This window comes from Python bivittatus, unplaced genomic scaffold (assembly GCF_059951505.1).
Source record: "Python bivittatus isolate LINGU-HERP-01145 unplaced genomic scaffold, Pbiv_v1 ctg000320_np1212, whole genome shotgun sequence".
NCBI classification, from domain to species: Eukaryota; Metazoa; Chordata; class Lepidosauria; order Squamata; family Pythonidae; genus Python; species Python bivittatus.
Window position 1 is genome coordinate 10,898,924 of NW_028277052.1, and position 144,179 is coordinate 11,043,102.

The 144,179-nt window shown below is 39.4% G+C and overlaps 5 protein-coding genes and 1 long non-coding RNA gene across 9 annotated transcripts in view; 4 read left to right on the forward strand and 2 right to left on the reverse strand.

Annotated features, from left to right (window-relative positions):
• Positions 1-10,584: 10,584 nt before the first annotated feature.
• Positions 10,585-21,202, reverse strand: LOC148216200 (uncharacterized). Its single transcript, XR_015795862.1, has 4 exons — positions 20,997-21,202; positions 16,747-16,853; positions 12,209-12,356; positions 10,585-10,724 (listed from the first exon to the last, which is right to left on the reverse strand). It is a non-coding gene; the product is annotated as an uncharacterized LOC148216200 (long non-coding RNA).
• A 344-nt stretch (positions 21,203-21,546) lies between these two features.
• TCF7L1 (transcription factor 7 like 1) lies at positions 21,547-81,888 on the forward strand. Its single transcript, XM_088139086.1, has 12 exons — positions 21,547-22,134; positions 22,272-22,335; positions 24,765-24,895; positions 66,838-66,921; positions 72,155-72,287; positions 72,566-72,668; positions 74,954-75,037; positions 76,049-76,192; positions 77,347-77,506; positions 78,507-78,614; positions 79,808-79,868; positions 80,572-81,888. Exons 1-12 carry the CDS (start codon positions 21,892-21,894, stop codon positions 81,003-81,005), a joined length of 1,749 nt encoding a protein of 582 aa, XP_087995212.1. The 5' UTR covers positions 21,547-21,891; the 3' UTR covers positions 81,006-81,888.
• Positions 81,889-96,482: 14,594 nt separating this feature from the next.
• TGOLN2 (trans-golgi network protein 2) lies at positions 96,483-105,241 on the forward strand. Its single transcript, XM_088139087.1, has 4 exons — positions 96,483-96,656; positions 98,490-100,015; positions 102,151-102,234; positions 102,902-105,241. Exons 1-4 carry the CDS (start codon positions 96,542-96,544, stop codon positions 102,905-102,907), a joined length of 1,731 nt encoding a protein of 576 aa, XP_087995213.1. The 5' UTR covers positions 96,483-96,541; the 3' UTR covers positions 102,908-105,241.
• Positions 105,242-109,000: 3,759 nt separating this feature from the next.
• On the reverse strand, positions 109,001-114,621 carry LOC103066503 (caspase-3-like). The gene is made up of 4 exons (XM_007420050.4): positions 114,361-114,621; positions 112,376-112,548; positions 111,136-111,265; positions 109,001-110,147 (listed from the first exon to the last, which is right to left on the reverse strand). The coding sequence occupies exons 1-4, from the start codon at positions 114,554-114,556 to the stop codon at positions 109,900-109,902; spliced, it is 747 nt and encodes a 248-aa protein (XP_007420112.2). The 5' UTR covers positions 114,557-114,621; the 3' UTR covers positions 109,001-109,899.
• Positions 114,622-116,681: 2,060 nt separating this feature from the next.
• ELMOD3 (ELMO domain containing 3) lies at positions 116,682-131,791 on the forward strand. 2 transcript variants are annotated; one of them, XM_007420018.4, is made up of 11 exons: positions 116,682-116,821; positions 117,943-118,020; positions 119,302-119,371; positions 121,357-121,422; positions 121,801-121,892; positions 123,775-123,898; positions 125,362-125,484; positions 128,188-128,318; positions 128,845-128,921; positions 129,774-129,901; positions 131,571-131,791. In XM_007420018.4, the coding sequence occupies exons 1-11, from the start codon at positions 116,807-116,809 to the stop codon at positions 131,789-131,791; spliced, it is 1,125 nt and encodes a 374-aa protein (XP_007420080.1). In that variant the 5' UTR covers positions 116,682-116,806. The 2 variants fall into 2 exon arrangements, with proteins under 2 accessions (XP_007420080.1, XP_025031527.1); XM_025175759.2 differs by lacking the exon at positions 116,682-116,821 and adding an exon at positions 117,080-117,136.
• A 4,034-nt stretch (positions 131,792-135,825) lies between these two features.
• The window catches only part of FEZ1 (fasciculation and elongation protein zeta 1), a 32,283-nt gene continuing 23,929 nt past the window's right edge, over positions 135,826-144,179 (forward strand). For 2 of the 3 annotated variants that reach the window (XM_088139088.1, XM_088139089.1), the window contains exons 1-2: positions 135,826-135,965; positions 142,756-143,097. In XM_088139088.1, the coding sequence (XP_087995214.1) occupies positions 142,787-143,097 (311 nt within the window). In that variant the 5' untranslated portion in view covers positions 135,826-135,965; positions 142,756-142,786. Of the gene's footprint in view, positions 135,966-142,755; positions 143,102-144,179 lie in introns of those variants that run through there. The other variant, XM_088139090.1, reaches the window with a different exon arrangement.

Below are 144,179 nucleotides of genomic sequence, written 5' to 3' on the forward strand. Positions count from 1 at the left end.
GCGTCAGAAATCGCAAGCACCAAGAGTTTGCCACCAGCAAAGAGACAGTAAAATAAATCTCTGCTGTCATTCGTGGATCATCCGAATATTTGCAGTCCGGAGATTTTACTTTACTCCTGTGAAAGTTGGGGTTATTTAATAAATCTTGGTCAAGTGAATCAGGATTTAACCCAGGGTGCCAACTGGTAAATATTATTTATCTGGTGACCTTCGATATGCTGACTCAGCGCAAAACAAGCTTGTGCAATTTTTTGGCTTCTTTGTTTCAATTTTTTTTTTTTTTAAATACTGTTTGTAAAAAAAAACAACTTTTTTTGTTTTAAACTCTTCGAAAAATATTTGGAAGCTTGCAAGCCAAGGAAGACTGGATCCAGCATTTTCGCTCCAGCAGAGTAAAGTCTTGAGACATTTTATGTAATAACCAATTTGTTACTGCCTAATAAAATGCGTCAGCTATCAAAAGTGCTGCCAGTCTGTTTGCTGTACTAACTGAATTATTATGTGTGCTTTTCATATTACTAATTAAGCCAAAAAAGGCCCTTGGCATAAATTGCTAAATAAATGGGGGGGGGAGTCATTTCTGCATTGTGGAATAATTATAGTTATTATTTTTAAAAATACATAGCCTTGTTTGCTGCTTTAATTTGGGTTTAAGCACATATCCATGGCTATACAGTGGAGCTACCAGACCTGGTTGATCAAAATTTGGTCATCCAACTTGATTTTTCCTGGTGGCCCTACTACAGAAACATTTAGTCAAATTATCCTGCATTGTGGCCCGCATTGTGGTGTATGGCTAAATCACATATGTAGTCTTAAAATCTCAAATACATTTCCCAGGTCAAAATGAGTGGAGAATCCTCGCTTTGCAGGTGGTATGAACCCAACAAACTGTAGCTGATTCAAAAAACCATGGGTAAGCAGTGTGACTTATCCTAATGGGAAAATGTAGCATTAGGCTTATAAGCGTTAATTATCTTCCCCCAGTCAAACAGGGCATGCTTCTGGTTACATTCCAGTGGCCTGAACATTTCCATCTTCCTCCTATAAAGATGAGAAACTAGCATCCACAAGCTGTTAGAATTAACATGGCTTTTCCAACCATCAGGGCTTATTAAGGAAACATTTTTGGTTCTACAGAATGTTGTTTCCTTATTTAGGAGGCCTTATTACTAAAATGGCTCTGATTTGTGCCTATAGCAGTTCATGGAGGAAACACTGTAATTCAATGTTTCTCAACCTTGGCAACTTTAAGACGTGTGATTTCAACTCCTGGAATTCCCCAGCCAGCCCTGCTTCTTGCAAGGCTGACTGGGGAATTCTGGGAGTTGAAGTCTACATGTCTTAAAGTTACCAAGGTTGAGAAACACTGCGCTTATATTCTCTCTCTACATATATAGTAGCATCTTCAGATGTTTGACTCTCTGCTAGGTGGCGCAATTGCTCCTCTTGCTTTTCCCCAAAAGTGAAAATAGCACAGATTTAAGGACGGTAGTATTTACTTTAGTCATTGTGGTGAAGCTGAGAACCTTGGAGTGACCACTGTCAGAACTGAGGTTACCTACCGTGTTTTCTAGTTTAAAAAAAGATTCTTTCAGCAAGCAAATTATAAGTGGGAGGAAAAGGGGCAGACTCCAACTCAGACAGAGAGGGGCCAGGCAGATAGGTTGGATCTGGGTCACTGAAGGCAGAAGCCCTTGACATGGACACAATCTCCATTGTGGTGACTGGCTCAGGCCAGATGCATTGGCCTCCCATAAGCCATAGCTGCAAATATGCAGCCTTCCTGCAAGAAATCAATCCCCCCGCCCACTCCAGAGCATATTCCAAGTACAGTCCTCTACTTATGAACAGGTTACGTTCCAAGAGGCTGTTCATAAGTCCATTTTGTTCATAAGTCCAATCAGGTATAAAAAACATGCCTCTCAATGTGCGATGGTGCAGCCAAACGTACCTATGTGGCACACTGTGAACTAACTCTTTTTTGCCTTTATACATGGACTCATGTAATATGCTAAGCAATCATGTTCTTTGCTTGGTTTGGGGTTAGGACATGTGAACCCAGCCATTTTGGTCTGCAAACCACAATTTGTTCCTCTGCGGGTTCTGTGAATCCATCCCACTGTGGTTTATTCAATAAATTGCAGTTAAGCAAATCATAGCTTAGTGCAATGTGTAATACATGATTGCAGCCTGACACCTTTTCTACTGCCACTGTAAAATGGTGATAAATTTCTAGTCCCAGCAACTAGCATGATCTGGAAAACACAGCCGTTCAAAGAATTAAATGTTGAACTTTGCTGCTTCAGATCCTGACAACTGTACACCCCTGAGTCTGTATGAAAAGTGTGCTTTTTGAGATGGTATTCTCTGGCACCAGGAAAACAAGGCTGGTATTAGTAGTTACAACCTGCAAATATCAGCGGAAAATAACAGTACGGTAGCCTTGTAATTTCACTTTTGCATTCAGTTTGAGCTGAAACACATGTATTTCCAAAGGGTGGAGGGAATAACCTTGACTATAAACTTTCATTTAATCCTTTCCATTTTTAACACTAACAGCTTCTTCCTTTCAGAAAACCTACAAAAAGTTTCCTGGACTAACTGCAATGCTATAATATTCAACAAAATAAAGTGCTTTGAATGTTTCAATCTGTAGATAAGGATCCACAACAGTGATTTATTCATTAAAAAAATGTTGGAAGTGATACAGCTAAAGGCAGAGAAAAAATAATTTCTACACTGATAATTCTACCAATTTATACATATGTTGAATGGTCTTTGCTCTTAATGGATATGCACAGATCTGAGGATGGTAATTCAATGTCAATGCTAAATATTTCCCTTTCAATCTTGTTATCAATCTCTTTCCAATACACCCTTCCACAGAACTATTCCTGGAGTTCTTTAGGGGGAAAGAAATATCTGATAAATCAGTAGGTTTCCAGTACTGTATAAATATGCCTTGAGAGAAGAAAGCAAGAAAGGATAATGTGAATATTAGAAATGGACCTTATAGACACTTCAATACCCAGCTAACCCTCCATCCATCCTCAAGGATCATTAAATGATTATATGTTCAGTAGTCCTCCATCTTTGAAAAAATCCTTGCATGTCATATACAACAGGGGGATATGCATGAGAAAGTTCTTATTGTTAAGCAGCAAATTCTCACAGTCCCTCTCCAGGCCTAGCAAAGCCCCTGTAGGCTTCCTGACTGGTTGTCCAAGTGTGAGAGTCATCTCTGGAGAAAGGTACATTCCCCTTTGAGGAACATTTCCCCACTAAGGAAAATGCGTCAGTAGCATTTCTAGCCCCAGCAGTTAACTTGATTTGGAAATGTAATTAGTTGGTCTCAGGACAGAGCTCACGAAACAGAAGTCAAGTCAAAAGCAACCAGTAGCCAGCATAAAAGAACAGAGAGAGAAAGACAGAAAAGGGAAGTTGAGATTGAGAATGTAAATTACAGTTTTTGTTGTACTGGTATAAATATAATTGGTACATGTTTATACTGATTACAAGGGTCAAAGGCACAGTGAGCCTTGGATGAGCTAGGTAGGAACTCCTACAGTTATTCAAATATTGTATGAATTGAGCATGAAAGCAGCACACATTGGACTGGGCTCACATATCATACTAGACCAGGGTTCCTCAACCTTGGCAACTTTAAGACGGGTGGACTTCAGCTCCCAGAATTCCCCAGCCAGCCTTGCAGTCCACCCGTCTTAAAGTTGCCAAGGTTGAGGAACCCTGCACTAGACCACAGTTTGCTTAACTATGGTGTACTGAATAAATCACAACTGGCAGGGTTCACACAACACTAAGCCAAAGCTGAATAAACTATGTATGTCGTACTGTGCTGGGTGACTTTATTTTATCATAGCAAAATAAGTATTAACAATGACTATCAGTAGCACTGTAAGGATTCAGACTGGATTCCTTCCAAACCATGCCTGAAGCTATTAAGAAGATTGAACCTGGGCTTTCTGTATGTCAAATATGTACTTTGCTCTACCACTTATTTTTTCTGTTAATGTGGAACAGGAACCTAAGAGTTTCCTATCAGAGACTGGAGAACTGTTGCTAGTAATTCAGGCCAGCATCTGAATGGCACACCGGGGACTACACTCTTCCAAAATGGGCATGACCAGGTTAAAAAAGAAGGTGGAATCAGGACAAAAAATAAAACTGCTTTGATGTAATTTAAATCAAATTAAAACGGAATCAACTGAACAGAGTTATATCTATCCCCCCTGCATTCTTTCCATTGCATTACAAACTACAATTTGGTCTCAGGTTTTGGAGGCTTCTGGGACTTCCATCCAAGGAACTGGGATTATCATATGCTTCTGGTGCCCCAGATTAAAAGGATGAATGGTCTTGGTAGTATTAGTCAGTTTCCTATGCATGCTAGAAACGTTGTGCAAATAGGAACTGCAAAGAGCAATCTTCCTAGTTCTCAGTGATTTTCAAAATTATATAATATGAATCTTTCCCCAGCCCATACAGACCTGATCCCTATGAATCCTACAGGTATATCTGTAACAAGCATTGAGAAGTCACGTTGCATTCTATACCCAACATGCTTGATTAGATCTTAAAAAGGAGTCAGTGTTGTGCAAATTCCAACAAGGAGCTAATTGACCCAAATAATCCTTTGGGGGTTGGATTTGACCCCCAGTAGATCCAATTTTGTTTGGAATTAAACTGTTGGAATTAAGCTCAGATTTAATTGATCCTTCCAACTTCCATAATCAAAATGAGGCCTTAAAAAAGCGCCAGAGAAACAGGATGACTTCTGTGGCCCACCTGATTTTCAAACCTTACCCCATGCAACTATACTGGGATTGGTAGCAGAAAATGAGCAGAAACAAGTGGGGCTGAGTAAGACCTCCAGGATCTATCATGACTTGTGAGAACCACAATCATGCCACTGAAGACTAAATAGTCTGTGTTCAAAGGTGAGAGAGGAGATGGGCATGTCATTCATGTCATGTAGCAGGTCCTTTGTGTACAAGGAGCCATTGAGTGCCAACGTGCCCTTAGCACTTCCCAAGCTTCGTATGTTTTGCTAACAAGGGCAAAAAAAGCCATCAGGTCCAGCCCACTATTTTCCAAGAAGGCATTCAGGTCCCCAAATGACCCACAAATATTCTTAAACAATAAACATAGTGAGTAGTTGCAGGGCACTGCTTTGGTTCTGGTGTATGACCAGAAAAAGAGACAACGTTAAATTGGGGTGGTAGATAATATTCTGGGGCTTCAAACTGATGGGTGGTAAGATCCTACCTTCTAGAAAAGGGTTGCATTGTGACTGTCTATGCCTGTTATGGATGTCATTTTGTAAGAGTGCCCCAATATGCTCTTAATAATCCATATTTGCCTGTCAGCCCAGAATGCTTGGGTACCCATGGAGCCCACCTCCAAAGGGGATGGCCAATTCAGAATTCTGTAATTCCATCAGTTCTTTGAAACTATTTCTAGAAAGAATGAAGACATGGTTGTAATAGTATGACCCAAGAATTCTCGGAGTCCTTGCTTCCATCCTACCCCATCCCACCCCATCCCACCCCCACTTCTTATCTGGCTAATGATAGACCTCCTGACCAACACAATGGCTGCCATAGAAGGTGCTCTTTTATGTCCTGCTCACTTGAGATGCTAAGATGGTGTGAAAGTGAGAGAGCCCATGCAAATGGCCAAGGTTTTTTTGTTGTTGTTTGGGGAAAGTCTCCAGCTTCTTATAAATGCCAGACTAATTTGCTGCAAAGGCTGTGTTAAAATACACATTCTTGCTGACAAGGAGTTTTGAAAAGATTCACATTCCTAATCTTTTGCCTTCTCATACGACTGGGGGACTGTTAAACTGTCCCATACAAAGAGTGGCTAGCTGGTGCTGTTTATCTCACATTTGTAAGAACATTTGCTGATTTATTTATATTATTTATGATGCATTAATCAGGCCTTCAAAGAAACAATTCACATGTGCTAAGCCATGGTTTGCTTAACTGTGGTTAGCCTGACAAGCCACATTACATTAGCTCTTAAAAAACAATTTACAAGCCACAATGGACTCACGTTAAGCCAAAATCAAACAAATCACAAATAACATTTATTTTCCCCTTTTCAGCTACCATTCCATTTTTAAAACTGTTTTGGCTTTCCTGATAAGAACAAAGTACAACCAAAATACACATCATCATCATATTATTATTCCATAGGCAGTTTCATATTTCAAATCAAATCAAACTACTCTTGTGACTACATGAATAGTTTCTTTCTGCTGCTCTATAAACTAAAAAATAAGCAGAGTTTTGTTTCAGAAAAGGATATGGGTATTTTAAGCAATGAAGTAAACATCTGTAATCATATATGCCCAGCCCAGATGTTGATTTGGGTCTGTTTCCTCTGCCTCATAACTTGGAATTCCTGAGAAGTTATTTGCAGGAAGGCTGACCCAGAGGGCCTTGGAATTCACCTAAAGGCCACTCCTCAGAGCTGTACCACCACATGACAATGTTCATGAATAAGATATTGCTTAAGAAGATGAACCATTATGTATCCCAATTGTTGTCCACACAACAAGCCAAGCTATGATGGTTATGCTTGCACAACACACTGAACCACAAAGTAGCCAACCATACTTTAACCTGCTGTGTGCATCTAACCTATATAGTTATTTAATGGTTCAATATATGTACAAGGTCAGAAAATTAGATCAGTTGAACAAACCAGTTAACTTTGTTGGCTGGGTTGATAGAACACAACATCTAAATCTAGTTAACAAAACACAGTTACTGTGTTGAAATAATATACTATGCTCAAATATATAATTAAGGATGACTTAATATGATGGCTTGGTTGACATAACATGCTGAACTCCAAACTACTCAATTACATTTTAACCTAGCCTAGCATGTTATGCTAACCCAGCCAATTGCCTTAAAACCCTACAAAATCTATTAACAAACAAATGAAAAATATATGGCTACTGGACTGGTAGTTGCTCATGCATAATTTACTTAACCATTGATTTTGCAACCCAATTTTTTTGCTTCACAGAATACAGTAGGCTAAAATATGGTTGGCAAGGTTGTAGCTGCTGTGCAAACACAGCCTGTAGGCAGAAAATTCTAGTTCTGCATTTCTTTGTCAAGCTATTCACTCTCTCTTGCCTCAATAAGACTGTGACTTCTAGGAATCCTCAGGCTGCAGGCGATGTTGCAGGTTGTTGTTATAAGGCAGTGTTCATTGAGATGGCACTGTTGACTTTTGAGAGCGGAGTAGCCACGTTCTTACTCATGTGATGCACTTAAGGTAGACTTTCAAGGTAGACCAGCTTTGGAAACCAAAGTCATGCAGGCCAATACTACTTTTACTATATGATTATAGTAACAGAATCTTGCAAGTCTGAATGTGCTTCCCCCTCCTTCCCTTTCTGTTTGTGAGAACTAGGGAGGGTCTTTCCTGAGATGTTTACTCAGGTTACAGTTCTGTCCCAGACTCAGGTTTCTTTTATCTGACTGCTGTCTTGGTTGCGGCTCTTCCTCCTATCCCTCAAGGTCATTCCTTCTTTCCATTACAAGGAGAGAAGTAGTGTGTATGTGAATATGCTAACTAGTCAGTGGGAGTACTGGTCAAAGGGAAATAGTTTTAGCTCTAGGATTCTTTCTCCCGCATCAGTTATTAATTGATTACACGCCATCAAGTTGGTATCAACTCTTAGTGACCAGATAGATAGATTTTCTCCAGGAGGATCTATCCCTAACCTGGTCCTTTAGATCTTCCAATAGTGCACCTATTTTCACTGTAACTGAGTCCATCCACCTTGCTGCTAGTAAACCTCTTCTTCTCTTTCTTTCTACCACCAGTTATGCCATGTTGCAAGTCCTATAGTGGCCCCACTCTCAGGGGGAGAGGGTGAAAAACAGAAAGAAGTGTTGGGGATAGACTTTATACATGGCAGTGCTGACTCTGAGCAAGTCATCATCCATTTGTTTTGTTTTTTTTTCATTCTGTTGAAAACAAAATAGGGAAAACGGCCAACATCTTCTTTGCAGTGGCTGGGAGGCATTTGAAAATAGCTGTTTTCCCTTTGACCGAGAGGTTAGCAATCCATCACTGTGCTGCTGGCGCATGGGAGTAAGTCTGCACTCAGGGGAGTGTCTGACTAGGCCAAACATGTCATGTGAACATAGCCAAAGTATACAACTTAAGAGGACAGTCCTCTATTTGAAAAACCAGCTAAACTTTAAAGAGTACTGTAAAAATAAGCAGTGTAAAATGAGAGAGCAAGAGATTTGAAAATATCCACTGTCAGTTAATAAACTAAGCATATTCAGAGCTCACCTTCCCCATTATCAAAAACTATGCCATACTGGAGTAGTTTACTATATATTTATATATTTATAATTTGCTATGTAAATTCTCTCTTTATTTCTTGCTGTGCCCTTAGGCATATACATTAGCTCATGTATGTTTTATTCAAATAAGTGTCATTGGTATTGCATGTCTACCATGTTCCAGAAGACATCATAGTTTTAGCAAATTTACAACAGAAGTCTATAAGAAGTTGCCTCATGCTGGATTCACAGACTGTGTTAAGCCAAACAACAATTTGTTAAATTTTGGCTTTGGGTTAGTTAAAAGTATGGCTTAGTACAATGTCTGGACCCAGCTTGTACGAGTACATATATTCTGGAGGTCAACAGGGGGAAAGGAGAAGAGAAAGTTGTTAGTCATCTGGAGTGGCCTTTGGATACAAAGGAAGGATCCAAACAGAAATAACAAGAAAACAGGAAAGCCTCATAGGTACATTAGAACCCAGTTACTTTATTGAGGCCTTGTGTGTTTTGATTTGAGATACTCATTAGCAATTCATAGTTTCTTAATAGGCAGTGCTTCAAGAGTCTCACAAACGATCAGGCAGATAATGCCAGCCATAGAACTTGGGATGTCTTAAACAGAGATGCCAAGCAGTGACCTTGGGACCTCTGAAATGGAAGATATGCAATTTGCTACTGACCTCCTTATTAAGGCATGGTGACTGAAAGTCCAAGAAACAGCTGCACATATTGAGTTAATTTTATATTTGTTGGTATTGGAATATTTAGGATATTACAGCTTTTCCCAACCTGATGCCCTCCAGATGTTTTGGGCCAATAGTTCCTGGAATTCTGGGAGCTGTAATCCCATCACAGCAAGAGAATACCAGGTTGGGAGAAACTGACATAACCAAAGGCTTTTTGCTAAACATCTGCCTGTTTTATAGTTTTTGGGGACCTAGATGATATAGTTCTGTTTACCATAGTTATATAAAGCAAAGGAAATGTGGGGTCCTATGGATGTTGTTAGATGGCAATTCTGATTATCCCTCATTATTGGCTGTTGACATGATAGGAGATGGGTTTCAACAAAATCTGGTGATATGCTGACCCAGCTGACACATCATGCTAAGTCATTATGGGATTTATTTGTGGCTTTGTGTGTTGAATTAACCCAATCTTTATGTTTAACAAATAATAGTTACAGCTTAGTATGATGTGTAAACCCAGCTAGTTGTGATTTATGCTGCAACCATGGTTAGCAAAATTGTGCCTTAGTACAAAATGTGAACCCATCTTGTTTGTGCGTGTGTACCATTGAAGAGAAGAGTTTAAGAGTTTAATGAAGAGTTGTGCCTGTGTTTATCAACTATTAAGTGTTCAGGCAGTGATACTGATGTCTGATAACTCCCTTCAGATCTGTCCAAAGCTAATGTTATTTGAAATTACTTTGAAATCATACTTACCAATATAATGATTTTTCTTACTTTGTTCATTTCAAAAATCACAGTTTAAGGAGAATGGACAAAAGGACAAACGGGTAGAAATAGTATTTGCAGGCAAACAAATCTTCATGCATAGCTACTACTAGACTCTGCAGTCTTCTCCAACAAGAGTTGCCCCCCACCCTTTCTGATGACCTCATGCCAAGATTCTTCATTAGTATAAAAAGCATCTGTGACTCCAAACTGAATCATTACTGCCTGAAGAAGAAAAAAAGCACATTCAGTAGATTAATGGAGGAATCAAAATATTTTAATAGCATAGGAACAGGGGTCTAATATTCATATTTTCCAGAAGAGGCCCAAGGTTAGATTTAATGAGTTCCATTGAGCCCCCAATTTGTCAATCAAGAGTTGCTCCTGACATTCACTCCCAACATGGCACACTTTTATTGTTTCTTTCTTTCACTGATTCAGCTTTTGGAGATGGAAAAGGGGGAGATAAAAAGCTGCTAAAATGTTCTTCTCTCCCCACAGTCCTAAATTAGAAAAGCAAAACAGTTTGTGGTCTGGTATGGAACAGCTTCTCTAGCTAGTCAAATACATTGGGAGTGGGATTCTGAGGCTGTTTTCTTTGAAGAACTCAACCAGGTCCAAGGAGACTCCCATGTCTGTCATGACAGTGATATTATTAGACCTCTAATTCTTGCTCTGTACAGCTAGGATTTAGCATTCTTGTTTCCTTCCTTCTCCTTTGATCAAGGAACAGTGTAGGATCCAGCGCTTGCTGGAACAAGAGAACACATAAAATACCTTAGCAACAGGAATGGACTCTCTTTCCACATAGTCTATCAAGTAGGATGGCCACATGTTCTACTTTACAGAGGATAGTCCTCCCATTTGAAGGCATTCTGTTTGAAGGAAGTCTAGCCCAAATCAGGATCAAATTTAAGTAACCCTAAAGAGGACAGATAAATTTGGTGTTAGAGAAAACTCCCGAGAATACGATGGATGGCTGTCCCAGAAAACAAGCAAATGGATCACTAAACAAATCAACCCAGAGTTCTCACTCAAGGCACAAATGACCAGACTCAAATTATCCTATTTTGGACATACTATGCAAAGACTTAACTCTCTGGAGAAAGCTCTAATGCTGGGAAAGGTGGAAGAAAAGAGGATGACCAACAGCAAGGTGGATGGACTCAGCAGTGATGGGTGCACTGTTGGAAGACCTGAAGGACCAGGTTAGGGACAAACTGTTATGAAGAAAAATCTATCTATGTGGTTGCTAAAGTTGATACTGATTTGATGGCACATAATCAAAGAGGAAAGCAGGGTCAGCAGTTAGCACCTAAATAGCACAGTGAGCCTGTGTTATCATTCATTAGGTTATAATCTTCCCCATTTTGATGGGATGTGTTTCATTTCTACTTAAATTACAAATATGATTAATATTCTTCTGTATATACACTAGCATATATAAATTTTAGGCAGATCTTTTTGGGAGGGATGAATAAGAGGTTCCCCTACTATCATGAAGCTGAGGTCTTGTTCACACTAGACTATTTCATGGTTTGCTAAATTGCATGGAATAAACCACAAGTGACTGGTTTCATACATGATGCCATGAACCATGGTTTACAAACTGCAATGGCTAGGGTTTCACTGTGTTCACATGGCACACTGAACTCCTAAACTAACCAACCACATTTTATCCTAGTGTATTGTGTGAACCATGCTTGCATGATACATTTATGTTTCATTAGATCACATGAACCCAGAAAAATTGGTTCAGTAAACCATGGAGATGTTAACCATGTCTGTGTCATGTAAACAAAGCCAATAAATATATTGTATGAACACTGCCAGCAACAAGTTTCACACTTTGCACTAAGCAAGATGATTGCTTCAGTCAGACTGCAGTCACATTCACACAACATGGCCGACAGACTTATCTACCTCTGTGGAATCAACACATCTCCATGCACTGGTTGCATGTGAGCTGTAATGGCTTGGTCAGTCATCCTGGTGGCCATATTTAGGTTTCTCAGCTGTTGCAAAAAATTCCAGTGAGCCAGTGCCACCAGACACAGTGTCCCCACCCATTTGTGCTTACTTTTTACCCCTCTGTGTTGCAGGTATACATGAAGCTTGAAATGGTTATGGTGACACAGCTTTAAATACCATTTCTGTGGAGCTTCTCCAGAATTTTGTCTCAATCACTTTAGGATGAGGAGTGGGTGGGAGGAATTAGCTTAATCCCAAACCAACCATTATGGAATTAAGTGAGTCATTTAACAGGATTTTCTCTTCCAAAAACATTTAACCCAAGCCTGGCCATGATCCAGGTAAGCATTTAAATACACTCGAATTTTGCTACAATAGGCTCCATTCTTAACTATGGGTCATCCTTAAACCAGACGTTCTTAACCAGGGGACTACCTGTATGTTGTGTGAACAGGGTCTATGGCTTCTTTTTCTCCCCTTCTCTTCTATTTTTTTCTGCAGGTGTGCAATGTTGGTAGAGGTAAATTCCATCCCATTCATGATTTTGAATTGCATTTAGTTCAAGAATTTTTTTAAAATGTGGCTGAAGAAATAGAAAAAAACAGAAAAAAGTTTACAAATCAGGTTTACATTTCTCAAATACATGAGGCCACTGACCACAAGTGGAAGGTTACTCTGGGGTGTTCAAGATGCCTAGAATTAACTTCTCCTTTGATTTCCTATTTTCAAACTTTAAAAAAATTAAGCCCAGCACATGCATTATGTAACTGTAGCACTGCTCAAGCAAATATGACCAATGCTTTTTGTAACTGCTACATATCAAATAAAAAGTGTCATAGTCCCAAATCTACTAAGCCTCATCCACAGTCAGTAGGTTGTTGGTGACAACTAATGTATGTCTCTATAATTTCTATGGAATCCTAGTGCAAGCATTTTTGGATCTAAACCAACCTTTCATGTTGCACACTTTTTTACATGTGGTGCACTCTACCTTGCTATGGCCATGCCTCTTGCACATCCTTTCCCATTCTGGCACCTGTACTCCCAGAATTCTCTACCAGTGAAGTCAGCAATGCCAATCCATTTGCAAGGTGCCAAGTTGGGGAAGGTTCTCTAGCCTGAGTTGCAGCAAGCATAACCGGAGATTGAGAAAAATCAGGAAACCGAGTGAATCTTGGCCTGCTCCCCATGTCCAAAGAACTGGTATCACAACTTAGCCACCCCATCTCAATCCACAAATAAGTGGGCTGCAAAAATCTACACCACTAGATGGCAGCAAAGAGATACAGAAAACTCTCAACTTTTCCGCCACCTAATGGTTGTTCATATTTTGTAGTCCAGATCTGGTTCCCTAGCCTAAGGAATTGTAGGAACCCAGTCAATAGTGGTTGATTAAATTAATGATGGTTGCTTAAGGAAATAGTGACTTGGCATGATGTGTGAAACCTCTTTAAAAATGGGTAGCGTAGACTCATCCCAAAACTGTTGGTTGAATAAGTAGGAACGATTGATAATTTATCAATACAGGAGTGATAAATTAAGAAATTATGCCATTGTAATTTGCCAACAGTGTGCAAATCAAGCCCTTGGAAAAGATCACAGAGAAATTTATGTATGCTGATAATGTTCATAAACAGAATTGAGATAGCTGCAAGGCCACTGAAGAAAAGAGGGTAGTTACATCAAGTTCCTCTATGAAGATTTACACAATCACCACACCATTTGTTTGCAAGAAGCATGTGTCAGGAGCAGGTTAATCCCACACCAATATTCCAGATGTGGCTAACCCTTTTGTTCCTAGCCTGACCCAGGGATAGCTGCTTACAGCCTTGTTATCCATGCTGAGCTGTCAGTGGCTGAGCTGTTAGGGTAGTCAGTGTAGGCCTGGATGGATGGATGGATGGATGGATGGATGGATGGATGGATGGATGGATGGATAGATATGGTAATCTTCCTCAGTCAGGTCCTCTCTCCAGACTGCAATTTCCAGAGCCTGTGCTGGCTGGAAATTCAGGAAGTCCCCATCCAGCTCTTCTAGAGTTCATCAGAAGGATGGCAACCTGTGTCATAAGGCTTTGCTTGTTTCATGACATAGAAAGACAAGAATTAAGCCAGGCTGGCTGAGAATTGTGCAGTAGCATTCACATAACTTCCCAGGTTTTGTTTGTCTGAGTCTTAGGGTACAAACCCAGTTTTATAACTATAGTTTATGGCTTAGAGTATTCTGCAAATCCACCCAATAGTAGCATATTCAATAGACCATAGTTAAGCATAATATGGCTTAGTGGGTTGTATGAACACACTCTGTATGCTAGAAGGGCATCAAGGGAGGAAAGTCAGCATACAAGGAGAACAGAATCTTTCCACCAGGGTGCAGCGGTGTTTGTGTGAACATAGGTGTAGCCTATATCAGTAGCCTATAGACCCAGCAGCTATCCCTAGGTCAGGCTAGAAACAAAAGGGTTAGCCACATCTGGAATATTGGTGTGGGATTTTATTCTCGTTTTAGAATTTGTATTGCAATGGCTGGCTGGGGAATTCTGGGAGTTGAAGTCCGCATATCTTAAACTTGCTAAGGTTGAGGAACACTGGCCTATATGACTCAAATGAGCTGCACTGGGAAAAAAAAGCATTAGGACTATTGAAATACTCTATGATTACTGAAGGAACATTACACTATTTATTCAATAATGATTATAAAATCTATAAAGCAGTAAAACTGCCTGGGCCAGAACAGCATATCCAATGTCATATAAAAAATATTCATGGAGCCTTTGGCAAAATCATCTCATCTCCATACCCTGCTAAACCAAACATATATAATTCTGTATATAATTATTCAGAAGTAAGTTTCACTGATTTCTCAGATTAATCGCTATCGAATTGTAGCCAAGCCTGAGTTTACATATCAAGTTGCATCATAGTACAGTTCATTTAGGGTTGGCTTAGTGTGACATGTAAACCCTGTTCATGGTTTGCAAACCATGGCGTATGGCTTAGTGTGATCATGAACCCAGATATCTGTGTTTTATTCAACCATGGCTAAAACAAACCATAGCTTAACTCGACGTGAAAGAAGCCAGCCATTGCAATACAAATTCTAAAACAAGAATAAAAATTCTCATTTGCACTGCCTTAATTTTTTCTCCATTTTTCTCTCTGTTGTCTCCCATATGCTGAACAATAGAAGTACAGACCTGTTAACTTATATTTTGTAAAGTGTCAACATATATGACAACATATGACAATATATCAATAGCTATCTTTCCTCAAATTCTTACACTCCACAGTGTGAGTTGCTGATTTTTACTATTGTCAGTCCTATTACCTAATAATATTTAGGTTATTTTAGCTCCTGCTTTCATTACATAGTTTAGCTCTTTATTTTCTCTTGTATGTTACTCATTTTTACATTTATTTTGCAGTTTTTGTACGTATATTCCATTGTTCCTCATGTTGGCTTTATGTGGATATTTCAGATTTTTTCATTTTTGAAAGTTGTTCTGATTTAAAAATGACCAGTCAATCTTAAAGGAAATCAACCCTAATTGCTCATTGGAAGGATTGATAATGAAGCTCAAGCTCAGATACTTTGGCCACCTAATGCAAAGAGATGCTGGGAAAGATGGCAGGCAAAAGAAGGGGACGGCAGAGGATGAGATGGTTAGATAGCATCACTGAAGCAATGAGCATGAAACTGAGCAAACTCAGGGAGGCAGTGAAGGACAGGAAGGCCTGGCACGATGTGGTTCATGGGGTCACGAAGAGTCGGACACGACTTAACGACTGAACAACAAATACAATACCTAGGGGATTGTCATAAACATAAATGATAAAAATAAATAAGTACATCCTAAGTTTTTCTCTCAGAGTAAAAACACACAACCATTTAAGATCTAATCTGTGGCCTTTGTTTTCAGGGCAGTGAATGTGTGGTCTGAAACTCCTTTCATCAGAGTATCTATCATTTTCATTCTACGTTTATTCAGGGCAAAAGTGGTTAGGATCCCATATAAATCATGTGCATGCTCTAGAATATAAAGGAAGGTTTTAATGATGGGTGCTTTGTTTCATTTTAGCTTATGTTGTATAAACCCAGCCGTTGTGGCTTGTAAATGTTGGTTCATGGCCTAAAGTCATAAGTGATTCCTGCCTTATGGCTTACTTTAACCATGGTAAAAACATGATGAAGCATGAGCCCAATCAGTGACAGGTATGCAAAGATTCCTTTAGGAGACTAGAATGGAATTGCTTGAAAATAGAGTTTAAAAAACATTGCCAAGTATATCAATTCCTCCAAAATTTTCCTATTTCCAGCCTGGGGAGGGATGTTTGAAAAGCTTGGTTGGAAAAGTCAAGATAATAGCCACAACAGCACAGTCAAAGCTTTTTTTTTTTTTAATGTATGTTGCACATAAAACATCTTGACAGTTTTAATTATACCCTGCAGATACCCCTACACAAGGGGAAGTCCTCATACCCCCAGGATGGCATTTCTACAAATGGCAAGGATACTGTTGGGTGTCTGTGTAGAAGTATATGCCAAAAAAGTCAAGTCAATCATCTGTGACTGTGCACCCGAAGCCCCTTTCTCATGTGCATCTTGTACGACACACATTAAAAAAAAAGGAGGGGGTGACTTGGATCATACAGTCACAGCCACCATCTTGACTTTTTTGACTCACCCCTGCTAACTACAACAATCCACAACATGAGGGCCTTCTTCTAGCGCTAGATATGCAGATGTTTGCACCCTCTGAACCCTAAAAAAAGGTAAAACATGTCACACCATGTACATATGAGCCACAAGATATTATATTTGGTGGTAATTCTTCCTAGTTCAATTAGATTCTTTCAAGAGATTAATTAAGACATCAGGTAAGAACAAGTCAGCTTGTTCCAGGTCTTGGGCACCACAGCTTGGGCACCGCAGCATGCAATATGTTAGCTGGGAACGCAATGCAACTTCTTACTTCTTTTGGTTAGAAGGCTGTTTCAGTTTTCCTTGGACACTGGGCTGGGATTTTATACCTGGCCAAAACACCAATAAATCTTGTTGGTGAACCTCAATGTATTTTGACTGTGAAAAGTTAAAAAAAAAAGAAGAAAAAGTAAATATGTAACATCCTGTTGACACTCCAAGGTAAGCCTGTGACAAAGTATTAAAATATTCCTAATGCCATCTGGAGATCTAAGTATATATACACATTTCATTTAACAGAGCGCTGGGCACAAAAGAGGCTACTTTTCCTATGAAGTGGCTCAGGGAATCCCTGTGAAATGAGCAGTGAGTGCAAGGATGTGCAACAGCTTTCCCTAATCTTTTATTTGCTTGATATATTTAGGCTAAAATTTCCATTAACTACAGTCCCTGTGGACGATTGTCTAGTGAAACTGGAGGGCGCTTGGTGCAGAGAATGAAGGACCGGGCTCTAAAATTATACCAACTTCAAGCTATAGTTAATTTTAAAAACCTTCGAAGACTTTAGCGAAAGTCCCTTTGCATTTTCTGTCCTGGCTGATAGGACCTCTGAAACTGGCAAAGAATCTGTTTCACTGTATTGTCGAAGGCTTTCACGGCTGGAATACGATGGCTGGTGTGGGTCTTCCAGGCTGTGTGGCCGTGTTCTGGAAGTTTTGTTTCCTCTGGCATCTTCAGAGAGGAGCACAGACAGGAGCAGTTCTCTCTGTGCCCAGGATGATGTGACCCTTTTGTGGGTATTTATAGAGATCTGAAGGGGGGGGGATTGGGGGTGTGTGGTGGGGGTGTTTGGGGGTGTGGGGTTTGGGTTAACAAGTAGCTGCTTGTTTTGGTGTCAGAATATGTGTGTATCTTCCTGGGGATTAGGCAGGGTTTTTTCTTCTATTGAGTTGTTAACGAGTGGCTGCTGGGGGTGATTAGTATGTTCATTGTGTGAACTGTTCACACGTCCTGGTGGTTGAGCTGAGTTCGTTGACCTTTTGCAGGCTGTATTTTTCAGGATTGGTAGCCAGGTTTTGTTGATTTTTAGACTCTCCTCTTTTTTTATTGAAGCTGTGCTGGTGTTTGTGAATCTCAATGGCTTCCCGGTATAGCCTGGTATAGTGGCTGTTGGTGTTGTCCAGTATCTCTGTGTTTTCAAATAGGATGGACACAAAATCGCCAGATGCTGGCGAAATGTTAGGAAACAAAACTTCCAGAACACGGCCACACACCACACCAGCCAATCTGTTTCACTACCACCTTCCCCAGCTCAGTTTGGGATCATTCTGCCCTTTTGGATCCAACCCACTGCAGTAAAAATGTTCTAAGTAAAAACAGAAACCCCACTATCTCAGAGGGCAGGGGAGGCCCAAGCCAATTTCCCACACCTGGGACTGTTTGTTGTCACAAAAACTAAAAGTGATGACATCAAAAAATTTTTTGAAAAATTAAAAATAAAGCACCAGAGACAGAGGGAGAGAAGAGAGAATTAGCAAAGCTTGAGAGCGAGACCAAATCGGCCTCTTGCTCTTCCACTGCTCCCCCTGACAAGTTTCAGTTTCCATCGTCTAAACTCATAGTATCTCAAGTTTATTATATCCAAACACATGCAATAAACATGTACAGATCAATACTACAATCCTTAAAATACTCAGGACTTTTTACTGGAACCAAACATTTCTCAAGCTGTAAGTTTTCAAGTCTGAAGTCATACCCTGTGTTCGTATCCATTTTCTAAACCAGTGTTTCTCAACCTTGGCAACTTTAAGATGTGTGGACTTCAACTCCCAGAATTCTGGGAGTTGAAGTCCACACATCTTAAAGTTGCTAAGGTTGAGAAACACTGCTCTAAACCTTCCCCCCTCCTTTTGGGAAGTTGTTCATAATAACTTTAATCAGAAAGTTTTTTTCCTGATTTGCCCCCAGTTCAGTTTAGGTAGAAATAGTGCTCAGCTGTTCCAAGTCCCATAGACATGCTGTCCACCTCCTTCAGTTATTGCCCCTTTCAGGGTGCACCCTCTTTTTCCTTATGAATATCATCCCTATTGTCTTCTTCTGGGCAGAGATGCATACCCCAAGACCCCAGGGCCATACACAGCTTTCCTTAAGTCTTGGGAGCAACTCTCAGAACTCCAAGACGTACTCCCTAGTTGTAATTTTTAAGGGGAGGGGAAGGGAAAATATTACATATATGAGAATTTCATTTCAGAATATTTAATTTTTTAAAATTTAAATCAAATCAATTTTTCACTTCTGTCTTGGCTTTCTTTGTCCTGGCCATGCTCACTTTGACATGTTTTTCAGAAGCTAAGTGAAGGTCCTGATCTGAAAAAGTAGTATGCTTCTGTTAAAAGTCCCATCTGCAAGGGCTACTTGAGAAGAGAGAACTGCAAATGTAGGGTGGTGCCATCGCAGGGTCTCTCAGAAAAGGCAAGGAACATGGAGCAGCATTAATTACACCAAATCAAATTACTTCTCCTTGGAAAATACTGTAATATCCCTATACTGAAATAGTAGGAATCACACACCTCATAGCAGTAGTTAACACTGCCAGAAAATGGCCCAAGCGATGTTTGTAAAATGAGTACTGAGTACACACAGTCCCATTTTTAGTGCCCTGCGCTTCATATTTTATCCAAGATTTCAGACTCATCACATTGTGCCAACTTTGTGCCAACTCAGAGCAGATGCCATCTTGGAGCGATTCATCCAGATGTTAGTTACAGGTGCCATGAATTGGTTTGACTCTTGTATCGCCACATGCTGGGCATTTTGTCCTGGCTATACAGTAAGAACAACTCATGGCATTCCCAAAGATGTTCCAGTCATCTCTTGGATCTTGTCCCTCCACCTTATCAGTTTTCTTCCCCTTTTTCTACTTCTCTCAATCTTGTCAAACATAATCTTTTTTTCTCCTCTGCGGTATATTCCACTTGTATCACGTACTCGGAATTGGTGAACTTCAGTTTACTGAAGATCACTTCAAGGGAGAACAGTCAGCCTTTCTTTGGTTCAGGACTAACTGAATCCAAATTTATATCCTGAGGGAATCTTATCCTTTTTCCCCCCTATTCTTTCCCAGGGTCCAGGTTTCAGAGTGTACTACCACTGGAAAGACCTTTGCTTTATTTCTCCCTTGTCATTATAATGCCCTTATCTTTCATGATCTTGTCTCTCCCATACCCTAACCATCTTTATCTATTCTGGAGCCCACAAATATAAAGTTATTTATCACCTTTGATAAGAAATCTAAGGAAAAGCAGCTGGGCTAAAGAGAGGATTAAAAATGGTGGGAGGTGGGTAGGTAAATGATTTCACTGTGTGTGTTCTTGTTTAAGTGTTTTTTTTTCTCTCAATACCTTGTGCTAACACAACCAGAGGCAAGAAATGTCAGGGTGAAATTACTGGAACTGGAGGCTAATATAGTAATAGCCAGGCCGTGAAAGATACCCAATTTATTGCCAAAAAAGAATGTCTCCATTCCGTCCCAAGGTAGGAAAGCCTTATCCAATTTGGTGCCATCCAAATACATTGAGCTTCAACACTTGTAATTCACAGAACATGGGACGTAAATCAGATTTGAGAATAAATGCCATCAAAAAAATCAAAAATAGCTGGCACCGAAGCTTTTAGGCTGGGGAGCGGCACAACAAATTGTATGCATCTACTGCAATTCTTCTTTATTAGCATCACTCCTTCCATTCTCATGGCTGTGTCACTTGGCAAAACTCTGGTCTATCTTGCCTTTCAAGAAATTGTTCGGGGCATTGTTTGAAAATCTGGTGAGAGCATTAACATTCTTGTGGAAATTAAATTTCTAAGAAAAAAATGTATCCATGTAAATACCACACATAATGTGCATGTGTGTGGGGGGGATTCTTTTTCACTCACTGCTCTTGTAAGTGTTGTCTAATTAGTAACATGTTGGAGAATGTGTTTGGGAGTTTAGCTGCTTTGCAAAACGCGGGGTAATGGCTGCAATGCCGAGCGTGCTGGACGCTTGGCATTTAAGCTCCCGCTGAATTCAACAGGATTTCGCTTTGATTAAACACTCGTATAATCATGGCTGTCAAGCAGCTATTTCACGCGCGGCGGTAAATATCTAGAGAAGACCTTTCAGATAAGACACGCCGTGCAAACTTCGGCATGCTTGCTCCGAAGCAAACCCCTACGAATTCCACAGGACGGACGGACGGACGGGCTCCCCAGATCAGAAGGAAACACGCTTAGGATGCCCCCCGCTTGACTTCTCAAAGTTACCTTGCACAGGATCGGGCTGCAAATACCCTTCCTTACGACATCCATTGAAATGCAAAGCCGCCCGCAAAGATTTAGCAATCCGCGATGGGGGGGGAGCGAGAGGCGGCTCCCTCGGGGTGCCTTGGTTTTATTTGGCCAGGCGGGCACCGAGCCTTTGCAACGAGGTCCGCCTCCCCCCCCCTTGTTTGTTTCCAGCGATCCCTTGTTTTTGCACCCTTCCTTTTCAGGAAAAAAGAAAAAAAGAGCGAGTCCGGGAGTAAGACTCGCTCCATAACGGCCTCCCCCCGCTTCAAAATTACAATAAAAGTGGGAAGCGAGGGGAAAGTGCGCGCCTCTGGGAAATGCGGGAGGGGATGCCCTGCGCGGGGGGGGCGTGGCACTGGGGGGGTCCCCGGGAGAAGGGGTGGGGGCGGCGGGGGGTGGGGAGCGGAAGGGGGTGTTCTGGCGGGGGGCGTTCCTCCTCCCCCTGCCTCCCTCCCTCCCCTCCCCCGCTCGCCCGGGGTGTCAATTTGCAGCGGGAGCTCCTCCCCCTCCTCCTCCTCCTTCCCGGCCCCTCGCTCGCATTCTCGATCCGCCCCGGGTGGGCTGAGCAGGGACCCCTCCGGCCGCTGGAGCGACCTCCGCCCGGGCTGCCGCCGCCGCCGCGCCTTCCCCTTCCCCGTCCGGGGGCGCCGCCGCGCCTTTTCCCGCCTCCCCGCGCTCCTCGACGCCTCAGGAGGGGAAGCTCCGTGGCGCCTCCGCTGCTGCTCCCGCCGCGGCGCCCCCGCCTCCCTTCCTGCGAGTGTCAAAACTTTGTCGGGGCGGCGGCGGCGGGACGGGGCTGAGGCGGGAGGCCGGGCTGAGGCAGGCGGGGTGCGCGGAGCGGCCCCCCGCCGCACCGGGACCCCGCCGCACTATGCCTCAGCTGCAGCCCGCCGGCGGCGGCGGCGGAGCAGGCGGTAGCGGGGCCGGCGGCGGCGGCAGCAGCGACGACCTGGGCGCCCCGGACGAGCTCATCCCCTTCCAGGACGAGGGCGACGAGCAGGACAAGGGCGCCGGGGGGCGCGGCTCCGCTCACGGCGACTTGGACGAGCTCAAGTCCTCGCTCGTCCACGAGTCCGAGAACCGCAGCGGCAGCGCCTCCGGGTCCGACTCTGAGGTAAACGGGAGGAGGGCGGCGGCGGCGGCGAGAGGCCCGCGCGGGGCGGCGGGGAGGGGGCGGAAATGGGGGTGGGATTCGCCGGGGGCGCTTTTGGCCGCGTCGTCTCAATCCCCTTCCTTTGTGTCTCCCCCCAGGCGGAGAGGCCGCCTCAGCCGCCGCGGGAAAGTTTCCAGAAGCCGCGGGACTCTGCAGCCGAAGGTAGCGATGGAGCCGTCCTGCGAAGTGCGGGGATCGGGCGGGGAGGTGGGCGGGCGGCGGCGACCTGCGCTTCTCGCCCAGCGGCGGCGACTCCTCGGTTCTCTTCCCTTCACTTTCTGGGACGAGGAGGAGCTTCCCTGGGCCGGCCCTCCCCGTCTCCTCTGGGGCTGGCTTCCCCCCGTTGGGCCCTGATCCCGGCCCGGGAGGCCGACCCTCTGCTCTAGAAAGCGGCGGCAAGTTCGTCCGGGCTGCCTGGGAAGTCCCGCCGCTGACCCTTCCTGACGGGCCTTTCTGAAAAGTGCGCAGGCATGGGTGTTTCCTCGGCCATCCCGTGCATGCTTCCTCGGCAGCCAGTCAAAGCGTGGAATCCTAATCCGGATTTGGAGCCCCGCGCGGTGCCCCCAAGTAAAGTTCCCAAGTAAAGTTCGCCGTCTTTGCAAAAACGCTGCTTAGCTGGACCGCGGGGGGCTCTCCTCCCAGTTTCCTTGGTTTCGCGCAAAATATGGAATCACAAAGTAATCCCACCAGACTAAAAGGTGGCTGGCTGGTTTTTGCTCTGAAACAGACACTTTTTGGAATGGAATTTATCACCTGGGTAAGTGGGTTTAAAGTTGCAGCCGAATCACGGTGAAACATGCAAATTGATGTGCCCATGACTCTGCTCTTTAGATTCTTTGAATATCAAGGGATTCTGCTCTTTAGATATCTTGAAGATCAAGGTGCAACTGTCCTGCTCAGACATTAGCATTAATTTTACAGCACACCTCTCTTGTCCCGTTGAAGTTGTAAGATTACTTTTGAGTAAACAGAGCAACTGGTGACATATGGCTCTTTAAAAAATAATACTTTTTGAATGTATGATGGTAAATTTATCTGTGTTTTCTCTAACAAGATACAGCATTTTACTTCTGAATAAAGAAGTTTAGAATCAATGAGAGGAATGGTGTAATGTTGTGCATGTTTTTGCAGAAATGTTCCATTAAGTTCACATGAATGTATAGAATTGCTGCTTAACATGGGAATAAGTCCCTTTGGCTTATTTATTTCAAAGTCAATGGTAGGCTTTAGCTGAATAAAAAAAACTACATCACAGAACTTTTGAGTGGAGAAGTCAGAATTCACCTACTACTATCAAGAATTTCTAATTGTTCATATACTTAAAAAGTAATGATCTACACATTCCTTAAAGGTTCATTCCAAAGCATACTTTTTTTTTATTTGAAACATTGAAATTAAGATTTATTTCTGAATAAACACAGATTGCTCTATAAAGTTTAAAGTCTAATGTGAAGTGTTTACTCAAAAATAATGCTTGTTTGGTTCAGTGAGAATTGTTTCCTGATACTAAGTTTAAAACTAACTTAAAATTAGACGGATTCTGCCTTACATTGTTTTTTGTACATTTTGGGGGATAACATCTCTTATCATTCCCCATGTTAATAGTATAAGTGAAGTAAAGGTTATAATTAATTTTATTATTTGTGTATTTGAATATTTGGCTGCAGATAGTCTTGATAAATCAACCAATGGTACTTGGGTATGAGTCCAGGCTTTAAGACATTGCATAAATCTATAGCTCATTGAATGAAATGTGACAGATCTGCATATGATTCCTCAAATTTTGTCCCAAAGACAAAAACTTTGGGAGATTTGCAACTCTGCAGTTGTATTAATTAATGGCCCACATGGGGGAAAAATAGATAGATAAAAGCTGATTACTTGACAATACATATTTACCATAGCAAGTCTGCAGTTATGTAACATAGGGGCTTAAGATTATGACCTAAAGGAATGAGGATCTGTGGTTTTCTAAGTGTTATTGCACTACTCTGAACATTGACCAACCAATCCTGGACTGGTAGAGGCATTAAGTTTCTGGTGGGTTCACACCACACACTGAGCCATTTTTAAAATTTTTGACTTAACATGTGTGAATCTTGCCAGTTGTGATTTTTTTGGAGTAAATTATGGTTAAGCAAATTATGGTTTGACATTTTGTATGGAAAACTAACTGGAGGACAACAGGTGTCTCACTTTGACTTAAAGCATTTGAATGGAACCTGTGATGTGTGCGTGTAAATATAACTAAATTATGAGATAAAGGTTGGACTTTTGATTAGTTGCATGCTTTAATTAGAAGCAATTTCTGTTGTTTCAAATTAATTTATTTTAAGGCATGGGTACTAGATGACAAAATGGGGTAGATACAAGCCATAACAGTTTCATCTTGCGTAGCACTTTTTGCTGTTAATTTTTCTCTGCCCTGTAATCCTAGCTAGTTTTTCTTGAATTCTGATCTTGTAGAATTCTTGGAGGTAGAATTCTAACTTTTGTAATCCATACATTTCAAACTTAAGTTGGTTGTTTGCTATTTGTCAGAGGGTTTTACTCTCTGAATATTTATAGTTAATATCTTCCTTCTTCCCTAGTAATTAGAAGACAGCAAGATGGAGGCTTTTTTAAAGGAACTCCTTATCCAAGTTATCCTTTCTTGATGATCCCAGAGCTGGGAAGCCCTTACCTTCCTACTGGAGCCTTGTCTCCAAGTGGTGCTCGAACAGTAAGTACTTTGTTTTGCCATATGTGTGATTAAAATTTTAATGAAGGGGAATTCCAGTTAGATGGAGTGGTTTTATATGCCCTTTTGCCCCACTGAAGGGTTCTGTTTTACATTTGATATCTCAGTATCATAAGGAGTCAATTTTTACAGTTTGAAGGGTTAGAAATAGAACCCTTTTAGATAAGAGTTAGGTAAGATAGGCAATCTCTTCTATACTTTACTGCCAAATTTTCAGCTTAATGGTTTACAACATTGAAAATATTTCACCATATTGGATATATTGAAGATCAATTTCATTTTCATAGGATTTTGTCTTGTTTTGGGCCACTTATTCTACAGTTCAGAACAAAATGTGTTGGCCATATCTACTGAAAATTGATTGGTTCAGTAAATGTAAGACTTCTATCATCTTTCTTCATATTTTCAGTGAATTGTTTATTTATTTTGGAAACAATGCTTCAAGACTTTCTATAATGCAAAGTGGAATAAAATATATTTAATAAAATAATTTTTGAATAGAATTCTGGTTAGAGAAGAAGTTGGTGTGTCTTCATCTGTAGTTTAGACAACAGGGTTGGATCTAAGAGAAGCTACTTCTGCTATTGATGAAATGAAGAATTACAGCATAATATTTTTAATAACCACTTAGGAGCTTGTTGTATACAAGGAAAGGTAGAGGTAGATCTGCACTAATATAGTGAAGATAAAAGGGAACTTACTTTATCAGTTATCAAACACATGTTACTCTGTACCATTTTCAACTGCTTTTCATAGAAACTTGGAGGAGGGCCTATTCTGTCCTGGCACTTGCCCTCTGGAATACCATGCCTCCAGAGATCAGATTGGCCCTGTCCCTGTTGGCCTTCCGTAAGGCCCTGAAGACGTGGCTCTGTGCTTGAGCCTGGAGCTCTGGGTGTGGGATGAAGCCTGTTTCTTGGTTATGTTGAGTGTTGACTTGTGGCTTTGTAATTTTTTTTTTCCTGGCTGGTTTGGGTTTTATATTTTTTATATATGTTTTTATTTTTAATATTGTGAGAGGCCCGGAGTCATGTATGTGAGATAGGCTGTCGTGTAAAACCACCAAATAAATTAAACTCTTGTTTTCCTTGAACCTTAGTTAGGGCTATATGGGTTGCAAAAATCTGGACAACCATTAGATAGCAGCACAGAGGATTCTTTGCCCAAGTTTTTGTAGCCCTAGCTTATATTTGCTCCCAAGGACAGCCTGCTCAATGTTATTGCTTCTTCACATTGTCCTTTAACGCAAAACTTCTGTTGAGTGTCTTTGGAAATGTAGTTTCTGTTCCTAGAGATTTGCAAGTCTGTATTAAATGTGTATACTATTTACAACAAACCTCAGAATTTTCTGTAATATATGAATACATTGGGGATTCTCTGCTATAATGGTTCTGAATGATTGGACTACAACTCCTGTATTCCATTGGCTCTGTTGGCTGTGGTTGATGGAATTGTAGTATAATTAATGACACCTGGAAGCCAGGACAGAGAAAGTCTGCTTAAAAGATTGGCCTATGGCAAGTGATTGGCTAGGAAATTGATCCTAGGTTGTGGTAGATAGCTTGATGAAATTATCAATCATGGAGAATAAACTGTATCAGCCGTTACCAGTCATGGTGGCTGTATTTTATTTCCAGTATCAGAGCCAGCATGCCCCTGAATACTAGCTGCTGGGGAATACTAATTAGTTGTGCTAATCTTTTGCTTCCAGGTTCCTTGAAGTATCTTGTTATATTAGCTATACTGTGAGTGTTATCCAACCTAAGGGTTTAATGCTTAGTGAATATGAAAAGTTCTAAGAATCTGGGAGTACTTACCTGGGTAATCCATGTAATCTTAATAAAATGTCAATAGAGAAGCATTATAATCTGACATTTTTATTATCTGGCAATTATTTCAATTTAAGATGGGAAATGCTGTATTGTCATCATCCTACTTTGGGGTGGTTGGTGGTAAGATCAACAGTGACAGTATTCAACAAAATGTTAAATATAGTTGCTTACTAATAGAGTGTTTTTATTATTAATAATCATTATTATAATTAATATAAATTTTGGAGCATTCCATATCATTCTAGGATATGGGATTCCCATGTCATTCTAAGATATTCCCATATCTAAGGCATTCCCATATCATTCTAAAGTATTACTACCATGATTTCCTCATCATTTGCTAAGCCACAGCAGCTGGGTTCCCTCATTGTGGTAAACTGTAAAACTTTGCCAACTACAGCAGGGTGGGTTTAAAGTAAGCTATGAGATCTGGGCTGCAAAAATCCAGGTCATTACTAGATGGCACTGAAGTGCTTTTTTGTTGCCATTTATTGGTTCAGATATTTGTAGCCCTACACTAAAACCAAAGCAAACAAATCCCAAACAAACTAATTATGACTTAGTGCTACATAGGAACACAATATGTTTACAAGACACTCAAAGAACTTGGAGTGGTTAGGTGAATGTACATTGTCCTCTGTCTTACCCCTTTAATCATAGTCTGAGTTTTAATTGTGGTCTGGGAGTTTCCCTAAGGTTAAGCATATCACCCAAAACCAGAGTGTCTTGCTTTCTGGTTAGCATAAAATGGTATTTGAAACTAAGGTTCATTGGGATTGGAGTCATTGCAGGTGGGATAGAGATCTTAAACTTTCCACCAGCCCCTTTACTTTCAAAACAACCTCCATATGAACTCAGGATTAATAAACAATGTGAGCATATTATACTTTGGGGGCATTCATATTCCACCCTCATGTTCTCTGGAGCTAATGGCTATATTATAAAGTAGGTGTTAATAAAGGTTCAGATGATATGACAACTATAGTTAATGTAAACTATTATACAATGAACCATGGTATAATTCTAATATAAAATATGCTTCCTTAGGCACAACCTGACCCACAGTCAGGGTTCAGAGGTTCTACACACCCCGGTTTAAAAAAAAACATCGATAAACTGGAGCAAGTCCAGGGAAGGACTACCAAGACAGTGAAAGGTCTGGAAACCAAGTCCTATGAGGAATGGTTAAAAGACCTAGGTATGTTTTGCTTGCAAAAAAAAAGGTTGAGTGGGGACATGATAACTGTCTTCAAATACTGAAGGGCTGGCACCTTGTAGAGGGTTTGGGCTTATTCTCACTTGTTCCAGAGGATAAGACTAGAACTAATGGGATGAAACTTCAAGGATGTAGATACAGATTAAACATTAGGAAGAACTTCTTGATATCAAGAGCTGTTAATCAATGGAATAAGGTACCACATGGAGTGGTTTCTTCCCCTTCACTGGAAGTTTTCAAAAAGAGGCAGGACAGTCATCTATCAGGGATAGTACAGTGACTCCTGCAGTGTTTAGGGGTTTGGACTTGATGACCTCTTAAATCCTTTCCAATTCTAGGATTTTGTGAAGACATGCAGCATGGTCATTCCTCTTTCCTTGCTAGCAGTAGCCATAGTATATTATTTCAGTGTTTCTCAACCTCAGCATGCTGGCTGGGGAATTCTGGGAGTTGAAGTCCACACATGTTAAAGTTGCTAAGATTGAGAAACAGTAGATTAATAAAGCTACTGAAGGTTGTTTTTTAATCAACATATGAACTCAACTGTTTAAGCAGATTTGTAATGTCTGATTAAAACTAACCTCTAATAAAGCTAATAGTACTGTAGATTTAATGCTGTGCTGTGAGTTTCTCTCAGAATGGAAAGAAAAATTCATGGTGGAGAGGGAAAATACAATTATATGAGCTGTAGCCCACTTTAACTCCGGTTAGGAAAGATTTCCCATCTGTGAGTAAACTGAACAACTGATAAATTAATAAACATATTCTCTTGATTTCAGTGTAATATTAATTAAAAAATAGGCATAATATCCAGATGCCTAGGTGCCACCTCAAGCACAACTTTGCTATGTAGAATAGCACAGAGTTTCTTAGGTGCTTTTAACTAATAACTGAAATGATTAACAACTTTAAAAAGCATTTCCTATACATAAAAGTAAAAGATCATACAGTTTTTTCCCTTAAGTAAAAGTATATGTAAAATTTCAGTCCTCGTTTTCTTTGTTTATATTTGCATACATTTTAGTTGTGTAAGGTTTCTGAATACCACTTGTGCTATTTGCTTTGATTTACACAAGGCAATGTCAGATATAGAGAAATAATAGATTATATTGTTTTTATAGATTAGAGCTTTGTAAGCCAATTATGAATGTTTTCTTTATATAAAGAGTTTACAGACCTCTTAGGGCTCAATGCAATTTTTGTTAACAAAATATATATATTTGTAAAGTCAAAAATATATATTTGTAAAGTCAGTAAACATGTAGAAAACACCTTAATAATAGTTCAGAGAATTATGCCATGTATTGTTTTTTTTTTTCCTCTGTGCTTTGGGAGAGAAGAATTGGGAACACAGTTTGGCAGTGACTTAATACTTCACACTAAATTTTGACTGGCAAAGTAAAGCATAAAAGAATTATGACATAGGCAGATCTTGCAACCATCTCTTGTTTGCTCTGCTTTTCTCATTTAAGGGGAGACTTAAGCCATTTAAAAGCTGTTAATGGGCTGACATTGTGTGTCCCCACAGACATTTTAAAAAGTGATTAAGCAAATTGACCAAGCGTTAGACAGTAAATTGAATTCTCTAGAGGCCAGCCCCCCCAGTGTTCCAACTCCAATTCCAAATTCTACAGATGCCATAACCCTCAGGAGCTCATTGTGTTCTGTGGCCATTAGGGATTCCCTGCCTGCTTCCTTATCATGTGAATCTATTATTCTCTTTTGGGTTGTCCATGAACATCTTATCAGTTTCCTCAGCAAGTAACACCGGTCTTTTGCTTTGCATTGCATTATTGCGTTTGGACTAATCCATAAAATCAAAAGATACATGTAATGACATAAAGTTTTATTACATTTTCAGAAGGAGGAAAAAGTATATTTTCCTCATATTTAGATTAATAATGGTGATCCTGGGCCCTTCAGATTTGTAGGACTTCATAGTCCCATTGCCCATGCTGGATTATGGATGATAGGAAATATTATCTTGGAGAGCCCAAAGTTCCCCACTTGTAAATTTAATTATATGCAGACATTTCATAGCAGGCATAATCTTAAGAACAAACATTTCCTGAGTGTTTGTATAAGAAGATTAACCACTTTCTAAAAATCTGCCCAGTAAATTAAGAGTGCTCTTTTGTTTATGAAAAGAGTTTAAACTGATTGAATTTTGTAGCACTAGTGATGGATTCCTGAAGACCATAAGGAGTTGGTGTAATAAATTGATAGTTTTGCCATTTTTACATGGACGTTATTAGAAATCATTTTGCTGAACTTCTAGTAATAATATGTTATATGTTACGCTTCAGTTATTGTTAATTATGTGGGAACAGGCCTGTTCCCATATGAACCTGCCTTATATTTAGATCAGTTCCTTAGATCCTATTGATATCCCTTCTTTTAGAGGTAAGATGGATAGCCAGAGAACAGCAAGTCTTAATGTGCCAGAGTGGCACATAGGCTGCTTCCTAATTTCTTGAATCTTGTGCAGATGCAATAGATTATCTGATCGTTCTAAAATCCTGTATAGTACTGCAGACTTTCTTGCTGTAGGCTTGGGGACATAAGGATCATTTCCCACTATTTCTTTAACTTTAAAAATGAAATTCCAGGTAACTCAGTGTTTAGTTTAATATGGTTTATCATTATAAGTCCTATCTGATAGGGAATTAAGATGAAGATGTGTTTCCCCCCCCATGGTTATTAAAACTGATGTAGCCAGAATTCTATCCAATGTTACATTGAATCAGACACTGGAGTGGATGAAAATTAATATTTTTATATTGTACTTTTTAAAAATCAGTGTGTGTGTGTGTGTGTGTGTGTAAATAAAAGTTCACTCTTGGAATGTTAAGAATGAATTCAGGAACTTATTTTTAGGTAAGTGATTATGAAGGAATTTAACTCCAAGCTCCTAAAACTGAATTTGTGATGCCATATGGAATAGCCTGGGTTCATAGATCATGTTAAACTAGCCTGATTAATTTGTTTTTAACTTAGCAGTGTTATAAGCCACAATTTATGATTTAGTGCATTAATTAAACAGTTTGTTCCTCTGGTAAAGAATTTGTACTTTCAAAACATTCCTTCTAGTGTTTCAATGAAATTCTTTTTAGGTCCTACCCTCTGAAGCAACAGAAATGAACTTCGCTGCATCTGTGTGAAGGCCACATAGGTGGCTGTCATATTACTACACTTCTTATCCTGGAGAATTAAAATGCATTTTTATTGCTGGGAAATGATAAAAGATTTCTGAGTTTTCTAATATTGAAAATATAGTTACTTCAAATAATTGAAATGATTGAATCCTCTTGTGTTTACAAGAAAAAAGATGGTGCAGGTTTTTCCCTGGCGTTCTCAAGGATCTTTTGTGCGTGTGGCATGCACACTAAACTTTAGTTGGCAAAATTGTGGTAAGGTACTGTGGAGAAAATCTCTGCAGTTTTCCAGTTTTCTCTTAGGTTGTACTTGTGTTCATCGTTAAACTGTTCAATTTAGTCTTCAGTGGGATTTAAACAACATTGTTAAACAACAATCACTGCTTTAGTTATGATTTCACTGCTTCCATAATGCCAGAAGAGTGGCTCCTATTCTTTAGCATCTCCCTCTAATCTCAGCATTTTGGAAGTGTCACCCCTCTTGTACTGCAACCTGTTAGTAATTCTGAGTCAGGTAAATTCACTTCAGAGAACATTCTCCAGCTTTTATACTATGCTTCTTTCATTGTTCTTTTCTCAGTAAAATAATTAACATTTAATCTTCTGTATAAAGGATCAGTTAATACCAGTGTATCTTGATACTCACAAGTTAATCTTAACCAAAGCACAGCAGCCATTTTCCCTACTTGTGACAACTTACCAGAGCATATTATAGAAAAACAAATTATGTATTTTAAGTTACTTATGTTGCTTTAAGGAGCTGTTTTCTTTCTGCTTTGTTTTAATACATTCAGATCTTTTTAGTTAACTTGTGGGAGCAATTTTAAAAGGTTAGATAGAAAGCTTGAATGCTTTGTCTCTGGGGATACTTTTTTTTTCTTGATGAAAAGTCTGTTTCTTATTTAGAGTTATTGTTTTGTTACATTCTTGTCCTCGCTGTAACTGCTTCAGGCATGAGATAAACCCCAAGTTCTGTGTAGCATTGGGGGGGGGGGGGAACCCTCCTGGGATGAGTTGCAGCTGCTTTCTCACCTAATAAATGCAGAATGATGGTGCCCTGGCAAAGTTAGTTTCCTTCCTTCCTTCCTTTCTTTCTTTCTTTCTTTCTTTCTTTCTCTTTCTCTTTCTCTTTCTTTCTTTCTTTCTTTCTTTCTTTCTTTCTTTCTTTCTTTCTTTCATTTTGGATGTCACTATATGTAGACAGCAAGATAACTTCTGTTAATAGGAGAAGAACTGAACTCTTAAATCATCCACTATCTAAAATAGCTGTATATCAGTACAATTGTGTTGTTAGACTGCTGCTTTCTAGAGTCATGCACATCAGATTGGAAAACAGCAGGCAGTAAAATGGCCTGTTTAATTTCTTTCTTGTTTTCCCCACAATAATACTGTGATTCTGTATTTAGTGTTCGTAGTTTAATTTACCTCAAATAAAAGCTCAAATTTTGTAGCAAACCTTTCTGTAGAGATACAGACTCCTCAACAAATCAAGTTGTGTCTGTAATATTGTTGCAGTTCTAATAATTGAAATAAGGGCTACAGGTAAACAGAGCTGAGGTATTTATTTTTCCTCCTGAGTGTTTTACAGACTATGTACTTTTCTTTCTGCCACTAGAGAGTGAGACATACTATAATCTTTGAGATCAAAGATTCTACTATAGGTATGTGGATAGTTGGTGGGGGGGTTGCTTTACTAACAGGGAAAGAAGAGGCCGGGCCAAGAGCAGCAAACAATAAGGAAACAGAGAATGGGTTAAGTTCAGTAGGAAGTTGACAGAATAGCTGGAAGTCAATACAATTAAATCATATGGGACAGTCTTTACTCAGGAGATAATGGGAATGGATAAAGGGAAAAGATGTGAACTTAGCAGTACCTGAGTGGGAACGCAGTGAAAATTGGAGATCTGAGAAGTGAGTGAAGTTTGTTAATGTTCCTAAAATTTCTGGCAAAAAGGATAACTTTCTACCATAAAACAAAGTATCCTCTACCTAAAGTGTTTCTAACAGGTATGCAATTTCTCTCTCGAAGAATGTTAAATGACAAACTGTTTTTACACTCGGCCACCATTTAAACTTTTATTGCTGCAGTGCGAGTGCATATATATGCATTCATCTTCATGTAAAAGGAGATAATTACGTGCAGGATTATTGAAAAGTCTTTCTTGATCTCAACAAATTTTTTTAGTTGCAGTTAATTGTCTTCTCACTTGCATGTCCTCTGCTGTTCCTTCATTGCCAGTATTTTCTTTTGTTTGTTAAGGTGAAGAGTATTTTTGTTTGTTTGGTTTGGGTTTTGATCATTTGATGTTCCTGACATTGGTCAGTGAAGTTGGCAGAATCAACTTCATTCATATTCTCTCTTTACATATCACATAGCTATTTTTATATTACAAAAGGGAATATTGCTGGCTTCGTCTTTTCTTGAATTGCTAATTAGGGATGTACAAATACCTGAAAGAGCTTCCTGCTGTCTCTGCATGTGTGTGCATGTACAGCCACTTCCTTTGTTTTTTATTTTTTCCCTACCAAAGTGGCTGTTCATGCACATTCATGCAGAGACAGCTGTGAGCAGCTTCCAAGACGGCCATGTGAGCCTAGAAAAAGATATGACTGTGGTAACAATTCCAAAAGAAGTGTTTCATACATGCTGTAACATGTTCCAAACCACCTCTTCCAAAGGATTTGCATAGCCCTGTTGCTGGTCTCCCAGAGAGAAGGGCCATGCTGGCTGGAGTATCATGGAAATTACAGCTCATCAGACCAAGGAAGGATGATCTACATGGAATCACTGGAAGAGGTTGACAGGGAAATGTAGCTTACTGTAAGCTAGTATGCCAGTGAACTTAGTGAGGCAGTGTTATCCTGGAATGCTTGTTTACAGTCAATAATTGTCTGGATGAAGGGTCATATATTTAAAATCAACCTAGATAACTGGAAAGTGCTGGCATAGTGAGGAGGCTTATTAGGCTAGAAAAGTCCAGAAGAGTCTGTTCTGCATTGGCTTATGTTCCTTGGTCATTGCTTGTGGGAGCTGCTGAATTCAAATTCACTTCTGGCCTCCTAAGTGGTAGCTGTGGTTGATACTGCATTCTAACATTTATCCATTACACTGGTGACTTCTGAATTAGACTGTTGCTTACACATTCTATGCAGGGATGCTTTTGAAGATGATTTGGAAACTAGCTAATGCAGAATTAGGTTGTCTACTTATTAACAATATCTGTTTTGCCTGCCAATTCATCTCTGAGTCATGAATTGTTCTTATTTTTACAAGACCTAATAATTTAATTTCCAGTTATCTCAAAGAACCTTTCTTTTTACATGACCTCTTCTCAATACCCAAGATGGCTAGTGAAACTTTGCTTCATGGAAAAGTAGTCAGACACAGCCATTTCTAAAGCATTTTTGAACTATGGGGAATTTTTTTCTTCTTCTTTTGGTCTACTCCTGCAGTACCCAAACGTGCACCAGGGCACCATAGCGAACTCATGGGGCACTGTGGGATCACAAACTACTAGCTCAAGTTAGTTCACAGTTTTGGCCTAGGCACAACATGAAAAAATTACCGAGATACTAAGGGCACCATAACAGAAAGTTTTGGGACCTCTGGTCTATTCCATTGCTTTTGGATGTTTTATTTGTATTGCATTTAATAGTGAAACTTTGCTTTTAACAATGAAACTTTGCTAAAAAGAATCCTAGAAATATTTAAAATATATGCTGAAAACTTCTAGGACCATTTGTCATTATTTTAAGGCTCCTCTTTTTTAAAAAATAGAAAGCACAGCTTTTTTTCTGAAGATCTAGACCAGTGTTTCTCAGCCTTGGCCACTTGAAGATGTGTGGACTTCAACTCCCAGAATTCCCCAGACAGCAAGGGGGGAATTCTGGGAGTTGAAGTCCACACATCTTCAAGTGGCCAAGGTTGAGAAACAGTGATCTAGACCTTCTCTATTGTGGTTGATTTTTTGTTACAGTTTTTGTCGTAAGCTGATCTTTATTTTGTCATGCTCTTATAAGCAGGCTATAAATTAAGCAGACACCAATTGCAATATTTCTGTTTAGTTAAAATGTATACCATATTCAGTCAAGTTTCCCCCTTACATTAGGAAGAGATCTATATAGGGATACAGATGGAAAACAGTGTAAAGGTCCTAGAATTGTTCAACAATACAGAACATTTGCTTGTATAATTCCCTTGTAGAGAAAACTAAAAAATTTTTAAAATTTTTTTTAAAAAATTAGGCAATTTGTATCTGTTCATGCCTCATTTTCCATTTTTAAGACTTTGAGTGAAGCAACCCACTGGTAGCTGTGGACAAACATAAATATGAGTCCTTGACCTTCACAGACTACGGCATAGTGCGGAAGGAAGGAAAGAAGGAAAATGATAATACTGGGTAATATGAAAATGAATGTTTATACATAATAAGTAACATAAAAATAAGAACATCTCAAACCGTGGATCATTCTCTTTCCATTTCCATGTTTTATTTTCCTGGCCGACTTAGGATAATATTAACTAATGGTCTTTTTGCTCCTAGTTTTATCTTAATTGGCATTAAAACTATGGTAATAGTACACTAGTAGTTCTGTATTTGAAAAAGCTATAGATTGATTTTCTCAAGGGACTTAAAGACAGCTAAATATTACAGCTCAAGTTGAATAGTGGATGTGGACAAACAATGCTGCTAAGACATCTTTCTTTTTTTCTACAAGACCTACATTCTCTCCTTGCTGAAGCTTCTGTCAGGCTTTTCCCAGCAGACCGAATCAACAGGAACATAAGAATCCAAGAACTTCTGATAAGTAACATATTGTAGAGAAGACAAAAAGCCATTACAAATTCTAGCAGCTGTGATGTAGCAAATGCAGACTCTTTTTATAATAATCAATATTCAAATTTCTTGCATCTCTACTGCCCTGTAGGCCTAAGCAATTAGAATTGAATCTGATTTGGGTGGGGAACAAAGTTGCCATCTGTTTCTTGTTTTGATAAGTGTTTGATCTATCAGATTGTTTACTTTTGATAAAGTATGAACTTTCACATTTTTAATAATAAATTGTGACTGTAATAGTAAGTGCTGGGAGAGGTTAATGTAAGCCAGAATTACAGAGACATAGTTTCAAGGCATTGGAAGCACTTTGAAGTGACACCTCTCTGTTGAGTTGGTTTTATTTCCTATTTACTTTGTCCAGTAGGAAAGATTATGGGTAACTAAAAGTAGAGGAAGTACTAGCAAAAACAGCTTACTAACAGGCTAGTATTGTTTCTGGAAAGAGTTTTGGGGAAGTATAGGCACTTCATTGAGGCTCAGTGAAGAGATATGTTTGGTTGAACAAGTTTCCCTAGTTCTTTCCTAAATGCAAAAAAAAATTTTTTTTTAAACTTTTTATCCATCATCTGACAAGGGATCATTTACAAACCTGGCATATACATGACTTCATGACTTTTGAAAAGAAATTCAGAGCTACACATTGATATGATCACTGTCAGGTAAAAGTGCCTTTGTTGGCTGAAGAGCTTAACAGAAAAATCCTCCTTTAGGGTCTATTTCTGAAAAAAACAGCAGTAGTTGCTGATGAAGGGTTAGTGTGTGGTGTTTAGGAGCCCAGGTGTTTGGCAGTATGGAAATATTGTGTTACTCACACACCTCTAGGTTACATTCTCTCCAAATCCTTTTCCATTGTTCAGGTATTTTCCCTTGTTCTCGCATAACTAAAGCAACTAAAGCCTGCTTATCTTGCAGTAGTAAAGTTAACAGAACAATCTCTCTTTGAGTATGAACATGGCTTTGCCAAGTGATGAATAACTTGGGCATCACCTATTATTATCTTAAGTTGGGAACAATATAGATCTGGCTCTCAAGAGAACAGGTTGAAACTAGATTGAGTAGCTGTTAGGGTAACTAATCCACAATATGCATTCCTAGTGGTGCACACCTTTTTCTTCTGGCTGACCTTTTTCATGTTTAATTAAGTGTAGCATTGCCAGTCTTCTAGAGAAAGTATTGATACTTACACATTCATTTTGTAGATGTTAAGCTGCATTTGTTGCAGACAGCTTGAGTAGGCTGGAAATATGATGCAATGGCATCAAGGCACAGACATTTTAAAATTTTAGTAGAATGCTTGATGTTGGAGCCTAGAAATTCAATAACAATTGAATTTGTGGCATCTTAAAGACTAACACATTTATTATAAAGAAGCTTTCATGGACTACAGTTTATGCTATAATAAATATGTTAGTCTTTAAGGTGCCACAAGACTCTGTTGTTTCTGCTGCAACAGACTAACGCAAGTACCCCTCTAGGAATTCAGTGTTAGTTAAAATTCCATTAATCAAGGCATGTGGCTTTGAGAGTTGTATGCATTGAATCTGTTGTCACTGTTACCTTTTTTTTTAAAGCAAGCTTCTAAATCTCATGGTTATAAGTTTTAAAAACTGTTACAAGTTGTAAAACGTATGTATTAATATGTACAAATATCTTGTAATATTCAAATCAGAATGCCAGTCTGGAGTTGGACACCCTAGTTATCAGCTCTGCTATTAACTTTTTATTATTAATTAATTTTTTGAAAAAGGGAATCCATATTTCTGGTAAAACGCTGGATGTGAATTCTAGAGTTTGGTTAGTAGTACATGTTTTCAATATCTTCTTAGGTTATTCCTGATTTATATTTTGACAGCCAGCCAGTTGAAATTCTGCACCATGAAGAATATTTGGAGAAGGTGATGCAAGTAACCCAAAAAATTATAAGAAAGAGATTCTTTTAATTTAAAAGGATTCAAAGTAGTTTATTTTGGGGAGGACTCAAAATCCACATTTTGTTGCATTATTGCCCAGGAGGTTTGTGTTTTTTTTTGTAAAGAAGTACTTGCCTAAATAATTGATTGCATAATTTTTAGGTACTATATACATGTTGAACAGTTCTACCTTTGGAAACATAAAGAAGGTGAGAATTTCAAGTAATTGTGAGGAATGATGAAGTTTGCAGAAGATTTTAGATATGTTTCTTATTATTCAACATACTGGCTTTTTGTTTGCTGCACCATTATGATTGTTGGCTAATCATTTACCTTGAATTTTTGACTAAACAAGATTTACAAGATGTTTCTTCCCAATTCCATTCCAACTTAGAGCAACAAAATTGCTCCAGGCTACCCTTCATTGTATTTCATTTTAAGGGGCCTTATTTGAGGGGTGATGCATGCATGCTATTCTGTACAGCTGGTTTTGGTTATTTCACTAAACTATTGTTTCCCTCCTGGATTGACTTTGCTAGCAGTGAAAGAACTAGAATGTACAATGGTTCATCTTGGGATTCAGATAGCTATTTTATTATTAGTCTGAAATATTTTGAAGCAAGTATATGTGAACACTAATCATTTCAGAGGAGTGGAATATGCCAGTCTTCTCTTCCACAGGGATAAATGTAAGATCTGTAAAAGAACACTTGATCATTCACTGTGCTTCTCACAATATTCTGATGGCAAGGAAAGGAATGGAAGTGCAGTAGTTCCTATGCCTTAGGCTAATGTAAGTACTAGGCCTTTCAGATCAGTTAATGTAAAGATGGGTGTGTGTGTGTGTGTGTGTGTGAGACCCTGATAATTTGAGAAGCAATGTTGTTTATTAGTCAGCCCATCCTCTTACAAGATAGGGTTGTTTAGAAAGAGATTCACTTGAAAGAAACAACTGTCCATAGCTTGGTCATGAACTACTTTAATTTTGCATCATTATGTGGTTAATATTTGTCTTTGCATCCCTATAATTTTTGTCTTCCTTGTACTGACTGCAGCCTGGTTTTGGTTAACAATCTCTTCTCAGGTAACTTTAAAGCACGATCTAAAATTCATGATTCTCCAAGTCATTTTCTGTGGCCTGCAGTCATACTACATAGCTGCTGAGGAAGCTGCACAGGAAGGCCACAGCACTGAGTGCCACATAGAGAGGCAAGCTGGACCCCAGGAAGAACTCCAGAGAGACAAACAGACTCACTTAGGAGGTCTCCCGACAACCACAGGGCCTGGTCAGTCAGATACACAATTGATGCCTTGAGGCCTCTTGTGCCAGGCAGTGGTGCCCTTGGGAAATCCCATCTATGCTTGCACTGTGGAGGAAACTGCTTCTGAGGCTGGGCCAAGCTGTCTGTGCAGGAGCAGTAGAGCATTAATGCTTGGCCAGGAAAGATGGTCTGGGAGAGAAGGAAGAAGTGCCACTGCTGCAAGGGTGTTTCTGCCAGGCAAGAAGAGAGTAGAGTAAAAAAAGTGGAAAGATCCCTGCTCAGCAAGGAAAAAGGAGAAAAAGAAAAGCAGGATTTGGGCAGCCCTTAGTGAGATGGGTTTCCTAGATTATATCATCCTGGCTATGTTCTTGAAAAAATTATAGATAACCCAGTAATAAAACCAAATATTGGTGTTCTGGATAATGAAAAACACTTCAGTTAAACAGCCATGGCGGAATAGCTCTGTTTCTCAAGTAGCTGTTTCATAGTAGTTATTTTATTTTAAAAATTTATGTTTAATAGTATAGCATGATAATTTTCTTCATTTGTGACTCACTAGAGATTTTCATATCAACATATGAAAAGGCTTCAGCATTGCTGACCTCCAGCTAATAAACTAATCCTTGTGCAGCACTTGTGATGATTTGAGTTTGAGATGCCTGCTTTAGACTCTCTGACATAGTTCCACAAAGACACTATGAGACTCTTTCACCACATCAAATTCTACATTCAGTCCATATTTTGACATGCCAATTACTAAGGTGAAAAAAGATTACACTGTGCTGATTTTCTGAAGGCTTGATTTTGTTTCCTTAGCCATCACTTAACTAGCCCTAGAATCATAGAATGTGAAGGACTATTGAGACCATCCAATTCAATCCTCTGCTTGAAGCAGGAATCCAAATTAAAACATCCCTAACAGATAGCTGTCTGGCCTCTGCTGGAACTGTTACATTGGTACATCATTGGCACAGATAATGGTTATTGCATTATTACAATGTTTGGGGGCTAGACTATAGTGTCTTTCAGTGAAATGCTTTCTACTGTGTCTATATAATACTGTTTTATTTTTTATTTGTAGTTTTATTACATGTCTTTACATTGCCCATTGTCTATATGCAGAACATTAATAAATTAGTCAGATCATTTTCTACAGAGAACATGAATCTATTCATTTGTATTCTTAAAACCATGGCAGTAGCTGAAAAACTAGGGCACTTTTAGGCTCGTTTGCCCATATAATTGGAGAAACAAAGCCCTGTGCTACTTCCATTTTTGCCTATCAGTGGAAAACATGGATGAAAAGGAAGAAAAATAAAGGTATTGTTATTATTTAAGGCCTCCCAATGAATCCTTGGCTAAACATAAATCTGTTCGTTTTCCAGCTTTTGTTTCCAGAACTCTATCCCATAGACTATATCAATAAAACTGTTGCTCAGATGAGTAGAATTGGAAAAAGAAATCATGTTGAGTGTAGCTCTTTTATCTCAAAGCCTGTGGAATGCCAATGGACTGGTTTGCAGAGAATTACTGATCTAGGGTGTTTCATCTTTACGTTGAGTTTACCATTTTGTGTAAAAAAAATGAGATTTTTAGAAGCCAAATATCATAATTTTTCTAGCTTACATTCAATTTTACCTAAGACTTTGGAACCTAAATAATTATGTAGCAGTCAAGGAAAATGAGAATTTTTAACCACTGTTTCTGTATTTCATTATAATGGAAAACTGGTTGCAGTACTCAGACACAGTCTTAAAGGTGGCTGACTGAATTGCCATGTGACTTGTATTTTGATAACAGAATTCTTGAAGTTCCAAGATAACCTACTTATACTTCCACATGTTCTTTTCTTGTCATTTCCTTTTGGTTTGTCTTAACAGAACAGAGATGGAGGAATAGGCAAAGATTTCTGAAGGCAATCTCACTAGTGGGATTTCTGCTCCCTGGGCAAGGGCTTTTCCAAATGACTGTCGTTATCCAAGCCAACTAGATACAGTGTCTGAATAGGAATGAATGGAGCCATTCAGATTGATGGACAAGAGCTGAAAGTTGTTCACAAAAGCCACTGGGCAGTCAGTAGAACTACAGACTTCAGCAGGCTGATAAGCAACAAAGAACATTTGACAAGTTTACTGGGGCTTTGAGTTGGTGCAGTTTCCCCCACCCAGAAAAGGCAGTGGACATAGCAGGTAGCTCAGTGTACAATTAAATGCTGAAATGGGTATGTGTAATATGCAAACAGGGAGAGGGAGATGTGGTAGGAAAGTTTGTCCTGTAAAGAGGCTGATAATGCGTGAGAAGACAATCAGCAGCATTTAGTGGCAGTACTGATCAATATTTGCTAGATCTGTTGTGAAAAAAATGGGATTGGCTTTATTTTCACAAATCTGAATATATATGATGCAGACTGGTCAGAATATACAAATAATTCTCTAAAATTATACAATCTAACAAGAACTCACAGTTTAATCGTGAATGGATTACTGAAGCTTATTTTTATACCACTGTTATCTATTTCAGTCTTCAATTTGGTGTCATTCAGATATACTGGATTATATTCCACATTATTTTCAGCTGCAGTTTGTAAAATGGATCTGTTTTATAATCTGTCTGTGGAATTGTGGTGTTTTGTTTAGTTTTTCCTAATGAAGGTTTTCACTGAAGTTTAGAATACATTTATTGTGCAGGTATTTTATTTAATATATGTTTCCCCTGTATATGTAATTTAAAAGTCATGGGGCATGCAAATTTGAGTTTATAACTGGACTTGATTATAACAAATGGTCATGTGTCTGTGGGTTCTCTTTTTTATAACTTGTGTCTTAAGGGCTCCCTCCAAACCAGGATGGGATTCTTTAGATGCTTGGGAGGAGTGAGATTAAGAAAACAGATTATCGTTGGCAAAGTTAATCACATGAGGGTAGGAAGAAAGGCAAAAGGTAAGCAGTCAGCATGAAGTACGTAGTGTATCAAATCAAAATTGTTACTTCTGAATTGGGTATGTTTCCTACCTCTTAAATATCTCCCCCTGTGCCTGTATAGTGTCCTGTTGATACTTGTGAATTTTTTGATTTTTAGATTATGCCAAGTTGCTGGAAATACTTTAAAGGGAATTGTTATTTAGCCATATGTTTTGTGATGCTGTGATAGTGTCCCTGACACTTTCTCAAACTAGAGAATGTGCCTAGCACTGTCCATCAGCCCAAATTGGTTGGAAACATTAAGTTATTGTCTGAATCCCTATAATTTGCAGTAGTAATAGGATAACTGAAGAGATATATAATCTTTCAGAGAGAAAAATGCTTGATTGCTGTGCTTTTCATTTAATAAACCATGTACTCTTTGAAAACGGTATTAGGTTAATACTCTTTGTCTCCAAAAACTCTATATTAGTAGAAAATTCATACTAGAAAAGTGCAACATTCCGGTGTTTTCATTGGTGGAATTAAATCAAGCTTAAAAATTACTCTGTACAATAAAGTTGGCTATGAACTGCATGCTTCAAGTCCAGTATGCACAAACGCACTATGACACTGGAAGTTTATATGATAACATTATGACCTGGAAGTTATTAATCAGGCCTGAAAATTCCCCCTCTTCCCAATTTTAGTCTACAAGATTGTTGATGTGGTGGAAGAAGCTATTTTGCAAAAGTAATGTATAATTTGTCAAAGAAGTAATTTTTTAAAAAGGCTGCATCTGGTCCACTAATCTTTCCTAAAGTAACTATTTGGATTCTAGTATAGACAAAAGGGCATGGGGTGCTGAGATCTCTCATTTTATAACATTACTGGGGGTAGAATTTATTGGTAGATGGTAACAGTGGAGGGGTTGCTAAACTGGAGCAAGAAAACCTGTTTTTCTGCTCAAGTTAATGGAATAATGAAAGAAACATGCAATGGCAGATGAGAGCGCATGCTTTGGAAAATGTAGGTTTTGTATACTGAGAGAGCTTTTTTGTATACTGCATAAATTAAAATGTGTTTAAATGGTGATCTTAGGTTTCCCTCAAAGAGAAATATAAACTCCATCTCTTAATTGCCATGACCCTATTTATGCAGAGAAAACATAGCCATTCACAATTTTCTCCACCTTTCATTCTTTGTTAGCGCAGTCTCCTGAGGAATATGCTGTCTCCTGGCTATTCTCTTTTAACTGATGGCTTGGGAGAATTTTTCTGTAATAAGGTGGCAAATGTGCTTCATTCCTTTCTTTCTACTAACTGTCTTCCACTGTTATTTCTAATTTATGCTGTTTCTGCATTTGAATGTATTCGTGTTTTGGAGGAAGACATGGTTTGACAAACCATGGAAGGTTTTCCTTAAACTACCTTTCCTATTGATCCCTTTCCCTTTTATGTTGTTCCTCTACCTCTTTTTCTATCTTTTAACTGCAGGTAGTTTTCCAGACTCTTTTAATACACTCTTCATCATCCTTTATAGAAGAAAGGCTCTTTGTGCTCAAGTTACTGGCCTGTGCCTCTTCTTTCATTTTTAACTAAAGTGCTTGAGAGAGTTGCCCTCTCACAATTTATTTGATAATATTTATAGGCCATCCCATCCAATTGATCAGGTCTGCACAACATGCAGACTGTGTGAGGTCCACCAAGCAGCCTTGTGTAATCTGTCAGCGTTTCTTAAAATAATAAATTCATCACCACTGCTCTGCTAGTTCTGGAACAGCTGATCAGTGCTACAGGTATTCCTTTGTGGCCCACAAGGATTTTTAATTTATTAATGTCTGCAATTGAGTATTTATTTTCTAATGGCCTTCTTGATTTATATCAAGATTTGGAAAGGCCATTCAATTGAGATGACATTCTCCTAATTCTGAACAGCATTTTGGTGGCCAAGTCACAATACTTTTCACTGGTGCTAGTCTTTTTGGACCTGACAAGATTTGACACTTATAAAATATTGCTGTCTGTGTAATGGTCCATGGGTATCATTAGCTGTTTAGCCAATTGGCTGATTAATTCAAATCTTTTTTGCAATCTTGTTATCTTGAAATACTGTATTATATGGCAGATTACAGTTCTGGCAGTTTTGCCTTAAGGCTTATGCATGCTACAGTATTTTGTTTTAAGTGCTGATTCACAATCAGTTTTAATTTTTAAATTTTTTGTTGAAAAATTGAAAAGAAGAGAAAAAATAAGAGAAGTAAATAGATTTAGAAGTATCATAAGATTAGGTAATTAAGTAAATGAAGTGCAAATTCTCAGAATAACATTAATTTATTTTTACATATTTACTTTGTGTCATTTGGAAACTACAGATAATTTTTAAAATCAATGCATGAGTATCAAAATAGTATTAGCACAATATATCATATAAGTTAAAATGAAAAATTATATCAAAAGGAAATCTACTTTTATTTAACAAATCATCCATAATTTAAAAGTTAAAATATTATGGTAAGAGAAACTCAAATGTTAGGTATGGTACAAACTTACAGTTTGAATATGGTTTTTATGTTAAATTCTGTGTCGGATTTATTTTTTAGGATATTTTTAACATAGAGCGCCTTTACACCTTAATTGCTATTCTTCCGCTGAAGGAATTGTATGTACTTTCCAGTGAGAAGCATAGACTATCACTTAGCACTTAGCATGCACTTAGCATGTACATGCACTTAGCATGTACAAAGCTAATTTGGTATAATTTGTAGAAATATGTTTAATAGAAAGATGACAGGTTGGAAGGGGAATTCAAGACTATTTTGTTAAATGATGAACAGCATACTTATGGAATTACTATATTGGGTTATTGACATTACTGTTAGCAGAGAAGAAAAGTTTATCAGTTTTAATAACTCAGCAGTTACAAATCCCACACTAAAATTCTTGCTTTTTCTATTTCTTTGCCTTAGTCTACATCTTCATGTATAGTTCCTAGAATAACATGTGATAAAAATAATGGTGGTTGTTTTTTGTTTTTTTTTAAGTTTGGGGATTAGGTAGAGAATACATTGAGCATAGTACAGATAGTCCAGTATTATTGTATAATACTGTATAAGTAGTATTGTGTAATTAACTCGAACCATTGTGTATTTAACTTGAATTTTGCTACAATAGGATCCATTCTTAACTATGGGTCATCTGTAACCTGAGTGTTCTTAAGCTGGGGACTACCTGTAATGGAGGAAAAATAATGAGAGAATTAAATGGAGCCCATGAGTGAGGAAAGGAAAAAAAGGCAGAAAGGGTGTTTGTATTTTGTTTGTGGCTAGCCCCATTTTGTAGCCTCTATTTATTACCATTAGATTTAAAGACAACTACAGTATTTAAATGGTTAGTGTCTTCCTTTCCCTGATGGAGGCTTATTAATGCCCATTAATTTCTTATACATCAGATGTTGAGAAACTTGAGAATATCTGCCTTCCTCTTGCAAATTGATGCTAATCTGAATTTGCCTACATGCTCACTTTGTTTTGAGAGTTGCTTTTCAGTACAATATTTAAACTCTAGTGGGCTTTCAGCAGGTCTTAAGTGAAAATTTTAAATGTATGTGAATGTAAAAACTAATGTTGAATGGCGTTACATTTCTGACATCCAGCCTGTCTTTGGTATGTTGTAGTATCAGGCATTCTGTGTATAGAAGAGGATTTTTGCTTAGTGGCAGTCATACAGTACAGTGGTACCTCGGGTTACGAATGCCTCTGCTAATGAACTTTTCAGGTTGCGACCAGCTCCTGCCGCAAAAATTTACCTCAGGTTACAAACCGGATCCGTGGCCATTTTCTGCCGTGACATGTCCGCGGCCATTTTTCTGCCCGTTCCACGTGGTCCGCAGCCATTTTTCCGTCTGTTCCACATGGTCCGCGGCCATTTTTCCGCCCCTGCTGCGTGGTCCGCGGCCGTTTTTCTGCCCCTGACGCGTGGTCCGCGGACGCTGGAACGGATTAACGGTAATTACATTGAACCTTCGGGTTGCGACCAAATCGGGTTGCGACCAGAGTCACGGAACGGATTAAGATCGTAACCCGAGGTACCACTGTATACGCAAGCTCTTCCACCATCATGTTCTTACTGTTTCAATTCCCCAATCCTGGTATATGCTCATTCTAAACTGCACATGCACACATTTTCTCTGTTCTTTTCCTATAGATACCTCTGCTGAGTACAATTGACTTTGGAGGATTTCCAGTTTGCAGCCTCAGGGTTTGAGGCTGCAAAACTGTGGATCTGTATCTGGGAATCCTTGTTTCTGCAAAAATCATTTTGAATTCAAGCCATAATTATTTATATTACTTATAAATTACTTATATTACTTATACTCTCTACTTTCAGTTAAAAAAGAAACTACCATGATGTCCCTAAAATAAATCAAGCAGTATAAACAGTAAACAGGAATAAGTAGCATAAAAATGTCTAACGGACCAGTTCTAGCAGAATATACCAATATTCTACCATCACCATGAAAGTTATGTATTCTTACAATTTGTCACATTCTTCTCTTTTATTTAACCAACAGGCTTTACTGTTTAGACATTTAAGCAATGTTCAGTTTGTTGCAGTGCGAACTATTTTATTTATTGTTCAAGCAATAAAATTGCACTATATTAGCTCTAAAGAGGTTTCTCTCTATACCTATAACATATAAATATGTCAGCTCTTTAATAACTTGATTACACTGATATTTATATTAATATATCTAGTAGTTTAATATTAGGAAGATAACTATATACAAAAACTAGAAACCAGATAAATCAGGACCTTGCTAATTTGAGACAATTAAACATTCCTTTGCCTAGATATTAAAGTTAATAATACTATTAGCTAATATTATTGTGACTTTATTAGGCCAGGTCAAAGGTAAAAAAACATGTAAATAAGAGATTTCCAGATAGCATAATTAGGCAAGATGCTTATCCTTCCAAAAATAGAAGTGCCCTCCACCCATGTCCCACACAGAAGAGCATACTGGGGAGGGAAAAGCTGATGTAGAAGACATGAAATTTGTGTTTATTTCTATAAAGAAATAAACAGTGCTTGATCCCCTGTTTTTGTTTTTAAAATAATATTGAAAACTTGTCTTCATCTTTAGGTAAAATATCTAGGTTCCTTGATAGGTGAAAAACAGAAAGTATGCCTTTTAAAGTAAAGCTGGAGATAATGTTAGATTGTATTCTTACTAAGTACAGAAAATCAAAAGAAGCAGAGTTGAATTTATGTGGAAAAAAGTTGCTTAAAAATATAACATTGTTTAAAATTGGAGATGTGTGTTAAACAGTTATTGGTTATAATTAAAGTTGTATAATGCTATAAAGCAGAAGAGATAAGTTTGAATGTCTCTCAGGAGAAAAAAGGGTTGGTCTCTCAAATTTAGGCATGGGAACTGGCAATTTGTATGGTTAATATACGTGTACAGTCTTTTAAAAGGCAGATTACATCAAATAGGGGAGGTGGCAATTAATGGAATCAGTGCAGACATGGAGAAGGAATCCAGACCCTTTTTTCCCCTTCTGTAATACTAAAAAAAATTCCTCAACTTGCACAGCCAGGAAATTCCCATGGTATTGATAGGGGATTTCTCCGATACTAATGCCAGAGGGTGTGTGTGTGTGTGTGTGTGTGTGTGTGTGTGTCTGTCTGAGAATTGCAGCAGGGAAGGAAAGAATTACATTACATCTCTCTGCCTATTCTGTTCCTGTTAATTGCCAGTGGATGCAATTTGCATTTTTAAAAACCTTCCTGCATGTCAAATATAAAAATGCATTTAAAGTCACAAATTGTTTGACTTTCCGGATACAAAAAGATTGCACAAAGTAGTTGTCAGTAAATTTCAGTAGTTGTTCAAGAGGTTTCTTTTGTTTTTACATATGCATCAAATAAGTAACATTTTTAATTTTAACATAAGTTAATTGAATGTATTTCTAGGCATTGTCTTGAGTGATTTATTTTAATTATACCTTTGGGGTGGTTTTCTTGCCATATATAGTGGTTCAGCAGGTGGCAGCACCTGGCTGATTTTGGCTGATCTCAGATGCTATAAGAGTTGGGCCAGATTAGCACTTCAGTGGGAGGGTCACCTGAGAATTCCATGTCTGTAAGCTAGACAGTAATGCCAAAAAACATCTCAGAAATCGTTGGCAAACTGCTTCCACAATAGACATCAGGAAATGTGTAACTCAAAGGCCTCTTTGCCTTTTTAAAGTGGTGATGGAAAAGATTTTTTGTGTTTATATTTTAGGTTTGTGTTAATGTCCTGTTAATATGACAGAATAACTAATTTGGCTGCTACTTTTCATTTTGTTAATAAGCATCATGTTTCTCAGGTTTTGGTTATGTTTTGCAAACTAAGCTTGTAAAATATTTGTTTTATGGTTTCATATTGTTTGTATTTATACTGTCCCCAAGGAAGAACAACAAACAACTCTTTTTTGGTACACCTGGAATTTTTCCTTCTTCTTTTCACTCTGATTTTGGCTGCTTTCTCTCAGGTGTAGAAGTGGGCAGCCTCCCTCATACAGTTATGTCAAAAGACATTGGAAAAAATGGATTGGGATAGGTTCTCAAAGGAATTTATTGTGTGTTGTGGATCCTGGGGAAGGAAGATCCTAATGGCTAAAGAAATAGTTTTGAGTTCAAGTTCAGGATATGGCTGTTTTTAAATTTAAGACTAGAGAAGGGAGGCTACATTTACAGCTGAGAGCAGTCATTCCCATTTAGTATTGTTTTCTTTTTTCATATGTACACTTGTTCATTTTCTAGACCCAGTGCCTGTTCCATTTTCATTGGAGAATGATAGTTCTGACCATCATTACTATCTTTGAGATCCCATTCATATATACTGTACATGGCAGATGAAGGTACTGAATGAGCCAAAAGATCAAAGGCAACTATGTACCTTTTCCCCACCCAGTTACTCTCCTGCTCTCTCTGCTGAACACAAATAGGGGGAAAAAATCTCCATTGATCCTGCCTGATTGCTATTGCCCATAAGATTTGTCATGTATGAATGGGATGCCACAATCTCCCTGACTCTGTTCTCTGTCCCCAAACTTTTCACTATTCATCCCATAATACTTCAGTTGCTCAGCATTTTGTATCCTATTAAGCCTTGGTTTAGTAGTGGTTTGATGAGTAAGCCATAATTGCAGTGTTCCCATGCCAGCATTTTGTAAAGCCATCAGAACAACCTGTTCCTCCAGCTATCTTGGGAGTAGGTTGGTAATGTTTATTGATTCTTCTGTCTTATTTTTATACTGCCCAATGTCTGAAGATTGAGGCAAGTCACAGAAACTCTGAAATAATTGATGGCAATGTGACTGTCTCTGAAGGCCATATGCTGGGAGACTAGTGGGCTTGTGCAGTTGGTTAACCACTGTAAAAACAGACTGCTAGACTAGATGGGACAGGGGTTTGATCCAGCAGTGCACTGCTTATGTTCTTACAAATAAAATCATAAAGTTTGGTTTCATGTATAAAGCCAAATCCTACCAGATCATAATATGGCTTAGTACAGTGCATAAGCCCAATTACTATGAGAAGCTTTTCCCCCAAATCACTTCCCTGTATGTGTGTTTGAGTTGTATCCCACCTTAAGCTATTTTACCCCACAACAACATGGTTAGGTTGAGAGACAGTGATTAGTCCAGAGTCACCCAGTAAACATTCATGAGTGTTGTCCAATACTGTCCAATCCCAAGATTCCAGATGGGTTACAATAATAAAGATGCAGTAAAATCATAAAAGCATAAAAACATCAATCTTCCATAAAAACATGATCACCTAAAAACAATCCCTTCTCAAACCCACCCATCAAAATAATCACCAAAAGCAGCAGCCCGACACCATCATTGAAGCCAGCTGAAACAAGATTGTTTTAATGGCCTTGCAGAAGGCAAGTAGCATTTCAGATGTGGGGAAGGATTTTCATGGTTGTCTGCAGGACTTGGACCTGATTGTATATAGTCTTTGATAGGGATGGTTCAAGATAAGGGGTTGGAAGAAGGAATGGTTTTTGAAGAGACTGGAGTCAGAATCCCTAGAATAGAGACCAGTTGCATCTGCTACTTGAAAACAGGAAACACAACCAAGTTCCTTTTCTGTCCTCTTGATAAGCATTCAATCACCACCACATGTTGTAGTTGATGACTTCAGGTTTAGAAAGCCTTGTCTCAGTATATGAAGCTCTAGCACTTTAGTCCTTGACATTTTACAGAGAAAATCAGTCTTGCTGATTAACAATATACCACACATTTAGACAGCTGTAGCTAAACATCTGGATGAGATTATTTGGTATGAGAAGGAATAGGGGGTTGGGGCAATGATTTATAGAATGTTTCTTTGGCTGTAAATCCCAGTTGTAATTGGGACTTTTCGGTCCTTAATTGTTTGCAGCAAAGAGTGGAACTCAGTGGTTCCCAATTCATGGCAGGGTCCAGAAACCAGTTGGTGGGGAGCAGGCTTAAGCTTGTTGCTAGGATACTGTTGCCTTTGTTTTGGTCCCAGCTCAATCCTGTATTTAAGATGGTGTATACATTTCTCTGCATTGTTAATGTAATTTGTTCAGGCAGTAAACCGCCAAGTGCAGTTAAAGGAATCTGATATTCAGAAACACCAGAGGCCAACCTTTTGTGGGCAGGTTATGGTTTGAGGCCTAAAAAGGGATGAAAGATTTGATGTGGGTGACTGTGATTATATGCTGTGTGCTGTACATACAAGCCAATGGGCCTCCATATTGTTGTGATGGGGTCTTGTTAATTATTGTCAAACTTGGCAGAAAGATTTGACAAACTTGGCATACTGTTCTAGCCTTCAGAAGGTTTCAATAAATTTGCAGTGGCCTACTTTAGAAGCTGTGGTTCAAGAGGTTCTTATAGATGATTAATTATTTCCATGTAAACATAGGTGCAATATCTGAGAAGTCTTTTGGCACATCTTCATTTAAATATGAGCTTGTTCTGCAGTACTTGAACATCCTCTCCTGCAATAGCTATTAGTCCTAATGAAAATTTAAGAATGCAACATTCAGGCTCAATCTGGTTCAAAGAGGCAGATTTCAAAATAGATAACTTGTGATAAGTTGCCTTCTTTTAGGCTGTGTTGAATTTATAATATTTAAAAATGAGAATGAGAATAAATAGAGGACCCCTGGTAAAATGATAAAATGTGTACCAGCTTGGAATAGAAATTCATATGCTGTTTTTGATTCTTAGAGGAAGAGAGGTTCATGAGAGTGAAATTAAAAAAACAAATCTAACTATCCCTTTTTCCCCCATCTCATGACATGCATTAGCCACATTGAATCACAGCCCTTTGGGTACTAAGTATAAGTTGTTAAGGGCTTGGACAAGTCACCTTTTCACTCCATTATCTAGTTGATGTTTTAAATTTCTATCTCATTTCCAAGCAATCTTGTTTTGTTTCCAACACATATGCATGGGATCCCCCAAATTCATTATTAGGAGTATTTCTATTGTATAGTTGTTTTTAAATGTCAACTTTAACTAAACAACTTTCTCTGTTATTCTATGTATTGAGGTTCCTATTGAAATTTTACAACAAAGATGGACAGTGTGCTGGTTGGGTGCTACAAAAAAGTTGGCCTTTGAAATTGTAGGGTCCTGCCCACTTTTCTTCCTGCTATTTTTACATCTTTCTTTGTCTCTGTCTTTCTGCTCAAAAGCCGTGTCCCTGCTCCAGATTACTTGTTTCTGGCTCAGTGAAAAAGCCAATATTCTTGAACATAATTGCTGGGAGTTGGCTTTTGGGGAGTGGGGAAATTCTACTCCCTCCCAGGAACCTGCCTGTTTCCCCTACCAAGAAATTAATAATCAACAAAATCTTTTAGAGAACAGGGACCCATATTATTTATCTCTTCCTTGCAGCAGCCTTGCTCTGAGTAGTTGGCAGATGCAATGAGTAAAGTGGTCTGTGAGTGTGAGAGTGGGATGTGTATATTTTATTGTGGTGTGTATAAATGCGGGTATATGCACTTCTTTGTGTCTCCCAGCCAGGCAGTTTGTACAACCTTTGGAGCAAAAAGGCTGCCAACCCATGATTTAAAAGCTTTGGCTGTTATTACTGAGTACAGAGATTTTCTTGCCGAAACCATTGTACAGTATGTCAAATTAAAAGATTATTGAAAGACTGTTAAATGTTCATTACTGAAAGACTGAAATGAACACAGTAACTATATTTTTATGCAGTTATTTGATGTCTCATCTTTTGATAAAAAGTATCTTCAGGGTATTTATTACAGACTGTAAGAATGTCTGCTCTCAAACTTAATACATGCACACTCAATTCAGTCTGCATTCCCAGAGTGACTCATATTTCTGGTGGGGGAAATACCACCAAAAATTCGAATGGGAGGAACAGATTCCCTACAGCAGTTCCTTTAGAGGCCATTCGTCTTCCTATATCACCTTCCTCTTCCTATGATACTTGTTTTGGCAATTAGAAGCTGTAATTTCCTAATGGCCAATAGCAGAAACCAGGCTAAGTTTCCTCTCAGTTGTGCAGTCCTAAGGCAGTAAATAAGAATGTGGAATTTAGATGACCAGGTCAGACAACCAGTGGGGCTGATAGCGTGGGAGTGTTCTGGCATTCTTTTGCATGATGCCTGTATTGTAACACAGTGGTGTACTATGAGCATGTTAATTATTTGACTTCATTGGCTGTGCTGCGAGAAGGTGATATATGGCTGTTGTCCCCTACATAAAGCATTATTGCTGGGACTCTGCAGTTCTGGAATTACAGACAGTGGGAGAGGTATATTCAATCTTCCTGGTGTTTTTTTTTTTAATTTTCAAACTGTGATAACTTAAACTTAGTACATATTGGATATTTCATTTATTTTGAAAAAGTTTGCAGCCATTCCACTGACATAGGTGCTGGCATGACTTCTAGCGATTCTTTTAGAACCATTATTTCACAATGAATAATCATTACATTTTATTCTGTGCTTGTCAGTCCTCATGTGAAGTACAATGTCAATCCTAGACATCATATTTTAGGTATGAAAAAAGATTTGAACAGGTTCTGTGGAATACTAGGGCAGACTTTTATTGTTTTGTAGTTATATTTTAGCATTGTTCTCTCTGGTTTTATATTTTTAGATCTTCAGTGTTACTTTTTTGATATTCATTCTATATTTTGTAAAGGGAGGCAAAAATGAATTAATAAACAAGTACTTGGAAGGGTGAGGGTCCTTACTGGAAATCTTCGTGCTTCCAAGGCTTCCTATATGGTTGATGGTGTGACCTGGCTCCAAAAGTATTTATTGTAACTCTCAGAATGCTGTATATATGAGTTTAGAAAGAGTGTTGTTTATATTAGAAATTTGCTTTCTAGTTCATTGCAGTGTTTAAAGCAACAATCAAGATAATAGCACCAGGTGATATATGGTGGCTGTAATATAAATAGTAGTATACTAGGAATATGATGTACAATCATGAGCTTTCAGTTCCAGAACTTGGCATTCACAGATTCATGTGCTAAACAGAAAATATACAATGAGTAAATTCCACAATGGATTAAGGAGCTCTGTAGGTTCTGCTGTATTTGCCTAGACAGTACTGTGATCCCATCCACCAGTGTTCATCATCTTTCCCATGAAAGAAGAGAGCCCCCCCTTCTGCTATCTGTGAAATTGTGAAAATCTGTGAAGTTGTGAATTTCACAACTATATTGCGTTAACTTGAAAGAGAGCTTCGTTAAGCATCCTTAAAAACAAACAGATACACATGAATGCAGAAAGGGAGAAATATATTTAATTGCTTTAGTTTGTGGAATTCATACATTTAATTGATAAAAATACAGTCAAGTCTTACCAAAAAGGAATTGGTTCCATTTGAAAATTAGATGTTTCAGAGAGCCGGGGTATTCCTAGTTCTCTTTTTTCTTCTCATATGTGGAGCTGTTAACATTCCAGTTGAACTTATCACCAACTGTATGTTTCGCTCTCTTCTTTACTGTACTCGCTCAATAAAAAGCAAAGAGTGGCTCAGAGTGAAAGGGAGCAAAGAGTGCTGCTGCCATCTTGTCCAGTAAAAAAAAAAAAAGTTATTGTTATTGTCTTGCTAGGCTGTTAACCTACTTGATTTCAAACCAGTATCTGTGTTTTCTTCATGTTTTGTTATTTCCTTAGGTCATCTTCAGTGGGCAAAATTTGCTAATAATTTAACCAAAACTAGGTGCAATTTTTTTAATTTTTAATTTTATTTTAGTACCTTCAAGTCACAGTTGACTCTTGGCAAGTGCCAGGACAAATCCACGTGGTTCTCTTGACAAGATTTTCAGAAGTGGTTTGACATTGCTTCCTCCTCCTCAGGGCTAAGAGAGAGTAGCTGGCCAAGTGTCACTCTTCATGCCCAAGGCAGGATTGGAATTCATAATTTCCCGCTTTCTAGCCTGGTGCCTTAACCACTACACCAAACTGATTCTCAAAACATTTCTAGGTTTCATTATATTAGCTAAGTTCAAAATAAAAAGAGTTGATGCATCTGCTTTTGAATCTGTTTTAGTTTGGCTTCTTGCTATGGCTTGGAAGAGAGACCTGGTGCTGGCATTTTGATTCCCCTGATAATTGCGTTGTTATCAGCTAAGATTCATTAGGTACCTTCGTTCCCCATAACCAGAATATCATTTATGTCCAGAAGGTTTCTCAAAAGAAGAGGATGGAAACGCCTGGAACTGGCACCGTGCTGCTTGCCAATCAACCAAAAATTGGAACATGGGGTGGAGAGATAATCTTGGCTAGATATGAGAGATTAGGGAGGTTCTTGGGGGACAGAAGGAGGCAACTGAAAGGGTAGAAGAACCTCTGTGCTGTTCTGGCATTATATCTTGGTACTGTGATTAGGCAGTCATGACAATATCTGTTAAATTCTCCAGGACCAGTTCTGCTAGGTGCTAATTGTCTGTTTTAATTGACTCCCTTAAACTTTTCCCATCTAATGTCTATACTTCCAAGATCAGGCCTCAGAGGTTTGAGTAGTCATTCAGTTGTGTTAGTGGCTGTGAAGAGCCCTCTGTGCACTGTATGAATAGGCCACATATCCATGGAAACCAGATCAGGCTGGCTGGGTGATCTTTGACCCACTTGTTGCCACCATCCTGTTCAACCTCATATGCCAGGATTTGCAGCTTCAGTGTTTTGCCTCTTCCCTTTTCCCATGGGGCTGAGAGGCCCCGTTGCCTTTCAGAGGAAGTACAACCATAACACTAGTTTGTTCAGTCCTTTCCAGCATTAACATCTTTTTGAATGTCTTCCGCAAGCTCTCAGTCTTTCTCTTAACCTGTCAATATTCATAACAAAGAACAAATTTTTCAAAAATTCCAAAATCACATTAAATAAGTGTAAAGTTTATATTTCACTTAATGCAAATGAAATGAGAATATTTGATAGGAAGTTTTTGGAGCTCTAGCTGGGCTAGTATATTATAGCAAAAAGAATCAAGATCACCGAGTAAGATTTCATAGGTTACATATAGATTATGCCATAAAAATAAGATTGTCTTAAATGTTGTAAGACTAAACATGAAAGATCCAGAAATTCAGGGATTTTACCCATTTTTGCCATTGAAGGAATATAAGTGATTCTGGTTGATGACTTGGAATCTTGCAATGCCATAGACATAACCCAATTTGGAAAAGTTTTTCTTTTGTTGCTCTGCTTTTGGAATTTGCAGATCTAAAACATTGTAATCCTGGGGTTAAAAAAACCCCAAACAGAGGGCCTTGCTAGAATTCCTGCAGCTATTAAGATGCAGACCTGTGATCTCTCTTGTTATATCAACAAACAAATGGCAATTTAATCTTTAGCCTGTAGTCCTCAAGGAGTAAATAAACTCTTCTGAATTAGATTTGGAGGCAGTTTTGTCTTTACATTCCTCCCATATGTTTTATTTAATCATTGAGGTTGGGGATGAAAACCTGGTGATCCAGGAATTAATAGGCAAATTCTGTTTGGATGTGAGGGATGGGTAGTGAAATTGCATTTGGGGCATACATTAGACTAATTGTTCAAACCAAAAAGCTGTTCTGCTTACATTGTGATGCAAGTTCATAGAAAATTGCATTCATTTTAGAAAATAATATAACTTTTATTATAAAATGTTTTTGTAGGTAAAGATTCATTCATACTTCCTGCTAAACCATAATGTGCGAATCCAACCATTCTGGTTTCTGCAGTTGTGATTCAGAGTATTATAGCTTGTTTAAAAAGTTACAGCTGAACATGCTATGTGAACTTATCCATTTTACATAACTTGGTAGTTTTTTTGGTTTGCTGTTAGAAAGCTACTTTTATTTTATTGCACATAAAACTTGCCAGACTGCATACAGTCCAAAATCAGATCGCTTTAACCTTATAGAATATAAGATGTGGGCATAGGAGATGGATGGATAGATAGATGTGCAGCTACTGTAACATGAGCCATATAATGCTGCCCATAAAAGCAGCCCATAAATGCAACTTTACTAGTGCCAAGTTTTTGATCATGTGACTTTTATTGTAACAGCTGCAGTAGTTGTTACTTCATTTCAAACTGCAGTTCAAGATGCCGGTTATTTAAAAGCTCTTAACAGACTAGGTCTAGGATTCAGGAATGCTTATTTCCATTCATGTGAATCTACCTATTTTTTGATTTACAAGGTTGTCTTTTGTTTGCTGCTGTGATGTGATTGTTTAAAACCCTTATTTTTAAAGGTATTTTTAAATTTTGTCTTTGTATTGTCAGTTCTTTCCCACTGTTGATTGGTGTTTTAAAGTGTCACTGTTGAATATGGATTTTAATGGTTGTTATATAAACACTGTACTTTTTAAAAGCAAATTAAACTAGGCCTAATTTTTAATTTATGATTAAATATTTTTTGTTCATCTTGTCAAAACTTGAATCATGCATTTGTTGCCCGTGTCTGCCAAGGATGTTGTGCTATCTCTGTTAATTCATTGTAATAGATTTCATGAGTAAGTTTAGAAAAGTTGTTAATTATAACAGCACATTTTAGTTATAAGTGTTGAAAAGGAATAAAGAGAATAGTAAAAGATAATAATGATAATTAAGTTAATCCACGTATTTTATGATTAATTTGTTATTAAATTACTCTAGCAGGAAATACAGTAGAGTCTCGTTTAACTGACCTTCGCTTATCCGACATTCCATCTTATCCGACGCCCCTAAAAAAAAACCCAACACGCATAAATCGACGTCGAGAAAAGTGTGCCGCTTGTTTGCGAGCGTGAGTGTACTCTTTCTTGTTGCTCCTGACGGTGTGGCACCGCAACGCAAAAATCGATTGCAGCAGGCGCACGCGTCTAGCCTATGACTCGTGTCGGTCATGTCTCGCCTTTCCTAATGGTCGCTCAGTGCAGTTTGTTATTGTATTATTATATTATCCGACATTTTCGCTTATCCGACGTTCTGCCGGCCCGTTCATGTCGGATAAGCAAGTTTCTACTGTAGGTTGGAAGAAGATGTTGAACTTCTTTTCATTCCTATCTGGAATAAAGCCACACCTTTAAATAAAATGTTACTCATTATTTTCTCTCTCTACTTTGAAACTGCAGACCACTTTTTTCATCCAGCCATGCTTTTCAACTTTATACACTACTATCCCTGTTGGGTGAATTTACTTTCTGTTTATAATTAATTGCCATGAATCACCAGCTCAGTATTCTCTGATACATTTGCTTTCAGGATAGCAAGTAAACTCACCAGACAACATCCAAAATCTTTCTAATATTTATTACTTGATTTTCAGGAATAGATCCTTAAGGTCACACCTCAAAATGAAATTTATTTGCTATATTAGAGTCATGCCTTCAGCACTTATATACATAGCATTTATACTATGTATAAATCAAATCTGAAAGATGTTAAGTATCATCTATATTTTTATAAAGATGACTTCAAATCCCTTTAGATAATTGTTGAAGATTGCATCTTAAGTGCACTTTTTAACTGATATATATTTAATTCTTGTATATTTAATATCTAGAAGCCTTGTAAAACTGATACATGATTTTGCCCTTTTTTCACCTTTTTCTTCATACATTCTATAAAACCACACAAAAGTTTTTTTCCACTGATCTTTGATACACCCTTTCTTTCAAATAGCTGTGCTTCCCAGGATCTTTTTATTTTCAACTTGTTCATTAGTTAATAGCTGTCAAAAGAGAGAGTCCAGATCTTAAGTTGTTTTCATATAATTTTCCAGGTTTTAAATGTCTTACTAATACACAGATTTGCTCTGAATTATATCCAGTTTTCAGAAAGTAGAGTTTCCATGTGTATTTGCTTATAAGTTGTTAAATTACACTTTTTTTTCTTTTTATTCCTTTATCTGAAGTGAAACAGGATTTTAAAAGATACTTACTATTTGATAGTTACATTTTATAAAGGGTGCTAATGCATCAATAGGCAGTATGATAGTTTGGCTCTGAGTTTTGCTTTTTAACTGATATTAATTTTTGCCTTTATTAATGCATGAAGTGCTCACCTACATTGAGATATTTAACAGCAAAAAGAATTCTTATAATCACATTCGTACAATCAATATTATCCCTACCCAAGTTATATTTAATTGTGACTATCTTTCTAGATCATTATGGATCCTTCCTTCCTAAGAGTTTATTATGATTTTAGGAAAACAATATCTTCCAGAGGAGGAGTAATCCATAATAGAGTTTCAGTTGAAGAATGCCTGTATGTAATTGAATATATATTGTTATCCAATTGTTCTCTCTTTCCAGTGGATTTAAATCTTATCCATGTGGCTGTATTTAAATTAATTGTCCAAATCTTTTAGGCAAATGTGGCAGCTTCCAAAAAGTGTCTGCTTCTTGCTATTTTGACTGCAAAAAGAGTAAATTCATACCTTTCCATTCTGCCTTTGTTCCACAAAGAATTCTGTATTGAATATTTTCTTGGCTAAATTTATTAGCTCATTAACATGTACTGAAATAATATGATTTGCATATATTATACTAATAAAAATAAAATTCTCCACCCAAATTGTAATTGAATTGTATAAATAAGCTTATTTCGTGCAACAAGATGCTTTCTCAAAATCAACAAATAGGATTACTTTTTCTGAGCTAGCTACAGAGACTTCTCCTAATCAGTATAATGGATTATTTTGAAATAGTATTATGGTAGATTATGAGGAGCGAGTTAATTCTAAATTCTTGGAACAATCTGTTAATCCATTTGGTTTTAGCCACTTCTATCTGCAGATTAGATCCTGGATCTCGTGATGCTAGTTTCAAGTTCATATATTGCTTCTAATAGCCGCCTTCACTTTATACCCTCCAGATGTTTCAATTTCAATCCAAATTCAGTCATTTAAAATTAGGCAGATTATGACCATGATGCTCCATAATTTGAGAATTTCCTTAATAAATGCTTTAATGTATACTTAGTTATTGTAAAGCTGTTAGCTCCTTCTTATTTGTAACTGCTAGCAGTTTTAAAGTTTTAATACTGTACGGTATGTGAGGTAAAGATTTTTGTGAGCAGTTATCCTAACGCAGAGTATTAAGTACTTGTAAAGCAAAGTGAAAAAGTTGTTCAGATGCGGTGTTTGTAAGAGGCAGGAAATCTGGTCTTTAAAAATTCCTAATTGGCTCTAGCAACTCTCTTTTTCATGTTTCTTTTCCTTCCTCCTCTTAGTTTGCTGCAGGCTTCTCCCAGAGTGAAGACTGTTCCTGAAATGACTATAGCAGATGTGAGCAAGCCAAGGCCTGTTGTCTATACCCCATTGTTCAGGCTTAGGTTTGCAGACCCAATGGATTGTTGTATGAATTGGTGAATCTTAATCCCCAGCTGAGGAGAAGCTGTTTGGCAAATGGCAGGTTAATTTGCAGACTGCAGGATGCATTGTACTGTGTGTGTGGCACAACAGCATGTGGGAGAGAAATAGTTAAAATCCTTTTCATTCTCCCAGTTGCGGAGAGGAGGAAGAAAGGGAAGGTAACAAGCAACCAGGGCTTGTTCTAATCTCTCTGGAATGTAACCATTTTGAAACTTTTATAGCTTCAATATGCCATTCACTCGCTCTCTCTCTTTTCCTCTTTTTTGCATATGGATTCCAGCATGAGAGGTGCTCTCTTGAATTCAGAGGGGTTGTTCAACTTTCCACATTACCCTTATACTATTCCCATTCCTTGTATGTTTTCAGGATATTTCTGTAGCTGCACATATTGTTCTCTAAAATTAGTTTAAAATGAGAAGGAACAGCTTTTGAAGAAACACCGCCCCTGTTTGCAGCAGCTTCTCTGCTTATAAAATGGATTAGAAAGCCCATTTTGTGAGCAAACATGTTAAATAGAAAAGAAGGGTGGAGTGTAAAATATACCAGCTGGAAAATGACAACACATAGGACTTTTAATTAGTCGGATTTTCTGCGTATCTTAGGTATTTTAGGTTTCTTTGCTTCTCAGCCATTCTCCAGTCAGAGGTTCTTAAAAAGCTGAGTCATCAAATGGAGTAGTGCTTGCTGTCCTAGTAATTCTGAGTGTTGTGAGTGTCTTTTAAAGTGACTGCAGTAAACGGCAAATGAACTCACATCACCACTCAATGTTTGGAAACAGATTGGAGCTGTACAGCAGCCAGATCCAGGGAGTTCCCCAAATCTAACCAGCCGCTTTGATCTCAGGTCTTGGAGAGTAGATCAAAGGCAGTCATTTAGGAAACTACTTCTACTGTACTCACAGTCCAGAGTGTACTGTAGGTCATTGAGCTAGCTTGTTGGGAGTCATGGGGCCAGCTGCATACCAAACATACTCCTTGTACAGATGACAGCCCTGGCCGCCTGCCTTTTCCACAATTGGCTGTTGTAGGAGCCTTGAAGACTAAGATCTGATTACAGGTCCTGAGCCCAGCTCTGCATAAAGGGCAAAGTTTCAGCACTAGCTTCAGAAATTTCACAGCAACGTAACATTGTTTTCTGCTACACCATCACATTGTTTCTTCCTTCCATCACATTATTCTCTTAAAAATAGTGGTCTAAAATATTTGTTCCTACAGTGTGGCCTAACTTATGCACCCTGTGTTGTAATAATTACTATACTACTACTACTACTACTACTATTATACTACTATACTAATCATTACTATGATTAACCATAGTAGACAGCAACAAAAGCAAAAAAATCAAATTCAAAAATAGAAATACCATTTTGGAAATGTATTGGCGCTAGAAAAGGGAATTTGGAAATCTGTTAACAGTGCTACCATAGAGTGCTGGCAGCTGCAGATATCAAACATTTGAAATACAGGCTGTCAGGAAATAGATGTAGGAATTATGTTACATAGATTACATAGACTCCACAATTGCTGTTCCAATGTGCAGAGAAAAGTTTAAAATTTAACTAGTTTCTGAGTTGAAGCAGTGACATAGGATGGGCTGCTCCAACTGGTGCTATATCCATGTGCTTGGCATGCATTTCTCTAATCTTAGACTAGAAATAAACTAATCAGTGGTCATACTAGCTAAGATTGATAGAAGCTGCAATCCAGCACATATAGAGGATACTAGTCTGGAGAAAGCTAATTTCTAGAGCCCAAATTGAAATAATTTAAGAACTTGTATGTAAGATTTAAATCCAGTCTGTTTTAGCAGTCACAATCTAGGTCTGGGGGCAAGAGAGAGAGAGAGTAAACATAAAACACATAGCAAGTGTATTATTGAAGGACCGTGGAATGATACACTGACAGATCAGATGAAAGCATTCTTTATAATCAGTCAGAAAACAAATAATTTCTTTACCCTATCTACCAGAAGTGTTTGTGTCATATACTAATCCATATTGTAGTTGGTTTTAAGATGTTCTTTGCACCAGGAAATATTTCAGATTGTGGTTAAAAAGGAGAGTGTTAAGTATAATTTTTATCTATACTTCAGGTTACCTATGTTGCCTTTGCATGTCATTCAGTCTAAGGCAGGAATCAGGCAATGGACTGATCTGAATGGCAAGAGATGCTACAAGATCTGCTCCTACAGCAGCATTTTTGCTGTACTCTTTCCTGTTTTTTATTCTGTGATCTCTGTTTTTTGCCCTCCAAAAACTAAGGGATTGAGAGGGACTAGTTTTTCTCAACCCTAAGTACAGTGACTCTGCCACATGTCTGTGTTTGTTTGTTTATATTTCAAATTTGTCACCACCCATCTCACTGCAGAGCAACTCAGCAGAAGAGAATATATGTAGCTCAGGGTTGAACTATGGAGTTCTTGGTGCTCTCTCAGATTATTTGCTTGCAGATGTTTCATTAGCCAACTAGATAACATCATCAGGCACTGATGCAAGCAACATCTGCAAGCAAACAACCAAGCTCAGAGAGCACCAAGAACTCCACTTATCTGTGTTTGCTTTAATGCCACCTGGGAAATTGGGCAAGTAGAAGAGAGATTGCTGCCATAAAGTCCGCCAATCTGTCATTATTGCAGTACCATGGTGTAAGTCTTTTACTCATGGTCGACACTATCGTGATTAGCATGTCACAAGACATGCTACAGAAAAGAATTAGGCAAGCAAGCTGAAGTTCTGGAGACTAACTGCTTGAGCTTAAATTTGAGAATCCTTGCAAATGATGCTACCAATTTTGTATGAATACGGAGTATTTATTGTAATACCTGCCAGTGTTCTTTTCCTAATGGTTCATCAAGTTTATAAGAGTTGCTCCTTAAATGCTTTCTAAAGGAGTTCTATTGAAGGAAATAATCCTTTTGGCTCGTAGTTGGTGCTGGGAGCCCAGTTGTCCTTTCCTTTGCTTAGGGGGAAGGATATTTGCTTGTAAGTTTCATTCATTTTTGTCCTGGTATTGTTAGTTTTGGCTGTATTCAGTTTTCAGGCTGAATTTTACAGCTAAAATGTAAAAGGTTGAAGAAAAACAGTTCTGCATTGTGGGCAAAGCAGTCTGTTACAGTAGACTATTTGTGTGTTTTATGGGAATGAGATAAGCTCTCTTCCTGTTTCATGTCAAATATTCACAAATCCTGTTTCCTTTGTCCAAAGGTGCTTTCTACATTGGTCACCTTCCAATTTTTCCTTTCCTTCTCATCTCTAAAGGGAAAAATCCTGAATACTTTCATATTTTTTAAATGTAAGAAAATTGGCAATAGCTCTACATTTTACAAAGTTTGCTCTGCTCCCGAGGAGGAATGTGAAATCTGGCCTTAATCTTGAGCTGGATGTTAGCAAATAAAGCTGCTTTCCATAGAAGCTCAATACTGCTGTGAAAGTATTAACTGTATCTTTACTAGGCCTCAGAGAGCACAGAGTTTGGTCTATCCACTGTAAACTGTATAAAAATCCAAAAATCCGCCACATTTTAAGAAGGCTTCAGAGAAATTTGAATAGGTTCAGAAAAGAGCAGTAGAGATTATGAGTCTAAACACTAAGGTATATATGAAGATGGATTTTAGGATGTGCTTATGTCTAACCTTGAGAAAAGGCCGCTGATATATGATAGTACTGTTCAAATACGTGAACAGATGTCATGTAAGAGGAGGGCAAGACCTGTTCTCGGATTTAAGTTTCAGAAAGCCAGATTCCAATTAAATACTAGAACAAAACTTCCTGAGATTAACGGTACAACAGTGGAACCCGTTATCTGAGAGATGGTGGGGTCTTTCACTGGATGCGTTCAAGTAGAAGCTAAATTGTCATCAGTCTGGGATGTTTTAATTTGCATTCTCCACTGAGTAGAGAGTTGGATTCAGTGGCCTAAATGGCCCTTTTCAGATTTCAACTCTCCTCTTGGAAGGACAAGAAAAATACCTCAAACTGCAAACAATTTGTTTTAGACTGTTTGTTTGTTTATTTTTATTTATTTATTAATTTTTTCAAATGCCCATCTCCCCCCAGTGGGGGAACTCTGGGCGATTCACAACAAACTTTAAAAAACATAAAATATATAAATACATAAAACCTTAATTAAAAACATTACTAAAAAGGAGAAAGAGAGTCCAAGAGGATGAAAAAATCTGAGGCTGAAGGCAGATTTTTTTGTTTTTGCAGGATATTCAACACTATTAAATTTTCTCACCATAATTCAACTGAATGTATTCCTTACCTAAAGCTGAAATGTGAATCCTACTGCATTTCTTACTCCAAGTACTAACTTGCAGTGCAGTTAGTGTGAGTGCAGCCCAAGTTTGTTTATTTTTATCTAATTTATTTATTTAAAAAATGTAAAACTGCCCAATAGCTGCTCTCTGTGTGGTCTGCAATAAAATACATTAAAAGATATAATTTAAATAAAAACATAGACAACAAAATCGAGTAAAATAAAGAAATGAAAAACCATACAAGCTAGGCAACGGTAAGGTGGTCATTCAAAATCTAAGACAATACAAATTGAAATATAATTAAAACCCATTTTAAAGCCTGGGGAAAATAAAAAGAACTTCACTTGGCACTGAAATGATGCTAAATGGGCACCAGTCGAGCCTTGCTGGGGAGAGAATTTTATAAATGGAGTGCCACCCCAGAAAAAGCTGTCTCCCTTGTACAGCCACCTCACCTTCTTTGATGGGGGGACCTGGAGGAGGGCTTCATTACATGATCTTAAAGTTTGGTTGGTACAAACTAGAGAAGATGTTCCTTAGGTAATGTGATCCTAACCAAAGTCCTAAACTGGTGTTTCACAGTTTAAGAGGTAGAGCCAACATAAGCAAAGTTTTTGAAAAACAGTATTTCTGGTTGAGTTACACTTTGGGGGACATTATTGAGATAGTGGAGTTAAGAAGAGAGAAAGACCTTTAAAACAAAAGTTGGTTTTTGAATGTGGATCATTTAAAGGAATTGACTCTTACTTTGGTCTACCCACCAAGGTTTTTGATTTGAATGTCCTAAAGGGCACTTACTTCCCAGTTTGCCTGCAAGGAATTGTATTGTTAGTTTAACAGGACTCATCTGGGAATTCATCCTCCTGAATTAAAAACAATAATGGAGAGAATAAGGCATAGGAGTATAAAATTGCAATATTCACAATATGCAAGATGTGACTGGAGAGACACATAGAAAGTACTTTTGGGAATGTTTTGTTTCCTGTCCTAAAATGTTTAGTCCAACATTACAGAGTCTATTAGGATTGGGGTATATTATAAATATTCTAAAACAAATACCTATACGAATGTGGAATGCAGATTTAGTGGGTGAATGGATGTTGTAACCAAATGAGTGGCCAGGTTATATTTCAGTTGTCTTTTGAACAGATCTGTTCAAATGTTGTCTTCTGGGCCTTCTACTTTCAAGGTAATTTTCAAGGCAATCTGCCTAGGCATGTGGAATTCTACCATATTTTATATGCTGTCAGCCAAAAATATATTTTATTCAGTTGCTGTATTTCTTTTGCCATATACAAAAACATGTTGAAACTTGTAAAGAAGCTAATATGGCTGTTGTATGGGTGACTTTCATAAGTCTTTTGCTCTTATGTTTATTCTTCCCAAAATACTTTAGATTTTAACAGTATTTCATTGTGTGAAAATCTTGCAATCACTTAATGAATAGGATGATATCATTATATCTTATATTAGATGACAGAGAATCTAAAGCATTTCTATTCTATGTCCTGAAAATTTGCAATATCTAAAAGATATGAAAACAGAAATATATCAAAATAATTTGCATGAGTGCCTCTACCAAAATATTGTCAGTATTAGTTATGCTTGCATGTGTACATGCACATGATTTGAATTGGATAGGCAGCAAAAGAAATGCAATTCATCTGACAAAAGTGCTTTTACTTTTCTTGTTTTGGTCTATGAGTAGTTGTCTAGGTTTTTTAAGAGACTGTCGTTTTCTCAACGTTTATGCACCATTTCCCACCTGAAATAAATAGTTAGAGGAAATTTGAAAGTTTGTTTCAAGTTGAAGGGTTAATCTTCCATTTAAATTATTGGTTGTTCGGCCTCTAAACAAAGCATGCTGGGATTTCCTTCCAGCTGTTTTACATCATGAAGATTTGTGTGTTAGGGAAATTCCATTGCACAGCTGCAACTCATCCAGTCCACATTCTCAAACCTCCAACATTTCACAGGACACACTGTATTCAGCTATAATGACATGAGATAGTTATCTTTCTCCACTAGAAACCCAGTGCAAAGTATCTTTATTATGTCCAGTGATAAAGACCAATATATAGTATTGATGCTAAAAATTACAGAAAAAATGCATTTCCATATTTACACTTAATTTGAAATCAGTCAGAATTAATGTTGTGCATGCTTTAAGTTCTGAATTCTATTTTGAAAAATCAGAATGGTGGATCTGTTTCAAATAGTTAATGTTGAATGTTAGTGAGTTGGATTAGCTAAATGTATTGCATTTGATCTACAGAGTTTATCTGTCATCTCAGTTAGACTATTGAGATGCAGAGTAGATCAATAGTTATTGAATACTGATAAATTGAAGATATAAATTAACCAGTGCCATTACAATCAACCATAAAAAATATTTTTCTGTGGTTGGCTCCCATAACAACTTGCTAACACTTCTTTAGGTCACCAAGGCAGCTTGAAAACCAGTGATAAGGAACTGAATTCCCAGGAGTTACCATGTCATCTTGGTGTTAGGTTGAAAATACATCATAACCAGTGAAGAGATTTCTGATGTAAAAAAAACCCCTCAACCCTTTGAGTTAAACTAAACTTGAACCATTAAGCTTTGAAAAAAAAAATACTGTCTATTTTATCTCTACCTATTTTTTTCATTGTGATTGTTCATGTCCTTTAATCTGATTTTCTTTCAGTATCTGCAGGTGAAATGGCCACTCCTAGATGTACCAGCTGGAGCTACACTAAAGGATGCAAGGTCCCCCTCTCCTGCTCACTTAGTAAGTGCTAGTGGTTTATTTATAGGTCTCATGATTATTGTTAAACCAAGGTTTCTTTATGAATATGGATTCATACATGCATACATACATCCTCTTTCAGCACAATTACAGTTTAGAGTTACTGAGGCTATTATGTTCAGGGTGGGGCATAAAGAAAATTGAATTTCTAATTAAAAAAATAAAAAGGAAAGATGATGTTATTCCTTATAAATTTATCTAGCTCACATGATACTAGTTTGTTACGAAGAGCATTTTCATCAGTACCACAAGTGTTCTAAAAAAGTGTTCTTTGGTTTAGCAAAGAGAAACGCAAGAAAAAAATAACCATTGAAAACTGAGACAATTAATTTTCAAGGCATAATATCTTGCAGCTGTGTCTAAAATATCTGTGCCTCAGGCTTTGAATTTCTACTTAAGTTTTCATGAGTCCAGCATAAAAACATATCACTAGAAGAATCTTTTGTTTGTATGGCAAAATAAGGCAAACTGGTAATAATCTCAATTAACCGAAAAGGGATCTTTCAACTCCTCCCCGTGCCCCCATTACTTCAGATTGAACAGCCTTCATCTGCATTGTATCATGCAGCCCAAACCTTCCAGTGTATTCATGCTGAAAGAGATTTTTCAGAGCATTCACGATGACAGAAATTATACTGCTGTAGTTGATTTGGAAATAATCTATCATTTAAAAAGTAAAATGAAATATTTTTAGAGAGAACTTTTATTTATACAGTATATTACTATGGCAGAGGAAGGAGAATGACACTAAGAATTCTACCTGAAGTGAGAATCTTAGAAATTCTAAGAGGGATTGATTTGCTAAATATGGCTTTGTTAAAGATTTAATGTTGAGCTTTACATATATAATCTAGTGTGCATCTATGAAGCTACAGGTAGTCCTTGGCTTATGTCCATTTGTTCAGTGACTGTTCCAAGTTATGGCAGTGCTGAAAAATGTACATACAACCAGTCCTCGACGTTCCAGCCATCACAGCACCCTGCATGCACGTGATCACGACCCAAGTACTCTGATGCCCAGATTACGATGATAGTGTCACAGGGAGCAGTGCTTATGTGATTGCCATTTGCAAGCTTCCCTGCTGGCTTTCCACTAGCAAAGTGAATGGGGAAGCCAGCAGGGAAGGTCAGAAGTTGCTCTGGTAAGTTGCTCCTGCTTTATCTCCTGCCCTCAGCACCACCACCCCACTATGGCACCCCTGCCACTTCCTGCTTAACAACCTGCACATCTTGGGCTTATGACAGTAACTGGGACTGCCCAGGATTGCTGTTGCTAAGCAATGCAGTCCTGTGACATCACGCTTTATAATCGTATCATTTAGCGATGGCATCTGCAGTCCCAATTGCCGTTGTAACCCAAGGACTACCTGTATTAATGACTGTATCAGTACATTTTAAATGGCTTCTGCACTCACATGAGCAATGGCAATGAAGCCAGGGTAACTTCTGTACTGTACTCAAAATGGTTATTGAGGGCTTACAGAAGATAGAAAGATGGAACCATTTTGTTGTGTAAGTTTTTTAAAAAGCTCAAAGTGAGAGATGAGAAATTGAAAAGAGGATGCTGCAGCAAGATCAGTCATGGCATCACCTATGTGGACACGGGTGCTTATGTATATTGTGATCTTCTGTAGTCAGTAAGTTGACTTTTTTGTGTTATGTGAGTTTGAAATTCTGCTTTGGCTTTCCTGAAGTGAAATTAACCCACTAAGGAAATGCAAGTAAGTAAATGACTCAAACACATGAAATAGCAGTGTGCTTGAAATGTGGGTTTTGAACATTAATTTCAGCAGGTTTTATTCAAGGATCATTGCCCATTTACAGTAATTAATAATTCATATATAATTCTTTTGGAATTGTATATGGAGTTATATTAATTATATTCAAGGGAAGTTATCGGTAACTGGAAGGAAGAGCCAGAAACTAAGTCACAAAATAGCTTTGCATAATTAGTTGATCTTCTGAAGAAGAATGAGTATAGAAAAGAATGACTTCACCACATTACAGCTTGCTAAGTAGTGCATAGCATGAGTTCATGAGGCTGTCAGTGCATTCTTGTTTGATAGTCTGCTGCTTTAACTCTTACTGAATCTGAACTTATTGGGACATAGAAAAAAGAACATGTCTGTGATACAAAGGGAGGGTCTTTTTTCATTATCTTTCGCCCCACTTTGTTAACCATGAGTTTGTTTCCTAATTTGTCTTGTTAAGTAATTTTGATATTTTAGGTAAAGTATAATTACTCACTTCATTAAACTGCTGTTGCTGAATTCATGAATGAATTGCATACAAATCTTCCTAACCTATTGGAATCATTGAGCTTTCCAAAGTCAAATGAGAAAGCTACAAAAATAAAAATTAGGAATTCTGTACAGTCTTTTATTATAAGCTGGCAAACTGTACTCACTTTAAAACTGTAATATTTGAACTGTGAATTTTGCAGGCCAACTTCAATTCTGCATTAATCAATGTAATATAGTGGTGTAGAGAAGCCATCGCATACTTTAATTTTAAAAGTTTTTCTCCTGCCTCATCACACATCCTGAAGCGGAATATGAATTTTCTGTTTCTGTTCTTAAATAAAAGTGTATATATAATTGAGGAACGGAAAAACACTGTCCTTTTATGTTAATCACCAAGGATATTGATTCTCTGTACAATAGTACTACACTGTCTTTAGCCATTTACTTTCCTCTTCCCCACCCTCCATCTGATTGAGTTTCTGTAGTAAAAATTAGCATCAGTAGCTATGATCTTTTTTTATCTTCTGGAAAATAAGTTTCATTCAACTAAGCATACTTAGAATGTGTACGTTACTTTCAATAAATGAAAGACCCAGACATATGCATGCATGGCCATGGAGCTTTAAAAGGAAACTTTTGTGGCTTTTCTAAAATAGGGATGTTACCTACCCAATAGTTCCATTTGCACATCTGTATTGTATGTGGTTTCATTTAAGCTTTGTGCCATCTAGTAATTTTACATTTACATATAAGTACTGTATTATATATGCAGCTCAGCAGGTGGCTGCGCCTGGGCAAATCTTCTCTAGGCTTGGAAGCTAAGAAGGATCAGGCCTAGTTAGTAGTCATATGGGACTTCTCCAGAATGTACCAGGTGTGGATTTGATTGGGAAATTGAAAAATATTTAAGAAGGCAGTGGCTAACCACTTCTGTACTGCTGCCTAGAAAACTACATGGATCTGTTCATGAAATCGCCAGAAATCAGGGTCTACTTAAATGTGGTTTTCCTTCTGTTGCTATATTTGGTTTTAATTTCTTGGGAAATACAATTTTATGTTCATTATCAAAGTAATTTTGAATATTTTCTGTAATCAGAACTGAGTGACTTTCATTTGAGTTACTTTAGTTAAAGAACTTTCTGAAACATGTACAATAATTTTAAAAAGACAGTAAGCAGGGGTATCAGTAAAATTGGTATGAGGGGAAAAAAACTGCATCAAGCAGGCCTCCCAAAAGTGGGCTTGAGAGTAAGGGTGCTGCCATTAAATGGTTGCCACCTCCCTTGCCTCCAGAGCTACAGAGACCTAGAGAAAGGCCTCCAGTGTTGATCTTGATACTTGGGCCCACGATGTAAGGCAGGATGCTCTTTTAAAGTCCTAAATGGCTTGTGTCATAGCTATCTGAATTTGGCTAAAAAGAAAAATGGACTTGTTGCCAGCATGGTTTTAAGACAGATGAATTGTGTGCTGTTAAACAGAATGTACTAGCAGTAGAAAACAAAAAGCTTCAGCTTTTTTCCAGAAATGATCTGGTGGTCCTGAAATGAATGGACTAGGCCACAACTAGCTTGGGTTAAGAATAGTGAGTATGTTATGATCCTGAAAAACTTTAGCAGCTCTTAGAGGGCACAAGCAAAATGGTTAAAGAATTACAGTACCAGGTATAAGAAAGCTGTTTATACTTCTAAAGTAGGATTCTTCCCAATGTTGTATGTGGTTTATTGTGCTTCTCTTATGAAGTGATTTCAGGTTTTCATTTTGGATCCAGTTCCTAGATTGTGCAGGAATGAGAGAACATTCTCTAGAGCAGGGCTGGACAGCTTAAGAAAGGTACAAACAAGTCCAAGAGAATGCCGATGTGGTTTATGAGTGGAGTCAAGGAGATTGTAAAAAGCAAGAAAGCTCCTTTTAAAAATGGAAATCTTGTCAAAATGAAAACAGATATCAATACAAATAGTGGCAAAATAAATTTGTTAATAACACAAAGAAAATATTTTTGAGGACCATACTGCTGGAGTATTGAGTAAAAGAAATCATCAGTAGGAGGAACCCAGCAAAAGAGATGGGTGGGATCTTTAAATAATAAAAGAAGTAAAAGGTATACTAAAAGAGAGATGGCTAAATTGATTTTTGTGTCTTTTTTCACTGCAAAAGATGTGGGGTGCCCTGAACTTCTTTAACTTAGACCTGAATGAAATAGAAGTGGCAAGAGGTGAACTAGTAGGACCGATTGACAAATTAAAAATTAACACTGCTGATAATTCTTAAAAGAACTCGAATGATATGTAACTCAGTGCTAAAAATCTGAGCCCTGAAAAAGCATCATACCCTTTTTAAAAAGGGGAATAGACAAGTTACCCTAATGCTTGTTCCAGGTAAAGTTGTGGAAAACAATACTAAAGATAGAATTATTGATCATTTAGGAGAACGAATGTTGCTGGGAAAGCATCACTATAGTTTTTTGCAAACATCTTTATCAAAAAATGCCTTTGGCAATGTTACTTGTCAAAGGCTACTGAATAAACTTAGAAGTCATAGAGTAATGGGTTAATAACAGTTGGAGGTAAGTAGATAGCTCTTTCAATGAAGGGAAGTTAGTAGTTGTGTGAAGGGTCTCTTGTGCCTGGTGCCTTTAATTTGTTCATAAATTATCTGAATATAAGGATGAGTAGAATGATTAGAAGTAGAATGAGTAGAATATAAGGATGAGTAGAAGTTAGAATGATGAAAACTCAAGCATGTCACAAATCAATAGCCCTTTCCATAGTGGTAGTTTTGCTTCATGCATTAGATGATCATTTATTTTAAGCCTGTGCCGTGTGTGTGTGTGTGAGTGAAATAAAAAATATATAAAAATCAACTTCCCAAATTGTTTTTTTCTCTCTTCCCCCTTTTTTGAGGTAATAGGTGATTTAAAAATACAAGAAAATGTTGCATTTAATTACAAATACATTTTTGCTTTTCTCTTGTAGTCAAACAAAGTTCCTGTAGTTCAGCATCCACATCACATGCACCCACTGACACCACTCATCACCTACAGTAATGACCACTTTCCACCAGGTTCACCGCCTTCCCACCTCTCCCCAGAGATTGACCCCAAGACAGGTGAGTTTTTGAAAATCACAACCTGTTCCAAAGCCAATCAAAGTTTTTGAGTTCATTCCCAGAAGAAAAGCGCAATTAATTGGATATATAAATGGAGGGGGAAAAGAGTCAAAATGAAAATGTAAGTTTATCAACAGATATTTTGTGAAATTCTGGAAAGAAAAGGTTATTTACGCCTTTCTAACTAAAGGGTAGGTAGGGATTCCAGTTAGGAATTGAAAAGTATGTTAATGAGAGACTATATCTCTTAACATCTATTACTGTTTCTTCATCATCAGGAATTCCACGACCACCTCACCCTTCAGAACTCTCTCCTTATTATCCGTTGTCTTCTGGTGCCATTGGACAAATTCCTCATCCCTTGGGATGGCTCGTACCACAGTAGGAATTGCCACTCTAAATATCCTTTCTTGCTTTGTTTTTCTCCTACAGTGGGAGTTGTTCTTCGGTCAGTACAAAGTTCTTGACCTCAACATGTGTTACTTCTGAAATAAATCAGTTTCATGAAGCCACAGGTGCTGTAATCTTTTGATTAACCAAACTTCACCAGCTCAAGAGACTTTTTCTCTATAGTTTCCTACTTTGTTAGGATAAGTTTTAACACACATTACGTCACATTTATATTCCATCTGTGTGACATCCTTTATTTATGAAGCTCAAACTCTCCTTTTATCTTCAAAACAAGCCGCTGAAATGTGTTAGGTGAGTCCCAAGCTCACTAGCATGCTGTATGGCTTAGGCCTGCAAGTACAAAGGAGTCAAGAAATGTACATTTGAGTTTAAAGTGATGTTCAGAGTGATAAATATGACTCTGCATAGTTGGGATTTCTACAGTTACATTGTTATAATTACAGTCGGCATTCATGTTAACTTGAGCAGTAATATAATACAAATATATTTTAATAAATAAGGAATAGTTAAAGAAAAATAAAGACATTACTATAATGTAAAGATTTAATCAGTATAAATAATACAGTATTCCATTGTATTCATATCACAAGGAAGCTTGGGAAGAATTTAAAAAGTTCCAGTCAGTGCAGATATTACTGGAAATTCAAATCAACATAACAAGAACATGTGTCAGAGGACAATTAATTAATGGGTTTTCAATTAATAAATGGATTTCCCCCCAAAGAATCATCCAATATTAATATCCCTTATTTAGATGCTCTTTATTCGGGGAGAAATGCAACATTGTTCCAGTCATGTTATGCATTTAATATTATACTCTTCACCTTATGTTCTCAGGCTGTAAATGTCCTGAAGAAACCTTTCCCAGCCTGGCGTCCTCTAGATATGTTGAGCTACAGCTTTCAGAATTCAGTGCCATTGATCATGATGGCTGAGAGTTCTGAGAGCTATAGTCTTGATAGACCTGGAGAGAACTAGGCTGCACGGAAAACAAATATTTTGCAAACAAATTATCAGAAGCAGAATGTTATTCTTTTTATCTCATGAAAAATGATGAAATGACAGTTCATTTCAGTAAACATTCTTCAGATCTGGTTTCTGCTTCAGGTTTTAACACATGTTTAAGTGTTGAGGTTTTGTTGCACATAGGAGTGCCTTGATTCAGGTCTCTGTTGTATTCATGCTTTTTCTTGCACATCTGTAGTAGTAGTAATAATAATAATAATTAATTAAACTGGTATGCTGCCCACTCTCAATGACTGGGTGGCTCACAACAATCCAAAAAAGAAATTACAACAAAATCAATAAAGATAAAAGATAAAAATGGCAAGCATGATGAAATGGAGGGTCTCGCTCTCCTTCGCTAAAGGGCTATGTGAAGACCCAGGTTTTCAGAGTTCTTCTAAACAACAGCCAAGTGGGGGCCATCCAGATCTTGGGGGGGAACCTCATTTGAAAGGGCAGTCATTGCTGCAGTAAAGGCACACTTCTGTGGACCCAATAGATGACATTGTTTAATCAAAGGAACCCTGCAGGATTGAATCAGCCAGGCAGATGTTATGAGAGACAAGCGGCCACTCAAGTAATTGGGTCCTATGCACGTAGGGCTTTATAGATAACAATCAGCATCTTGAATCACACCCGGAAGTGAACTAGCAACCGGTGCAGCTCACAAAGCAGAGGTGGTGCACTGGCATACAGACATGCCCATCACTGGATCACTTGAAGTTTTGGGTGGTTTTCAAGGGCATCTATGATGCACTGAATGGAGAGCTAAACTTTTATGCGCTGGATGTCCCATGTTTAGAAAGCCTTGAGTGGAATGATGGTTTTAACACTACGTTATTGAACTATGCATGATCTCTACAGATCGAGTCCATATCTTGTGTTTTTTGTTTCTAAGATAATGTCAGTTAATCTGGGATTTTGCCAAGGGAAGATAGTTATGAGGGAAGTTGGTCAAGGAATGGGAATCTGGGTTTGATGATGAAGAGGCTCTGCAGCATGGACTAATAGTAACAGATGCTTGCAAATATTACTTTAAAAAAAATCTCTGATTCTCAGGAGGTAAATGTACTTTATAATAAATTCCATGTGTGTTCAGTGGACTCATGGAGGAATAAAGGCTGGATAGTGCTGATTGTTGTTTAATTTCTAAGAACCTACCAGCAGTTAAATGATAAGTTTTGTAATTTGGGATAAGAAATGTATTTTTGGCAATCATAATGAGGAGAACTTGTCTTTGTCCATTTTAGGCAAGGACAACCAGTGTATTCCATTCCTCCAGGTGGGTTTAGACATCCATATCCTGCCTTGGCTATGAATGCCTCAATGTCCAGGTGCGTTCAAGCGGGAATCTTAGGCCTAATACTCTCTGAAGCAAAACTCTATCTGGGCATCCCATGTCAAACTAGGGTCAAAAACTCACATGCCCATCTATTCTCTCATAAGGGAAATTTTACATTCTTTATGTCTAAGAAAAATTCCTGGAACCCCTGATCAAGAGAGGAAGCTCTGCTGATAGAAAATTGGCTTGGGGGTAGGGGGGCTTTAGTCTCTGATGGGACCCGCATCAAATTCTCAAAGAACCATTAAGATTCCATAGAACGCAGTTGGAAAAACACTGTTCTAAGCCTTTATTAGGAAGGGCATTTATACTGTCTTCTACATTTGTAGTTTATAAATCATCAGTATTCTGCAGTGCTGCAGCTGTTAGACTATGCTGTTGCCATTTTTCACCTTCATGATTCTTTATTTCTGAACAGTTGAGAGTCAGTACAGTTAAGGTGCTAGACTTAGTTCATATCCCCATTTGACTACATAGCTAATTTGGTGACCTAGATGTGCCAGTTTCAGCCCAATCTACCTCACAAGGTTATTCTTGCAGGGATGAAATAAGGGAATGATAATACCCCCATATATGACTTGATTCAGGAAAAGGGCAATGAGTCAATAATTTGCCGTTTTGGACCTCATCTTGGGGAAGTTGACTTCTGAGAAAAGTCCAAAAAGCAGAATGAATAGAAATTTCTAATAAGGAGTAAAAATAGTTATCCATTCAATTTAAGCATTGTTTTAGAATTGCTGGGCTATACAGAACAAAACCAAAATCCATCTTCCCCCGAGTAGTTATCTCTGCCTTAGTAGTTAATGCAATAAATTGGTTGTTCATAAGTTGGCCTTCGGTTATTGCCATTGACCTTGGGTTATATTGTTCTTTGGGGGCTCTGGCAAGATGCCAAAGGAATAGGAAAAGAAAGTGGAAGGGAGTATGTGGAAATAATAAATAGATGGTACATAGTGATGAAAATAGAAGCATTTGTTTTCAGCAAACTATCTTTGTGCTTCAGCTTGATGTCAAGCAGGTTTTCCCCTCATATGGTTCCTCCTCCTGCTCATGGAATTCATCCCTCAGGAATCCCACACCCCACCATCGTGTCGCCTATTGTTAAACAAGAGCCGGCACCGTCCAACCTGAGTCCTGAAGGAAGCTCGTAAGTAATAGGTTAGCTGCCTGCTGCCTGAATGCCTTGGCTTGTGGAATGTGTAATAGGGAAACGGTTGCTATAAATTTATTATTTCTTAATGTGTTTTGCAACATGCTTGAATGCATGAATGTTCTCACAAACTTATTACAGTGCAACCTGATTGTGCCATGTGCTGTGCACTATAAAACTGGCCCGACTAATTTAATGGATATTTCTGGGATACACTGTTTTTCTTTTTATTCTTTCCAACCCAGTATAAAGATGGAAAGAAATTATGCAAAGAGGCTTGGGGCTCTGGGTAGTCATCAGCACAATAACTCCCTGAAAACTGAACACAACAGAACCAGATTTGGTGAGATGGGAGAGAAACTTGAAAAAGAACGATCAAGTTCAAAAAGGGCCAGATGAGCCTCCAGCTGTGTGGGAAAAAAAATTCTCCAGTACATCTCTGCAGAAAAGGCAGTTGGGCAGTGGCTTGGATAGTTGCTGATGCCTCTGATTATAAGCTCCCTGATCTTCCCTCTCTGTTACATGACTCTGCAAACAGAGCTATTATTAGGGAGTTTGAAAGAAATCCAGAAGTTGTGTTCTGCATGCTTTTCCTAACTTGTTTAAACAAATGAAAAAAACTCTTCTGTTTCTTGAACCAGACACCAATTTGGAATCCTCGACTCCTTTTAAATTAGGTAAAATACCAACAGGGCTTTTGTTAACATGTGACATGGTTGGAATAAATTGGATAGAGCAGATAACTACATATTCATTGCATGTCCCACATGTGTGCGTGTCACCTCTGCTCCACTCCAGCTTATGAACTGTTATCATACGAGAACAGCTATCATGTACTGTATCTTACTCCTCTTCCATCAGCTGCTAAAGTCATAGAATATTGCACATTATAAAAATTTCTAAGTGTCATAGCTGTGAAGTTTTTTTTTTATAGGCGCAGCATTTTCAGCAGTATTCTTCTGTACCTTTGACTCAGCATGGTGTGAAATGAAACTTCATTAAGCAGCTAACCAGCTTCTAATAGTGACTGTCTGTTAGAAATAATAATCCTTCACTGAGCATCTTGCTTTCTGTTCCTTGTAAGTTGTTGATGGAAAAAGATTGCATAGATATGTGGAATGTAACTGTAATGAAAAATGTGGCTATTCCAGAAAAACACCTGTTATTGTCAAGAAGGAAGAGGAGAAGAAGCCCCATATAAAAAAGCCGTTGAATGCATTCATGTTGTACATGAAGGAGATGCGAGCCAAGGTTGTGGCAGAGTGTACGTTGAAGGAGAGCGCTGCTATCAACCAGATCCTAGGAAGAAGGGTATAAGCAGACTCTTCGATTCTTTGCTCCATTTGTGTCATGTGCTGCTGACACTACTACATTCAAGATGTACTTGTATGACTAATGCGCAGCATTGTTTTTGTGCTGTTTAGCAATGCCATTCTAAGAACTTTTAAAGTCCATCTTCTGACAAGATACAATAGGTTTGTCAGTTGTCTGGGATTATAAATTTACATTCAGGCCTTAAGATCAAGAGTACCTTGTTTGTTGAGTAGGCTGAGGGTGGAGAAAAAAACCAAGAATCGGTGAATTGTAAGGAGTCCAAATAAAGTGGCTAAGGAAAGAATATAGAGAATGTAGTGGGCTGAGAAAGAGGATCTGAAGAACTTAGAGGTACAGGAAAAATAAAGGAAGATGGCAGAAACTTGAGCACAAGGCAGTTCTGAAGAAGCATCAAGCTCCAGAGCCAGAATACTGTGGTGGGGTAGGAATGCCTGAAAGCAAGAGATAAGGTGGCAAAGTGGTATAGAAAAGAGCTGGATCATGAGAAAGAAAATGGATAATAGAGACCACGTAGCATAGGACTGAACATCTTTTTCTAAAGGATCTAGAAGCATGACAGTTTCTATCTCTTTTTGCAGGAAAGATGTGGATGGGCTAACAAGGTTTGGGAGTCTGAATACAGGTGGTTCTTGTATATGTACAGGCTGCGTAATTCTGCCTGACGTTGCCTGTTGCTGCTGTGTTGTGATTTCCCATTCCCCAAAGATTGGGAGGGGTTGATGAGGAACGAAGAAATAAAAGAGCAAAAGAAATTTAAACTTCCTTAATGTTGATTTGAACTAAGCAGTTAAAGCTTTGTTTTCAGCTTTAAGTTGCTACAAATATATGTGTCTCAAATATTTTCTCAGTATGATGTTGAAAGGGGCATGACAAAATCAAAAGTTGAGTTCTTTTGCATACAGAGTACCATAATTTTCAATCGCCATTTGAAGCTTTATTAGATTTTCAGATTACAATATATTTTTCTATGCTTCAGTGGCATTCATTGTCCCGTGAAGAGCAAGCCAAATACTATGAGCTAGCGCGGAAGGAACGACAGCTTCATTCTCAGCTCTACCCCACTTGGTCTGCACGAGATAACTATGTAAGTCATAATTGCAGATATGTATACTTCAACAGGGGTACTTCTGGTAGTCATCATCATCATCATCATCATCCAAATTTGATTCTTGGAACCTGAACTTTGTATCTACAGATGCCCAATCCACTGTACTGTACACAAATATTTTTCATTTAGTTTTGGATCTTCAGAATTATCTTCAAGGTTGAGTTGTAAGCAGGCAGGAGTATGTGGAAGAAAGAAAACACTGGGAGGGGAGGGGGGAAGGGAAGTTAGTTAGTTAGTTGTTAGTTAGTTAGTTAGTTAGTTAGTTAGTTAAGGGCTGGGAATAGCTAGCCAACTGCAGCAGGGAATAATAGAGTCAATTAGCTACACTTGACTTCTGAATATTCAGTGAATGTTTGCCTATAAATTTCTAAAATGACTTAAAAGGGATTGAGGAACAATCCAGTAGGAAATGACTGAAATTAATCATGAGGTTATAGTGTTCAAAACTCAGTTTTTCACAACAAGATATCCTAACAGTCTCTTATTTGGGCAAACTAAGAGATTTAAAACAATGAAGAATCAGTTAACATCTTCTGAGACAATATTTTTGCTTGCTCTCTCAACATTTGCCTTTATTGGTTGCCTACTGGAAATTTCTCATTGTCTCAATTTCTCATTGTCAAAGTCAGTAAGGGATAAAATTCTCATGATGGAATGGCCAAATAATACATAGCAGAACATCTCATTGTTAAGCCCCGTTTTCTGTGCTTTTGCTTTCTTTTCCCTAAATAAAACTTATGGCCAGAGTTACCATGTCTGTTTTTTGTTTCTTGACGCTTCATACACATTTGAGATTTTTTTTGATCTTGAGAATTTAATATAATTTACAGAAAACGTATTTCTTTTCAGTGAATAATTTTAAACAATTAGTTGATTTTAAATGAGTTTAGGAAAGCAAATGTTTCTATTTTTATAAACAAGCCTTTCTGCAAAATGTATTTAATTAGATGACCACCTTTTTATTATAGCAGTCTTCACTATGAGTTACAGATGACAAAAAACATGCTGTCTACTGCACAGTGAATTGTTCAACTAAAATTGTTTTGCATGGCATTTATCTCCTTAACTATCTCGTAGTGGATTTTTCTGATCAAGTCTACAGTGTAAATCTTACATTGCAGCTTACTTTTCTTTCTAATGCTGACTTTTTGTAAATCTGTCCCTTTCAGGGTAAGAAAAAGAAAAGAAAAAGAGAGAAACAAACTCAGCAACATATCCAGGAAACAGGAAGTAAGTATCACTGCCACTCTATCAATCTGGTTTTAATCCGTCAGTCTGGTCCTGAATGAGTGTAACAGCATTAACCACCACCACCACCACCACTACCACCCCAAAAAAAGAAAGGGGGTAGAGCAAAATTGCTATTATTTATCCATGTTACAGTTTCTCATATTTGGGTGAAGTGTAAATGTTTTAAGAAAGCTAGCTTCCTGATCTGTGTAGGAATATCAAAATGCCATCAAGCATTGTAAGAGAAACTGAGATGTTGAGGGGATAGATTGGGGAAAAAAGAATAAAACTCCAGGTTACTGATTCCTGAAGGCAAAATTCAAAGAGAATGTAAGCTGACTCTGGAGAATCATCACTATGAGAATAATATTTCTGGTACTGTGGAAAGACAGCTTTGATGTGGCCTTGACTACAATGTTGACTGGGAATGGCTGCTCTCAAAACAGGAAATACATTTTTTAATCAAGGGAACAAACTGCTTTTAATAATTTCAGTCCTATCTCTATTTGGCTGAAGAAGGGTCATCTGCCATTGACATCATGGTGGTAGATTTGGAACTGCATAGTTTATGGCTCAGTCTTTAACCACTGTTTTTTAGCCTAACCTACCGTTATGGAGTTAAAATGGATTGGGATAATTTCAGGTATAGCGAAAAGCAGGAGAGAATGAATAAATACATGTATACCCTCTTTGTTATTAACAGATCCGATGGTTTCGAAGAGCAAAAAGCCCTGTGTGTCATACCTGTCAGCTGACAAATCCTGCGATAGCCCTGCATCCTCTCATGGCAGCATGCTAGATTCTCCAGCCACCCCCTCCACAGCCTTGGCGTCACCCGCAGCTCCCGCTGCCACCCATTCTGAGCAAGCACAGCCCCTCTCCCTGACCACCAAGCCCGAAGCCAGAGCCCAGCTGTCTCTGCACTCGGCGTCTTTTCTGCCAAGCAAGGCTGCTTCCTCTTCCTCCGGCTTGACTAGCCAGTCGCCTCTCCTGTCCAGAGCTCTGCCCTTCACCTCCATGCCTCCCACGGCTCTTCTGACTACGCCTCCGGCTTTCGCAGCCATTCCATCTCCTCAGGCTGCCCTGGCTATGTTGCAGGCCCAGCCGCTTTCCTTGGTAACCAAGCCAGCTGAATGAGGAAGGTTCCCCATCATCCTGCCTCCCTGCTAAAAGCCCCAGTTGAGATTACGAAGCAGACAAAGCCATTTATTGGTCAATATTTGACCCTTTCTGAACTCTTCCGTAAGGTGACTCTTGAGGAAGAAAGTGCTCTACTCTCAGAGTTGTTTTCAGTAGTCTGTCTGAAGACCATTTTTAATTTTTTTTTTAAAAAAACCCCACCGCCACAACAAAAAATACTTTTTAAGAAAACCCTGAAAAGAATGAAAACAAAGAACACAAGCCAAGTCCTGTGTTTCTGTCAGTGCCGCTTGGGCCTATAGACTTGTACAGATGGATAATCTCTCAATGGTGTTTGCATGTTTTGTTATATTGCTAACTTTTGCTATTCCCCGTTCCCTTGGCCAGACAGTGTTTTATTTTATATGATTTCTCCTCTCATCCTGCTGTTCCATTCTTTTTCTAAGAGACTTCCAATATTTACCAGAAGATACAGTACCACAGAAATATAGTACCTCACTGTCATATTCAGAACTGCCAAGCCTCGGGGAGGCCAAATACGTTTCTTGTAATCTGGAGTGACTGTCCGGGAAAATGGTAGGACAATCCATCCTATTTCCTTACAGAATTATTTTCTGTAGCAGGCAGTAGGGGAATAGGCTTTGGGAAATTCCCTGTTATTTTAACAAAGGAAAATAAATCTGCATCTTAACTTCTTGTCTGCGAGTGTTCAATGAGGAGCCAATGGAATTTACATTTAAGTATTTCCATCTTGCACTCTGGCCCTCCTTTTCCCTTTTTGAGTGTGCATGAAGAGGAAAAGTGTTTGCAACTGATGCCTTTATATTAACATTATCTGTCCTGTTGGTTCTATCCACTTTAATTTTGGTCCCGTTAATTCCCAGAACTGGGCCATACATGATTCCCTCCCTAATGAACATTATGAAGTATATATAAAGAAATAATTTGTACACCTTGTTTGGATGAACCTGTCTGAAGACTCTCTGTTTGGATCTTGAGAGACAGAATATCAGAAAGGGGGGGAGGGTGCAAAAGAGTGCATTATGCTCTAGGGAACTGAAAAAGACCCCAGTCATGTTCTCCACAACACTTGTTCCAGCAATATGACTCTCCACACTTAAGACAATTAGTGTAGGGGAGAGAGGATTAAGATGCAGAAAGTCAGTAATTCACTGGCACATAAGTTGGTCGGGCCAAACACAAAGTGAGCAGAATGAGGAACATGATTATGGAACTAGAGCTATTTTGTTTATAGCTCACATAATCTTCAGCAAGGTCAAAGTGCCTTGTACAAGGCTTCCAGTGATCTTCATTTCATTTTCTTAACTGGAAGGATAGAGTAAGGTGAAAGTACATGAGAAATGAACAGGATACTTGCATAGCATTCTTAATAGTAGGTTAGACAATTGCAAACTTACAAAGTTACAATATTCTTCAGATAAGCACCCAAAAATGTATGTGAAAATGGTATATAAATTGGCATGTGTAATTTACCACACGCATGCATTTTGTAGGGTCCTTCTTCACTGGAAAAATAAGTGACTGTAGTCTTTAATGAAGGACGACCAATAGTCTGTTTTTCCTCAGCTATCTAGTTGGGTGTTAGTGATATGGTTGGCCAGGAGATAATGCTAGTTACCAAGACCATTCAAATGTTGTCATCTTCCCCATTAAAGCTTCTGGCTCTTTTAATTGGAGTATGAAATCTAAACTTGCTGCTAAAATGTTAAGACTGCTTGCCAGGATGTCATGTTACCTGCCTGTTCATCTTACGCTGTTTCAACCATCTGGCTTTTCCAGTATTAACCTAATTCTAGACAGGCTACGCCATAGCTTTTCCCTGTAAACCCATGCTGGGAAGTGTAAATTGTGCATGGTACCCTATATACATACAGAATTCTGGTGATTGTGTGAGGCGATACACAAGGCATTCTCTGTTATTATTGTAGCTGGAAATACATTCCACAGCATCTTCACCAAGTTGAGCACAATTTGCAGTGATGCATCCAGCTTGTACTCTTGTTGGCTGCAATATAGGTTGCTTTATTAGATCTTTTTGACTTCCCAGACTAGCATTTTGTTCTGATATTTCCTGGAGATTTCCCATCAAAGTGTTAACTAAGGCTAACCCTACCGAGCACAAACAAGATCAGTCAGGAATTGTCACCTGTTCATGTATGATCCGTATAGATTGGGGGGGGGGGGGGACAGCAGCACAGAAATGAGAATCTCAAGTTGTGACATAGAACAGCATTCTATAAATATAAGCCTAACTCTTTCCCAAAATTTAGCAAAGCATCAGTCTTCATTACACACTTCACCCTGCTCTGGGTACTAGAGGTTAGAGCAAGTTTTTTCAAATTGTTTTGTGGAACCCTGAGGTTCTATGAGAGACTAATGGCAAAATAACAACAACAAAATGTTCACTCAAATGTAGTCAATTTTCTATTATTGTAGTAGACTTTGCCTCTTGATCAGGGAAGCTGGATTTTTTTTTCCCCTTAACCAACAGGTTCCACAGTCTGAAAAACTTTGAAAACCATCATGGCAATTTTATGCTATATAATTAAGCTTCTCCTCCATTTTCCAAATCATCTGCAATTACTGTGTATGTTGAATAACATCTATATTGGAGGTGGGGGTGGGAGGAATATTTACTGCCTGCTGCCAAGATCTGTCTGAATATTTCAGAGACACATTCACCCAAAAGGAAGACGACCTTGAATTTAAAGTGATCTCTAGCCTCCATCCCTGGTGGGGGGATTGTGTTGTTAGCATTACAGACATTAGCAGAAGCACATTGCCATCTAAAGTGGATTGGCCTTACCACTTTTCCACTAAGAGAATAGCTTGATGCTTTGGAAGGATCCTGTGTTAAAGTGTTGCATACTCTTGTTTCATGTATGCATGTATGAATGCATAACTGCAATTTAGTGACTTTGGTCAAAACATTGGTATGTAAGATTAATGGGGCTGTAAGGTACAATTCTCTGTATCCCTGAAATTTCTTCATGCTTTTACAGCCAAATCCTATGGAGATCAGAGAGGCCTGGATTTAAAAGGTTGAGAAAGAGTGGCATTTACTGATGGTTCACTTGCAGTCTTGGAAAGCGAAGCACACTTGCGTGCTTGGGCTTGTAATTTATTATATCAGACACATATTGATAGAGGAAAAAAACAGAAAAAGAACTGAATATCCCCAGTAGATCAGTAATTTAATCCCCAGTAAAAGCAGCAGCAACAGCAAGGCAAGTCCAGAAGAAAACAGAACAAATAAAACTGATTTCTCCCCTATCTTGGGTGCTGCTTCAAAGAAAAAAATCAAAACCTTGGTGGAAATAGTATCTGCCATGCCTATTGAAATCTCCTTTTTAAAAAATATTAGCTGCATCGTTTTTTTAAATGTATTTCCACAGAAAACAGGATGCTAAGTTTTCATGCTGTTAGCAGTTCAACAATGGCTCCTTTTTTCTGAAAAGCAAAAATTGGTTTTGAAGAAATGTCTCAAGAAAACATTGCATATTTGGCAAAGAGCACCTGGGTCATGTGCAACCTTGCTCTGAGAATCCCAAGAGCTGCCTGCAGACAAGCAGCCTCTTGAATCAGATTTCATGGAAAATTAAGGGCATGAAGCAACCTGTCAGAATAATTAAAGTCTGACCCAGGGCCAGACAGCTTCAAACAGATGTTGAGCTTTAGCAGGAGAATATTTCTTTGTTTTACGTTGCCTTTTCCCATACAGAAAAGAACATCTGTTAGAGTGCTGCTTTGGAAAAAAATGCAAAAGTTGCTTTGCTGTGATGAGTTGGGATTGGGATTCTCCTGCAGTCAAAATAATACAACTGGCATCATAGCTTGAGGGTTTGTTATCTAGGGCCACGTTGTTTGCTTCCTATGAAGGAATAGCAGATAGCATGGCATGAAGTCACTTCATTGGTTCAGGTTCTCTCTGCCTTCTCACCCATTGTAAAAGCTGTCTGGCCAACACAATCACTGCATTTTCCCCCTCCCTCCTCTTGCTAACAGTAGCTAATGATGATGATGCTTTGTGGCAGGATACTCACTGCCAGGTTACAGCCTCATCTGGCATCGTCAGCCGTTTTTGAGGCAATGTAAAGCCTGACTCATGAAGTCATTAGTAGGATTCCTGCTTGATTGGCATGTTTTCATGGGATGAGAATGTGGGAAATGCCCCATCAATACCACTGCAAACACACGTGTCTGATATTCTTGGCATCACTAAAAGCAAAGCTAAAGAATTAATTACTGCTGCAAATGTAAGGGGTCTAGAATGAGTTATAATCAGGTGTAATTTCACCCAATCGTGAAATGAATCTTGCCCCTCCATTGTTTCCCACTGGTATAATGAAAAAACACAAGGGATCTGTGCATCGTCCTGATGATTGTGCATATGTTGCCGCATGCTAAGTGATCTGCTACAGAGACACTGTAGCCACATCCTTCATAGCTGCCTACCTGCGTGCCATGGACAACAAATTCCAGCAGCAGCAGCCACTTCAACCACATCTTGAGTGCATTAATTTAATTATCCCTGATTGCTCCAAGGGTTGCTCACAAATTTGTACATTTAGGATTAGTCAAATAAAGGTATTTCTTGATCATGGAATATGACTTTTTTTTCTTATAAACCAACCCTGCTTTATTTCTAAGTATGGAGCCAGTGGCTGTTGAATGATCCCTTGACTTGACTTGGCACCCAGAAAAAGGCAAGGGCAGGACTGAGGGATTACATTTTAGCCTTAAAGTAAAAAAAGATCAGTCTGCAAGGCTGACTGCAAGGCCAGCTTCTGCTGGATAAGAACATCTTAGTGATGTTGGAGATAAGGTACCAGAACAGAAAGCTACTTTTTTATATTTTCTTTTCAGGACTTTACAAACATTCTACATCACTTAGTATTTGATACTTTCCTATCTTCATAAACATTAACTCTTCATTGGGATTAAAACACTTGGACAACAAGCAGGACCGTACGCCTGTTGAATAGGACAAAAGGTGTGTATGTCTTAGATCAAGCTTAAATTGAATTGAAAACTCATGGACTTGAATTAGTCTCCAAACCAGCAACAAAATATACCCAGTATCATTCCTCTGCCATTTCTAAGATTCAAAGTACTGCTAAACCTTCATTAATGACTTGCTTGCTAATGTGGACATTGCCTCTTCACTCAAAACCCTTCAGGCATTTCTCCTGCTCTGCTTAGCAAAATAGAATTAATTTCTCAGGTGAGATTCAGCAAAACACAACATTTAATTATTTGTGTGTGGTGGTGGTGGTGGGACCTGAAATAGAGCTCTGATGTCACTCTTCAGGAAGTGGTGTTCTAACCACACCCAGCTTGTCTTGTCTCAAGAGCAGCAATGGAGAAAGAATCCTGCAAGCTCCAAAAAACTAGTAGTAGCTGTAGAAGTTGCGCATAAAAAGTTCTCTTGAAAGACATCCTCCACCAAGATTTCTTAAATATTCCATGTGTACATTCAGGGCCAGTCCTACTGCTGGGCATTGGAGTATCATGAAAGTATAGTATGCAATTATTTAAATTGTTCTGTTTTATTTTTACTACATGTATAGGAGAAGGTTCTTATGAGGGCTGACTTTGTGTGCTATGGACTTTGCTTTGTGTCCATACAAACTGTTCAGAGTCTTGTTGGAGTGGTGTATAAGCTCCAGCAAATAAACATGTAAGGATGCCATTTGTTCCTCTGCTTCAGGTAACATTAAATCTATATTTTATTGATATTCAGGTTGGACCTCTATATTTCTCTGATAATGGCTCATGCTATGCTCAACCTTTTGGCAATTAATGTTCTAGAATGGTCTTGTTAGCCTTAGCTTTTAGCTAGACTTTCCTGGATGTATAGTTAGCCTTTGAATGCTCTGTTTTGGCTTTCAGTCTTGAAACACAAAGAGCTGTGTCCTCCCCCATGGAGTGGGTTGCATGTCTGGAAATACAGAATTCTGGCAGACCAATGGATAAGCTGAACTTGGTGGCTACTTAGATTAAGTCTGTCTTGATCTGGTGCCTTTCAGATGTGTGGAATATGACATCATTCCCAGTTGGCTATACAATTCTATTTTGATAGGTAGGAAATTTATCACCGTGACCTTCTAGTTAATCTGTGAAATATTGATGGATATGAATGTTACACTGTACCCTTCTCACCATCCCTTGCTCCTGGTAAGTATCCTTCCCACTGATGTTCATGCCCATGGATATGTCCCTTGTGAGTTGAGTTTTGCATGACAGTAACTTCTGAATCCAATCAGCTGAGGGCTTTGTTAACAAATAATGACTAAACTAATCCATGGCTAGTTTTTGTGTTTTTTCTTCATCTGTATTCCTAAGTAGGATTAATGCCAGCAAGAGTAGGCAATAAGGGCATGGACATTGGATGTAAGACAGGCTTGCAAGAGAATGGACTCTTAAAAAGTAACAATAAACTGAAATGGTCAGTCTCTCCTTTCTCTTCAGCAGCTGCACAGACATAACAGAAGTGAATGGTAGGTCTCAAGTTACCTCCCCTCACCCCATCTTGCAGCCCCGGGGAATCAACTGCTTGAACTTGGGCCAGCAAGATGCAGGCCTGTGTGGCCCTTTCTTGTTCTCCTCTTTCACTCTTGCCAAATCTTGTTCTGTTCTGTTCTGCTTTTCTGTCTGTAAAAATTAATGTTGGTAGCCAGGTTCTAAATTTATTATTGTTTTTCTTTGGGGATCTACTGGCCATCTCATTAAAAGCCTGAGTTGGGTACATTTTTTTTTTTGTTTTGTTTTCTGAGAGCTTGTTATAAAATCTCCTGAGTGCAGGTAGCATCTGGGTCCCTGTTCATAGCTTTATGTGTCTTTTGAAACCAAGAGTTACTTCTGCCACCTTTGTTTGCATAACTAATCATGGTCAATGCTGAAGAAGCATCTCCCATGTCTTCCTCTCTTGTGTGTCTCTTCAAATCAGACTTCTTTTCCCCCTCTTACTAACTGAAATGCCTAATGAAGACCCAAGGGATCTTGCCGAGCAAGAAATAATTAGGGACTCAAACACAAGCCCATTGCAAAGTATGAGTGAACAAGGCTTTCTTGATCCCACCTTTTGTGACAGACCATAGGGGAAGAATGCCAGATGTCCTCTTTCCCAACTCCACATGTTGGAGTAAAGCAAAAGATTCCCCCAGCCTTTGGCTTGCCTGCCCAAGCAGCTGGTGCAGGGGCAGAAGCTATGCTTAATACATTTTAATTAGCATCATTAAACTCCTCAATTTGCTAATTGTTTTCCTTTTGATCTTCTATTCTGACCAAATTAATCCTCTGGGGAGGAAAATGGTTGATATGTTTGTGCTTAGATGCTTCTAATCAGGTGAAGACTTAATTGTCTTACCCTGAATGGGACTGCTTGGCAGGCTGATTTTATAGGCAAGTTCCAAGTGGTCATGGTATGCATGTGATTCGGGGGGGGGGGGTGTCTGGTGTCTCATACATTCTTGAGTTGTGGATCTTAAGATTCCTTGCACAGTGCTCCACTTCTAAGTTGGAAAGGGTAGCCACCTAGCTCAGCAAAGTGCCTTGAGCCTATTCTATTTGTTGATTTACCTGTCAGAGAATTTTATTTTTGGTTACTTAAGTCTTCTTAGTTGGGAACCCAGGTTTAGTTCACATCAAGTGAAAGACTGTTCTCTTTGCTCTTCCTGAAGCTTCAAGGTGTGCTCTTTTCTTGAGCACCTTTGGCCAAGTAGATGCTATCCAGCTGGGTTGGAATTCAACACTGTTGATTCCCAGACTACATGGCCATATGCTCCAGTCCCAATGCATCTGGGAGGTGCTAAGTCAAGGGATGAATTTGGAGCTGCCACGGCCAGGAATAGGAGAACAATGGGAGTGGGGTCCCATTTAATTTCCCTTTAACTTGCTGGATGAGATTTGCCCATTGATTTGTGACTGAGGAAGTCTGTAATGTAGTAGCACAGATGCCCTAGATCAGTGGTTCTAAAGTGTGGTCTGGGGTCCCCAAGACCCTTGCAAGGCATCTGTGAAGTCAGATTTAAATTAATTTAACTGAGATTAAAATTTCTCAGTTTTAATTTCTAATACATTAAATACTGACAGATATAATCCACATAAACCAAAGCTCTTTGGGGTTTTCAACCACTTTTAAGAATGTAAAGGGGTCCTGAGACCAAAGTGTTTGAGAAGCATTGCCCTAGATGAATTTTATTTATTTATTTAATTTCTATAGCCACCCATCTCAACCAAGCGACTCTGGGCAGCAAACAATTCTAAAACAATTAAAAACAATAAATATATATATATACAGCAGCCAAGAAAATTATCATAATTATCAATATAGCTAAGAGATAGGGCCCTTAACACATTCAGGGGCCCAGGCCCAGGCACATAGCCAGGTCTTGAAAGCCTTACGAAAGGAAGGGAGGATGTTCCAAAGGGCAGGGGCTACATCAGAGAAAGCACGTCTCGTGGTCCCTACCAGTTGACATTCCTTAGCTGATGGGACCCACAGCATGCCCAACCTGTTGGACTGAACTGGACAGGTAGAAACTATTGGGAAAGGACGGTCCCTCGGGTAATAGAACTGATTCTGTGGATACTGTAATTGTACAGATTGGTCAATAGATGGCAGTTGTCTTAGAAGCATTTGGATGGAGTTTCTTGTTGCTGTTTTAAGAAACAATACAAGTGATTATCTTTTCTCCTGACAATTTAATTCTTCTGCAACACACCCATTCTACTCACCCACTTGATGACCTGTCCCCATCACCCTGTCAGATTTGCCAGTTACTCTCTTCTCTGCAGGATGTTTGGCTAAGTTATATGATTCATCATATTTTAGCTCAGCCAACCTTTTTCAGCAGTATGCTTGTGTGTTCCATTTGCAGCATGTTGGGGCCTGGAGTGAATTAAAGGAAACAGTGAATTGATGGAGGAACTGGTGGGTAGACTGGCCTCAGCACAGGGAAATAGCCAGCCTAGAGAGCTTTATAAATCTTGGACAACACTGTGATTATGTGGAAGTGTTATGGCCATCTCTAATGACAGTTCAAGAATTATACATCTTATCCCAGCTGCTAAAATTGGGTATTTTAGAAAGAACACATATACACAGCATAACCGACTTTCTTTCATTTTGAGGCAATTGAAATGTAAAACTATTTAATCTGATCTGTTTACAGCAGTGTTTCTCAACCATGGCAACTTTAAGATGAGTGGACTTCAACTTCCAGAATTCCCTAGCCAGCCATGCTGGGTGGGGAATTCTGGGATTGAAGTCCACTCATCTTAAAGATGCCAAGGTTGAGAAACACTGGTTTACATTATGCTTCATCTCCCTTCCAGCTTTTAAAGGTAATTGAAACTTTGGCATAGATTTCCTGCACTACGTTGCCTCCCAGAATACCTGGGAACTGAGTATCTGCATGAATGAATTCAGCAGGAGGAGCGAACTAATTCTGCTCCTTTGGACACAATTTTATAGCTTCAGGAGCATCCAATGCAGTCACACAAAGATGGGGAGGAGGAAGGACTCCACAAGAACAGGCTGGTTAGTCTTCCTAGAATTCAACCCAGAATTATGGAGTTAAGCAAGAAGAAACTAAGATAAACACTTCCATAAGAAAAACTTGCCAATCATACCTTCCAGTTTGTTGCAGAAGTTAGATAAGGGAATCAGATCAGCAGCTGTTATTCTGACACTGAAAAATCACAGCACATCCAACCTGGAGCTTTCCAGTAAACATTAATTATGTATCCATGGCACAGGGCTCTGTTACTCAACAGATTAAAGCTGCATCTAACTAGGTGGTGACATGAAAACTACATTGCACCATTTGTTTTTATTTTATCATGGCTATCCTAGAGCCGGCAAGCTACCCTCATTTTGCATCAGTTTGACGTGGGATTATTTTCAAGTCCAGTATTGTTTACTGGGAAGGCAGCTTTGGTGTGCTGATGTGACTACTCCAGCGTTGTGTGTTTATAAAAGTATCTTAAACACTGAAAAAAAAAAATAAACATGTGAGTGCACAAAGGGTTTTGTTTCTCATTTGGAAACCCAAGTTGCAAGCAGTTAACAAGAGTGAAAAATCTGATCCTGTTTACTAACTGAGCAGAGTTTAAACATATTTTTATATTATTCTTAACATTCATAAATGTAATACCCAAATCAAGAGGAATAAGAGTGCCACAGATGTGTGTGGGGGGGATTTCTGAAACTTTTCCCTGTGGCATGCATGCAACATTTTCCATTGTATGTTCCAAACATCACAGCAAAGCAGCTTTCTTTTTCCTTACTTTTTTTTTTTTAAAAAGGGGCCCTCCCATGCATCACTGCCAATTGTCAGCCAATAAAACAGCGCTGAAGGGCTGTGTTTGCAAATATTATTATCCATTGTTAACGTAATAATGGTTTACTCGATTTACTTAATTTTCTTCATTTGCATGATACACTGAATCATAGTTGATTACGTAGGCTGGGTTCATATAACACGCTCAGCTAAAACGTTTGGCTGATTGGTGGCTCCACCTGTTGTATGAACACAGATGTGGTCTTGATCAACATTCGTGACAATTACCCTTCCTGATGTTTAAATGTGTTTGCGTAACATGCTAATCGATGTTTAAATGTACTAACCCAGTTAATGACCCTGAATTGGATTACAGCCAACTACATTGAGACTAGAAAGTTATGTGAAGAGTGAACCTGGCCTTATTTAGCAAACTTATTTAAATACAGGCAGTCCCCAGGTTAAGAATGTCTGACTTACGGACGATTCGTACTTATGAATGGGCTGCCTATTACTAAAAATGGCAGATGGTGTTCTCCTTTCTCGAGCTGACAAACTGCTAAAGCTGTGCGTTTTTAATATACGGCCTGTTTTCAGCAGTTAATGAAAACATTGTGCCATTTTTAGCAATAGGCAGCCTGTGGGTAAGTGCGAGTTCTGACTTACATACAAATTCGAGTTAAAGACAGACTTAGGAATGGATCTCGATCTTAACCTGGGGACTGCCTGTACTACCCCCTCCCAGAATTTTGGATGGTTTAACCAATAGAAATAGAATCCAATCCCATCAAACACAGACCACACAAATACCCACGTTATAAACCCTGAGTCAACAAAATAAAATCCCCCATCCCCAAAAGGCAGCCAAGCATTACCAGTAACATTCAAGATCGTTTTAACCTCTTTGGGCCAAGCACAACTCTGGGGTGTTGGGGTGACCGCACGAAGGTCTGCCTTCTGGCCCCTCGCTTTTTGCAGGCCCAGGATGCTAAGGGTGCCTCCCCTCAATAATCCGCTAGGACAGGCAGAATCTATTTGAAGCCTTACAGGAGCATGGCTTCTTGCTTAGCAATTCAATATGGTGACCTATCAAGATATGTACTGTAATTGGAAGAGTTCTCACCTTGTTCCGTGGGGCTTTTTCTCAGGTAAGGAGTCCACAGGACTGCAGCAAGACTATGGCCGGATCATAGATTGCGCTAAGCCATTATGTGGTTTGTTTGCTTTTAGCCTAGTACCCCATCACAATGTTTCGTAAATCATGGTTTACGGCTTAGCAACATGAGTACCCATAGCTAAGTCCAGATCTTGTGTTAAGCCATTGTTTTAAACCATTTCTGAATAAGTCACAATGGCTTGCTGCCCTAAATTATATGTTAATGTTATCAATTATTAATAATAATTCATTCAATTTATAAGGCTGCCTAATCAAAAATGACTCCAGTGGCGGCGCCATGCACAGAAGCGGAACAAATTTAAACTCAACAACACCACATCTGTAAATCACCAGGAGTCTTTGGGGAGTTCAGTGGGATATAAAAACCATAAATAATAAACAAATCTGCCCAGCCAATTCTTTCCTACAATAATGATTCACCTACTCTACCCCAATTCTCTTGTTTATGAAGCTTATTCAGCAGTTAATGCAAGAAGGCGATGTTGTAGGCCCCTCATTTTTCTGGATGAATATGCTCGGCTGCAGGAAATAAATGAGAACTCTTTGATTTTAATTCCAGATGAAAAACAGTTTCCCCTTATATACACATAAGAAATCTCCTGATTCTGAAGAAATGCATTGTCTTCAGAAACAGCATTTTGACAGCACTTCTGGAAAACATTAAAAAGTGTAGTCAACTTAAAGATAAGGCCAGCTGACCAGTCTGTTTGTGCTGTTGGAATATTCCTGTTCAGGCTACTATTCTGTGCAGAAAAGGAAGGGGAAAAAAACTGGCAAAGTTTCTAATTATCCAAATTGCCGCTTCTCTGAAACAGGCCTAACAATCACTGGAATTTCAGAGGGTTTGCAGAGTGGCTGTACAAATTCACAAAACCACAGCTTCCTGCCTTGAAGTCATGAATGAAATCTCTGCACTTTCCTGAGCTTTAAAATCAGATACAATGATAATCTCTCCCCTTCCCTTCTTTTAAACCCACGAGAGAGTTCCCAAACATGAGAAAGGCTTCCAGTGGTTTTCTAAAGTCTAAAAATGCTAAGAGTTAAACCAACTTTACAATCACAGCCTTAAAATGATTGAGAAAATGTTTGCATTGTGTTGAACAGCAGATGCAGGTAACTTTGGCTAGATTCTTACCATATAGAAATCAAAACCAACCAATATTATGCCTTAATATACTGCATAAACCCAATTGTGATTTGGTCAAGAAAGCATAGCTAAGAAAATAATCACTTAGCATAATGTGTATATTCCAGTCACTATTACAAGAGGAAGCATTGTTAGACAGTTACAGTAGGGATAAGAATAAAAAACAATAAGGATTTAAAAAAAAGACCCACACTTCTAGGTCAGTATGTAGAACTGACCAAGGAACAAGTTGAGCCCCCCATGATTATACACTGCTTCTGTAATGGATTTAGCACTACACTAAATCCCGCTGTAGCCCTGAGGTTTTTTTTTTTTTAATCAAATAGGAGATCTCTTTTGCAAGGTGCAAATGTTTTTGCAGAAATGACAGGCTTTCAGTGCACTGTATTGCAGAAGGCAGTTTATGAAGCCATTAGAGAAGACGTGTAACTCAACCTGCCTCTCAGTTCCTGTTACCTTGATGCGGGAGCTGGACATCAGGACTGGGTAAAAGGGCCCAAATACAGGAGCTTAAGTAGTTTGCCACATCACACTTTTTTTTTTTTTACTCTTTCTAGTAGTAGCATACTTGGCTGATCTTGTCTGAGCTCAGAAGCTAAGCACTGTTAGCCTTAGTTAGTACTCGGATGGGAGACTATCAGGGAATACCAGTATTGTAGGGCAGAGCTGGAAGTAAAAAATCATCTCAGGAGGTGGCAATGACAAACCACTTCCAAACCGTTGCCTAGAAAACTGCATGAATGTGTCCATAAAGTCACAAGAGGTTGAGTTGCTCAATTTTAAAGTTTATCTTTACAGGAGGAAAAGAAATTTATTTCTCAGTGCAGGACTGAATGAATGGGTTGAGGCACTACAAGCTGGCAAATGAGCATTAATTGGTTGGGACACTTCTACGTTCATCTACTGGACACAAACGTTCTAGATGCCTGGCTGTTCTCAGTGAGTGCAGTAGACTCTTAAATAAGTAAAAAGTAAAAAATAGCTTTTCCCATAATGTCTTGGTATATTGAAATAGTCTGAACAACCCAGTCAATCCTAGCTGTGTTTCATTGTGAAATCAGAGGAGGCTGATGATGGACACATCAGTTGTCTGGAAGTGCCTAAGGTTCTGTGGGCCTTATTCTCTACTATATTTATCACGGAGTAAGAATTTGTGGACTACAATCTACATCATTAGAAGCGTCCCTCTTCATTTAGATGTTGTGCAAGTATTAGTTTATCTGACATTTGGTCAAGTCAAATTATGATTTAGCTGGGGGAAAAAAACCATTTATCTTTTAGAGATGAACAAGTAAATGATGTCATAGCATTCTAAATTCAATTTTGGACAGCGGCTATCCCTTTTTTTTTTCTTTTTTTTTTACAATTGTCTGCTTTGATCAAGGATAATTTTCTGCAGTCCTCCACTTATAATGACTATAACCTAGTCACTATATAACAATAACTCCACCTATAATCACCAGAACGACCTAATTATTTTAAAAATCAATAATCCTTAAGCAAGTAAACTTAAAATCCTGGAAGATTAAAACAATGCAGCCCATTACATCATCCTCTGAAAGGCTGTAAAGACTATTTGGTTTTATCTTAGAAGGATGCTACCAATCCTTTATGACACTCTATTTAGCTTATTTTTTTTTTCTTGATATATTCTTCATTGTGGAAACCATTGTGAGACTCAAGTGTAACCAAACATGGAGAACAACCCAATTCAGTGGACTTTGTATGTTGTAAGCTTCCTGTCTTCTGAGGACTGGACCAAGAATACAATAGCTTGACTTTATCTTTCGAGCATCACTGCACCAGTTAAAGAACCCTATTAAAAAGTCAGACCTGGCAATGTGCTCCCAAGTAGCCTGTGATCAAATAAAAGATACTAGTGTCCCCTTTGCCATTGTATTTCATAATAGCTGAGAACAAGAGATACAGGCCACAAGATGGTGCTGCATCACCATCCTTTAGCAGAGGGAGTTTTGGAGCCTGATTAAGGGACAAAGCTGCAGTTTTGTGTGTGTGTGTGCTTGTGTGTGTGTGCACGCGCCTTCCAGCCAGTGTTGGCTCCTGGCAACTGCCATGACAGGTCCCTGCAGTTCGCTTGCAAGATTTTTCAGAAGTGGTTTGCCATTGCCTCCTTCCTAGGGCTGGGAGAGAGGGGCCGGCCCAAGGTCACCCAGCTGGCTTTGTAGTTTTGTAGAAACATCTAATGCCAAAGCTGAGTTCACACACTGGATTCAACCATCTTTTGTTCCACAGCCCAACGCCTGAGTTCTCACAACCTAAATTAAAACGGAACAAACTCCACTATAGATTAACCGAATGTGCAAACTCAGACTGTCCGGCATACCCTACATGTTCCTTAGTTTGCTTTCAGTCTCTCCTTTTGTTCTGCAATGCCGTGTGAAATGCAGCAAGGCATCACTACCTTTAATCTTTCCAGCTTGGCTGGTTTACAGTACAGGCATGAGTTCTGAGGGTTTAATCTACATCAGTGTAGATGCAGACTAGTGCAGGCTAGCTGGGGAATTCTGGGAGTTGAAGTCCACACGCCTGAAAGTGGCCAAGTTGGAGAAACACTGATCTACATAGACTCCCCATTTGGAGAAAAAAAAATCACGAAGCGGCCTAAGGCTGGTGCATATTCACACGAACAAGATTAAGACGCGCGTTTGCCTTCCTTCGGACAGCGAGTTCCACCGCCAGGCCGCTCTTCTCTCTGGAATCGTGAGAGCCACGCCCACCAGCAGCCTTCCGCCCCTCCTCTCGCCTTCCCGAGTTCACTCCAGCTCTCGCGAGAGTCGCGTCAGCGGAGCACAGCCGGAAGTGGGCGTTCCGAGAACCGTCGAAGGAGGTTTTCCTTTTCCGCTCGCAGTTAGGAGGAAGTGGAGGGCGCTCTCGGGCCGGCATGGCGGTCTGTTGGTGGTGGTGTCTGCTCCTCTGTCAGCTGGCTGCCTGGGGGAGTGCGAAGCCGTTAGAACCAGGAGAGACCCATGAGAAGACACCTGGGGAGAATAATCCAGGTCAGTTTAGGGCCCCTGAAGGGGAGACGGGCAGTTCTGTGCTTTTCCCCGTCCTGCCCGTAGACCTGAGCTCATCGCTTTGCTGTGGCGGGTAGGAGGATGAAACAGTAATGGAAGGAAAACTACCACCTGCCGCTCCAGAGGCTCCTCCTAGCCTTGCTCTTGGTGACTGAAGCTGTCAGAATGGTTTGTACAGTCCACCTTCCCTTATATAGACCAGCGTTTCTCAACCTCAGCCGCTGTAAGATATGTGGACCTCAATTCCCAGAATTCCCCAGCCAGCACGACAGCTTCTGGATATCCCTTCCTGCAACCCCTGATGCCACAACCTGGATAGCCCCTAAAGCTGGGGAATTCTGGGAGTTGAAGTTCACGCATCTTAAAGTTGCTGAGGTTGAGAAACCCTATAGACCATTTTGACAGCTTCTGGATATCCCTTCGTGTGACCCCTGAGCCCCATGACCTGGATAGCCCCTAAAGCTAACACACCATATATAGTCATCTAAAGAGCGATGGTCCATGAATTTAATTCCCAGTAGAGGGTTTGAACCCCATAGACCTGGCAGCCTGTTTCTGTACAGCCTCAGTAAAGGGCAAAACCTGTCACCTCCTGGTGGTCAGTGTAGCGCCAGGTAACAGGTATTTCATCTAGGTCAGTCTTTCCTACCTGATGCTCTCCGTTGTGGTTAAGGCATCAGGCTAGAAACCAGGAAACTGAGTTCTAGTCCCACCTTAGGCATGAAGCCAGCTGGGTGACCTGGGCCAGTCACTCTCTCTCAGCCCTAGGAAGGAGGCAAGGGCAAACCACTTCTGAAACCTTGCCAAGAAAATGGTAGGGACTTGTCCAGGCAGTCACCAGGAGTCAACACTGACTCGAAGGCACATAAACAGACAAACAAATTTAGGAGTCCCCCGTCCAGTGTAGGTGAGAATTTTGCAAGTTGTCCCTTCACATGCATTATGTGGAGCGAACCAAAATTGCCTGGGTTCACTCACAACACTTAAGTCAAAATATAACACATTGTAAAACGGCTTAGTTTCAGTGTGTGACTAGCGTTTCTTGCCTTATTGAATCAGGCATGCAATTGTATAATGGAAACACAGAGATTAGAAATGGCCATACAGGCACTTCTTGGAATGATGAGATCTTGCCATGATGTGGCATGAATGTATACAATTCACATTGCACTATTAAGGAAACAGTGCAATGTGAAAATGTTTTTGGCAGTTGTTGTGAGAAGGTTGCTCACTTACATTAGAAACCAAAGCATTTGGAGATAGATGCAACAAAGAATACTTTATTGGAATGCACTAACAGTGATCGTTGGGGTCACTGCCAGCATACAGCAGGAGAGAGAGCCCTAAGCAAAACAGCTCCTCCGATTATATACATTTGATCAATTACATTTGAAGTAGAAATATAAAAAGAATAATAAAGTTGCACTGCAACCCTTCATCTGAAGCACCTTGATAAGCTGTTGAAATTATCTCCGTTATATTTCACACTTGTAGTATTCTTCCTGATATTATCAACATGATAATGTTTTTTATCAATAAAAAACAATGTTCACATTGCAATCTCCTGTTAACACCATTCCATTCTTCCTCTCTAGAAAGATGACTATCTGGTTTATGTTAACTATCTTTGGCCCAAGGCCACAGCACTAGGTACTATGTTACACAAATACTCTACTACTTCTAAGCTACTTAAAGAATTGTACTTGTAAATGGATGAATATATTTCAGCATGATTTGATATTTTGCACTATACTACCACACAGTACTATTGTAGTATACAGAATACTTTTTAACTTTAAATTCTCCACATTTTAGGGTTATCCAATGATCACCCACAGTTAACGGAGTCAACTCAAGGTGCTTCAGACACAGCCACAAGTTCTGCAGGACATAAACAACCTGGAACTCTACAAAGTAACTCCCAAAATAGCCAGCCAAGGTCATCTCTGCAAGTCTCTGATAAACTGAACAAATCAGGGAATCCATCAATTAATGACAGAGATTCCCAGTCAAATGCTGTTGAATCCAACAAAGCCAAGGAAGACAGAGATAAATCTAAAGAAGTTCAGACAAACAAATCTGGTCCACCTTCTGTTCCAAAGTCAAAAACTCAACAGACAGAGGAGGCATTAGTTAAAAGCCAGAACACCCAGTCTGGTGATTCTGCTCAAGAATCTCCTCCAAAAGTAGATCACGTTCAATCTGAAAAGGCTCAGGAAAAGACAGATAATTTGGATGAACCTAAGCCAGTCATTGCTGATCCAGATTCTTTTCAGCCAGAGTCAAATGATGAGGATTCAGAAAAAACAGAGGACTTACCAGCAAAAGACCAGAATCCTCAGTCAGATCTGTCTGCTCAAGATCCCATTCCTGAAAAGTTAAGTCCTGTTGAATCCAACAAAGCCAAGGAAGACAGAGATAAATCTAAAGAAGTTCAGACAAACAAATCTGGTCCACCTTCTGTTCCAAAGTTAAAAACTCAACAGACAGAGGAGATATTAGTTAAAAGCCAGAACACCCAATCTGGTGATTCTGCTCAAGAATCTCCTTCAAAATTAGATCCCGTTCAATCTGAAAAGGCTCAGGAAAAGACAGATAATTTGGATGAACCTAAGCCAGTCATTGCTGATCCAGATTCTTTTCAGCCAGAGTCAAATGATGAGGATTCAGAACAAACAAAAGACTTACCAACAAAAGACCAGAATCCTCAATCAGATCTGTCTGCTCAAGATCCTGTTCCTGAAAAGTTAAGTCCTGTTGAATCCAACAAAGCCAAGGAAGACAGAGATAAATCTAAAGAAGTTCAGACAAACAAATCTGGTCCACCTTCTGTTCCAAAGTCAAAAACTCAACAGACAGAGGAGACATTAGTTAAAAGCCAGAACACCCAATCTGGTGATTCTGCTCAAGAATCTCCTCCAAAATTAGATCATGTTCAATCTGAAAAGGCTCAGGAAAAGACAGATAATTTGGATGAACCTAAACCAGTCATTGCTGATCCAGATTCTTTTCAGCCAGAGTCAAATGATGAGGATTCAAAACAAATGGAAGACTCATCAGCAAAAGACCAGAATCCTCAATCAGATCTTTCTGCTCAAAATCCTGTTCCTGAAAAGTTAGATCCTGATGAATCCCCAAAAAGTAACAAAGAGATAGTTAACCCTGAAGAAGTTGCGCCAGAAAAAGGTTTGGGTGATGGCAAGAAGAAGAGTGAAAAGCATGAGGAAGATATTGAGGGGACACCCAGGAACGGATCTGAAAATAGCCACTTCTTTGCCTACTTGGTGACCACAGCTATTGTTGTTGCTGCACTATACATTGCCTATCATAATAAACGAAAAGTGAGTATTTTAACTTGTTAGTGTTTATGATTTCATATATATGTCAGCCTGGACTCTGATGATGAAAATGAAAGCTATTTCCTCAAAGTATCTTTAGCAAGAGGAAATGGTGTAATATCCAGAAAAGAAAGTCTGAGAATAAATCACTGCAAATAATGCTCTAGTTTTAAATTAGCATGATCTAAAGGTCAAGTTCGAACATGTGTTCTTTAGGTTAAGTTCAAACAGTTCTTTAAGAAATATATCAGGTATTATCAATAGGAAATATGACTCCAATTGCTTTCATTGCATATGTATATCTTATCTAAAATACATTCTGCTGATTGAGATCAACGTGTAAGTGTAAAACATAGCCATATCTCCTCAAATTGATTTTAGTGGGGCTATTTTAGCTAGGATCTGACTTATTTATTTTTATTGGGTTTTTAAAAATAAAGCAATCAGAAAATTTATCCCCCAAAATATATTGGATATTGGTTTATTATATTGGGGTCATGCTAAATAAACCATACTAATGTTATGTAAAACTTCTAAAAAGCTATATATTTTAAAATATGTTTCTTGGCTTGGACTGACATATACTGTAAGCTGTAGATTATCTTTCTTACCTTGGAAAAGATGTACTTGGTAAACTGGCTGTAGAGAAGCTGTTAAAAGCAACATTCCAATGATGAATGTTCCATATTCTATGGATTACTTGATGGATTATTACTAGGAATCGTGATACTTTTACTAGCCAATGGGAATATAAGTAGCAGGGCCAGAGAAACTTTGATGAAGCAGATTTAGATGTTGGGGTGTGAAAACCACCTCTTCTTAGATAGCCAACATATGTACGGGTCTAGAAAAACAGATTTCAGCTTTTTAAGACTCAGGATATTCCTTTAACATTTTATTTGCAATATGTGGCCCTCATTTTGATTCTTTTTGTCCATCCTTCTCCATTTCCTCCTCCTTGGAAGATCAAATGTTGAAAAGGATAAAGCTTCTGTAGCGGATGGAGTTTTGAGCAGGCACAGCTTTCTCCCTTTATAAATAAATGTTAGCCATATTAATTAAGCATTTAGATCCTGTCTTTTGAATCTGATTTGTCTTTTTGTTTTTTCTTAAAATGGGAATTGAAGAGATACTCCTAAACAAATGAACTTTAAGTCAGGTTACCTTTTGGGTATCTTGGCCTAATAGTTCAGGTATGATGCTAGAAACTAGATCTGGACCTGTTGAATTGTGGGCCTGTTTTAAGTGATTTGCAATAGGTTGGAAAGATTTGTAAATGCACGCTACTTAGCAGGAGCAGCAACAAAATGAATTCTGATGCTTTCTGAAATTCAACTGGTGAATTAAATGAAAGCTTGGAGCAACCAAGAGTAGGTTCTTGTGTGAGTTCTTTTCTGAGTTCTTCCTATGTAATATTTTGTATTTTGCATGAGATTTCAAGTTGGGTATATTTTAGTTCTACTAAAAAAAAAAAGTCTGCAGGCCTCAAATCTGTCCATTCCTGGATTAGATTACAGGAAGATAGGTTAGTCTAATGTAGCCCCAAGCATGGTAGACTCTGAGCTGGTTCATGCAGCATGTTAAGTCATAATTTGCTTAACTGTGGCTTGTTAAATAAGCCACAACTGGCTGGACACACAACATGCTAAGTCATAAATAATAACCCATGTATTCACCCAGTGCACCTTTCCCCAAGTTGGGGGATCTCTATATATTTATGAACTTCAACTCCCAGAAATTCCAGCCTGCAAGGCCACTGCTAAAAATGGAAGTTCATAAATCTAAGGGCAGCTTGGTTAAGGAAGGTTGACAGTACAACGTGTAACCCCAGCCTAAGTTAACTTTTGCTGTAATGTAAGGCCCTTGTACAACCCTTCCTAAACAGTGAAGTTCCTTTCTAAGTGAGACTCACTTTGTCCCCCTTTGGGAAGACCGAACTGTTGCTACGTTACAGGTTTTAATATGCTATCTGTGCAATCTCTCTTTTTAATGCTGTACTTGTAATAATGTGGTTTTCCCCCCTAGTTTAATAGTTATTACAAGCGCTTTTCTCACTTTAATGGGAAATTGGAGTATAATTGTTCAAGTTTTTGCTGCAGCCCAGTCACTTACTGATTCTCTTTTCCTCCCCTGCAAAGATTATTGCTTTTGCTTTAGAAGGAAAAAAATCAAAGATAACCCGAAGGCCCAAATCCAGTGACTATCAGCGACTGGATCAAAAGGTAAGCTCTCCTACTTTGCGCATCAAAACAGCTGATTTCATGGTTTGATTTTTTTACCTTCCTTTCAGCCAAGATCACTTCTCACAGCTGTTTCAATGATAATATGTACCTCATCACAGAACAGTTAGAAGTATGTTAGAGCATACTTTTCTGACCGATGGAGTTGATCACGTTGCCCGGGCTTGTGCTTTCACTTCTTTTTAATATTCTTTTCGGTCCTTCTGCCTGGCTGGAATCTATAAGACTGGATTTATAGTCAGAGGAAACAAGCATTGTGTGTGTGCTTTGGAACTTAGTTTATTGGCTTATATGGAAGAAGAGTTGGTTCAGAGCTTAAAAAAGACATCTAAAGCATTGCCTTGGTTATTTTAAAAAAAAATCTTCCACTCTCTTCTCTGTAAGGGAAGAGCCCTTCCCCTCTTTCTAGTTCGTTTTAATTGGTAAAGATCTTTCAAACTCCTCCAAAACCTGCTTTGACTGGGGGTAACCCAAGATTTGTCATGCCCCTGTTTCATCATTAAAGTACTATGTGGTTAGGAAGGGCCATTTTCTCTCTTTTCCCAATCTTTTTTTCATTGGTTTTTCAATACCAGTGAGTACAATTCCAATGCCTGTGGTTTGAACTTGCCAAGCGATTAACATCTCCCTTTGTTTTTCTTCTCTGCAGATCTAAACCCAGAAGTTCCTGCATGCTACTGTGTTGCATGAGGACTCATTTTGAAAATGGCACATAGCAACATGGGCGATGTCCAGCCTTCCATCAGTACAGCCTCAAAGCCTATTGGCTGTGCTACTGTGCCCAGGGGGCGGGAGCAACAAAAGTGCTTTTAATTGTGCACATGCACTTTGCCCATTGTCATGCTTCATTTATTCTTTCAAAGCCCTGAGCTGTTTATTCCCCTTTCAGTGACTTGATGTTGGACTGTTTTCTCCCACATTATGACGGAGAACCAATGGACAGCGCTCTGTGTGTTTCCCCAAATGATGCAGTACTTACTGTCTGTCATATTAATCCTAAGGAAAGTTGAATGAGCAGTGTGACTTTGTCTCCTAGATTCTGGGTGTTGAGTTCATTGTCGACATTACAAGTTTGGAACAGAGTTTATGAAGGCTGTTGACTATTGTCCCTAGAGAGCTCTGTTCCACCGAGACATGTGTTGCCCGATACACTGGTTGAATATCTCCTGTCTGTAGATGGCAATATTGAGAAATGGATATCCAGCACTGCCTGTCTTTCTTAAGTGTCAGCGTATGTGAAATACTGGAGTTTTAATGCTTGGCTTAATACTTCCCAAGTCTCGTGTTGATCAATTAGATCAGTTGCTACTTTTCTGATTGCCAGACTGTAGGTAAAATTATTCTGTTTGAAGGAATGTTGACTTCGATATTCTTCTCCCACCATGTCCTGCCAAGCATTTCCATTAATTAAGATCTTTCCAATCCATACTGCCACATTCCCATGAAGATCTCAGAAGGAGAGCAATCATGTTGGGACTGTTGTAATCCACTGCAAATCTGATGGCAATATGTCCTATTCAGAACCAAAATCTGCCATTCTGGCAGGAGACTGACACTCACTTTTGAATCCAGGAAATGAATTGCTTGTGTAAATCTTTATTGGTTTACCCCACCCATGTTCAGAGTGTTGCATTCAATACGAGGGGCACTTGGAATAGATCAATGGCATTGTTCATAGAGACATGGCAGAAGATGGTAGTTCAAGAGATGTGTGGTACTTACATATTTTTCCCCACTATCTGAACTTGGCACTAATTGCATCGGCAGCCCTGTAATATGAAGTAGCTTTTTCATGTTGTTGCTGGCTTGAGTTTGTCCTGTGGCCTTTATATTCTTCTCTTAAGTTTATGTTCTGCGTGGGATGAGAAAGTGGAGAAAACTAAACCGAAGGTCTGCCTGAGGATTACTTTGATTTTGTTTCCACTTTCACTTAGTGGGCTTAATTTTATCCTGCAGTGAGAAGCCAAATTGCCTTGAGTCTTCATCAAATGATAGGACATTTAACCTTCCTCCCCAACTCCCTGGCCACCATGCAGAGTCCTTCTGCACTTCCTTTCCTTAGTTTCGGCTGGTGGTTACAGAATAAGACAGTCAAATAGACTTTTATCTTTTCAGGCAGGCCAAACCATTTCTAAATGCTCCTCTGTATAAAATATTGCCTGCAGATAGAAACGTTACCCAAAAAAAAAAAAAAAAAATCTTGGGCAACCTCTTATCAGCTGTACAGGTCCTAATTTGCAAGCAGTTTTGTTTACACAGAGAAGCATTCAGAACGGATCCTCTCCCATCATCCAGCAGCTTGGAGTGCAACCTCATTCTGGCTCTGAATAGACTAAGCCAGGAAAATCACTTGAGTGCTGGAGCTTAAAATCTAGGCCTTTAAATTACGTAAATGGGGGAAGTACATTGGTTTCTTTGGAAACTCACCTGCTGACTTTTGTATCTGGTTAATGTGTAACCTTACACATGACAAAATGTCAGAAGATCAGTACTGTGGGACATTTCCCGGCCATAAAATGGCCTTTATTTTCTTGGAACTAGCAGATGACTGTCAATCCCTGCATAAAGTGTAGATTTCTGGAGTGCAATAGAAACTTTGGACTTAAATTGTTAGCATCACGGGTGGATGATTTCTATCATTGTGCATGACATAAAATACTTAGTCATTTTCTTAGTTATGAAAGAATTGTTGGAATTTAATAAATTTTGTGGCATTTTCATTTTAGGCATGAGGTTAAAGTTTAAATAGATAAAAGCTTGCTTCATATTCTTTGTGTTCAGATTGTAATATTTTTTAAAATCTCAGTTCAATTGAGTTTCATTGCTGGATTGCTCTCTTGCCAAATGTAAGTCAGCTCTCTTCCCTGTTTCAAACCACAAGTATGTATGTTTTTGGAACTGACAGCTTTAAAAAAAAGACACCTTAAATGTTCAGATTTATTTTTTAATCTTTGTAAACTTAGTGAACAAAATAAATGGATACACCATAGTTCCGTTTGTTGTCAAAAAACAATTTCATCAGTATCTGCTAGGTGTGCTTATAATGGGCTCCACGTTGTCTCTTGTTGCTATTGATTCGACTTACAGCTTCCCACCCAGAGGGCACTCAAGGTGAGTATTGCTGTATTCATTGAGGCACCTACAGTCCACTTACCATAAAAACAAGCTCAGGGCATAAGAATTAGAAACCTGTAGAAGTAAGCTATATATGTTTTAATCATATCTTCTCAGGAAGATGTTCAGGATGACACTCAGCAACTCTTCCTTACCTTCTTTTAGATCTTTTAGGCAAGGAAGATCTCTCTTCCCATTCAACCCTATATATTCAGAACAGGGTTCTTTGAAGTAGACCAAGAGGCAAGGCCCAGCTCAAAGTCTTATAATAAGCTGCCTGGCTGTTTAGAGACATGAACCTTGGACCACTCCAGTACTGTAATTGTAATCTTTTCTCCAAAGCATAATCTTCCCATTGACTTCCATACTTTCCTTGTGTGACCATCTATTACTGGAAAACTGCTCCCATCAGGCTGAAATGGGGGCGGGGGGGCTATGTACAACCTCCCCCTACTCTTCTTTCCTTCTGTTCATGGAAATGATGGGAAGTGAAGGCATGGAGAAGGTACCCTGATTTGTTAAATTTCATGCTTCTAGTGAAGAATCTACACATTCAACCCTACTTTTGGCACCTATCCATCAAAAAGGGATCTTAACCTTTCTGGCAATTCCCTTTAATAGGGAAGTCATACAATCTCTTGTCTATGGAGGAAAAGAAACAGGTTCCACATGACAAAGGCAAATAGAGGTGAAGCCAGACTTTGTCTTAAATGCAGCTTCCATGGAGTGGGAGGGTAGGGATTTAGCATAGGTTTTATTATTTAAAACATTCCCTTTTCTTGCCTGGCTGTCTATTGGTGGTGGTTATTGTTTTTTCTCCTGGTATGATCTTATCTGAGGTATGTAAACCAAAATAGGCCCTTTCCCCTTGTGTCTGTGCATTGCATTAAGTGTGCAAGTGTTTGGACAGTGGACCAGAGCGAGGGCTCATGTGACTTAACTGTGGAAAAACATGTATTATCCTAAATCTTTGAGAAATACCTAACGTTGTTGACTCATGTAATGTGAATGCAATTTTGTTACGTACAAAGAAGTTTCTGATGATACTTTCCTCCTGTCAGTTGGCAGAGCAAATAACAAGATAAAGGGAAAGTATGATTTCCTGGTGCCATTCATGCTTTTTGGTGATGTATGACCATGATAGCAATTTACTTTGCTTTTTTTGTTCCACATTCCTGTTTCTTTGGCATTATGCCTCACTTCTCATTTTATGCATCCATTGCCTATTGCTACAATGTCTTCGTCTTTTTTTAACAAAACAGAACATTCCATTCATTTATTCCATTTCTAAGGCTGCCCAATCACAAAGCAGCTCAAGGTGGCATGGAAAGAGGGTTAAGAAAATATAATAACAAGGAAGGACCAAAAAAATAAAGCAACTGCATACAGAAACTTCAGTTCCATCATGCTTCAGCTGGTCCCCAAATTGTTCTAGACCAGGGCCTGCTGGAAAAGCCAGGTTTTAAAGCCTGCCTGAATGATGGCAGAGTCAGGGCCACGGGACTTTGCAGGGAATGCAGTTGCAGGCATGGCAATAGAGAAGGTTTGTCTCCTGGGCCCACAAGATGTCATGGTTCAGTTGATGGAACCCAGAGCATGGCACCCTATTTCAGGGTGACGAGAGCCAGGGTCCTTTTTATCACTGAAACACTTAAGCAAAGCTCAGACAGATTTGATCAAATATTCCATTGACAAGAGTCTACAGCAGTAAAGCCTCCTGACCCAGTGACTTGTTTTACAAGAGAGACAGTGGCTTTGCCACCTGGATATGATGGTTGGAAATTGCAGGAGGTGATGTGGTCAGTTGCTCATTGTTTTTCCTTTCTTCTTGTTTGGTAACTACTACAAAGAGGGAAACCTCTTTCAGTCACTGTTAACAGGAACCGAACATCGCCCAAGTGGATTCCAAGCATCCCAGTCTGCAACTGAAGGCATTTTGAAACTCCTGAAAGTTGTAAATGCAGCCTCCAAAAGTCATTACTTAGTTGTAGTGCATATTGTTCTAGGAAGGGAAAATGATGGAAGATCCATTAACTATATGTAGATCTGAATTAAATATACATTTGGGGGGTGGGAGATGGAGTTGCCCAGCTTCATTATTTTTGGGGAGTCTAAGCTCCAAAAAACCCTACTGTTTGAAGACCAAGTCTGGTCCTTGGCCTGGAAACAATTGCATGACCCTAGTCTAGAATTGAAAACCCAGATGAATTCTCGGTATTTCCAGTATGAGGCCCAGTAGAATCAATAAGATCTGATGAATCTAATCAATTCATCGGCAGGAAATTTAGAAAACTACATGGGGAAATGACATATCTTTGCAGGAGACACTTCTCTCCTGTCTTCTGGCATAGAAAAATCTTTGTGCAGATGACTGCAGTAATGGGTATACAAAGAATATAGAAAGAACTGAGGTGGAGTAATGGTTAGTTCTCAGACTGATAAAAGGTGGTTCTGTGAATAACCAGTTGCAAGATCCCATGTAATCAGTGAACTGGCCATTTGCCAGTTCACAGTAAGACATTTAGGAAAAGTCCCCAGCCTAATGTACTTTGGGATTTATTGATTTTTTTAGATGATGAATTGTTCCCTTGCTGGAATGCTTGCAACCCTTCCCTTTCTTCTCAGGAAATCTGCTAAAGAGACTCTGTGAGAATTGTACTTGGAAAAGGGTTATTTTCAGTTTAGGCAGGTGCCGTAGAGACAGATTCGGTTTTGCACACCAAGTCCCAGGGGTGTAAAACTTAAGTATCTGCATAAGAACTCTCTGCGTGTGTGGGGACACGTTGAGAGACAGACTTTCAGGTCATGAAAAACAGGCAGATGCAGAGGTGGGGTTTGAGCGTGCAGCTGAAGAACCCATGGAGGACAGGACTGGCTGTTACAATCCGATTCTCTACCCGTGTTTGGTGTGCCCTGGCTGCAATTGTTGGCGTGAGGCTGAAATTTAACACTGAAATTCAGTTTAGAAAGACAGATCCCTCCCTCTCCAACAATACAACTTCTGAGCTTTGAGCTGGTAGCAAAAGGAACAGTGAACTTTTTAAAAAATATATTTTTATTAGAATTTTACAATACAATACAAGTATAAAGAATGAAAAGAAAAAAAAAGAAAAGTGAAAAAAAGAAAGAAAACATAGAATTTTGAAATCCGCCTTTCTTTCTCTCATTTAGTATTCCATCTTACAATGTATTGTCGAAGGCTTTCACAGCCAGCATACGATGGCTGGTGTGGGTCTTCCGGGCTGTGTGGCCGTGTTCTGGAAGTTTTGTTTCCTAACGTTTCGCCAGCATCTGTGACCGGCATCTTCAGAGGGCAGGAGCACAGACAGGAGCAGTTCTCTCTGTGCCCCAGAGAACTGCTCCTGTCTGTGCTCCTGCACTCTGAAGATGCCAGTCACAGGTGCTGGCGAAACGTTAGGAAACAAAACTTCCAGAACACGGCCACACAGCCCGGAAGACCCACACCAGCCATTCCATCTTACACTTTCCCCTCTGTCTTTAACCCTTTCTAATCCCAGTTCAGTCTTTTCTTCTTTAGGCAAAAACTCCATATAAGGCTTCCAGTCTTTCAAAAAAGTCTTTGTTTTTCCCTGACAAAACTGGGCAGCTTAGCCAGTTCCGTGACCTCTGTCAATTTTATAATTCAATCTACCTTGGGTATTTCATTATTCCATCTTCATGTGTACAATAAATTTGCTGCAGTTACCATATACAGTTTCCCATATTTCTTTTCCAGTTCAGCATCCATTTTATAAAAGTTCTCTCTTAAACTATGACACAAACAGGAACCCTAAACTTAAACTCCAATGTAGCAGTCCGTCTATATCCCTAAAGAGGCCCCCACTGGCTTGTGTTATGTATTTATGCAGCCTCCTTTTTTGTTATCACAATCTGCTGTTTTACTTACATAATTTATTTCAAAACATTTGCATTTCACTCTTCAGTCAACAAAGTTCCCAAAGACGGTTACATAAAGTTAAGAACAATGGTGAACATGGACACATTCTGCTCCGTTTGCTACAGACAAGGGCTGCAAGGTGCACTGGATTCAAAAGGGGAAAAGGTGCTTCACTGTATGCATAGGAACATGCATAGCATTTGTTGGCAACTCCTTCAATCAACACCCCTTTTCCTAGGATTTCTTGCAGGATGCCAGGAAAAGAAACTCTAGCTTTAAGGAACTGCTTCCACACACTGCAGAGCTCCGTTTCCCCTTCACATGCAAAGTACTGCATAACATCCATGTAGCTATTATGACTGGTATTTCTTCTTTTTATTTCCTGTAAGAGTTTCCAGAGTTCTATGTACTTCTTTAACAATTTATTTTTTAAACATCCCCACCCCTATTTCTCTCCCAGCTTCATGCGAATCAACACATTCAGACAACAATAAATGATGGGTTCTGTATCTATGACTTGTTGAATAAATTATAATTGGCTGGATCATAATGCAGTAAATGAAAAATTCAACCACCTTATGGCTTAAGGTGATGTGGAAACCTACAATTGACTCCTGTTTTCAGGGTTGGAGTGATCATAGGTAGTCTGAGCGCTGCCTATCTTGTCTGAAAGGGTAAACCTTTTCCACCATGTTAGTGACAAAGCAGGGCATCTCTTTTTTGCCCTTATATTTAGGTCCTTTTGCTTCAGAATGAAAGGCAACCTTCCAATTAATCCATGTCATTAGACTGGTGACCTCCAGTTTTCGCTCATTTCCATCAAGCAGCTCCAGTAACGCCCTGAGGAACATGGATTCCCATTGATTGCAGAACGAAGCATAGCCTGAGCGATCGAGAGAGAGACAGAGAGAGAGAGAGAGAGATGAGATGTCTACCAGTGGGACTTTTCTGCACCAAGCAAACATGTTAGAGTGCTCTAGTAAACCTGGGCACACATCTCCTGCCAGTATGTGCTGGTATTTCAGAGAGACAGGAAAGGCTAAAGTGTACATTAGGTGGAAAATTAGTTCCTGTGCAAATATGGCCCTTTGCTGTGGCCAAAATTATAGAGGCCCATTGCATTTATACCTTGTAGGCTTTGCACGTGTTTGAAAGCACCTTCGAGAGTCATCCAACCATTGTTGAGCCAAAACAATAATGACGTGGACAAGCTTTGTATCACTTTCACCATGGCTGGGTGAAATGATGAACATGCTATAAATCGTAAGCGTGGAAATGACCATTGTTCTGTTTGTGGTGAAAGGATTGCAAAGACTCTCCTGAAAATCAAAGAATAGACTGGCAGCTTCCTAAAGTATAGGGCTTCTCTGTAAAGAACAGCTAGTAAATGTTATTAGGATACCATCCTTCCTGATTCTTCCTTTCTCATTTCATCATGAGAACAAGATCTGCCCAACACAGGGAATGATGGGGAAAATCTGGAATAGAAGGGTTGCTTCTGAAATTCCAGATTTTCACTGTCCAGACAGATTGCTCCTGTCCTTTCACAAAGTACCCATTCAAGCTATTGCATACATTTTTGCTGATTTCTCTCCTCTCCGACTGTAGCACTGAATGGCCCTAAGCACCCACAGTTACATTAGATTGCAGGTTGTGATGGATTGGCCTCTCTATAATGATGATGTTCCTCTTGGCCAAGTGCCCTTATTAACGCTCACAAGCAAACCAGCTGTTCTCTGGCTGTATTGTTGGATTTCTTCAAACTCCAAAATGGGTAATTCTACACAATCGTGGGCACTTGTTTTGATGTATCTGCTGACCTTTGCTGCAAAATTGACCTGGGCCAGGTTTAGGTGGTTAGGTTTACATACCTGGACTGCAAGAAAACATGACAGCGGTATTTTCAGGAATGGAGAGGTAATGTGAGAAACAGTCTACTGCTGGCGCGCTGCTGTCTGTTTCTAGGTAGATCCCGTCATCAGTTCTGTCTCCGCGGCACGCCTGCAAAACACATTGAAGGGAACAGCTGCTAAATAGCCTTTATGCACAGCCCTTTGTTTGCTGGATCCACACCCTCAGGAACTGAATTCAGACTTCCTTGTGACTTATTCTAGAGCACAAACTGTAGTAACAGGTGACTCCTTTGCCATTCTCATCTGAACGGGCTAAACTGAAGGAAGGAGGTTAACTGTTAGTTTGCACTGAACGTGCGTGCTTTTTTAAATAAATGAAATAGCATCAGCTGGAGGGCTGGGGAATGATGGGGCTTGCACAGGCAATAAAGAGGGATTTCGCCCCTTTCTCCCTGGCACAGATTCACAAAACTTGCATTTGCCTTTGGAGGAAATTTCAGTACAACTGTGAGTCAAATCCGGATCTCTCCACCTCTGAGGCGGTTATAATGATTCCAGGAAATGCAATACAGCTAATGTAGAACAATAGTTTTGCTGATGATGCCTAAGGAGAAGTAGAAATACTTTTCCTTTACCTTTTGACACCAGAGTCATGCAAGTGTATTAGATTTGGCATCAAATACATTGTTATTTGCTGAATGAGTATTGTTTTTTTAAGACTACACTGCTAATGTACATATTGTGGAAGGCAAGCCCTGTTGGCAAACCCAGAAGTCCTGCAATGTCTTTGTGTCTGTGGAGAGAATTGCCAGCTTTTGGTTGCATAACTTGGAAATTCTTCTTGGGGATTCTCAGAGTGACTGTCTGGGGTCATGACGACAGAGTTTTCTAGTATCTATTAATCTCGAATAAATACAAACAGAAGACAAGTGCAAAGGAAGACATCATAGTGGTCTTGAAATTCCTGCAAGGCTGCCTTCAGCTCAGTCCTCGGAAACATAGTGAGGGATGTGCTTCTCACTTTCATATGTCCAGGTAGCTGGGAAGCCCATAGCAGAGTTCCTCAACCTCAGTTGAGATGGGTGTTTAAGATGGGTGGTCCCCATGCTGGCTGGGGAATCCTGGGACTTGAAGTCCACCCATCTTAAAGTTGCTAAGGTTGAGGAACCCTGGCCTATAGGATAAAAAGGACTGACTGAAGTTCCCATTCATCACTGCTGCTGTTTGGAGACTGACGTTGGAAGCCCACAGCTCCTACCTGTATGAAGAAGATTTTAGGCTTTCCTGCCAAATGTGGACATCTTTCACGTGATAAAATCTTAAAAATGCGAGTTAGCTGTACTGCTTGTCCTTTGCAGTCTATTATGTTCCCTTCTTCTCCATGGCTTGAAAGGATGCTTACAAAATAATCCCCATGCTCTGCTTGGCTTTCTGCAAAGACACAATTTAAGGGAAGGGTAACTATTGAGGTGGCTTGTTTTGAAGTGTCTCATGATCCAAATTTAGAGCTTGCCTCTCAATAAAATATACAAGGTGACTCCTAATCCATCCTGAAGCACACACTTGTTGAGGACCAAATGAAAAGTAAAAGTAGGGTAAGGTTCAAGTCTACTCTCAGCTATAGAAAGTCCGTAGGGGATTTTGGGCCTGTTGTTCTCAGCCCAACCTATGTCACATGGTTATTGTGGGGAAAAACTGGAAGAGAGAAGGTGATATATGCTGCCTTGAGTTCCTGGAAATGGGAAATAAATCCAGTTCATTAAACAATGACAACTTATCTATCAATGCAAACCCACAATGGCTATATTCACACAACAGTCTAATTGTTTCATATACATAACATTCTAGGCTTGGTTAGTTTTCAGCTTGATTAGAAGTGTATGTTTGTAAACATAGACCACACTAAGTTTATGCTTCAGTGTATTGTGTAAAGGGAATGGGAAATTTAGTAAGCAAGTCAAATGTGGAGTCTAATCATATCCTGTGTTTTCAGGAATATATCTTGCATCTGTTTCACCTGATCTCCTCTGCTCTCTGCTCATTTACATGCTGCATAGTCCCAGCCACAAGACCACTGGAACCATGCTTCCTTTGTGTAACTTGTTTTAAGTTCAGAAGATAGGTCACCACAGCTTAGGCCTGCTCCCCTGATGATGTTGCTAGAAAACTCTTGAGTTCTTCTTTGAGGATCATGCCTCCAATCTATCAGCCAGATTCCCATCAGTCAGCCTTGCATTTCCACACCCATATGTATCTCTAAAGCAGCAGGGCACTCACAGCTGGCAGACTGAATTCAGCAGGAGCTCTTGTTAGAGGATGTGCTCCAGAGCATATGCAAAATTCTCAAAGAATACTGAGTAACTAAGTAGCAGAAACTCCCATTAAAAAGAATAAAGCACTCAGAATATAGCTGTTCTTGGATGTAGAGCCTGGGCTTAGCAGACTTCATTATATTTGAAGTGAAAGATAGATTTCTTATGAAATACATCTACTTACACCACATCTTGAAGGGAAGCATAACAGAGAGAGAGAGAGAAAAAAGATAATTTATTTTTGTTTTTTAAACACAGAGACTCAATTAACAAGAGGCCAAGTGAGAAACAGAAATAGGGACAGCTTTGAATGCCCTTCAACTTCTCATTGCCCAAGATTTTGCTCATAGGTGCACAGAGATGACATGATCTGCAACAGAAACATGTTAGAGATGTAAAGGGACCATTGCACCCTTTCCCATTAAGAGATCTGCAGTGCCATTGCAACTAACTAGTATCCCTAACCCATGCCTGCTCAGCAACAACTTGTATCTTTCCAGGCACTCTTCTACTGTTAAATATCTCTCACTGATAGGAACAGTCTCTTAATGTTTGGCCAAAAGTTACAGCCTCCAGATGTCCATCCAGGCCAGGCCTGCCCTCCAGAGCAAGGGACATCCATAGAGGGGATCAAAAGAATCCAGATGGTGGGCAAGACTATGCAATTCAAGCCCTACCCCTTTTTAATGTGTGTCACGTGTTTCACTCACATGAAAAACAGGCAGGGCTTTGATCACACTATTATGCCTTCCATCTGGACCCTTTGGACCCCCCACCCCACTCCCTGGATGCCCCTTGGGTCAGACATTTCTGATGAGCAGTAGAACAAAATTTTGGAGGTTCTCCCTCCAGCCTTCCAACAATTCCATGGAAGACTTTAAGGCACGTCTTTCTGAGGATCTTAGTTGCCCTCCATTCAATCCAAACATACCTTTCTCATAAACGTCTTCTATTTCTTTGGCTGTCAAGTCCAGAAACAATTTCACATCATAATTGCAGTTGGAAAGCGCTTTAAAAAGCTTGTTTGCTTCCCTCTTGGCCCCCTCTCGTGATATAAGTCTTTCTTCGGCTTGATAGAACTGATAATTGACAATGATTACAGCTCTGTTCCTTCGGGGGCCAGCCATGCTGAGAGATCTCTTGATGGTAGACTGTCTAAGAGATTGTGTGCGTGCACAGATATAGGACTGCACGTGCCCTTCTGAACTCTCATGATTCAGCTGGGGTGTGGAGCGGTAAATGAAAATCCATACCCGGATTGATCTGACAGATAGCAGTACAAACATTGATCCTTCTCAGGCACACAGACCATATGTGAAATGAGTCACAAGGCAGTTTCATTTTCTGATGTACTTTTCTCTACAGCGTAATACTATACTGAAATGAGTCTTCCAATTTGGAAAGTCCATTGCAGTTAGTGACACAGATATTCAAAAAAATAAGAGTTTTAAATCATTGTTTTAAATGGCATTTAAAATAAATGCAGTGAGTTAAGATGCACCTGTTTTTCTCTCTCCTCTCGCCATAGTGATTTCCTGTTACTGTCCACGTCTGTCCACAACTCTCTAGCCCCTCCCTTCCTCCCTTCCTTTGTCATTCATTCATTCATTCATTCATTCATTCATTCATTCATTCATTCATTCTAAAAAAGATCAGAGATTGGGGAAAGTCCATCAGTGAGATTTCCTCATGAAGTCTTCCTTTCACAGAAGTGGGCTTGCTTTGTTTTATTAATAAAGTGAAAATACAAAAGGTTGCAGCCCCAGACATTTTTGCCCCCAAGAGAAGAAAATAATTTAAATTATTTTTAAGTTGAGGTTTCACTTTAAGCTGGATTGCTATGCCTTGGGAATAGTTTAGCTAAAGTCTGGGAGTTAGTCTGTTAGAATTAGCAAATGAATTTGTCTTCCAACAGTGAATCCGAGTAGAGGATAGATATTTATAAATCAGAGTCACTCTGAAGTGAGATGGGTGGTGACAAATTTGAAATATAAATAAATAAATATTATGCTGTTTTATTTTCTCATGTACAATCATTTGAATGCAGGATCCTGTCCAGACACTACTAATGCCTCTTTTTTTTCTTTGTAATTTTCTTTGCATGTACTGACTGTTCATTTTCTTTCATGTTTATCTGTCTTAGAGGTCTGTTCATAGATCAACAACACATCAAGGCTTTAAATAGAAAAATGCATCTTCCTTCTTGCATCTCAGACCAGTTTATGTTCTTCAGGCTGGGTGCATCCACTGCACTAAACCATATTTTTTTATTTTTAAAATAATGTTTTTGTTAAAAATTTTACAAAGTAGATAAAAACTAACACAAACTAATAAAGAGTAGAAACAGTAAAGAAGAAAGGCAAGGAGAGCGAGAAAAAGCAGAAGTGCAGAAAAAAAGAAAAAAAATAGAAGCCTCCTATTACCTTTGCAGCAAATATAAATGTGATTGCAAAATTATCTCTTACCCTATGATTACAAAAAACCTCATTTTTCTATTATCCATTTTTTCTAATCATCAAAACCACAAATCATAACTGCATTTTTTTCCTGTTTCATGCAAAAAGTCTATAAGAGGTTTCCAGTCAACCATAAACGTAGAAAGTGTTTTTTCTGTGATCAAAGAAGTTAATTTAGCCACCTCCGCAAGTTCCATCATCTTCACCAACCAATCCTCTGCTGTAGGCAGGGTCGAACCTTTCCACTTTGGGGCATATAATAGTCTTGCTGCACTTGTCAGATATAGAAACAAAATTCCATGACTTTTTTCTAATTGCTTGTCCGTTAGTCCCAAAAGAAAAGTCTTTGGTCTCAGTTGTACTTTAACCTCTAAAAACTTCTGAATTAATGCGTGTATTTGTATCCAGGCATCCAATCAGCTGTTTCCAGGCGGAAGACCTCCGGATCTCCAGCAACGGCCACTTCAGGGCAAACAGGAACTCTTCCAGACGCGTTGGAAGACACCTGGCTGAAGACGGATCCAGGGGATCAAAACCATCAGATTCTGCTTTCAGACGCAGCGCATACCCGAAACTAAACCTCCAGTGGGGCTTATTAGGGCGAGGTTCGGACTCAAGCAACGGGGGTCACTACGGTGCAAGCCCGCTTTCAGGCTCAGGCGCGCTCCCCGCAAGCCCTTGCTTCGCTTCATCCTCCCTCTTCGAACGGTCCCCTGCCACGCGGCGGAGCGAGCGCCACGCTCGGAGCGCGCCTCCCTGCCCGGGCTAAGATCGGACTACACTTCCCGGCATGCAAAGCGGCGCGCCTGCGCGGTTTGCTCCTGTGGGCGTCACGAACGGGGGAGGGAATATTAGCAACCGAATCCAGATTGGAGGAAAAACGGCGGAGTTAAAACCCGGTTTCGGTCCAGCGGCTCAGGAATGACACCTCCGTGGGTGCGTGAGGAGGGGGAGAGAGGCAGCAGGGAGCTCTGGGGAGACCCCTGGGAAGAGCAGAGGGATTGGGAATTTGAGAACCTGTTGACACGTGTCTGCAGATGCGTGCATGGGGAGGAAGCGGGCCCGGGCAGCTGGCAGGTGTGGCGCGAAGACTTAGGCTTCGGAGTTAGTGAGTTGGGGGCCCACAGCGCAGGGGGGTTATTGAGAGGGGGCAGAAAGGAAGCCCCTCTGGGACAGGAGGTTGTGGGAACGGTGTTTTTATTTTGGGGGGGGTTCTGTCGTGAAGGAGGCTTTGTAGAGGAGCTATAAAAGGTGAGTCTTTTTTCAAAAAATAATTGTGCATCTAGAGAGGGAGGTGGGAGGGTTCATGTGGGAGGCCGCCCTCGCTGGACGGGGAGAGCCTTTTCTCTCCCTGGAAAGCCGCCTCCACCAGTGGCCCAGCTCTGTCCCCAGCAGCAGGTCGTCCGTCCTTGGAGGAAGGCACGCATTCGCCCCTCGCTCCTTTTTCCCTTTTCATCCCCTTCCTCCTGGCCTGCCTTGTGGGGTCCGTAATCCCACCGCAAACTTCCAGGCTGTGGCTTAGACGCGCCGCAACTCAGAGGACGCTCCAGCAACCTCGAAGGGTCTCCCGAGCCAGTTGTGGAGTCCCCTCTTCGGACTTGCTCGGCAGCCCGTCTGCTCCCAGCCAGAGCAGTTTGACATTCGTGGAAAGCTGCAGCTGCTCGATTTTTGCAAAAAAGCCCAAAGAGTAATCAAATGAGATATGCATGTCCAAACTGGAACTTGGGGCCAGCTGTTTTTGGCCCATACCCTTGTGAAAAGGGCACGGAGCCTGAGAGGGGAAGAAAGCTGGCGAGCCTCGTGTTGGAGGGACTATGGAATATTCCATATTAGTTGGAAGGGAATATGGAGTGGATACGCAGATTTGCTTCGTGGTAATTCTGGAATCATACCTTCCGTGATTATGGGGAAGAAAATGATGATGTTCAGTTGCAGTCAGGCAATTCTGTGCACCATGTAGCTGAGTTTTCTGTTCCTTTGCAGAAGCAGAAGTGCCTCTGGGGTTGGAGGAATGATCATGCACTCCCTGGTGACTCTGATTTCATTGTTTCCATTAGGGTATGAACCAGTGCAGCATAAACAACTGCCAGCATGAAAAACAAACAGTTACCTATCCAGTTTACAAAGCGGTGCATGTGAGTATCCTGGTCACTAATTTCTAACTTGGCTTTCGTCAAATTAGCCCTACTGGCTAGGTTCATTGGCATTATAGCCGATTGCAGCTGGAGAACACAAGTTTAGGAAATAACATTATTGGGAAACACCCCCATTACCAGAACCAACTTGTACTCAGGACCTCTATTTTCTTAGGATTTAACCACTTTATGGACCTGTACATGGACCTTTTAAAAATCTAGATACCGTGCAACTCTGACACAGTTTTCTCTTGCTCAGATGACAAGAAGAAATAGAACTAAGGGTCATCCCATAATGTTATTTCAATCATACCGACCTCTCTTTGGGTCATAGCGTGGCTCTTCCCACCTATGAGAGATGCTCCCCTTTGGGTCTTATGGAGGTGGAAAAAGAGTGCCATTCCACACCCCTCCTGGTTTAGAAAACACTAAGAAACTCAGGAGTCAGTTACTAAATCTGAAACTGACTCTTTTGTTCAATGTAACATGGAGAGAAGGGAAATATACTTTTTTTTTTTTTTTGGCCTGCATGTTCCCATGTAAAAGAGGAAACTGTTCTATTTCCTTTCCCTGGGATATGGATATTAGGATGCTAGGGACTTGAACCAACCAGCTCCCATTTCTTCACCCGTATCTCCGGTTTTTAATCCCCATGACGGAAACATAATCTTATCAGGTTTATGCTTTTATTTGTTGTAAACAATATTTTAATATGACAGTGCATATCTTTACACGTAGTTTGGGGTTCCCTATATAGAAGCCCCTGCTGAATTTTTGAGGGTCTCTGGTTTGGTTCCAGAGGTGAGTGCTCCTGAGGCTGAGCCGAGACTGGCTTAGCTAAAACTGCCTGATAACTTGATAGCCAGGACAAGGGAACTATTTGCCTATTATGTGTTATGCTAACTCAGTTCATGTTGTAGTTTATAGTTTAGTTTGTTGGGTAAAGCCAGAAAATCAGGTTAATTGAGTAAACTGTAGTTGTGTTAACCATGGATTAAGCAAGTTGGGTAGTGATAGTAACTGTTAAGCAGATTAATCTGATTAACAGTAGTTCTTCCAGGGCTACCTTGGAGGTTTTAGTTCTTACTAAAAACGTGCATCTGAAATAAAAGGATGGGATGTTACCAGCTCTAAAGCAGTGGCTGGCAGCAGTTTTATGAAGTCACTTTGTGAGATATTGGCCTTGAAAAGGCCTTGCAAATAAGTTATGAAAAGGCTGCCCATGGGTTCAGGTCCTGCTTTGCATTCTGAGAATCCCCACCTCTCTCTGTCTCTCTTTAGATTTCGGCATTGAAGCAGAATGGACTGCTGCAGTCTCTATCAGCAGCACCCGGTGGATTTAAAGAATCAGGTAAAGACCCAATAGATTTAATTTAATTTAATTTGTTCAGTTTAGGCACTGTCCAAATTGACTCTAGGTGGTATATAATAAAAGCAAACAAAGTAGAAAATTAATATAATAAAGGTATAGAAAGAAAAGGAATAAAGAACAGGAATGGATGGTGAGTGTGGCTAAGAACACCCACATGCCCAAACATATCCGACAGGAGCCCCAACCACCCTAAAATGCAAGGTCCAGGTTGAAGAGCCAGGTCCTTGTTGGAATGCCAACAGAGTGGGAGCCCCATGGATATCAGGGAGAATTTAAGCAACTGCCTGTTGGATTCTGTTGCATTTTTGATGATGTGAAATACTGAAGAGCAGGGCCTTGCAAAACATTTCAAAGTTGAATCATTTCAGTTTCAAAATGGCTTGTTCTGACCTTACTGGAAGCATTTGGGTGTGATTCTGTTTGTGAATTGAACTTCAAACATCACCGTTTCAAGCTTGAAACCTTTTTGTACTCTACTTCTAAGGAACTGTGGCCTCATTCCTTCAGCAGCAGAAGCATAACACCTTTGAAGTCACTGAGAAGACTGTTTTAGGTCTCCTAGAAATTTAAGTAGCTTCATCTGCTTCTCATTTGTAACTGTGTCGGGAGTCAGATGCGTCTTTAAATTCTGCATGCAAGTCAGTAAAGGTTGAATTGCATTTAGCTGACAGGCAGAGTTATGGTTTTTATGGGATTCTTAAAAATGACATTAATTCATTATAGAGGAGTGGGCCCTTGTGGTGCTCCAGGCATGGTTCAAAAAAGCCTAACATCCTTCTCTGTTGACCACACTGGCTCGAATTGCTTGGGGATTGAGTTTCAGCAGTAGTGGAGGGCCCCAAGGTGCCCATCTTTGCTCTTGATGAATGCATATTGAATAAGAAGCAGAGTATGGGTGAATTGGATCTCTTGCATTGCTCCTCCTGGAAGGGCAACCAGTGTTGGTATAAGGGTTTCTGCTGTTACCTTGCTGCCTGAAATATCGTCTTTGATGACTGCATACAATTGTCCAGGATAATATATATGCAAAATGGCAGCTTCTGGTCTTTGCAGGGAAGATGTGAACCAAGAGCCTTGACAGTCAGTAGGCAATACCTGGTACCATAATTACTGTTCTTTACAGTCCTTGAATCTACTTGGCCATAATTGCAGGCTTTCTTCTTTACTTTTACATGGGGTGGGACATATCTGGACTTGACTTGGCAATCTTGATAAATCCATTAAAAGTAGAAGTAATAGAATACTTTTAAAAAGTAGAGAAAAGACTCTTTGTTTCCTCTCAGATATTTTTAGGAATATAAACCTAAGTGTTTTACCTTGTTCATCACCCCAAAAAGGATTGATTGATTGATTGATTATTTATTTATTTATGGTGTTTGGAAACTTACATTTTAGCTGGCCTCAGGGCTGAAGGGAACATGGCCAGTGATGTGATGTCAGAATATGTAGGAGTGAAATTATCTGTCCTGTTTTTGTTTTTTAACGAGCAGGGAATTTTTTTTTTTTTTTGCAAAACAACTATTTTCTTGGTTTTCTATTGCAAAAACAAGTAAGAAATGGTGCTATAGAATATGAAATTTTGCCATGAATTTTGGAGAGGCATTTTGAGAGTGCTTTGGCAGTTGTGAAAATTGGGGGAAGGGCTGTATGTGGCTGGACTGTAGATTGTCCATCTCTGATATATAAAAGTTTGAAGTCAAGTGCCTGAAATCGACCTTTTCACAGTCAGTATCATTTTCACCTGTCAGTCTCAGATGCATTCTATTAAAAACCATCTTTGCAGTGTCTCATTTAGAAGAATAAAATGGACTTCCGGAGTTGCTCTGTTATGCCTGGAGGGTAATCATGCATAGAGATTTTTTTTTAAAAAAATGAAATTATCTTTCAGACCTCTTAAATGAGCTCCTTTGGAAGCGATTCTTGAGCTTGTTGCTCTGATCTGTCATCCTGTTCTGTCTTGCTAGATGTTACAGAAGAGGTGCTACGAGTCCGGGAAGAATGGGACGCCGTAGCAAACATCCATCCGGGAGGTATGGAAACAACTACAGAATAATTTTTCTCCATGTTGGGACCAAGTAAATTTTGGGGATACAGATATCCATTAAGAAATACAAATCAAAAAGCAGGAAGCATATCTAAGATTAGCAGTGTACCAGTGACGGATATGGTGCAGTCTGGAAATTCCTGAGTGAATGAACAACCATGTCAATTAATATCTTGATTACGTTTAAATGAACTGCTCCTTGCTGGTGTGCTTTGGGCTGTGAGAAAGAAAAGAAAGAAATGTTTGAATAGTTTTAATACATTGCCTTGATTGCTAAACTTTTCTCACAATATTGTGAGATGCTTTGTTCTTCCACTGGAAGGAGCAGTGGTGTCAAAATCAAAATACTCTTTTTTGCTTGCAGGAACTGTGGAGAAACCTCTTAGCCCAATACCCTTGATCTCTTTCAACGAAGCACTGCAGTATTTTCAAACAGCAGACCTCTCTGACTGTAGGGTAGGTATGCACCATCTAGGATGGATGTAGCAGTCCTATTGCTTAAATATTTTAGGGCAGTGTTGTCCAAACCCGGCCACTTTAAGATGAGTGGACTTCAACTCCCAGAATTCCCCAGCCATGGCTGGCTGGGGAATTCTGGGAGTTGAAGTCCACTCATCTTAAAGTGGCCAAATTTGGACAACACTGTTTTAGGGACTGAAGATGCTGAGTTGACAGTTCCTGTGTGGTCCTCAGAACACTTACTACTATTTCCTTTTTACATGGAGAGTTAAAATTACTGGAGCTAGTAGGATAAATCTTCATGATTAACCATTCCTTTCCATTCCCTCCTTCTTTTTGCAAAGAAACATACAGAATTATAAAGTTCCAAGTTCTAAATTATGGGGAAATGTAATGGATGTAGATTGAGATCTTGGGGAATCAGATTTTTTTGCACATAAATATGGTTTATTATCACAAATACATTCTTTCTGACCAGTAGAGGTTAGAAGCCAATCTATCTCAATTTGCAGTACTCTGGTTCCATGCAATTTATGTACATATGTGATTCTTAATTCAGAATATTTTGGGCTTTACATTTTTTTTTTGCAAGTTCTCAGCCTGACCTATTCAATTTTGATATCTTCTGCATTTTTCAGAACTTAATTGACTTTCTTTTTCTACTGCCATAATCTCCAGGGACTGTTTAATAATAAATAACTTACAACAAATACATACCTGCAATCTATTCATCTGTACCCTTAAAAAATTGACCTTCTCCAGCTCAAGTAACATTATATAGAATTCACTCAGGGTAATATGGGTTATCCTTGTGTTGCCTGACAACTTCAAAGCAACTTTCCAAGTTGATATTTCCAATATTTCTATATTGTTTGCAAAAAGGCTCTTCTCTTTTTCTTTCCTTTGTTGTTTGTGAGCCAGAGCAATGGCTTAGAAAGGAGGGATGTGAGACTTTAGCTCGATTTGGGTGATCACCAAGTCAAGGATTGCATTCCCTATGAGTGGTACTGCAACTTAGCAGCGGGAAAGTTCAGATCCAGAGTGCTGCATAGAAATCAGTTGCATGGAAGTTGACCACTGTAAATTAGCAACCTGAATTGGGTACAGAAATGAATTGGGGGTCAATGAGATCTTTTACAGGGGTGGTATGGAGACCTGAATCAGTACCAGCTAAAAGCTTGGCTGTGTCAGTACCAATTGAACAGGCTTTTCCATTTTGTATTTGGTGTATTGAGATGGGCATGAAGAGAATGGGTCATGGTGGCTCATCTTTTTGTAAGGCTACTTCAAAATATGAGTTATTTTCAGGACGTAGCATAAGAACATAAGCAGTGCCCTGCTGGACTGGACCTGGTGCATCTAGTCCAGCAGTCTGTTCTCACAATGGCCAACTGACTGCACAAGGAAGCCCGCTAGTTTCCCAGCAGGTGGCCTTCAGAGGCAGTCCCACTGCCATCAGGATTAATGATGAATTCCATGAATTGGTTCAACCCATTTCTGAAGCCAGCAAAGCTAGTAGCCAGTACCACATCTTATGGTAGTAAATTCTGAAGTTGATTGTGCATTGTATTTTAAAAAAAAAAAAAAGTTTGTCCTGATTTGAAGTAGCTTCATATTGTGTAGATGAAGTCTAATTCAACCAGGACTCAAAGTGATATAACTTGTAGAAGTAGCTACAAGCCCTTTCACTCTCAATCCATCTATCTTCCATGATAGCACATCTCAAAAGAGGTCCTACTCATTCAGAGACTGTATCAATTCTTTCTTCCATGTCCCTTGATACTTATGCCCTTGTGTTGCCATTTTCCCTATGGTTTTGCTAGGGAATATGTTTCTCAGCACCTGCATTTTTTCTATCTTTAATTTTTCCTTCTTCCAGAAAAAGATTCGGCCAACAATACAAAGAAGAGGCCTGGCTGCCATGGCCCATTTCCTTTTTGGTCCTCCCCGTCTTCATCAACAGCTGCAGAGTGAGAGAGACTTGGCTTTGGCTATAGCCCAGTGTGAGTATTACTTCTGAAAATGAAGGCAAGCATCTTCCCAACAGCTCTGTTGTTAATTAGCAAGCATTAGTTTAACAGCAATTTCCTTACTATCTCTAGTGTACTGAACATGTCATGCTGGAACTTAGCACAGGTAGTCCCTTGCTTAACAACCATTTGTTCAGCGACCGTTCGAAGTTACGGTGGCACTGAGCAGATAGTACTTATGCCTGGTCCCTGAAGTTACGGCCATTGCAGCACTCCCAAGGTCATGTGATCAAAATTTAGGTGCTTGGCAGCCTGCCTGCACTTAAACTGCAGGGGTGCTTCAACTCCCATCTCCTCCCACCTCTGCCACCCTTGCTGCCCCTAGCTGAATTTTGCTGTCTTCTTCCTCCTACTGCTGAGGAGGTGCACTGGCCTGGCCCTATACGAGGTGCATGCTGCTCCAAATTGTGCACAGCCTTCTTGCGATGCTTCAGCAGGGCGGTAGGGGCAGCTGGGGCTTTGTGCTGTGGTGGCTGGCTGCAGTATGGGGCTTGAAGCGGCACTCCTTGGTGGAAACGCTGGGGCTGAACTAGAGGCCTGGGGATGGTGGCTGGCTGAGACCACGGGCCCCTACTTCAGCCCCAGTGCATGCCACTGCTGCCAAGGAGTGCCACTGTGCAGGGTGGCCAAACGGGCAGAGATGGGGAGGAGATAGGCAGGTGGGGAGAGTTGAAGAGGAGGCAGCGCCTTAGCTTACCGAGGCTCAGGACTGGGAGGAATGAAGCCGGGAATGGCTTGGGTTTGGATGGGTCCTCGCCTAACGATTGGTGGGATTCGGTTAACAGTGGCAACCAGGGCTGCTGGGATTGCTGTTGCTAAGTGATGTGGTCGCATGACATCCTGCTTTACAACTGCATCATTTAGCGATGGAAATTCTGATCCCAGTTACCGTCGTTAACCTAGGACTACCTGTAAGTGGAGTATCTGTTTTATATGCAGAAGGTTTGGGTTTCAGCCCCCAGCAACTTCAAGGGAAACTAGAAAAGGCTTCTGCCCAAAACCTTGCCAAAACATTGCTGTCTGTTGTAGATAATGCTGAACAGTTGGGCCATTGGAATCTTTAGGTCCTGTTATTCTGCTTTATGGCTTTCCCTTTTCAATGCTGTATAGTTTTATGGATTTGTTTTGTTATATCCTGTGTTGGGATTACTTTTAATGAAAAACGGGATAAAATTTAAAATGAATAAAATAAAGGGGGCTTTGTATATTTCTACGAAGACAAAGAAAGTGGCCTTGAGCAGATTTTGTTATAGCTAATTCAGTGTGGTCTGTTTTAACTGGCAATAGGTCATCATGGATTTCAGGCAGACTCTTTCTGTGTTCTTTAAGATCTTTAAGCAGAGAGGCTGGAGGACTAATTTGGGCCTTATGAAGTACAAAGTAAATGATCTTGTTCTCATTTATGAGGAGGACCTAATGGGCATTTCCCTGTACAGGTGGTTTGGATAATAATGAAAAGGTGCACATGAGGATCTTACAAACTGTTTACAAGAAACTAACTGGCTCCCGATTTGATTGTGCCCGTTATGGAGCCCACTGGGAAGACCTTGGATTTCAAGGTACATTGGGTATAGAACAGGAGTCTTCACGTGAGCAAATATACAGGGGGAACCTTGTTTCTTTCTCTCTTCGTGGACATTTGTTGGCCTTTGTTGGCCATTTGAAGTGGTCTGTACTTTCTCTCTTGGGCACCAACATCATAAAATTGACTTCCTAGATTCACATTCTCCCGTTCTTCCCCTTCAGCACATAGATTGCCAGAGAACCAGCACAAGCGGTCGTCACAGGATTTATAGAAGTGTGAGGAGATGCAGATTTGCTGAATGGACTCTGTGGGTCATGTAAATCAGCCTTGTTCAAGCTGGTGCCTCCAGATATGTTGGACTGAAATCTTCAGCTAGCATGACCTTTGCTCGCTTTGGAAGTTCATCTGCAGCATATCTGGGGGATGTAAAATTGAGGAAAGCTGGTGTGAGATTATGTAGGCTTGGGATTCCCCCCCCCCCCTTATGTTCCCAAAAGTACAGACCAGGAAGATCTGTGCTCTGCTACTTCTGGCACTGTTTGCATTTCCCTGCTGGATAGGTAGGCAAGTTTTGCAAATTGTAATGGAATCATGACAAGAACCAACCTTCCTTCCTTCCTTCCTTCCTTCCTTCCTTCCTTCCTTCCTTCCTTCCTTCCTTCCTTCCTTCCTTCCTTCCTTCCTTCCTTCCTTCCTTCCTTCCTTCCTTCTTTCCCTCCCTCCCTCCCTCCCTCCCTCCCTCCCTGAACAAAAATCTTTAAGCTAAATACAACCCCCACTATCATCCCACACATATGTGCAGGCTGTATTCTTATAGCATACTAACTCATCATGTGATTTGTTTGGCTTTGACATAGTATTATGTGTAAATCAGCCACATGTGGCTTGTTCAGCAAACCATTGCTTAGTGGAATATGTCATTGTAGCCTTCAGTTGCTACATATCTATAGTATAGATAAAAGTAATGACTAATAAAAGGGTGAAAACAACACTGCCTCTGAAAAAACGGAGTAAAGGCTAGTTGAGTATTTCTGCTGAGATCTTACCACTACCAGCAAGTCTTAGAGAGGAGCTGCTGTTGAAGATCATAAAAGATTTGGTTCATGAAGGGACAGGGGATCCTTCAGATTTCTGGTACCCAAATTATGTTTATCTTGTGTAAGCGAAGGCTAAAACTTATGTAATTCTGATAATCATTTCTCTAGTTTTTAATTTAAAGGCAGCTAGGCATAGTTTTTTTTTCAAATATAATTTTTATTAAGAATTTTAATTACAATAGTAAAAACTAATACAAACTAAACTTAGTGAAAGGGAAGAGAATGGAAAGAAAGAATAAAAAGTGCAGGAAAAGAGAAAAAGAAGAAAAAGAGAGAATATAATAAAAAGAAAAGAAATATATAAAGAAATGACTTTCAACCTTCATCACATCAAGTATAAACAAATTTAATAATTCTTCACTTCCAATACAGTTAAACAGATATCCCTTCTTCCCATATCCCATCCCTTACCTATAAGCAAATACATAAAATTTCAACTTTTCAATCCTGATGTCAGCAAAAAGTTCATAAAGGGTTGCCAGAACACTGAAAAAAAAAAAAAAAGTCTTATTTTAATCTTGATTAAATAAGCCAACTTTATATTCCTTCCTTTTACTTCTAACAGTCTTAATCTTTAATTCAATCAAATAGTCATCTGATTTGATTTCTCTTCAATTCTTCTTTTTCCCATCACGCGGATTTCTTCAAGGATTTAACAAGCCTCTTTTGTAGATCCAATAACAAAACATTTTCCAGACCACTCTCTTGGTTTATCATTTGTATTTCCCTTTTAATTTTTAAAACTTCAGCCAGTTTCTTTTGTATATCCAGTAAAGTATCCTTTTCCAAATCATTCTCTTGGCCCGTCATTTGTAGTTCCATATTCTGTATTTCTCTATCTTATCAGATAAATTTGTTTCACATCTGTGATTCCTTCATTAACATCTGTTAGGCATAGTCTATCCATAGAAGCAGACATAATTATTGACACTGTTCATATTGTAGTTACAAACTTCTGGCTCCATTCTTCAAAAATCTCTTAATATTTCCGATGTTATGACATTTTGTATCATTCTATCAGTCCCAGAATTAACTGACATCAAGCTTTGTATTTTTTTAAAATTCTACTTAAAATCTTTAGTCCTCTCTAGTGTCCAGTTCCTAAAATCAACATTTATGTTTTGACTTGTAATTGCCAGGATAACCAAAATAAGTCTGTTTTGCTCAAGAAGTTGTTTATTTTTTATAGTTAATTCCAAAATCTTATAGTAGAAATCAATACTCCAAATTTATCTGGACCCTTAATCTGTTTATAACTTTCTTAGATCAAAATCTTATTTAGCTTTTTGCTGTATATTTCAAATTCTTTAAGTTCTTAAGCTTGTAATTAATTTTTCTTTTGTTCAGAGTTGAAGATAAACTCACACAATGAAGACTTTTCAAACCTGTCGTTCTGAAGGTCTCTAATAGCTGTAGAATAGTTAATAGGCGGTTTCTGCGGCTGGGCATAGTTTTTGAAGCTGTATTTCATTGGAAGCTCATGAGGAAGAGCATGAAGTTTTCATCATGCTACTTAATTCCAGCATTGTCTCAAGGTTCTGACTGAGTAATTTACTGTCTGGTAATTTACTTAACCCAACACATGCAAGAGCATTTCTTGGTGTGACTTTAATAGCCTCTGTATGTGTTCTACCCTTAAGGGATGGATCCTGGCACAGATCTACGTGGAGCAGGATTGCTAGGATTGATGCAAACACTTTATTTTGTGATGGATTCACGGATATTACCTGTAGCTCGAGAAATTTTCAAGCTGTCCCATCATGAGGTTCAGGTACGTTTCCTCATTTCCTCTGCACTGTTTTCAGATTTTTCTTTTAAAGAAAGGTTGTTGCATAAGGCTGAAATAATATCACCAACTCTTGGATTTTATTGTATTTAATATTTGTATTTAATATTTGCATTATTTATGTTTTTATTGATTTTAAATTGTTTTGTTGTGAACCGCCCAGAGTCCCTCCTTGTGGGGGAGTTGGGCGGTGATATAAATTTGATATACAAATAAATAAAAATAAAATACATACTGAAAACAAAACTTTTCAGGCTGATCATTCAAAACAGTGTTTTTCAAACTTGGCAACTTTAAGAGGCATGGACTTCAACTCCCAGAATTCCCCAGCCAGCATGCTGGCTGGGGAATTCTGGGAGTTGAAGTCCTTGCCTCTTAAAGTTGCCAAGTTTGAAAAACACTGATTTAAAACATGCTATCTGTCTTTATCTCCAGTAAAGTAAAAGGAATTGCGTTTTGAGTCTATTATAGGCAGGGTTCTTTTTAAAATGTAGTATTTTTCCCTTTCTAGAATTTTCCTTTCTGTGTGATGTCTGTCAATATTACCCGTATTGTCATTCAAGTACTGAGGGAAGAACGCCTTTCTAGGTGAGTTCATCACTGATCTTGGGTGTCTGCAGAGGTGGTGCTGGGGCAAATGGTGATGCGATCATGCCCATGCTGAGACTCCCGTGCTTGCATCAGGCATCATGTTACATGTATGTAGCCATAGCTTTTATGTGATGACATCAGCACCCAGTTGTCATTTCAGCATCATGGATGCCGCTGTCACGGATCTCTTGGTGCCTTTAGAGTGTGAGCTTTGAATGGATTGATCCATCAGCTAAGCTGATAAAATATGCAAGGCTGCAGAATCTTCACAGGTGTAATTTCAAATTAGGAGCAGAATCTTTCTTTATTTTTGAAGTTGTTTCCTTTTTTTTTTTTTTTTTGATGCTGTAAATATGGAATGGAAAGGTATGATGTTTGAGGGGGGGGGGTTCCTTTGGCAATGGATACTGGCTTGTTTGTTTTAAGCTTCCCTGTACATCCTCCACGGGTATATTTTGTAAGATGTGGAGATTTATTTTAATTTATTATCAGTAAAAAGATTCTTAAATCAGTTCACAGCCTTAAAGAGAGCAGAATAATCTCTTATCGTTTGTTTGAAACACAATTATAACCTTTAAGTCTTCCCTGTATTTTAAAATAAGCGTGTGCCTGTATACATTCCACATAAACAGTGAAACAGATGTGAATTCCTACATAGCCAAACAGCACCATCTACGGGCAGTAGGCCTGAAGGGAAGATCTAAAGGTTTGCTGAAGTACAAAGGATATTTAAGAAAAAGAGAGAAAGAAAGAACCCAGACAGCTCAAGGAGGACTGAGCCCCTCGAGTATGTCCCACTGACAGGGAGGTGGTACTGGGTGCAAATATTTTGTGATGTGTCTTTTTCAGAGAATGCAATCGAAGGCAGCAGGTCATTGCAGTGCTCAATGATTTGTATGTGGCTGTATTTTTACGCCTTTTCAACATCTGGAAAACACAGCGAAAGACCATTTCTGATTCTGGTTTTGTTCTAAAAGGTGGGTTGCTTTGGTCTTGTTCACAAAACTAAACATCAACAGAATTAACATTGTGCGTTCCTTGCATTAATGCACTCCTCCATGCAAGGCTTCAATAATACAGTTTTCACTCCCAGTGAACAGGTTTTTCTTGCAGTAGACAAGATATGAAAATCACCCCCAAGAGTCTCCTAATGCAAGAGATACTGAAAAACATTTGGAATGACAACCTCAACTTCAGCTGAACCTCAGATGGTGAGGTTAATGCATTCCAAATAAATCATAAATACTTAATAGTATTTTTGTTCTCTCTGTCCTGAATCAGCAGGACCTTTGTCAATAATTCTTAACATTAATTCTTAACGTTATTATCCAGATAACTTATACAGTAAATAAATCAGGTGTTACTCCAAGCAAACATGGGACCATTCCCCCAAAATAACCACATTCCATCAAGCAAATACAGGTTCCATCTCTGGAGTTCATTAGGCAAATTAAGCAAATGTGCTAGCGTACATATCATTTGCATAACTGATGTTGGCTTATGGTTTGAATAGACATATATTAGGGTTGACACATGATTTAGAAATGTCTAGGTGGTTAATTGAGTAAAATCTAATTCATTTTCTCACCAATCTACATACATTACTAATAAAATTGTATGCAGAGCTCATTTACTTTTTCCCCTCTTTGAGAATGAAGATGTAATTGTTGGATTGCTCATTTCATAGTTTGCTGCTGGAGGCTGCATTTGTGAAATGCAGCCATGTGTCTGCTGAATGTTCCCCTAGTCATAGCTGCTTCTGATTGGAACAAATGGAAAGAATAAAGGAAACCAATTTTCATTTAGTTCCTCGATTCTACTCCAGACATTCCATTGGGCAACACTGTCAGAACTGAGACTGACAGGAGGCACCATGGCGCCTTCCAACCAAGAAATGGAAAAGAAGTCCCTTACCTTATCTACCTTTCTCCATTTTTTTTCTGAACTACGCACAGTTTTTAAAACTTCCTCTGCCAGGTTACATGGTTTTTCTTAGTTAAAAAAGCTTCAGTTGTAGTTAAGCCCTTTCCTAATCGTTATCATAGAATCGTAGGGTTGAAGACCTTGGAGGTCTTCTAGTTCAACCCCCCACCCAGGGCAGGAATCCTCAGACCATCCCAGACAAATGGCTGTCCAACCTTTGCTTGAAAACCACCATCGATGGAGCACCCATGAATCTAGGAGGCAGGTTGTTCCACTGTTTAATAGCTCTCATGGCCAGGAAATTCCTCCTAATTCTGAGTTTGGATCCTTCTCATTGGGTAAGTTCCACCCTTTGGTTCTTATCCTATCCTCAGGCAATATAGAGAATCCTCTTTGCTGTGACTGCTGTTCCAGTATTGGAAGACTGCTATCATGTCTTCCCTTAGCCTTCCCTTCTTTAGGTTAAACATACCCAATTCTTCATAGAATTTAGCCCCCAAACCCCAGCTCGGACTATAATCTCAAAATCCACAGCACTTGACCTTGTGGTTAGGATTAACTGGATTGCAATCTAATACATCAGAAGGATGCTAAGTTGGGAAGTGTTGTAGCTTTTCTTTGTAAGCCAGAAGTCTGTATTCATTCTAGCTTGGATGTTGTGACTTTTCAAAGCATGGTCATATTAGACATCATTTTTCCTTTTCTTTTTTCTTCTTTCTCTAGAACTGGAAGCATCTGCCAAAAGAAACCCAAAGCAGCTGTTGAGACATGTGGAGACATACATGAATGGGAGTTCTGTAGCAGGAGGGGATGATAGTTTTCAGGCACCTGCTTTCACCTTGGAAGTTCTTGGTCCCAACCTAAGTTCTGTTACAGTTGACAATAAGGAGTTAAATTTTGCTAGCATAGATGATCTGCTGACTGAGAAAGAACAAGACAGCTGATCTGGATCCAGGATAGTGTGAAAAGCCTTGTGCGGGATTAATCAGCAAAGGTGGTTGCTTACAGCCTGTATGAGGGCTCAGAGGATGGCTGAAGCTCTTGAAATGCTGCTAAAGTAGAAGTACAGGACTTCAATTTTAGGGCAGAGCTGCTATCACAAAGTATAATGGGAGCTCTGGGAGTGGAGTCTGGGATAAAGAACAACCTGCTTGTTTCAAGAATGAAGCAATCAAGGCAGGATCTGCCTCTCCCAGTTAGTAGCGTTAAAACTAATTTGTAGTGGGGAGTGTAAATCTGATTTATGAAATCCCACTGCACTCCCCTCCACCCCACCCCACCACGTTCTTCCAATGTTGTTCCAGCTAAGAAATATTATGTGTTATGGATTGTGAAATCTGAGCTCATGTCATTTAAAAAAAAATTGAATTGTAGAACCACCAGGCTACTAGATGGCTTAGGTCTTTCCTCACTTACACTTTTACCTAGAAGTGTAAGAAACAAGTCCTTCTATCCTAATCAGTTGGGAGGCATCAATTCCCAGATGGCATATCCTTGACACTTTATCAATCCACACAGTATGTGTTTTGCCTAAAATAAGATAACAAACAAGGACTACTAGATGTACCGAAATTGTGACACCCATATTGAATGCTGTTGAAAATGATAAGAGATCACCAGCAATGACACAGCAGCTGTTTTCCTTTTGTGAATGACTAACTAGCGGTTGTATCTATGAGGTAAAGTAGTTTTAGCCTCCAGCCATGTGGTAAAGCCAATGTTATTTCATTCCCATTCTTCTACTTCCCTGTGTTTAGGGGTGGCTCTGGGTTTGATAGGGGCAAAAAGGACAGACTTATCACATGTGGAGTTTTCAAATGTGTCTCATAATGTGAGAAAAGTTACCACACAATAAGCCTTTAAACAGTTGCCCTCTAGTTCCAGGAGACTCATTTCAGCCATGCGGAATTCACATGGATGTCTTGTCCAGTGTACCAACCATGATGTAAAATTCAAGCCCTAGTGGGCAGTGGGTTTTTCCATGAAACATATTACAGTCTTCAATCCCAGGCTGTGTGTCCATTCTGTTAATCTCAGATGAGCTGCAAAAATGATTGCTTTGTCCTTAACATAAAGATAGGTGCATTAGGCAGAAGGCAAATACCATTTGTGATGCAGATACTATGGAGTATAAGCTTGAACTGTTGTCCAGTGCTCTGATAAAAGAATGGGGATGCTACAAGTAAAGTATTATGATTGAATTGCAATCCCCAATGGATCCCCATTGAATTCAAGGGTACTTCTTTTTGGTCAGTTATACTTAGGATGAAAATCAGTTATACTTAGTAAATATTACAGAATATTTACTTGGGAGAAATGCTCACAGCAAAACCCATCTATGTGTAACATGGACAGGATTATAATGGAAGCCTCAGTACAATATTGCCTGCAGTTCTGGTTTACCTTCTGAGTAAAAGAGTTAGCAGTTTCAGGGCTCTTATATAGTCCTTGGACCCAAATGTACATGGCAGCAAAATGAGTTTTCTACATTGCTTCCTGTTTTTGAAAACAATAAGAATTCTGTATATCAGTGAGATTCTGGATGGTGAAGCAATAAATGGGAACACTCTTTTTTTGTTAAAGGCTGATGGTTATGTTCACAGGGAAACTCTGTAACCATTTGGGTTAACTGTTTATGGTGGCTGATACATATCCCCAAAGCTTCAGACAACCAAGCCATGATAAAGCAAAGTCACTTTGGGCATCCGTTGCCGGCAGCCAGGATGAAAATGGGATTAATATGTGGTGACAATAGCATGTCCTTGAAATAACACTTGTCAGATGGACAACCTTTCAGGCAAGATGAAATGCTCTGAAATATCAGAATAGTTCACCATGTTTCCTGCTGGATGCTAATCTGTTTCTTGAAGGAAGTGCCAATCTGATTGCCTTGCCTGTCTGTTTGCATACACACATCTACTGCACCCATGAAATTATAGCTGCTTCTGTTTCTTTGATCATTTCTTTTCCCACATGTTCAAGCTCATTCCTTCAGTGTTGCTGTTGAAATGGGCATGCATGGGGAAGTTATCAGCAATTGGACTCAGATGTTCCCCTTGGACTTTTGCTTGCTCATGCTGTCGTCTTGTTCTTTCAAAAGGCTTCTTCAGTGCCTTTTATGTTTACAATAATTCTTATCACAGGCTTATGCTCAAGAGAAGAAACAAAATATAACCTACAACACAACTCTGCAGTGTGAAATGTTCAAGATTCCAATTAACTATTTTACATTGTTTTTGTTCTCCACCCTAAACAGTTCTCTGGTGTGAGTATTGTATTTCAGATTCAAATTCTGCACTAGCTATCAGTTGCAGGTGGTTTTGGTCTGTCACTGCTGCCATTTATTTATCTTTATAAAAATGGATATGTTGCCTTTCAACCGAGCAGGAATCAAATATGTTGAGCCCAAAGTACCATCAAATACAATAAAAGGTCTACTATAATAAGAATGCAGTTGCATAATAAGAAAAGGTAATAGTTGAGCAGATGTCCCATGGGAGAAGATTCCACAAATGAGATGCTACCATTGAGAAAGCTGTCTGTTTTCTCTTGGATGATGGAAACCCATGGAAGAGAGATTCTAAGAAAGACATCCATACTTAGATACACTGATACAGGAGTTCACATATCTGGTTCATAAGCTGTACATTTCTGCTTTAGCTTGAATTTCAAGGTAGGTTCTTTGACATCACCATGTCTTCCAGGATACTGGGACTGGAACACTCACCCAATACTGTGATTTTCTTTAGGTTGTTGACTTTGGGACGCGCATTACATGACAAAAATGTCACCATTAAGCTTATTTTCCAACTGGTAAGTAACAGAAACCTCTATTAAGAGTGTCCATTCTTAATCCTCATTTTACCCTGCTAAAAGCACCATACATTAAGAGGAAGAGATTCTGGGTTCTTTACATGAGCTTGATTTAGCAGAAAACAAGTGGAGACATAACCTACAGTATGTTCTAGGACAGGGTTCCTCAACCTCAGCAACTTTTAGATGGGTGGACTTCAACTCCCAGAATTCTTAATCCCATCTTAAAAGTTGCTGAGGTTGAGGAACCCTGTTCTAGGAGAATCAAGTGGAGAGGTTGAGTTGAAAGGCTATTTTGAAAACATAACCTACAGCTGCATGTTGCTTGATTAATTTGGTCTTTTGTTATTGTGGGTCCCTGGAAAACAAGCAATCCAGTGAAACATTGCAGATCAAATCTAAACCGGGGGGGGGGGGGGAGCCATGTTATTCTGTGTCACCACAAAAGAGGAATTTGGTAGAACTTTTTCAGAATAACCAATTTTATTAAAAGGCATAAATGTTCATGAAGATCAAAGTAATCAACTATTAGGAGTTCAAGTTTGGAATTCCAAACAACTCCAGCCTCTTGACTTCAGCTGCTTTGCTTTGGGAAGAGGGTGTATAGGTTCAAAATGATTGCTCCTTGAAATCTGCCACTCCCTCCCCCCAAATTTTCTTATTTATGTGCCTTTTGCAGGGGAAAAAGAGCTGTGTGACATCTTTTCCTCCTTGTAGCATAATCACTCATTCCTCTAGTTCCGTAAGAGCCTCATCAGGAGCAGATACTTCAGCTCTGGCACTGTTTTAGAATATTCCTTTATACGAAGATGACTCCATCCATTGGAGGGGTGGGGAGCCAAAGTGATGCAGCTGTTTTCTCAATAGGCTTGGCTGGAGCTGTGTTCACCACTTTGTTTTGCAGGCTTTGAATAAAGGATGGAGAACATTTCTGCTTTCCCCAAACTGGCTGCGTAACCTCCCAGATTTCATCTCCCATCTCCATATCTCTGGACTCTAATTAGGGCTTCCATGTTCTTTGAGGGGCCTGGCATCTGGATCAGAAAGCAATCGCGTTGTTGCTATCCATCCGTGTCTTGGAGTTAATGCATATTGATGAGGGAGGCTGAGCCCACGGCTCGTTCAAGCTCTCTGCAGAGAGGGGAGGCAGCCGAGTGGCTAGGAACAGCGCACAGTGTTCCTCCTGTACAGACGGAAAGCTGCTGACTGGTTCCTCTAGCAGAACTGGTTTTCCTTTCTTCTTTCCATCACTTGGGCCTACCGGATGGGATGCTGAGCTGAGAGGAGAGTTGCCGGCACGCTCAGGTGTGTATTTGTGGAGGCTGGGATGGGCAAGAAGACCAGAGGTGTCTCATGGGCAAAGATTTCAAAGGTGCTTTCTCCTATTGTCTGCTATGAAAGGCCCAGCAGATCATACCTTTTCAACTCCCCACATTCTGACCCTTCAAAATAACAGCAGCCTGCCACCGGGGTGGGGTAATTTTGCTGCCTGTAAAAGAAGGATGAGATGCTAAGAGTTCCTGACATGTGCATACATGTTTAGGCAAGTGGGGAGCTGTTGGAAGCAGGGCAGCGCCGTCTTTGCACATGTGAACAAGGTTTGTCTGTTTGGAGGAAGGGATCTATGTGGGATTGCCTCCTTGCCTATAGATTAAAGCTGCATTCCAGGGCTCGGAGAAGAGATGTTTCGTCTTTTGTTCAAGTGACAGCTGGGCTGTGTGATACGAGACGTGTATTTGTACAGGTGGGAAATGTCTCTGTCCATCAAGCGGCTGGACCGAGAGGGAATGAGAGATGTGACCAGGGATATTTGCAGAGACAAAGAGTTGGGAGGGGGTCTCTGCAATGAGGCCTGTAATGTCTGAGCAGCGAGGTTTTTATTTAGAGACTGCATGGGGCAGGTGTACGTGTGCTCCTATGTGGAGGATGTTTGGGCATTTAGGGGGTTATTGGAGGTAACATCATTATAGGCTCATGATTTCTAGCATCAGAAATGGGTGGGAAAATGATGAGTTGTTTCAGAACTGGGAAGGAGGCTGTGATATCTTGTGAAGTGTGTGTGTGTTTTATGCGAGAACCTGTGAGAGAGGCTGATGGAGGCACAGCTGAGAGGGAGGATCAAGCCTATATAATCTGTCAGGGCAGGTGGATGTACCTGCAAGGTGCTGTTTGGTTGGTGGTGAGACAGAAGGGATGTTAACGTGAGCATGCTGGGGAAGCTGAGTTGTGCATCTCTGCAGATGGATGCTGTGAAAGCAAAAACAGAAAGGGATGAGGCCATGGTTTGTAGGTGTTTTGCTTTTTCCTCACTGATTTTTAGAAGATCAGCATTAAAATAGGGCTTTGCCCATTTCTACTCCTGGTGGACTGTCTTGTAAGGGAAAGTAAGCTCTTGGTGTCATCCTTTCCTGAATAGCATAACTGTGATGTGGAACATTCTGGGAAGGCTCAAGGAAGCTAGGCCAGGGCTAAAATCAGGAACTGGCATCTTCTGGAGTCCCATGACTTGGACGGGGCTTATGGATGACACTCTCACTGGCCTTTTGGGAGCACCAGCCATGTGAATTCAGCTGCCCTCACGTTGCCCCCGGTGTAACATCTCTCTGGGAAATGGTATTCAGTGGATTATAACAATGGATCTCAGCTACCTTAGGTTGTTGCTGGCTGATGGCCACTGCTGCCAGTACCTATCAAAAGAGAGGGCCCATGACAGTGCTTTTGCCCATCATCTCAAACTTGGAGGCAGCTCTGTCTAAGGACAATAGAAGACATGGCTTTTCCATCTAGGCCTCTGAGCCTTGCATTTCATAGTTGGAAATAAGGTGTATTTATGAAATTGTCCTAAGGATTAGCCATTGTAAGAGGGAAATATGAGTTCACTGAGTCACCAGCTACAAGTCATAATGCCTGTTTCTCCACTCACATCTTATAACATGCGCATAATAGCGATATACTTAGTGGGGTTACTGTATGAAAGAGAGAAAGAAAGAACATCCTTACTGAGCCTTTAATGAACTTCTACAAACTCACTCCCTAATAATTCACTCTCCCTATGTTGTGCTTAGCTTGTTTCGGAGATGCTAAAATGTGGACTACACGTTTCTAGAGCTAAAACTCGGCTCCCTCCTCAGAGTCACGAGAAGTTAAATTACAGAGTGGGTGGTTGACTGTGTTTTTTTTCCCAGTTGCAAAGTGAGCTCATGTTGGGTGGTGCATGACTTGAAGCTTGCTTTACAGAGATGGGTTCTTGATTTAAAAATGTTGGATGGACTATTCAATCCAAATCCAGTCTAATGATAGCTGTCAGAAGGGAGAGCCAGGGGCCTTGAACGTACCCATCAGCCGTTACTATGGTAGACTGTGCAAATACACAACTTACTTGGTTACAGTCTACCCTCTGATAACATAATGTAATATATTTCTATTGATAACATAGCAATTATTTCAAAATTTGCATAGGTAAGTATACATTAGCATAAGTAAATACACATTTCTTTTGTTTTCTTTTTTGATGCTGCAGTTCCTCTCTCTTTTGGGGGAGATAGAAGCAGCCCCCTAAGTGCCTAGCTTGCTATTTCCTATCTTGCATTTGCCAAGATGCATTCTGAATGGCTTCGAACTTACTAAAACACAATTTTTCCCCTTGCACATCTTTATCCCAAAGAACAAACACCGTCTTGGCTTTTAAGTTGATGGATGATGAGCTACTGTAGGGCCAATCAATTTAGCCTAAGCCTGATGCAGCAGAGCAGCGTTTTCCAACTTGGGGGTCTCCTGATCTGATTGGGAGGAGGGGTTAAACTTCTAGCATTCCTAGCCTGTGTGGAATTCTCATTCGGGAAGTTCCGATAGATTGCTACATTTTAAAGAATGCACGGGACTTCTGCCAGGTCAGATAGGAGATATGGTTTGCTTGCTATCTTCCCCTGTAGTAACACATGGCTTGGTTTGCTTGTCTGAGTCCCCTGAATGTACTTTCTCACGCGGCCAAGCTGCAGGATCATCAGTGAGTGATCTTGCGGTTGGGAAGTTGGAAAACGTGTCTTGTCACAAGTTGGCATGATATTGACTCGTGACCTTGGATGACTTTCTCTGTGTCAGTCTTCCTTCCTTTCCTTCAATGAGCCACGTCCTCCCAGTCTCTGCTCTTAATTCATTGGCCGACAAAGAGCCAATAAGCAAGCAGGCAGCAGTAACAAGGAAGAGTGGGGAAAAAGCTGCAGGTCCATGTGTACCATGCAGCCCTCCATTTGGAAAGGCAAGCCTTAGTGCATGCCAACCCTACGAACCACTGGCACTGGGTGATGGTCCTTGGCTTCTTTCAACTTTATGTCTGAGAAGGAGTTGTGCTGATTGTCATGAACCCAGAAGCCATAAGGCTTTCCTAAATAACAGCATGAGAAGAACCCCCCAGAGTGAGACATTAAAGTGTGTCTTCTCCAAAAAATACAATGAGAGATGTTTTAGGATTTTTTTATACAGAGAAGGACAAAGGGAAATGGGTGGCAATGCCATGTAAATTACAGATTTTGATTCTTATTTCCCTTTGACTTCTACCTTCAGCTGTTTTTGTCATATCATACTGACCAAAGGGAATTGGAAGCTTATGTGAAATGAAGCAGTAATTGGAAGGTCAGTTTCTGCTTTGTTGCCTGACCAGAAGCTGAGTTTCCTCTTGCATCTGGAGGTCAATTTAGTTAGAATAAAAAATAGAAGGAGTGGAAAGATCAGTGATTGATAATGTGGGTAGCAGGAAGAATCTCTGAATGGCCACAATAGTGTCAGGTCTGCTGGGTCAGATGGAGTTGTCTTGGAGTTGTCAGGTGGAGCTATGTGCAAGAGTTCAGTATAGGAATAATGAAAGCTGTTGGTGCTATAGAGTCATAAGTAGGGCACAGCTATTGTGGGAGCATTAGGGCAGATGGAGTGAAGAGAGGACAAGTCACAGAACAGTAGGGATGTTACAGATTTGGACATCAGTGCCTTGGCAGAATTGCCTAGAGGACTCTTCAGCTATAACGCAACTTGTTAGCCTTCAGGGATACACCCCATTGTATTGCTAAGAAGAGATTAGTATCCTCTGTTTTCATGCTGGCCCTGAGGAATGTTTCCTCTGCAGAGAAGAAAAAGGGATGGAATAGAAATTTTTGGAAAAAGTACTCTTTTCTGACTTTTGTCTTTTTTATTTCCTTGGTCTTGATACTGGTAGAGGCCAGCATGGAAATAAACCAGACTGGCGGAGAAGGGATAGGTCCTTTCTTGGCCAGCCATCTGACCCACTGTGCATGAGTTCCTGATTGCCTAGGGATTTCAGGTAAGTTAATATAGGTTATCTTAGGCTGGGCACTGAACAGAGATAATGCTACCCTAAGCAGGTAGGATGATGGTGATGTGGTTTTGATTCATGAAAGAATAAGGAAGTACAGAGAACAAACAAAACAATCACTTCTTTGACTGGTGTTCTTTGGAAATTTGAGTCCCAGTCAGGAACGTAGGAATTATTCCAAGTAGCATCTTAAGATATAACATGTGCCCAGCAAGGTGTCTTTTTTATCCACACCTTATATACCTGAAATATTTAGTCCTTGTAAAAAGGTGTTTAATCTGTCTGTCATCCTCCCTGATACTCCAATAACTATGGTGATGACTTTGCAAGATCTTTCCCACAATCTGTCCATTTTGATGATTAGAGTTCTATATTTGTAATTTTTTCCAGTTGTGCTTCCTTGATTCTGCCCTCCCTGGGTGTTGCCACATCAACAAAAATTATTCTTTACTTTTCAATTATTGTTAATAGCTGATGCATTGTGTTCTAGATGGCAATCAGTTTGCTTGGGAAAAGAGCATAAAATTTTAACATCATCATCATGTTTTCATATCAACAATGAAAATGTAATTCTTGCATAGATGCCATTATTATTATTATTATTATTATTATTATTATTATTATTATTATTATTATTATTACTACTGTTGTTGTTACTGCTATTATTCTCATGCCTTGATTGCAAGAACGTCTCCCACAATCTAACTCTTTTAACTGGAAGGACCTGAGACTATCTAAATGCAATGCTTGCCCTGTGTCATAGAGCTGTGGTTTTTCAACCTGAATCCAGTCCATGTGCAACCAGAGACAGACACACAGAGATACAGAATAGGTATTGCTTCCCTTCCATCCCGTGCTGCTGATCCAGAGCGGATCATTAATACATATGAATGTCCCACATTTTGTGGTAAAACAGTGCATGCAAAATATCAGCGAGGAGCTGTCTGGAGGGCCACCTGGGAAATCCATACATTTCATTCTGAGTTTCATGAACTGACAATCAAGGCGTTGCTTATTCAAATCAGCTTGGCTTCCAAGAAAGTTGCAGAATGCTTTAGATTCATCTGCAGATCCTTGAAATGACAGCAACAGTTGTTCCTTTGTGCCCCAAGGTGGGGGGAGGGGGGAGTTGTCACAGCAACAGATCTGCAGCCCAATCACGATGCCTTTTCTTTGTAATGACTATGGTGACAATAGAGCAATTTTAATCCAGAAGGAGAGCTGAGGCTCCCATCCATCAATCAGCAAAGAAATCTAGAGGGAGTGAGCAGACCCAGCAGGCAGCTTCTTTTAAGCCCTGCTTTACAGAACTTTGCCTTAGTCTCAGGCTGGGGTGGGGGATGAATTCATTTGCCAAATTGCGATATTCAAATAAGTTAATGGTTCTCTTCGGAAATTAAATTGGTTCAGCCTCCCCCCACCCCAGCCCCTAACTTTATCAAATCAAAGCAGAATGCTTGGAAGCAATCTGGATTTAGCTGGCAGAAGAACTTTCCGAGGCAATATTATTTGTGTTTTTACTGCCAGTGTCATGCAGCTGTAATTCAACCACTGCAAGTGACTCAAATGTCTTTTCTTAAGGTGATTATATGCAAGATCATGCTTTTCAATTAAGGCAGCTTGTGACTCTGTCTCTTCACTCTGCAGCTTTGCCTTTGCTTTAAAAAACGGGTTTCCCCCAATATTCCTTGTACATGAATTCAGTTGTTTAAACCCGAGCTAGATTTTTCTTTTTCACATATCCTTGAACTGGAGTTGAGTCATCAGAGAATAGCTTTGGGGGGTGGGGGTGGGGGGAGAATAATTCTCCTTCCCTTTTGTTTTTGGTAAAAATGATGGAGTATTGAGCACAAAGGTAGACTTGACTGTATCCTTTAGTAAAATATAATTCAGCTGGTATTTCCAAATGCAGAATTGCATGAGCATTTCCTTTCTTCCTTTTTGTGATGGGGGAGTCATCTGCAATTGCTGCAAAATTCTGCCAGAATATTATTATGTTATAGCCATGGTAGCTATAGATGGGGATTCTCTATTTCTTGCTCATTCTTTTCTCTATTCTTTTGCTTGGTGGTTCTTCTTTCCAGTATGTGAAGATGAGCAATTTCATCTTCAAAGTCATGGAACTTCCTTACTTGGTTCATCTGCTGCTTCTGTTCTATCATCAGTTTTGATGGAAGCTGGCTCTGGTTAGATATTATTACTTCTTCTGCTGTTTGGAATCAGTGGTTTTATTTACTATTTACTTATAAAATTTCAATCCACTATCCCTAAAAACAATTCCAAAGAAGGGTAAAGTTCATTAACCCCCCCCCCTTTCCTATAAGTTGGAAACAAATAACAGTTCAGTAAAAACTCTTTGAAAGGATGCCAGCAAGTTACAGTAGTACCAGTTTAAGTGAAACACTGGATGAACAGGTATGTCTTAGACTGGTGCTGAAAGCTTTAAAAAGCTTGGTGTCAATTGTAACAAACAAGGAAGAAATGGCACAATCAAGACTTATTTGTTATCTTATCATTCTTTCTGTCTCTTCTTCCTTTTTCTCCTGCTATTTTCAGCAGTGAAAGCTTCTGTGGTAACTTAACACCAGGAAGCAAAAGCCTATCTCATTTGCTACTCTTGCACAAAAGTATTTTCCTGAAAAAGATGAACCAAGATAATTCCCTAGGATAAGTTTGACTGCATGCAATGGGACATAACCAATGCTGTACTGCTGAGGTCAGGGTTGACTGGTTGCTACCATTGCCTCATTCCTGTCCTTTGTATTGCAGAAGTCATCCTTCTTCCATTTGTCAATCCAATATGGAAGCCCCTTTGGTAAGCCTGGATGAAGAGTTTGAAGATCTGAGGCCATGCTACATAGCAGATAGGGAAGAGAAATCTCATTATTTTTATGGCTCCTCATCTCAGCACTTGGAAGATCCTTCCCTTTCTGAGCTTGAGAACTTCTCTTCTGAGATCATCAGCTTCAAGTCCATGGAAGATTTGGTCAATGAATTTGATGAGAAGCTCAACATTTGCTTTCGGAATTACAATGCCAAAACAGAGAACTTGGCTCCCGTGAAGAACCACTTTCAGATCCAGGAAGAGGAGGAGAATCTGCAGGATGAAGAGTAAGTCAAGAAATGAACAGTTACAGAAAAGTGTTTCCGGTTAGCACATTCACACTGTTTTCTACTTGAAGACACCTAATAGAACATCTACGGAGGCAATGAGATTCCAGTGTTTCTTCTTCCTTTTTGTTATTTTAAAGTCCCTTTTATTGAAAGTGACCTGTGGGAATGATAGTCTCAAATTATTTGAAGGGCTCCGGGTTGGGAAAATCTGATTTGATATAAAGCATCTATTCAGATAGATTCAAAATTGTTTCCATTGAAAAAAAAATCACAAAGATGGATGGCATTTTTGTGCAGCCTTTAAAGAAAAATGTGCAAACTGATATGTGCAAACTGATATGAAAACAAGCAGTCCAAAATTCAAAAAACAAGAAGCAAAACTAAATTTATAGATTCTATCGTCCTTAGTGGAACAATTAGCATGTTATGTGGTTTTATGTTTTTCTTCCCTAGATAGAAGGGCATATAGAAAAAAAAAAAGGTCAAAAAACCCACTCCTTAGGTCATCTCTGAACTGGATTAGAACTGCTCTTCCAGTAGGTTTTTTTTTAAAAAAATTAATTACTTTTGCTATACAACATCATCTCAGACGGAAATACCAGGCCTACGCAAATATGCCTTGTAGCTCCAAATTAAAAATAAACTCAGCACGATCGACCCACTTGTTTAAACCAGTAAAATGCATTGGATAGTAGAATCTCCTCTTCATGGAGAAGGAGGGCAGTCCAGGGGCATCCATGGGGGGCGGGGGGGGGAGGTGTTTAAAAAAGTCAAGAGGATAAGTATCACCACACAAGGTCCCATCCCTTTTTACATGCAATGTAAATGCAATGCAATGCATGTAAAAGAGTGGGGCTTTATTCAGATGGTCATAGTCTCCATCCTGACTTTTTTGCCCCCCTGTAGACAACTCTGGGCAGTCTTCTCTTGGAACAGCTGTATCAGTTTAAATCAGAGTCAGAAACCAGAACCAAATGTTTGGACTTGCCTATAAATAGCTTTTCTCTGTACTGCAAGCTGAGTTGGCATAAAGGCACAGCTTTATGCATAGCTAAACAGCACAGCTATTTTAATTTAAT

Bases quoted from the DNA above. Each gene is read 5' to 3' on its own strand.
- ELMOD3 (XM_007420018.4), top strand. The intron at 123,899-125,361 runs GTGAGTATTACT...TTCCCTGTACAG, and splicing joins GGCTTTGGCTATAGCCCAGT to GTGGTTTGGATAATAATGAA. The intron at 125,485-128,187 runs GTACATTGGGTA...TCTACCCTTAAG, and splicing joins GGAAGACCTTGGATTTCAAG to GGATGGATCCTGGCACAGAT.
- TGOLN2 (XM_088139087.1), top strand. From the start codon at position 96,542: ATGGCGGTCTGTTGGTGGTGGTGTCTGCTCCTCTGTCAGCTGGCTGCC. The intron at 96,657-98,489 runs GTCAGTTTAGGG...TCCACATTTTAG, and splicing joins ACCTGGGGAGAATAATCCAG to GGTTATCCAATGATCACCCA. The intron at 100,016-102,150 runs GTGAGTATTTTA...TCCCCTGCAAAG, and splicing joins CCTATCATAATAAACGAAAA to ATTATTGCTTTTGCTTTAGA.
- TCF7L1 (XM_088139086.1), top strand. From the start codon at position 21,892: ATGCCTCAGCTGCAGCCCGCCGGCGGCGGCGGCGGAGCAGGCGGTAGC. The intron at 22,135-22,271 runs GTAAACGGGAGG...GTCTCCCCCCAG, and splicing joins CCTCCGGGTCCGACTCTGAG to GCGGAGAGGCCGCCTCAGCC. The intron at 75,038-76,048 runs GTGCGTTCAAGC...TTTGTGCTTCAG, and splicing joins ATGAATGCCTCAATGTCCAG to CTTGATGTCAAGCAGGTTTT.
- LOC103066503 (XM_007420050.4), bottom strand. From the start codon at position 114,556: ATGGCTGGCCCCCGAAGGAACAGAGCTGTAATCATTGTCAATTATCAG. The intron at 112,549-114,360 runs GTATGTTTGGAT...GTGTCTTTGCAG, and splicing joins AGAAGACGTTTATGAGAAAG to AAAGCCAAGCAGAGCATGGG. The intron at 111,266-112,375 runs GTAGGAGCTGTG...TGTGTTTTGCAG, and splicing joins CTAAAATCTTCTTCATACAG to GCGTGCCGCGGAGACAGAAC.